General features: G+C 42.7%; 3 protein-coding genes across 3 annotated transcripts in view; 2 read left to right on the top strand and 1 right to left on the bottom strand.

The window, feature by feature from the left end:
- The window catches only part of KIZ (kizuna centrosomal protein), a 139,043-nt gene extending 127,821 nt beyond the window's left edge, over positions 1–11,222 (top strand). Inside the window, exon 14 of the mRNA XM_083175919.1 lies at positions 9,426–11,222. Coding sequence (XP_083032045.1) covers positions 9,426–9,523 — 98 coding nt within the window. The 3' untranslated portion in view covers positions 9,524–11,222. The remainder of the gene's footprint in view (positions 1–9,425) is intronic.
- A 36,380-nt stretch (positions 11,223–47,602) lies between these two features.
- XRN2 (5'-3' exoribonuclease 2) lies at positions 47,603–95,691 on the top strand. Its single transcript, XM_083175918.1, has 30 exons — positions 47,603–47,775; positions 61,959–62,086; positions 62,168–62,279; positions 63,066–63,177; positions 63,326–63,384; positions 63,476–63,565; positions 63,752–63,824; positions 63,914–63,964; positions 66,998–67,155; positions 67,288–67,362; positions 67,447–67,580; positions 67,671–67,728; positions 68,859–68,966; positions 69,091–69,135; positions 69,235–69,366; positions 70,168–70,247; positions 71,839–71,974; positions 74,256–74,363; positions 74,563–74,652; positions 74,792–74,864; positions 75,895–75,978; positions 76,547–76,644; positions 78,154–78,233; positions 80,560–80,616; positions 80,716–80,784; positions 80,868–81,002; positions 82,243–82,382; positions 92,926–92,986; positions 94,577–94,685; positions 95,073–95,691. The coding sequence occupies exons 1-30, from the start codon at positions 47,701–47,703 to the stop codon at positions 95,133–95,135; spliced, it is 2,793 nt and encodes a 930-aa protein (XP_083032044.1). The 5' UTR covers positions 47,603–47,700; the 3' UTR covers positions 95,136–95,691.
- Positions 95,692–105,323: 9,632 nt separating this feature from the next.
- On the bottom strand, positions 105,324–107,326 carry NKX2-4 (NK2 homeobox 4). The gene is made up of 2 exons (XM_083175917.1): positions 106,473–107,326; positions 105,324–106,227 (listed from the first exon to the last, which is right to left on the bottom strand). The coding sequence occupies exons 1-2, from the start codon at positions 106,840–106,842 to the stop codon at positions 105,566–105,568; spliced, it is 1,032 nt and encodes a 343-aa protein (XP_083032043.1). The 5' UTR covers positions 106,843–107,326; the 3' UTR covers positions 105,324–105,565.
- Between the last annotated feature and the right edge of the window lie 36,853 nt (positions 107,327–144,179).

The following is a 144,179-nucleotide window of genomic DNA, read 5'->3' as shown; positions in this document are numbered from 1 at the left end:
AAATAATAATTTTTTAAATTAAATATATATTCATGTGCTTATAAGCACATGAATAAAATTAACATGCCCCTTCACAGAAAAAAAAACCTTTTAGTTTAAAACTTCACATTCCGGTTCTCCATGAAAAGATGGAGAATTGCTACACGGAGAGACACGGCGAAAATCACTTAAAAAGACGGCGAAAATATCACATTGAATAGGGTGGTTCACTTTTGGAGAGCAAAATGCTCCTTCCAACGCGAAAACAGCACAAACTCGCCATAAAACAAGGCCAGCACCGGAATAATGATTCAAGCATAATGCTACTGAGAGTGTTTTCACAGTACGGTCTTATGGCTTTAAACATGATTATTTCTGACATATTTGAAGTGTTGCCATAATGTGCTGAAGTAAAGAAACCAAGGATTGTAATGCTGCTATCCACTGCTCAGAAATACTTCATGTAAAACGAAAGGCGCAGTGCTTCTACTTAAATAGGCGATATAGTGACACACTTTTCAAGCATGCACTGTTATATTGGACATATAGAGATAAAACATTTAATCAAGGGAATGAGTGGGCGGGTCCAGTGGCAGGGCCGGATTAAGCCTTCGTGGGGCCCTGGGCACTTTAGACAGGGGGGCCCCCTCCCACTTGTCATTACTGGCCGCAAAGTGCACGGGAGAATATTACACTGTCAAAACACAGAGTAAAGGCAGTATAGACTTACTTCACAGAAAGAGTAGTAGATAAGTGGAATAGCCTCCCATCAGAGGTGGTAGAGGCAAATACAGTAGTACAATTTAAACATGCTTGGGATAGGCACATTGATATCCTTACAAAAAAATAACAATCAACTATGGTGTGGGTTAACATGTTTAAAAAAGGGGCAGACTAGATGGGCCAAGTGGTTCTTATCTGCCGTCAAATTCTATGTTTCTATGACTCGGTCAATGGTTAACTGCAGGGGGGGGGGGGGGGAATTAATATAAACATAAATAAATATATGGTATCGGTGTACAAAAAAATATTTTTATTAAAAACTTCTTAAAACTTCATAGTCCATATCAGTTATTTCGGCTCATAGTAGTCGTATACAACACGATTTACGTCCAAACCCATATATGACAACACGTATATTGTGTTGTCTACGACTACTATGAACTGAAATAACTGGTATGGACTGTGAAGTTTTAAGAAGTTTTTAATAAAAAAAAAAAATTTGTACACCGATACCAACTGTTTTGAAATTTACGTTTATGGCAAAGTCCATCAGTGTAACTGAACTAGGTGGTGCATATACTAGCGCTCTCTATCCCATATTGTCTATACCTATTTCTGTCTCCCACTAACAGGGGGATTTTATTAGAGGAGTAGCTGCTTCATGACAGGAGGGGTCACTTCTGTGCATGAAAATATATATATATATATATATATATATATATATATATATATATATATCTATATAATAAGTTGAAGAGTCTGTGTGCGTGTGTGTGTGTGTGTGTGCGTGTCCGTCGCATTGTGTACACACCATGGCACTCAGAGACACCAAATTTGCCAACAAGATACCTCTGGACCCGGTGGTGTGCACCTCGAAGCCGTTTTTGGGAAATTTCACTTAGAATTTTAAAAAACACCAAGTTTTAATTTTCCTTCATTGATGATCTGTGGAAAAGATCGACGATCTGGGAAACCGTGGACGAAGGAACAACTCCACACCTGATTTCATTGCTGTCATTGAGTATGACAGACACATTCTAACATTATGGTGAAGGCTTTAAACAATTAGGAAATAATTGAGGATATACATAGACCACACATAACACACATTGTACACGCGCACACACACACACACACAGTACACCACATACGCAGACATAGCACACAACACACACATTTATACGTAGAGCACCTCACACACTTAAGCTGTGTACACACAGGGGAGATAGGGGCTGAAATCGCTGGAAACACACCGCATGCAGTACAATACAAATCCATACACACTACAACACACACCCAAAAACAGTACAACAAACACACAACTCCTGGCTTCAATCAATTCTATGGAGACCGACCACGATAAAATGGCCGCCCCATAAAAGCAGACCGTTCTCTGAAACTGTTTGCGGTATGGGGGCGGCCATTTTCTCGTGGTCCGTCTGCATAGAATTATTAATTGAAGCCAGGAGGGGAGCCGGGACGCGCAGACAGGTAAACCTGCGCCGATGGGGGGGGTGGCACCGGCGGCCGGGGTGGGGAGTGGGGGAAGCGCCCCCCCCCATTAACGGCGGGGGTGGGGATGCTGGCGGGGAGGCGCCCCCCCATTAACGGCGGGGGGGCGCCCCAAACCAAGCTACGCCACTGAGAACACACACACTTAAACATTGCCAGGATATGCACAGCACACTACACACACATATATACGTAGCACACCTCACAAACTTACACATTCGGCAGATATACACACAACACAACATACACACACATAACACACAACTCACAGTACAACACACACCAACATTCACTACAACACACACCCAAAAACAGTACAATACACAGAACACACACTTAAACATTGCACAGATACACACACATAACATACCTCTAACAGCACAACACACACCCACATTCACCACACACACCCAAAAAACAGTACAACACACACAAAACACACATTTAAACATTGCACAGATACACAAAGACACAACACACACATACTGTATATACATAACACACCTCACACACTTACGCATTGGACAGATACATACAATATAACACACAAAACCACATACATTACAACACACACACAAAAACAGTACAAAACACACAGAACACATAAAAAATAATTTGTCGTTTATTTAACAGTCTGTACCGGCAAATTAAAACTGTACCTAATGTACCATTTCTACTTTGTTCCCCATATCCGTCTCTCCAGTCCTCCAGTTGCACTGAGAAATCTTTGTCCTGGCCAATGCACCCATTGATCAATACAAAGTGGGTACACTGCACTCACCCTGTTAGTCAGTTGGATATCAGGCACTGCTCTGCCTTAAGGGTTTCCCAGACTCTTTTGGTTCATAGATAATGTTTGGTCGATGGGCATGAGCGCTGCATGCATTTGTTTGAATGTTATGAGTGTAAGAAGTTGAAGAATAAGACTGAGATGAAGATTTATCATGTTATAGTGTACAATTTACTCAATAAATCGTGAAAAAAATATGTGCACATAGAAGTGCAATCAAGAAATGAAAGTAGGATTAAATAAATTATGATTCAAACTGATCATTGTTTGGATGGCGGTGGGTTGCGAAACAAATCTATAGGTGGAGGGGGTATGGATATTGTGGGCATAATTGGTGTTTGGTACACCTACAGGGGGTACCCAGATGATGAGAAATTTTCACTACAGTGTCACCGTAGGGAGATTTCCAATTGGGGTTCAGGTGGTCTTTTAGGGACCCCTTTACAATTCCGTTGGTCTCTTCTCCTGGAGCCTATGGTCTCCCTCAGTGATTGACTATCATTAAGGGAGACTGTAAGCTCAAGGAGAAGAGACCTACAGGATTGTAAAGGGTCCCTAAAAGACCACCTGGACCCCAATTGGGAATCCCCCTATGGTGACAATGTGACCGTGACACTGTAGTGAAAATCCCATCAATTGAGGGCCCCATGTAGGTGTAACAAACACCAATTATGCCCACAATATCCATACCCCCACCTATAGATTTGTTTCACAACCCACCCCATCCAAACAATTATCAGTTTGAATCAGAACTTATTTTTTAATCCTACTTTCATTTCTTGATTGTACTTCTATGTACACTTACATTTTTTTCACAATTTATTGAGTAAATTGTACACTTTGTAACATGTCAATTCTTTTTCTCAGTCTTATTCTTCAACTTCTTACACTCAAACCTTATCAATGCACCCATTGATGATTGTGATGGCTGGATCAGTGGATTGGCCCGGCGGGTGTAGGGAAGAACTTGGCCCATTGCACCCATTCCCAGTGGGGCATTACAGTGGTGCGGGTAGCGTGCGTCGCGTCATGACATCATGTGGCCAGGCCCGTGGACCTGCTCCCACACTCAGGGGCTGCCCCACTGTTTGGTAGAGATGCCCAGTGCATGTGCTTTACAGATCCCCAGACCTCAGAGACTGCTGCAGGTTCGGTGAGGGGAGTGGCAGTGGCAGGGAGCAGTGAATTTTTTATTAATTATGGCGGGGTAAGTAACGCCCACCCCGGGTCCCTTTGCACTCAGCGCCGGTAAGTATAGAAATGGAGGTGTGGCCACGTCCCTTTCTGATTTTGTACCGATTTCTGACCCTCAGATGTTGGAGGATATGTCATGCAGTAGGTGCTAAATCTCAGGAGTGGATGTGGAATTCATCAACACATACAAGTTATCAACTCAGGAGCGTTGTGTTTCAAACAACAACACCACACCTGATTTCATTGCCGTCATTGAGTATCAATGCAAACACATTCTAACATTATGGTGGAATCTATAACAAATTACAATCTTAGGTCTTTGGCACAGAATACCGTAAGATGACATTTTTCAGCAATTTTGGAAATAAAGAAACCCCAAGGGTTTCCCGGGCAATGCCGGGTGGGTCAGCTAGTGTGTATGTATATATATATATATATATATATATATATATATATATATATATATATATATATATATATATATATATATATAAAGCTGTGGGGGTTGCTGCGGCACAACAGAGACTGGGCTGTTCAAATGTAGATATTTAATGTGGTAATGACACACATCACGTGCCCAACGTTTCGGGGTCTATCATGCCCCGTTTTCAAGGTGAGAGATGGGGCATGATAGACCCTGAAACGTCGGGCACGTGATGTGTGTCATTACCACATTAAATATCTACATTTGAACAGCCCAGTCTCTGTTGTGCCGCAGCAACCCCCACAGCTTCTACCCATACCTAGCTGATGGCACCGGAGCAGCATTGAACAGTCAGAGAGGAGTGCCGGACCACCCACCTCCCACTATCTCCATCAGCATTGGTGAAACTGAGATCACCTCCACCGACCAAACGCGCTGCCTCGGTGTCATCATTGACTCTTCCCTCTCTTTCACCCCCCACATTCGTGCTCTCTCACAGTCTTGCCGCTTTCACCTACGCAACATCTCACGCATCAGACCATTCCTCTCCACTGACGCGACCAAAATTCTCATTCACTCTCTTGTCATCTCCCGCCTTGACTACTGCAACATCCTTCTTTCTGGGCTACCTCTCACCCGCCTCGCACCTCTCCAATCCATTCTTAACGCTGCTGCTAGGCTCATCTTCCTCTCCCGCCGCTCTACCTCCGCCTCCCCCCTCTGTCTATCTCTTCACTGGCTCCCCATTCCTTTCCGAGTTCTCTTTAAACTCCTCACCACCACCTACAAGGCTCTCTCCTCCTCCACAGCTCCCTACCTCTCTTCACTGATCTCTATCCACACTCCCTCCCGTCCTCTTCGCTCCATCGCTGACCGCCGACTGACCTCTCACCTAATCACCTCCTCCCACTCCCGTGTCCAAGACTTCTCTCGTGCTGCCCCCCTGCACTGGAACAACCTCCCGCCACCCATCAGGCTATCTGATTCCCTTACCTCCTTCAAGCGCTCCCTCAAAACCCACTTTTTTCGACTAGCATATCCCTCCTCCTAACCTCTTTTGATCCTCCTATCCTGCCTCCGTTCCCCTCCGTTCCTACTTATCCTATTGTATTTCGTTCGTCCACCCACCTATTTTTAGTATGTTAACTCTTATGAGTAGGGTCCTCCTTCCTCACGTACTCACCCTACCTCATTACCTCACCTGTGCTCCTGTCCTGTTCTTCCCTTCCTCTACTTCATTTTCAGTCTCCTCGAAAATTTCCACACCTACTTCTGAACTGATGCTGATTTTAGTTCTACCAGCTATACCCCTATCTATACTGTATTTTTCAACACACCCTGTACGTTACCTTGTAATTTGTTTTTTTTGTTTGCTATGTACGGCGCTGCGGACACTTTGCGGCGCCTTATAAATAAACGTACTACTACTACTACTATATATATATATATATATATAAAGAAAAAGCTGTAGAGGGCGCTGTAGGAATTCCCACCACCTTATTGTGTGCTCAGGCTTCAAGCAGATAGGTAGAGTAATAATTCAATCACATTTATTAAAAATACAAATGTATGACATTTTACAAATTCATATTCTTGTGAACCGCAAGGAAACGACCCGACGCGTTTCGTCTCCGAAGAGACTTCCTCAGGGGTACACGGTGGAATGCGGTATGTTGTAAAAACAATCTTTTAAAATTCAAACGGAGTTTGGAAAGGACTTTGTAAAAAATTCCAATGTAGACTGGCCTTCAATAAGGGCCCTTTTGGCAGAGTAGGGCGCTGGAAGAAAGGGGGAGGAGTGTACCAGAATTTGGTGAGCACAACTGAACTCTCCTGCACCTTTTCCAGAAATCATTGATTACAACATACCGCATTCCACCGTGTACCCCTGAGGAAGTCTCTTCGGAGACGAAACGTGTCGGGTCGTTTCCTTGCGGTTCACAAGAATATGAATTTGTAAAATGTCATACATTTGTATTTTTAATAAATGTGATTGAATTATTACTCTACCTATCTGCTTGAAGCCTGAGCACACAATAAGGTGGTGGGAATTCCTACAGCGCCCTCTACATCTTTTTCTTGTGTCTTGTCCCTCATCTCCCACTAACAGGGGGGATTTTGTAGAGGTTGGCCGCTATCTAGTATTGGAAGCGCATTCAGGGTCAAACCCCCACGTGTATATATATATATATATATATATATATATATATATATATATATATATATATATATATATATATATATATATATATATATATATATATATTATAGAGAGCGCTGAAGCTATCCACCACGTGTTTCCGCCAAAGATATGTAGACAGAAAAATGCAACTGAATGTAATACAATTTATATTTTTATTAAAAATCTTCTTTAAAACTCATAGTTAACGTCTGATCATTCTTAGCCAGATGAAAGTTCTAACCCAACGCGTTTCGTCGTCTTAAAAAAACTTCATCAGGGGTTCAACCATTATGGCATTGAATCAAAAACATGAAGTACATTGAAGGATTTTTTCACAGAAATACCCGACGATCTACACAAAAGTAAAGTGACCTTTAGGTCAATTGAATGATGTTAAAAGGGTGGTACGTCTCATGAAGACTTATCCCTTCAATTTCATAAATCGGTAAGAAAATTCCAGCATAAAAATTGAACCTTGTAGGACTCAAAAGATCACTGAGTGACAATGAAATAGCTGTCTGAGAAGACTATGAAATCTCCTCAGCCAGACCTTGGAGATTTAATAATCTTCTCAGGCAGCTATTTCATAGTAATGTAATATTGTAAATCATTAAATACCCAATGACGTAGTCTTAATGCTTTGTATTGCTCCTCATATGTATACAATAAAGTGGGTGTAAAAGGTAGTCATGGGCAAAGCGATTCATTGAAATGAGTTGAGACACGAGGCTCAACTCGGTGAAGTGTGATGAATCAGTGACTCGGCTCTCGGGTCGCTACTCATATGGAATTACAGGCACAGGGAGACAGTGCAGGGCTCACAGCACATTTAGGCCCTTATTCTGATCGGTGCGGAAATTCCCGCATGCGGACGGACCGCCGATGTTGATCGTCTGCGCATGTGCAGAGGTCACTCTGCGCATGTGCAGGCGATTTCGCCGCACGGATTCTTTATACGCCGCACAGGGGGCGTAGAGGGGCGTGAGGGGCTACTTAGCCTCATTACCCTATGCATACGCCCCCCGTTTCATGGGCGTTCCCATGCAAACGCGGGGCGTATGCATGGTAATGAGGCCGTGACGCGTGTGTACGGGGCGGGCATCTGACATCGCCGGATGTCAGCTGCCCGCCTCTATACATGATTTCACACGGACAAGTGTCCGTGTGGTCTTGTGTTGCGGGACCTGGTGGAGCGTGCGGCCCTGCATTCGATGTTCGGCGACCATCGAATGCAGGGGCTGCTCCCACCATGGAGGAGGCGTATCCCCGTCCAATTTCATGCGGATCGCCACATATCCGCATACGGACGGCAGGTGGCGATCCGTATGGAAGGCGGGGATTCGCCTGCACGGTTGCGGCCGCATATTCTGATCGGGCCGCACCGATCAGAATAAGGGCCTTAGTGAGTTGCAGAGGCTCAGTCCCTTGCTGCAGGCTAGTAATGCTATGCTACTGCTGCTGTCTCGACTCATCCAACAGTGAGGGTCTCAAATCATGCAGTCAGCTTAATGAATCGAGACACTGAGTCGAGACAGCAATTCACTAGCCATCTCTAGTAAAAAGGCTTTATTTATTGTGTTATCTTAATATTATCTGTCCCTGAGTTCCATTGTGCCTGTGATCCTGACATTTTTCTCCATACCGACACATTCTAAGGATCTAAAATATTTAATAAAACACAATAAATATCAAATATCTGTCATCAGTAACCAGTGTAGCAACATTTCATATTATCCTGCTCTAATTGTAAGGGACAAGTTTGCTTTGTTAGCAGCTCAGCTGTATTCCATGTAATCTCAGTGAGATAATAGTGCAGCTACAGTATTTGAGTGACATACTCCTTTCTATTATATCCATCCGTTTCCTGCTTATTTTTCAATTCCTACAAGTGTGACCTTACAGCACTATCATTTTGCTTTCAAAAGATAATTCACTGCTTGTCTAGGTGATAACATGACACTGAAAACTTATACATTAGCATAGTTTTCCTCTGTTCTTTAGTAGGTCTGTTAGATATCTGAGCATAATCACCCTGTATATACTTACATAGTTGCATATAGGAAGCTTTATTGTAAATATAACAACCTTTTATGCAAGATTGCTTTTAAAGTACAGTTGTGTTCTGTTTTTTTTTTTGGGGAGGGGGGGTTACATTTTTATTGTTTTAACATTTGTAAATACTATTTTGGTACTTGTTTCCTAGCACGGCGCCCGTCGGGGTTAATTGCATACCTTAAGTTAAGGTACTTAAGGTATGCGATCAACGCGATGGACACGATTTTCTGTCAATTACCAGCCTTTATTGCCGGCAAAGAGAAAATCGCGTTGATCGCGTCCATCACATGCCATTATAAAAATTGGGGTTTCGGGGGCTTTTAACATTGGCCACAATGGTAAAATGGTCTCATGGACCATTTTACATTGATTACAATGTAAAAATCGCGTCGATCGCATGCGATTTGGTTGCATGCGATGCGATCGACGTGATTTTTTTTGTCCCGATGCTTTAGATGAAAATCGCTGGCGCCGTGCTAGGAAACAAGTACCACTGTTTTATTATAATTGAAGTGGCATACAGTATTTATGTTGTCTTACATTTTTACGCCTTTTCTTTCTTTCAGCTTTCTGGGGCGAATCTGAAGACAGCAGCTCGGATATTGAAGCCATGTTACGGCCACAAACTCAAAACGCTGATGATTTTGATGACTTCTTCGATTAGAATAAAGGGTACTTATGTAATATCTGGGCTCCCGTTTTTCTTATGAGCCTGCGTCCCCTCGCGGGGCTCGCTGCGCTTGCCACGCTTCGGGCACGGTGGCTCGCTGCGCTCACCACACTATATAAAATCAACTCCATGCGTAGTTGGATAGTAGGGGTATGAAAAAATGGGGTGCATTTAACATGGGAGCCCAGATAATACATAAGTACCGAATAAAGAAGCATTGAAATATAATGGAAAGGCCTGGCTTTATAATTATGATTTACAGGTCACTCGCCCAAAGCTCAATTTGTCATGTCTGGTCATATTTCTAACACTGACTTTGCATGGGAACTCAGAGTTCACAGAGCACGATGCTACCTGCCCTTTATTGTACGATAAATACCAAATCAAACATTATTCTGAGAATCTATACAAATGTTTTAAGATGGGCTATAGATTTATTTAGCAACAGCTAGCCAGATATAAGGTTTTATGCAAATTTTACATACACCGTGGTAAATTGTCCCAGTTATACAGTCTTCAAACTCCGCTTTTGCTGTTCCATTTCATAGACTGCCATTTTACTTTTTACAAGGTGCACTACATTCAGGGTTTGTGGAACATGTTACCTATGAATGGAGCATGGAGTCAATTGATTTTGTTTCCTGATATGTTTGGGGGGTGTATCTTTCCATTTTATTCTCTATTATACCACTCCCTAGATCTTGTCCTTGTCTATCCTCAATACAACTAATACACCCTAGACCAGTGGTTCCCAAACTGTTTGCCGTGGCACCTTGGGGTGCCTTGAGGGACTTGCAGAGGTGCCCTGGATTGGTGGTCCATGACCAATTCAAGTTATTTATGGCCAATTTAAAAGACAAATTGTGGACAAACAGGACTGAATCCTGTCCATTACCACATAACTGACCGTTAGATGAGATATAAACACAATTTACTTAACTTAATATTTTTTTTTCTAACTTCCTGGCCAAGGGGTGCCGTAAAAAAAATCTGATACTTCGGGGTGTCATGATTCAATAAAGTTTGGGAACCCCTGCCCTAGATGATATATCGTCCTAGCCAGCAGATCGGACCAACATATGGGGCACATAGTCTAGTGTGCACCCGCTATGTGGATCCCAGGGCATCATCTTCGACATCCTCTATTGGGTCTATATGCAGGAGAGATATCACTATCAAGGGCCATACTGCTGAATGCAGCATGATCGCCACCAGTGCTTCATTGCAACCAGCATTAGCAAGTGTGTATGCACTTGCTGATGTCGGTTCCCCCCACTGGGGACGTTGCTAGGTACACACATTGTGTAGTGGTATGTACCTAGCTTTGTATGGAAGCTGTTCCTATCAACACATCACAGCAAATTAATTTTCCAATGAATCTATTCGCTCAACAGCCATCACACTTTATAGCAGCAGGATCACGCAGAAAAGTGTTCACTGCCCTATTGGGTGGCAAGCAATTTTGTGGTAATTGGGCATTCAGCCAGCTGGGCGAATGGTGTGAGAATGGCTGCCGTTGTACAGTACTGCAGTTTGACCTTATATATGAAACGTTCTACACTGTCAGTTTATTTGGTGCAAACCCATCATTACTTTTGTCTTTCATATAATTGTATTCAATTTGTATTATGTTTTCCTTACTCTGTAGTTCTTTGTAATATGTTAATGCTTTATAAATAAAGGATGATATTAATCCTAGGGTACGTGTTATATGTACTGTAGAGAAAATTAGTTGTTACTCTTAGTTGGATATGTTTCCAAAGAGGATTTTTTTCCAGCATTTTGTGGAAGATGTATCAACCCTTCGAAACAGTGGATAGATATGAAGTAGCCCAAAGCAACCAATCGGCTTCTACGTATCATTTTATAGAATGTACTTGATCATTAATTAATCACATATTTGTCCTTAGGTAGAATGATGATCCTTTCTCCACATATGTGAATATGTGGCTAATACACAGTTACCTCTCTTTATCTGTGGAGGAATACGATTGATGTCTCCCTGTGCTGAGAGTTATCTGCGATGAAGAATTGCAGCTGTGTATAATGCACAGAAACGGCATCCCTTCCATGAATGTTGTTTAAGCAATCTGTTGTACAGCGGTGAACCGTGCTCACTCTGTTAGAGGATGCAAACAATTGCTCCACAAATAACAGGGTCTATAAAATATAGGCTGACGCGTTTCGCTCCTACCTTGTGAGCTTTATCAAAGAGTCCTTGGTGTATCACCACACACATACCAGTATATTGTGCAGCTTATTAATTATTACAACAATTCACCATTTTCAGTGTATAACAAGCATTAAATAATTGGTAGTCTCTAGCTGGAAACATGGCAACTTCTCCACTCTTTAAAAGATTTAATACATTTCCCCTACTACTTTTATATTAATGAGACACCATAACTGCATTTTGAAATGGCTTTGTTATAGTCATGCATTTTGTATAGATATTCTCCTTCCAGTTAAAGAAAGTGGGCCTGGTGCGTAATCAAAATGGCTGTGCGTCTTCTTTCAGGCAGAAACTTAATGGATCACACATTGGGGTGTATTCAATGCCGGCCGGTAAAGGAGTTAAACGGCGTTGATCACCGAAAACAAGCGGTCCTCACTGCTTAACCCCCGCGCTGGCCGCTCACCCTATTCAATGCGCCGTGGAAATCCTCGCTGTCCTCTGACAAACAACAAGGCTCACGGCTAATGCAGGGAGCCCGCTGCATTTAGCCGCGAGCCTTGCTGTTTCAGCGGCCCGCACATGCCGTTTCCCCCTCGCTCCAAAAACCTAGCAAGTGGGGAAATGGCGTGTGGCAGGGGGTCAGTTGAATACTGAACCTGCAAGCTGTGACAGCAAGCAGGCAGCCCTGCTCGCTGTCACAGCTCGCAGAAAGCATTGAATATACTCCTATGGGCGAAATGTACTAAGCCCTGAAAAGTGATAACATGGATAGTGATAAGCCACCAACCATTCAGCTCCTACCTGCCATTTTTCGAACTCAGCCTGTGACATGTCAGGTAAGAGCTGATTGGCTGGTGGTTTATCACTCTCCATTTTATCACTTTCCAAGCTTAGTTCATCTGGCCCTAAAGGGTTAAATATTTAAATTGTCTTTTTTTTTTTACTTAAAGTTTTTTTAAAGGTTTTGTTTAATTAGGGATACAGGGCCAGATGCACTAAGCTTCAAAAGTGATAAAATGGAGAGTGATAAACAGCCAGCCAATCAGCTTCTACCTGCCATGTCACAGACTGTGTTTGAAAAATGTCAGGCAGGAGCTGATTGGCTGGTTGTTTATCACTCTCCATGTTATCACTTTTGAAGCGTAGTGCATCTGGCCCACAGATAAAAGAATATGGGGGAAGGAAAAGAAACCAAGGGCAATTATAAAAAGAAAAAAAAAACACCCTAGCAAATGAGGTTTGACCTACAGTAGATGAGCTTTCAGAAGGTAGAACATAAGTAATGCCATCTTCTCTGGAGAAATAAACGTCCTGACATTGAGATAGGAAAAGTGTCTATTCATAATCTTTCAAGAATGGCACATTGTTTATGAGTGATCAGCTTTGAGGAGAAAGAAAAGTTGGCAACTTATTGTGTTCTTATTATAAGAGGAAACATAGAATGTGTGTCACTTAAACTGGGCTAGTTTAAAAAAAAGTATCACTTACAGTATGCACGGTGAGTTGACTTAAGATGGTACACAATGGGAGGTTGGATGTTATCTGAAGGGGCCTTCTACAACTTTTTGGGGACTTGTCTGCTGGGGAAGGGGGGATCTAGTGACTTGACTGGCATTTGCGTTTTTTCAAGGAGGCCACCACCCTCCATCCGAGCCTGGGGTTTTACACCCAAAATTGTAAGCAATAATCCTGAAAACAAACTAAAACATCAACTGAATTTTATCCATTTCAGCATGCTCCATAAACCATTCAGAGACTATTTCTTTAACACCTGGGGAAGAAGTCTAAAGATGGCCATACATTTAGAGATTTATTGTCAGATCTAGCTGGTTGGAAAAAAAATCTGGTAATATCTGAATGACAGTTTTCCAGCATTTTGAAGCAATATGTCAACTGTCATTTGCTCACATCCATTACCAGGTTTTTGTTACAACCAGCCAGATCTGACAATAAGGGGCAGATTAATTAAGCTTGGAGAAGAGATAAACTGGAGATAAAGCGGAGAAAAGGTAAAAGGAGATAAAGCGCCAGCCAATCAGCTGTGTTTAAAAAAGACAGTTGGGAGTTGATTGGCTGGTGCTTTATCTCCTTTTACCTTTTCTCCTCTTTATCTCCAGTTTATCTCTTCTCCAGGCTTAATAAATCTGCCCCTAAATCTCTAAATGTATGACCAGCTTTATGGTCCAAGTTTGCCGAGGTGCAGGATGCCATGGATGCATCAATTATCGCCTGGTGGGACATAGCCTGCGATAAAGCTCTGTCCCTGCAATGAGTCTCTGCAGTAATATCGGGTATTTTCCATAAAATTTACCCTGATCATGGGCTGCAAATGCATTGTTGCCATCATGCTTACCAATACCTGGGGATCACTGATCAGATCTGCTGCAGTGCTGCTGGTTATCGGACTTCCTGCTTCTGTGACCTCCCGGGATTGTAAAGTGAGCTGCCGCTTTGCAGTTTCACCTTACTGCAGCGGTAGGCAGGGAGTGCCGATGACCGGCAGCCCACAGCGGACCAACAATCAATGTATAATCAATGTGTCCCTGCTTATATACAAGGAGATTCAATGTTTAAATGGTACAACAGCACAAAGACATCCCCAAATGCTTCAGACACTATTATGTACATGTGTTTGCCTTTAATGTGAATAGCAGAGAGGCATCCAATGGCAAAAAGGAAACTGTATATGAATGCTTTCAGTTGTCCTCAAATGCCCATATGAGATTTGCAAATATATTCTAAATCTGGGCTTTTTCAAATTAATTATTCTAAATTAATTAACAACTAAATGTCAAGAAGAGCATTAGAGCCAAAATACAATGCAAATCTTGGTTGTCTTTCCAGGTAAATAAGTTAGGCTATATTTATTTATAAAGGAAAATAATCCATTTAAAATTGCTATCTCACTTTTTTCCTTGTATGTTGCATTATTTCTAGAAATGATGGTACCTAAAATATTTTATACTATCACAAGCAGGGTATCCTTCCCCTTGGGGACACAGTTAAGCTCAGTGTATATGTGCCTGTCTGAATTTGTATACGTCTGTGTTAGTGTGTGTACCATACCTCCCAACTGTCCCGATTGCAGTGAGACAGTCCCGCTAATTGCACACTGTCCCATCTTGGGGCCTCAGTGTCCAGCGGGCGCGTGGGACAAACTCTCACAAAGTTGGGAGGAGAACTTATGCTCATCACTGTTCTGTTCATCAAAGCAGCTCTGAAGATCTTATGCGTATGTGCACAGCGTGTGACATTGCAGGAAGTGGAGCCGGGGCTGTCTAGCTGCATGCCACCAAAATGACGCTTTGCTGCAATTTCTAGGATGGCCAAAGTTGGGATGTATGCTCTACATATGCTTGTTGTCAGTCTTACTGTTCACGAGAAAAATGGATTGTCTTGTGGATGCACGTTCATTGATAATAAACCGTTTATTTATTTGATTTAAAATTAAACTTTTTAAACTCCGTAACTTGTGTATTAGCACAGCGCCCGTTAGGCAGTTAGCATAGCGGCGCTGTCCGAATCAGCGTAGTGTTCGCGCAGGCAGCGTAGTCAGCGTAGTGTAGTGTTCCCGCCTGTTCATGGCTAGCCAGAGCTTATGTAGTTAGCGTAGTCAGTCAGGCATCCCTGTCAGTATCAGCGTTGTGTTCTCGCCCGTTTGCGACCAGCTGGAGCTTAAGTAGTTAGCATAGTCAGTCAGCGATTACTACATTGTGTGGGCACCATTGACCATTTAAACCTGGCTGACATGACAGGTGTGAATGTGTTCCTGAAACACCCCCACTATTCACGCCAGCCCGAAGCGTGGCGAGCGGACGCATTACATGTCCTCCCGACCTTTTCATACCCCCACTATCCACGTCGACGTGGAGTTGGTTTTATAAAGTGTGGCTAGCACAGCGAGGGGATGCGGATTACTTTACATGTATTCCATGTCCCCTCGCAGGGCTCGCTGCGCTCACCATGCTTCGGGCACACTTTATAAAATGAACTCCACGCCGATGTGGATAGTGGGGGTATGAACAGGTCAGGAGGACGTGTAACGGGCTGGCATGGATAGTGGGGGGTTCAAATGGAGACATTTTCCAGATTAATCCCAAACCGATGGACAATAAGTGAATTTCGCAGTTTAGGTAATATGTCTGTAAAGCGATATCCTTTCTCAGTACTAAATACTTAAATATATTAGTACACGAGACTTGGTATAAATTCGCATGCCGCCGGGGCACAGCGGCAGGCAGGGAGATGGAAGCCTCCCTGCCTGCGCCGGAGTCTGTGTGGGCGGTAGGAGGGCTCCCGGGGACACAGGCAGCACAAGCTGCCCCCCCCCCTGACAGGGGCGCTGTGTACGCGGACTATGCAGGGCTGCCGCAGAGTCACTATGCTAGACAACCGTTGGGCTACGCTGTCAACGTAGCTTAGCCTACGCTGAAAACGTAGTGTAGACGGGTGCCGTGATATTACACAAGTACCCAATTTCTTTAAATGTACGATAATTGTCAAAAGGGGGTGCAGGATGACACTGAAAGTTGGGATTCCTGCATCAATACATCTACAGTGGAATCCTGACTGTTAAATGTCCGACAGTCGGATCCCAACTTACAGGGACTGTTCTCCCTCGTGGGGGTCCACCACCCCCATAGAGGGAGAATAGAACCTGTGGTAAGCTTCGCAAGCCACCAAGCCCGCAGTGTGGCAGTGAGCCTGCAATCATCCCCCTGTTGGTATCCTGATTGTCGGAGCGTCCTACCACATCTGTCAAAGGCCAGTTCAACTTTTGATCATAGCAAAGCTCAGAAAGCATGCAATCCATCCATTGTTCTAGCCCAGTGGTGTCAAACTCCTGGCCCTACATCTGTTGTGGAACTACATATCCCAACATGCCCTGCCACAGTTTTAGAAATCCATTATATAAAATATGTTTTAGGGCATGCTGGGATGTGTAGTTCCACAGCAGATAGAGGGCCATGAGTTTGACACCACTGTGGCAGTGTAGTCTTATTATAGCTAACGCTCTATAATAATAGTATCAATTTAGTAATATTATGTAACAGTTTCCAGATGGATTGTTAGATCTTGGAGATGTAACAATAATAGAAATACATTGTATCTAATCCTGATAGTATAACTAGTGTGCCATGAATTACAAGGGGAAATGTATAGTTAGTTAGAATGCAGTGGAGTGTAATACCTAATTACCGGGTATAGGCCAGTTTCTTACCGGTTCAATACGGTAATTAGTGCGATGTGAAAGGGGTTACCAGTTACAGCTAACCGGTAGCAGCACGGCAATCTGAGCGGGTAAAAAGCTGAATTCTTACCTGTTAGTTGCCGTGTTGCTCTGCAGTGTGAACAGGTTAAACAGGTCGAGCGACCCGTTTCCCGTTCACACTATGCAGAAGGCAGTGCTTGGAGCAGCGCCAGCTCCTCCCCCGTCCCCATTTATTCGCCGCCGCACTCCCACATGACATCAGTGAACCGCCAATTTTGCCGGTTCAGAGGTGATCGGAACAGACCTCACATGCAGGGTTGCACCGGGACTGGACCGTTTCAAAGTCCCGGTGCGATCCTGCATTTGCGATCTGAAAGTGGCATTAATCTCCTGCGAGTAAATTCCAGCTTGTCACTAGTACACTCACTGTCTGTCATCCAGCACTCGTGTCTTTATTGGTCACTTGTGGTCATCACAGTTATTCAGAGACCTCCTAACATGTAGTGGTTGTATAGAGTTGTTTTATATGAAGAGCACACAATACACTATTTAGGTAGGTTATATAGCCTACCGATCAGTGCTCATGTGCACATGTGTGAATGTAATGTCTCGGCACCCGCTTCAGGGAGATGGGCAAATATCTGTATTTAAATAATATAGATTGGTACTGGAATGTGCTGTCCAATGGATACTGCTGCCCTTATAGGACATATCAGTGCACATACGCTTTATTTGTAATGAACATCACATTACTGCTAGTAATGCTCAGACTGCAGCTAAACTAAATCATTCCTTTCTGTCTTCTGTCGATTGGGATCGACTCAGGATCAAATCGAAGGACAAGCAAAACGCATTTGATTTGGACTATATAGTACAGATCTGTACTATAATGCGGGGTATGCAATGTGCCGCCGCTATTTCCGACGTGGGAAATATCGTCGGCTCCCTATTCAATGCTGTCATTAACGACATTCTGGCGATAGCGACTGTGAATTATCGTGATACAGGCCGCAGATGGACATTCCATGGCAGTTTTCGTGGCCACGCCCCCTTTGCGCCCATCGGCAGATGGGACATTGAATCCCATCTGTCGTTATGCGGTCTATTTAACCGCAAATTGGCCAAGATCACGGCTGTTGGTGGGAAACGACAGCCGTGATCCCAGATTGCATACCCCCCCCCCCCCCCCCCCCCATAGTCTTGCTGCACAGTCCATTTTTCTATTTGATTTAGAAGCCGCGGGACCGCGCATCCAAATGTGGATGAAAACCTTTCAATGTCCATTTGATTTGAATTGGATTTTGCTTAAAGAAACAGTCGCTTCTTATTCCAAAAGAGCATTGGGTTCATTAAAAGTGGAGAACCATTCCAGGCCGTTATTATTATTATTATTATTATTATAATTTTATTTATAAGGCGCCACAAGTGTTTCGCAGCGCCGTACAAAGGAACAATACAGGGAAACAAAACTTGGCATAACATTGAGTAAATAACAAAAATACAGTACAAATAAAGAGCGCCACAGATCAATACACATTACAGCTTGGATATAAGTAGTGAGGACTCAATCAACATACAACTAGAGGCTTGAGGCCAATGATGGAGAGGAGTATGCAGATGAAGATGGTCACTGAGTGTTGGAGTATAGGAGAGCTGTGAGTGAAATGTGAAGAGAAGTGGGCTTTGACAACAGGAGGGAAGAGGGCCCTACTCGGAGGAGCTTACAATCTAGTAGGAAGGGGAGACAGACAGATTACAAGAGGTGCAAGCAAGGGGGTGGTGGTTAGATAGCAGGATGTAAACAGGAAACAGGCAAGGGGTCGGAGAACCAGCTGGTTTATGCAGTGGAAGGGTACGCTTTGATGAATAGGTGAGTTTTCAGTGCCCGTTTGAAGCTTTGCAAGGTCGGGGAGAGTCTAATGGAGCGAGGGAGTGCGTTCCACTGAAGGGGTGCAGCACGGGCAAAGTCCTGTACTCTAGCATGGGAAGCAGTGATCAGGGTGGAGGAGAGACGACAGTCGTCAGCTGACCGTAGAGGGCGGGAGGGTGTATGAATGGAGATGAGGTTAGAGATATATGGAGCAATGGAATTAGAGATGGCCCTGTATGTGAGTGTGAGGTGTTTGAAGAGGATTCTGTAGGGGAATGGAAGCCAGTGCAGATTTTGTTGAAGGGGAGTAGCAGAATTAGAGCGGCGGGAGAGGAAGATAAGCCTGGCTGCAGCATTGAGGACAGATTGGAGAGGAGCTAGTTGGGATTGAGCAAGGCCGGTGAGAAGAGCATTACAGTAGTCAAGCCGTGAGATGACCAATGAGTGGATGATCAGCTTAGTTGCACTCTGTGAGAGAAAGGGCCTGATGCGAGCAATGTTGCGTAACTGGAACCGGCAAGAATGGGCCAGCGTTTGGATGTGGGGTGCAAAGGAGAGGGAGGAGTCAAGAGTGACACCCAGGCAGCGGAGTTGGGGAACAGGGGAGATGATGGTGTTGTTAACAGTGATAGAGATATTAGTAGGGGGCATAGCTCTGGGTGGGGGAAAGATAATAAGTTCGGTTTTGTCCATATTCAGCTTCAGAAATCGCTCAGACATCCAGGTAGAGATGGCAGCGAGGCAGTTGGAAACTTGAGAGAAAACAGTGGGGGACAGATCAGGAGAGGAGAGGTAGATTTGGGTGTCATCTGCATAGAGGTGATATTGGAAGCCAAAGGAGTTAATGAGTGCACCCAGAGAGGAGGTGTACAGAGAGAACAGAATGGGGCCAAGGACGGAACCCTGAGGGACCCCGACAGGAAGGATAGAAGGTGGTGAGGTAGAGCCAGAGGCAGAGACTGAGAAGGAACGGTTGAAGAGGTAAGAGGAAAACCAGTTGAAGACTGTGCCAGAGAGGCCAATGTTTTGGAGTGTGTGGAGGAGGAGAGGGTGATCCACAGTGTCAAAGGCAGCAGATAGGTCCAAAAGGATAAGCAGGGAGAAGTGACCCTTGGATTTGGCTGACAGCAGGTCATTGGTGACTTTCACTAGGGCAGTCTCAGTGGAATGAAGTGGGCGAAAGCCAGATTGAAGGGGATCTAGGATGGAGTGGTCAGACAGGTAGCTGGTGAGACGCCTGTAAACCAGCCGTTCTAGTATTTTAGAGGCAAATGGGAGAAGAGAGATAGGGCGGTAGCTTGTGGGAGAAAAAGGGTCCAGGTTAGGTTTTTTAAGAATAGGCGAGACCAGAGCGTGTTTGAAGGGTGAGGGAAAGATGCCAGTAGAAAGAGATAGGTTAAAGAGGTGAGCAAGGTGGGAGCAGCCAGTGGGGGAGAGGGAACTGAGGAGACGGGAGGGGAGAGGGTCCAAGGGACAGGTAGAGGGGGGAGAGGATGAGATGAGGGAGCGGACTTCCTCAGCTGTAGTAGGGCAGAAGGATGACAGAGTGGGGTAGTTGGTAGGGGAGGATGATTGGGGTGGGTGGGCAGCAGAGGGGGTATGGAAGGAGATATCATGTCGGATTACCTCAATTTTAGAGAGGAAGAAGGAGGCAAAGTCAGTGGCAGTGAGGGATGAAGGGAGGAGGGGTGGTGCAGGGCGAAGTAGAGTGTTGAAAGTTTCAAAGAGACGTCGGGGATTGGAGGAATGGGAAGAGATGAGAGATTTGAAGAAAGATTGTTTGGTATAGGAGAGAGCAGCGCTGTAGGAGGAGAGCATAAACTTGAAATGGAGGAAGTCTTCCAGAGAGTGAGATTTCCTCCAGAGGCGTTCAGCAGAGCGTGCACATTTTTGCAAGAAACGAGTTATTTTGTTGTGCCAGGGTTGTGGTTTAGAGCGTCGAAGGGGAACAGTGTGGAGGGGGGCTACAGAGTCGAGAGCAGAGGTGAGAGAAGAGTAATAGAAAGAGGCAGCCTGGTTGGGGCAAGTCATGGTTGAGAGAGGAGAGAGGAAAGTCTCCAGGGAAGACAGGACAGTGGGGTCAAGAGACCCGAGGTTACGTCTAGTGACTGTGGGTCTGGGCGATGAGGGGAGAGGGGAGGATGAGAGGGTGAAAGAGAGCAGATTGTGGTCAGAGAGTGGGAAGGAAGAATTAGAGAAATCAGAGAGATTACAATGGTGGGTGAAGACTAGGTCAAGGGAGTGTCCGAGATTATGAGTGGGGGTGGAGGTCCATTGAGAAAGTCCAAAGGAGGTGGTAAGGTCAAGAAGGTTAGAGGAGGCAGCATTATTGATATCAATAGGAATGTTAAAGTCACCGAGGATGATAGAGGGGAGGTCAGAGGCGAGAAAGTGTGGAAGCCACGCAGCAAAGTTATCAAGGAAAGGGGAGCAGGGGCCAGGGGGGCGGTAGATTACAGCCACAAGGAGGTGAATGGGGTAGAAGAGGCGGATAGTGTGTACCTCAAAGGTGGAGAATGTGAGGGAGGGCTCAGGTGGGATGGCGCGGAAGGTGCAGTTGGGGGAGAGGAGGATGCCCACTCCTCCACCCTGGCGGCCATCCGGTCTGACCGAGTGTGTGAAGGAGAGGCCTCCATAAGAGAGGGCAGCAGGGGAGGTAGTGTCAGATGCGGACAGCCAGGTTTCAGTGATGGCAAGAAGGTTAAAAAAGTGGGAGATAAAGAGGTCGTGGATAGTTGGGAGCTTGTTGCAGACTGATCTAGCATTCCAGAGAGCACAGGAGAAAGGAAGGGAGGGGACAGGTGAGATAGTAATTAGGTTGTGAGGGTTGTGGGTGCGTGTGAAAGGTGTGGAGGTTGAGAGGGGGTGAGACCTGATAGCAAGGACTGGTATGGGACTGGATCTAGGAGCCATATTACTGTGTAAAGTTGATCAGAGTAGTGATATAGAATGAGGTTGGAGTGGCCTAGAATGAGTAGTGAGAGGGTGATATACTGGAAGCGTGGAGAGCCTACAGGAAGTATAGTTAATGTATAAGGGAGACAGAAGCAGTGTGTGACAGCATTTAGTTCAGCATGGAGATCAGTGTCCAGGTTGTGCAGACTGTAGGTGATGATGAGGCAGGAAACTCACTGCAGTATGTTATCATAATATATCATGAAAAATGTACTATTGTGAAAAGGATGTACAGGTATTATCAATATACAGTATTGAACTATGAGTTACTTCATTTAAGGGAATTAAAATAGATGAATTTGATTGATTTGACCCAAAATGATGACCCTATTTTAAATAAGAAAATATTTTTTTGACAATTAAATTATTAGTGAATCAAACTATATTTTATATTGGTTAAAAGTGAAACGGACTATGCTGTGCTATATAAGAAACTGTTAATAAATAAAAGAAAAATATCGAAAGAGAGGGAAAGAGAGTCCCAGATAATACAATAAATTAACATATAGACTTCAAATCAACAAATGTTCCTGAGTGTGCGTTTCCATTCTGCTGCACAGTCTGAGTCATACCAGTGTTGCTGGTTAACCCATTCAGTTCCAGCTGATTCCAATATATTCTGTTACCTATGTGTCTCCACACCTTCTGGAATATCCTGCTGCCTCTGAACTTCCTCCATTCCCCTGGAGGTTACACTCAGTTCATTCTGAGTCCTATTGGTATTATTTATTTATTTATTAACAGTTATTTATATAGCGCACATATTCCGCAGCGCTTTGACATTCAGCATTTGTGTTAACTTTACTTCAAAATGATATTAAACATTTAAACATTCAAAACAGAACACAATGTAGTTAATGGGTGAAACACACATTAATTGAGTCCACAACTGCAAAAAGGGACCACTGCTGCTTTGTGCGCTCTGTTGTAATGTCTGTGCGCACACAAGCACAGCTTAGAGGGAACACTGCTTATAATCTATATTCCCTACCACATGTACACACACAGACATTCTGGGGTTAATTTTGTTGAAAGCCAATTAACCAACCAGTATATTTTTGGATTGTGGGCAGAAATCGGAGTACCCGGAGTAAACCCATTATAACACGGGGGGAATATACAATAACCCCTGATACTATTAATGCATAGTCGTCTGTCCACTCCCTGCCTTCAATCACCAACATCGTTTGTTATCATCAATCTCTACCATTGAACACTAGCTGTAGTTTCTTCGATCTCCAACATTGTTATTCAACCACTGATATCCAACCATCGATCTCCAATTACTGATCTCCAACTATCGATCGTCATCATTAATTGTCATCACTGACTGTCATCATTAATTATCATAATAAATTGTTATCATTGTTTATTGAAGCATCGATTGCAAATATTGGTTCCTATCGTCATCCGTTAGCTTCAAAGGCATCGCTCTCTAGCGCCAAATGCTAACAGCGTGCCCTAGCATTGATTCTACTGTTTGCATCTGCTGATTTTAAAGTTCATTGATGTACTTCTACACTGTTTCCCTCTCAAGTACCTTCCCTTTCCCAGTCACCATCAGAGAGTCCACACTATCAACCACCATTGGTGTCCAGCATTGGTACCCAACATCATCAAGTGTACTCCACTCTGTGCCTGCGGTATCGGTACTCCAAGTCTCCTGTAGATCTCAGCATATTACCTGCCAGTGTCTTCCAAGATACTTACCTATTCTTAATCCATCAATGGTCATCATCGGACATCAGTGAAGACATCCACTTTTCAGCACTTGTTGATTCCATTCCCTACTGGTTCCATTCCGGCCATAGACTCTACTCTGATACTATCTTAGTCACTTCTTCAGCTCTCGCTGATTCCATTCCCTACTATTTCCACTTCAGGCCGAAGGGAGAGATTAATCTGGATTATTTGTATTTGTATAAATCTCCAACCTTGAAGGATCATTCCACTTTCTCCATGCCAGAGGCATCACCATGATTAAATTTGAGAAAATGTTTTGCAATAGTTGTAAGGTTCCTCATTTGCTGCCTCTCTTTTCTTGAATTGTGGATAATGCCCACGTGTTCTAGAATAGTCCCCTTTAATGGTCTGGTGGTCTTATATAATTATTTTGACAAAGATATTCAAGACTATAGACCACATTTTGCGTATTGCATTCTATATAGCTCTTAATGGGTTGTGTTACTCCATCTCTGTCTACATATTTCTCTATAATGATCATATACTGACATGCTTCACATCTCCTGCTGTATTTAGAACCTAGTGTCTAATAAGAGGGTTTCTTGATGGTATTTAAATTACTCTGTACAAGGAGATCTTTTAAGATTTTGGGATTTTCGCCAGCTAATAGCAGACCTTGGATCCAGGATCTCTTGTAGGTGATCGTCAGTGTGTATTGAGTTTCTTGAATCCCCCATCCATTGTTTGCAGAAAGTGCCTATAAAACAAATAGGTTCTTTCTTGGTTGTTTTTGACTTAGGAATTAGTATTTTTTTCTTTCTCACATTGAGATGTCTCTTTATGTGCTCTTCTAACCGTTCTCTTACTGTATCCTCTTCTAACTAATCTTTGACAGTCAAGCCTGGTTCTGAGGAATTGTTCTTTAGGGACTCCTTTGGTGTTCACTGGGAGATGGGAATTGTCAGGGTGGAGAATGTTATTCATGGTGGTCTGTCATAACTTGCAATTCTGATCGACATTTATAGTTAGATTTAAGAAATGTATTGTCTTTTTACTGAATTCTGCAGGGAGTCTAAGATCTAGATCGTTGTTATTCAATTGGTTCAATACCTGGAACAAAGAAATCTATTCATCCCAAATCAAAAGTGCATCATCAATGTGCCGCAGTCGTATTACAATATGCTGTGTGTACATGTCTCATTAAAAACATGTTCTCTCTCCCACCAACCTAATTACAGGTTGGCATAACTTGGAGCACATATAGTACCCATGACCGTGCAATGAATTTGTTGTTAGAACCCCTCATTGCAAACTAAATAATTATTTGTTAAAATAAATCTAAGAAAAATACTTAGGGGTGTACACATCCCTAAACGCATTTCTGACCTCTATAGGCTCAATATGACCAAAATAGTACTAAAACCTATTTTGGCAGAACTGGAAAATTGGAAACCTCTTATGCTCTCATATCTGGGACGAGTTCATTTATTAAAAATTATCACATTCCCTAAACTATTATACCCGCTTCAAATGTTACCGGTTCTATTAACGGCCTCCAATGAAAAACTTATTAACACCAAATTTCGCAAATTCATTTGGCAAACTAAATGGCCACGGATAAGCTACCTTAAACTGCAACAACCTGTCTCTAATGGAGGAGTGAACCTCCCAAACCTATCACTATATAATCAAGCCAGAATAATACGATATATCCGAGACTGGATTCACGCCACTACCAACCACATGGACACTGTTATCGACCAATCATTTTTGCCAAACCAACACCTACTTTCCTTTTTACACTGCCACAAACAAGAACACAAAATCCCCTACTGATGACGGCATGGACTGTCTGGCACCGTACACGGCACAAACTAAATCTTAATAGCCACCACACATTGTTTCTCCCACTTCTGGGCAATCATGACTTTCAGGATGGCCTGGCAGGGCACCTATTTTTTTCCAGGAAATCCAAGGGAATTCTGCATGTTCGGGCCATTGTCGATAGCATGACCACATCTCCACTGACAACACAGGCTTTGGTAGACAAATTTGATCTCTCTGCTACACAAGCACTGGCTGTATACCAGGCCAGACACTATGCTAGCTCAGTACTCCGATATCTATCACCTACAGATCACACAAACAAATTTGACTTGCTGCTCTCCAAACCCACCTCTGGCAGAAAAGCAATTTCCATTTATTACCAGACCCTCCATACACCCATTGACCATTCCACAATTCACAGGTTTCACTGTAATTGTAAAACATGTTGTACAGTACATATGCACAATCCTTTATTTAAAAAAAAAAAAAAAGAAAAAAAATGTGTGATGAGAAAATTATTGAAATCACTTTTCAGTTGCATAATCTATAATTTGCTGGCATTTTCTGTCAGGCTTCCCATGATGGAGACAATTGTCTTACTGGCAGTGTAACGCAGTTTGAGGGAATAGGTACAGTTTTCCCCAGTTTTGGGGAATAGGCAGGGCCGGTGCAAGGCACCGGAGCGCCCCAGGCGAGTCGGGGTGGGGGAGACCCGGTGCCCGGGGGGGGTGGGTGGTACCTGTATTATAAAACTGGCGGCGTCAGCGTCCCTGCAGTGCTGGAATCTCAGCCAATCAGCGTGCGGCAAGTGTTTTCAAACCCAGAAGCGCTTCCCGCGCCGCTGCATAGCGCTAGTTATTCTCTATTCACTGCAGGGACCCCGCCGCCAGCAGCTTTATACACAGTGACAGCGCCGCAGGTACCCCCGCGGCACGGACACCCCTGCCCGCTCCAGCACTGCAGGGACGCCGACGCCGCCAGCTATATGCACATGCTGGGGGTGAGGGTCGAACTGCCGCCCTCCAGGTGCCGGCGCCCTAGGCAAATGCCTAGAGCTGCCTAGTGGTGGCGCCGGCCCTGGGAATAGGTACAGCATTTGGAGTTTTGGGCTAGCTACGTTAAGAAAATCAAAATCAGATTTGGATATCAGTCCACTTCCCCTTGCTACATTTGATAATCATATTGTTGCAGAAAATTTTGTGTGGAAGCAGCTGTTATCAGGGGGCAGGGCCGGACTGGCACTTCTGGCAAATGCCAGAAGGGCCGATGGCCTTGTGGGACGATTTGCTACACTGCGCCGGGCCGGCCATGTCATTTGCATATTGCCCTAATGACACGACCGCTGCACATCTGATACGCCCCCTCCTGTCTGAGCAGCCTATGGGGGGGGGGAGCTGAGAGGCCGGCCATGATGCAGCAACGTCATAACGTCTGAAGCACGCCGCCCACTGGGTGTATAGACATTGCCAGGCCTCATGCTGCTAACATGCAGGGGCAGAAGCTGTACCGTACTCCATTGTGCGGGTAGCAGCGCTGGCTCTTACTGCGACAACATCGGGCGGGAGAAGCTGTACGGCTGGCACAGAGCAAAGCAGTCATCACGCGGATCTGTCCTGGGCTGCCTGCCTGCGAGAGTTCTGGTGAGTGTTCTGCGCTCTTGTCCTGAGTCTGACTTCTGCCACTGTGAGTGTCATCCTCTCCTTTGTCATTGGGAAGAAGCACTTACTGGCAGTAAGTGCTGCCAGTAAGTGCTTCTTCCCAATGGCTAAGGAGAGGATGACACTCACAGCAGAATGACTTCTGCAGAGCATTCCTCCCTGAGACATCTGCTGAGGGAGGAAAATAATATATATCTGTGTGTTCCCACTGGTACTAAGCACTCACATTCTAATGGCTATTATTAGAAGGTGTTCCATAATGTGGAATGGGCATATTCAATTGTGTAATATTCTGTAAAGGGCATTACGTGTGTTCCATAATGTGTAATGGGCATTATGTGTGTGCAAATGCCATAATGTGTAATGGGCATATTAAATGGTGTAATATACAGTAATGGGCATTACGTGTATTCCATAATGTGTAATGGGTAACGCCTGCATTTTCTGATGCCACGCTACCTTTTTGCTGCGTAAGGGTCCCACCTCCTTCCGGTGGGCCTGTGTGCTCAAAATGCCAGGGCCGATTTCCCATTCCAATGAAAGGGGGGACTCCAAAATGCCCCTCCCCCACTGCGAGACACTGCAGGCCCATGGTGGGATGCAGGATAGTCCCAAAAAGACTGGACTTTCCCGCAAAAATTGGGACAGTTGGGAGGTATGCAGGTGTGTCATGGCAGTTCCAGGGCATTTATATGCCATCAGCTACAAGCTCTTATGTGGTAAAATATGGCGCCTGTGCGTTTACTCCTGTATCCAGTGTGACCACAGAAAAACCATAGTCAATATGCATTTGAAGATGAAAGAGAAATCTGCATTTCCCCTTGTGTGTTATGAGTGAGCAGCCCCTTGTGTTTGTTGTACCTGCCTACCCTCCTGGAATAGCCCAGAGGCTTCCAAAATGTATTCTCCCCCCTGGCTCCCAGAAATGGTGGGCAAGTTTCCCGCATGCTCCCTGGAATTTTCAAATTGTATCACCTGTCCCCACTTTCGAGGATTGCAGCTTTTTGTGGAATGGGGGCAGGGGATGTGGGTAGAGGCTGACCAGTTCTCCGTTTCTTGCTCGCTGCAATTCACTGGTGTATTACAATGGCATTTTCACTGGGATTCGCTGATAGTGTATTCAATGCTAGGATGGAGAGCTGCTTTCTCCCTGATTCACCGTTTTGCATTTGACATCTTTTTTAGGTGAACTCGAAAGTGATTTTTGAAAATAAATTTTTTTTGATTTTTTTTTTTGTGTAAAAAAATCAGAAATTGGGCATGCTAATTTTATTCATGTGCTTGAAGCACATTAATATATATTTCATTTAAAAAAAAAAATTTATTACACATTCGCCAGCAGCCGGGAGACGTTCATTAAATATTCATATATTCACTTCACACTGGTCCCGGCTCATCATGAGCGGAACCAGTGAAGCGGCTCCCTACCCCTGTCAGCTTTCCCTGGGGTGCAGTTTCTGCTGCCTGTGTCCCCGGGAGCCCTCCTTCCCCCCCACACAGTCTGGGACATGCAGGGAGGCTTACATCTCCCTGCCTGCCACTGTCCCCCAGCTCCTGCAGCGCTGAATTGGGTGACAGGGAGGTCTGGCAGCGAATGCTGCAGCCCTCCGGAACCCTGCGAATGTGCAGCGAATCCTAAACAGGATTCGCTGCACATGGAGAAAAAACACATTGAATACTCCCCGTTGAGTGCAGCAGGCAGTCATGAGTAAAAAGAGGGGCCTGTTCATAAGAGTTTACAATCTATTGGAATTTTGAAACCACTGTTGCATTGTTATAACCCATAGCAACACAGAGAAAAGTAACTTCTGTCTGTCTAGGGTGGATGATAAAAAGCGAACATCTGGTTGCTATAGGCTACAGCACATATGTTCGATTTACACTTTCAATAACTAAGCCCTACAACGTCCATGTTCTCTCTACATATTCTTTCCTATGGGCATAAAACTTCTTCATTGTTTGCAATTAAATATGTGATTAAATTTCCGTATTGTAGTGCTTGGTAACGCGTTCACAAAAGACAGTAAAGATAAATGTTCGAGCAGACGGTTTTATACCTCAGCTTATCCACTTTTTGTAGTCCTCACTGCTGATGTCTCTTTTTATACACATTAATTACTGTACTGATGCCATGTACATTAATTTACACATATTTATAGCTAATTGCCATGTTCGCTCAGATATATGCAAAGTTGATTGAGAACCTCCTAAATGCAGATTTTTACCACATCAAATTCCACCTGACCCCTTAAATCTTGGCAAAAATACAGATCTGTTTTTGAGATAATAATCAGAGATAGTGAGAGCTTCAGAGCTGAAATCAAAGAGAAACAAACTTTGATGCTTTTATATAAAAGATACTGTGTGTTAGCAATTTAAAACTCGTAAATCAGTCAGCCACAAAAAAATCTGTAATGAGATTAGAACACCTGTAAACAATTCAGAAGAAAGGCACTAATGCTGAGCCAATGAAAGAAAAGAGTTAATCCTTGATATGTCAAGACCAAAGTGAAGTGTCTCTAGAGAGTGGAACGGTTTCTGTATATGATGAGCAAATGTAAGCACAAAAACTAATGCAAGCCAAATACCTTGTGTTTGATATTACTTTATTTGGCAAAATGTAAAGCATTTTTTGTTCTCATTCACACACAAACTATGCTTCACAAGCTTACATAGGTCAGGCCCATAATACTGGTGTGTGTGGCCATTTTGTCACCTAGAAGCTCCTCACAACTGGGTGCTTTTGTGGTTTACCTCAGGGTTGCCGACCCTCCCGGAATTACCGGGAGGATCCCGAAAATCGGGTCCTCCTCCCGGCCCCCCGGAAAGGTGGGCAACCCTCCCGGATTTCGGGGGACCCCCACGCCACCCCCCGATTGCGGCATCTTCCCCATACCTTTTGGATTGAAATCGTCAATCCGCGGGTCTCCGAGGAGGGTGCGGAGCTAAAATCGTGTCATTTTAGCCCCGCCCCCTCCACGGAGATCCGTGAATTGGGGGTTTTAACATCCTGGGGGCGGGGCTTAATGATGTAAAGCTCAAGCCCCGCCCCCCGACCTGCAGCTGGAAGTCTCCTCTCCGGGCTTCTCCTGGAGAGGAGACAGAAAAAGTCGGCAACCCTGGTTTACCTGCTGTTCTCAAGAAAATATTACATTTTTCTGAGGCAGAATGTGAGACAGATACCTCTCTAACCAGTGTAAGGGCAACCACTGATCTACGTTGCTGACACAAATAACACAATTCCAATCATAGGTTGTTTCCTCATGTGCTATACAAAGCATGCACATCCCAATTATGTGCAGAATGGGCCTGCATTGATGCCCATAGTTCCACTCTGCAGCTGCCTGATTGACAGTACTCCTCAAAACTGAAGACTTCTTCTGCTAGGTGTCACCATGCAGACTTCTTTCCCCGCCATGTGCTACCATGCCGACCTACATATCACTCCCATAACATGCTCATAAGAGTGGTCATAACTCCCATAACACACCACCCTTGAGGGGGAAGCCATCTTGGAACATCAAAGAGGCGTGATATGGGCCGTGGTATTTATTAAAGAAAGTATTAGAGGCATATAATCATTGTGATATGGGGGGGGGGGTGGCAGGGCCACAGTGCCAACGTCCAGTGCACATCACCAGACCGCCCACTTTTGGTCAATGGCTGGGGAGTGGAGTTTGGGTGGGGTGCAGAGGCAGAACTCTGGGAGGCAACGGAGTCATTTGCCACCGGGCTCCTGCTCCTAAGGGGGCACTTCTGCAAGTTTAAATCCATTAATAGAAAGCCATCGATATCGCTTCTGTGGATGAGTTCTGAAATATGTGTTCTCTCACTCTATATCCATATATAGATATATATTTCACAACAGACATATATATTATATAAGGTTGTGTGTCTGTGTGTGGGTGGGGAGGGGGCACAAATATATATCTTGCCTCCGGGCAACTGGGACAAACTTACGCCACTGGTGGGGTGTTTGTGTGGGGGTCTGATATCTGGCCTGGGAGGCTTTTCGCTACCCAGCCAGGAGAGTAGGTAAGCATGCTTTATTCCCAGATCAGAGTTAGGCCCTCAGGGCAGGAGCTTTGGGCCTGATTCCAACCTGATTCCCCCCCCCCCCCCCCCCCCCCCGAGTGAAATCCCGCCCTGTGCTAGCCTATGAACTGTATAGCAGGGCTTGCAAAAATTTCACAGAAACCCAAGCGTGGCCGAACGCGGGAATCTGGTTTTGGATTCTCGCGAGACGCCAAGTCTATAAAAGCACAGTATCCCACGAATTTGTTGCCATTTCACACTCACGCTTCCAGCTGCGCACAGCTCTGCTCATGCCCGAAGGGTCTAGTTGTGCTGCGTGCATGAGCCTGGGGTGTTGAACTTGAATCATCACTCACATTGTCACATTAATCATTAGTGTGCAGAGGGGTGCAGTGCAGAGTGCAGACAAAGGGGTGTTGTGCAGTGCAGACTGCAGAGGACTTTGTGCTGTGCAGACTCAGAGGGGTTTTGTGCAGTGCAGACTAGAGGGGTTTGTGCAGTGTGTAGAGGGATGATGTGCAGTGCAGAGGGGTTTGTGCTGTGCAGAGGGGTTTGTGGCAGTGCAGTGCAGACTCACCAGATGGGTTTGTGCAGTGCAGAGGGGTTTGTGTGCTGGGTTATATATTAATATATATTATACTTAATTATATTGTAATGTAATGATTGTACTGGTCGTGTGTTAGGCAGGCTCTCAGTCAGTGTAGTGGGGTACACAGACAGTCTGTCAGTCATTGTAATTTTTTTTCCATTGTGGTGTGTGGTGTGCTGCACTGCAATCCAATACACCATACATATATACTACTGTCAGAAGCAGAACAAGGTCCGTGTGTGATTGTTCTGCCTCCACGGTCCACGCAGTGTTATCCAAGGCCCGTTCATAAAAAAAAATACAGCATATTTTTTTCTGTATACTGCACCCCAATAGAATACACCACAAGTGCACTAAAAATAATTAAAGTAAAAAAATCCCAATCTTGTTTTCTCGTGACACATTATACTTCAAATTAGTGGTAAATTTGGGTCGATACAGTCTGTGTTTTTTTGTGAAAAATACCAAAATGTCGTAAAAAAAATGGAAAATTTAGCAATTTGCAAAATGTTAAATTTTCTGCTTGTGAGACAAATAATCATACCACTCAAAATAGTTAATAACTAACATAGACCATATGTCTACTTTATGTTTCCATCATTATTTCAACTTCCTTTTAATTTTTTTGGACACTAGGAGGCTTACAATATGAATAGCAAATTCTCAAATTTTCAAGAAAATTTCAAACACTGATTTTTTTAGGGACCAGTTCAGTTCTGATGTGACTTTGAGGGACTTGTATGTGAGACACCCCCATAAATGATGCCATTTCAAAAACTGCACCCCTCACAGTATTCAAAACAGCATTTTGGAAGTTTGTTAACCCTTTAGGTGTTTCACAGGAATTAAAACAAAGTGTAGGTGAAATTTCAAAATTTCATTTTTTTTTTGCAGATTTGCAATTTTAATACATTTTTCTAAGGAACACAGTAGATTTTACTAGAGAAATGTGACTAAAAATTGATTCCCCCAATTCTTTTGTTTTCATAAATATCCTATATGTGGCCCTAGTGTGCACGTTGACCAAACCACAGGCTTTATAATAGAAGGAGCACCTACTTGATTTTGGAGCCTCCTTTTTATGAGATTATTTTTTAGGCACCATGTAGGTTTCTAGGCACCATAAGATGCTAAAAGTTAGGAACCCCCCCACAAGTGACCCCATTTTGCAAACTACACCCCTCAGGGAATTCATCTAGGGGTATAGTGTACATTTCAAACCCCCAGGGGTTTCACCAATTGTGGTACAACTGGGCAGTGAAAATGAAAAATTAAATTTTTTACACAAAAATGCAGTTCTGGCTCAAAATGTTTCATTTTCACAAGGAATGAAGGAGACAAAGCACCCCAAAATCTGTGCCCCAATTTCTCCCGAGTAAGGCAATGCCTCACATGTGACCAAAAAATACCATTTGGGTGCATGGCAGGACTCAGAAGGGAAGGAGTGATTTTTGGATTTTGCAGCTCAGATTCTGGTGGAATGTTGGTGGGTGCTATGTCGCATTAGCAAGACCCCCCAAGCACCAATACAGTGGAACCCCCCCCACAAGTGACCCCATTTTGCAAACTACACCCCTCAGGGAATTCATCTAGGGGTATAGTGTACATTTCAAACCCCCAGGGGTTTCACCAATTTTGATACAACTGGGCTGTGCAAATGAAAAATTACATTTTTTACACAAAAATGCAGTTCTGGCTCAAAATTTTTCATTTTCACAAGGTATGAAGAAGAAAAAGCACCCCAAAATCTGTGCCCCAATTTCTCCCGAGTACGGCAATGCCTCACATGTGACCAAAAAATACCATTTGGGTTCATGGCAGGACTCAGAAGGGAAGGAGTGATTTTTGGATTTTGCAGCTCAGATTCTGGTGGAATGTTGGTGGGTGCTATGTCGCATTAGCAAGACCCCCCAAGCACCAATACAGTGGAACCCCCCCACAAGTGACCCCATTTTGCAAACTACACCCCTCAGGGAATTCATCTAGGGGTATAGTGTACATTTCAAACCCCCAGGGGTTTCACCAATTTTGATACAACTGGGCTGTGCAAATGAAAAATTACATTTTTTACACAAAAATGCAGTTCTGGCTCAAAATTTTTCATTTTCACAAGGTATGAAGAAGAAAAAGCACCCCAAAATCTGTGCCCCAATTTCTCCCGAGTACGGCAATGTCTCACATGTGACCAAAAAATACCATTTGGGTGCATGGCAGGACTCAGAAGGGAAGGAGTGATTTTTGGATTTTGCAGCACAGATTCTGGTGGAATGTTGGTGGGTGCTATGTCGCATTAGCAAGACCCCCAAAGCACCAATACAGTGGAAGCCCCCCACAAGTGACCCCATTTTGCAAACTACACCCCTCAGGGAATTCATCTAGGGGTATAATGTACATTTCAAACCCCCAGGGGTTTCACCAATTTTGATACAACTGGGCTGTGCAAATGAAAAATTACATTTTTTACACAAAAATGCAGTTCTGGCTCAAAATTTTTCATTTTCACAAGGAATGAAGGAGAAAAAGCACCCCAAAATCTGTGCCCCAATTTCTCCCGAGTACAGCAATGTCTCACATGTGACCAAAAAATACCATTTGGGTGCATGGCAGGACTCAGAAGGGAAGGAGTGATTTTTGGATTTTGCAGCACAGATTCTGGTGGAATGTTGGTGGGTGCTATGTCGCATTAGCAAGACCCCCCAAGCACCAATACAGTGGAACCCCCCCACAAGTGACCCCATTTTGCAAACTACACCCCTCAGGGAATTCATCTAGGGGTATAGTGTACATCTCAAACCCCCAGGGGTTTCACCAATTTTGATACACCTGGGCTGTGCAAATGAAAAATTAAATTTTTTACACAAAAATGCAGTTCTGGCTCAAAATTTTTCATTTTCACAAGGAATGAAGGAGACAAAGCACCCCAAAATCTGTGCCCCAATTTCTCCCGAGTACGGCAATGTCTCACATGTGACCAAAAAATACCATTTGGGTGCATGGCAGGACTCAGAAGGGAAGGAGTGATTTTTGGATTTTGCAGCACAGATTCTGGTGGAATGTTGGTGGGTGCTATGTCGCATTAGCAAGACCCCCCAAGCACCAATACAGTGGAAGCCCCCCACAAGTGACCCCATTTTGCAAACTACACCCCTCAGGGAATTCATCTAGGGGTATAGTGTACATTTCAAACCCCCAGGGGTTTCACCAATTTTGATACACCTGGGCTGTGCAAATGAAAATTACATTTTTTACACAAAAATGCAGTTCTGGCTCAAAATTTTTCATTTTCACAAGGAACGAAGGAGAAAAAGCACCCCAAAATCTATGCCCCAATTTCTCCCGAGTACGGCAATGCCTCATGTGTGACCAAAAAGTGGCAGGACTCAGAAGGGAAGGAGTGATATTTGGATTTTGCAGCACAGATTCTGGTGGAATGTTGGTGGGTGCTATGTCGCATTAGCAAGACCCCCAAAGCACCAATACAGTGGAACCCTCCCCACAAGTGACCCCATTTTGCAAACTACACCCCTCAGGGAATTCATCTAGGGGTATAGTGTACATTTCAAACCCCCAGGGGTTTCACCAATTTTGATACAACTGGGCAGTGAAAATGAAAAATTACATTTTTTTACACAAAAATGCAGTTCTGGCTCAAAATTTTTCATTTTCAGAAGGTATGAAGGAGAAAAAGCACCCCAAAATCTGTGCCCCAATTTCTCCCGAGTATGGCAATGCCTCATATGTGACCAAAAAATACCAGTTGGGTGCATGGCAGGACTCAGAAGGGAAGGAGTGATTTTTGGATTTTGCAGCTCAGATTCTGGTGGAATGAATGGTGGCTGCTATGTGGCATTAGCAAGACCCCCGAAGCACGGTGAAATGATGAACCTAATAATCCATAGATGTGTGGTATATTTTAAAACACTCCTTTATACATAGGCCGGGTTTGTCGGGGCAAGTTTCACAGTGGAAAATAGTTTCCTTTCTTATTCCCTTTTTATAGCAAACTTTGCACCTTTTTTGTGTCCTGCCCTTTCTTGCAGTGGAGGGGATTTCGTTAGGAAAATGCTGCCCTGGTACAATACGGGGGCCAGTACTAGAAGTACTGGGGCCCTCTGCCTGCTGGTTCCCAAATATTAGGCCCTTTATGACTTCCTCTTGAAAGTGCATAAATGTCCCCCTCTGGCTGGTAGAACGGAATAGCACGTAAGCGTTATACAGTGCCATCTGGATGATATACACGGCCAGCTTCTTGTACCAGATTTTTGTTTTCCGCAGGGCACTGTACGGCTTCAGTACCTGATCTGAAAGATCCACTCCGCCCATGTACCTATTGTAATCTAGGATACAATTAGGTTTTGAGGTGTGGGTACTGGTACCTCGTACAGGGATGGAGGTGGTACTGTCTCCATGAATTGTTGTCAGTATAAGGACATCCCTCTTGTCCTTATATTTGACCAACAACATATTTTCGGTGCATATTCCCCTGCTTTCACCCCTTCTCATTACTTGGGCAATGTGCGTTTTTGGGAGGCCTCTTTGGTTCTTATGCACAGTACCGCAAGCTGCTGTACCTCTTGAACCAAGGGCCTTAAACAGGGGGATGCTAGTGTAAAAGTTATCCACATAGAGGTGATAACCTTTATCCAGGAAGGGGTGCACTAAATCCCAGACAATTTTTCCACTAACACCTACGAGGGAGGGGGGGCATTCTGGCGGTTCAATTCTTGAATCCTTCCCTTCATATACCCTAAACCTGTCGGTGTACCCTGAGGTGCTTTCACACAGCTTATACATTTTTATGCCATACCTTGCCCTCTTACTGGGAAGGTACTGGCGGAATTTAACCCTTCCTTTAAAATGTATAAGGGACTCGTCAATACAAATAAATTTTTCAGGGATGTACATCTCTGCAAATTTGGCACTGAAATGATCAATGACCGGCCTGACTTTGAATAGCCGGTCAAAGGTGGGATCATCTCTGGGTGGGCACAGTGTATTATCGGTGTAATATAAAAATTTAAGGTTTATCTCAAAACAAGCCGAGTCATGGCCATACGGTAAAATGGGGTGCTGTACAGAACATCTGTACTCCAATATTGCCTTATTTCTGGCTTTTTTACTATGCCCATATGTAACACCAGACCCCAAAACGTCATCATCTCTACTGCATCTACAGGGGTCCACCTAGCAAATGATGACGTGGGGTTTTGAGCAATAAACTGCTGGGCATATAAATTAGTTTGGTCCACCATTAAATTTATAAAATCATCAGAGAAAAATAATTTGAAAAAGTCAATTTCTCTGAGACCTGCTGAATCAAATTGGATTCCTGGGATGGCCAAAAACTCAGGAACCTGGGGCTCAAAATTGTCTGGTGGTGGGGTCCATACGGGATCAATCATTTGGGGGGGGTCTCAGCTGCTCTACGGGGGCGTCTTTGAGGGGGTCCCTCATCAGCAGAGGAGGAAGAGGAGCTTAAGGCGAATCCTTCAAATTCCCCGCTTGCATCACTGGCTGTGTCAGAGTCAGAGTCAGAGGCAAGCATGGCATATGCCTCCTCCGCTGAATACATTCTTCTGGATGACTGGGATGACATTTGGGATGACATTTGGGATGACATTTGGGATGCCATTTTTATTTTTGTGTTTCTGTAAGTGTAATGTTTCAACACGTGTATAGTGTAGGGGGGGTACAAACTTTATTTCAACACGGGGGGTATGTAGTGTGTAGTGTGTATGTAGTGCAGAAAAAAAAATACTTTATACAGGAATTTGATCCCAATAAAAAAAAAAAAAAAAGGTCCTGCGCCAAAAATTGAGCACAGATGTTGGTCAGTAACGTCCGTCACTGAACAGCGCTCAAAGGCAACAGGACACCCACAAAAACAACGTGGGTGTAAAAACAAAAAAAAAACAATTTAAAAAAAATTGCAGAAAAAAAATTATATCAACCTGTGCCAAAAATGCTGTTCAGTGATTGTACGTCACTGATCAGCGGCCACAGGACACCCACAAAAGCAACGTGGGTGTAAAAACAATTTAAAAAAAATTTCCACAGCACTCTCCAAAAAAAAAAACAATTTAAAAAAACTGCAGAAAAAAAAATGATATCAACCCTGTGCCAAAAATGCTGTTCAGTGATTGTACGTCACTGATCAGCGCTCAGCGGCCACAGGACACCCACACAAGCAACGTGGGTGTAAAAACAAAACCCCACTGCACTCTCCAAAAAAAAAAAAAACTGCAGATCAGTGATGCAGTGATGCACCACTGATTAGCAGTGAGGGGCAGCAGACACACAACCTGACAGGGTATATATATAAAAAAAAAAACCTGGACCCCCAAAAAGTTGCTGATTAATTAATTAAAACTGACCAGCACAAAAGGGGGGGCAGCAGGGGGGGCAGCAGTCAGTTGCACACGCAGTACAACCTTTGGTGCAACTGACAGGTATATATATATATAAAAAAAAAAACCCTGGACCCCCAAAAAGTTGCTGATCAGTTAATTAATCAGCACAATCAGCACAAAAGGGGGGGCAGCAGGGGGGGGCAGCAGTCAGTTGCACAGGCAGCACAACCTTTGCTGCAACTGACAGGTATATATATATAAAAAAAAAACCTCTGCACCCCCAAAAAGTTGCTGATCACCTCAGATATAGTGATCAGCACAAAAGGGGGTGCAGCAGACACAAAATATAGCACTCTCTATCACTCTCTATCACGCTCTATCACTCTCTATCACTCTCTATCACTCTCTGTCACTATCTGTCCCTATCTCTCACGATCTGTGACTCTATGACACTGCTGCAGCAGCACACACAGAAGTCACAAGATCCAGGAAGTATCCAGCTGCTGGCAGCACGCTACCAGCGGTGATCAGCGGTGATCAGGTAAGTTTCAGGCAAGGATCAGGTATGTATCACGACAGATTGGCACGGTGACCGCTCTGCACGCAATTCCAGACCGGAATGGCGTCTGCAGCGCAGTCACCATTAGTTTAAATCACGCGCCTTGGCTGTGATTGGTCCGTGGGTCCCACGGACCAATCACAGCCTTGGGGGCAGGTGGGGTGAGGTGTCGTCGTCACCGATGACCCCCTCATGCCCCCTGACGCCCGGCGGTGATTGACACCTGTGTTACCGAGCGTCTGATTCGCCGGTAACACAGGAAAACGCTGTGAATGGCTGTTCACACTGAACAGCCAATCACAGCGATCGCCGACGGGGGGGGCGGCATCGCAGCCCCCCCTGGGCATGCAGGGACATGTCTGCTGTCAGGGACAGCAGACATCGTCCCTCTGTCCCCGCGTCTATAGACGCGGGGACAGTTTAAAGTCATGACGTATATATACGTCATGTGTCGGGAAGTACATCCCGGCCATGACGTATATATGTCAAATGTCGGGAAGGGGTTAAAGAATGAATGCGTGTGTGATTGTTCGGCCTCCAGGCAGCATTACACAAGCTGCGCATTAAAAACAATTTAAATTAATTACATTTTAAAAAATCCAAATCAATTTCTATCTTTATTCATTCTTTGTGTGTACTGCATCCATAGTATACTGTCAGAAGGTGGGTGTGTGATTGTTCGGCCTCCACGCAGCGTTAAACAAGCTGCGCATTAAAAACAAATTAAATTAAAGTAAAAAAATCCAAATCAATTTTTCTCTTCTTTATTCATTCTTTGTGTGTACTGCACCCATAGTATACTGTCAGAAGGTGCGTGTGTGATTGTTCGGCCTTCACGCAACATTATACAAGCTGCGCATTAAAAAACAAATTCAATTAATTTAAGTGACAAAATCCAAATCAATTATTCTCTTCTTTATTCATTGTTTGTGTGTACTGCACCCATAGTATACTGTCAGAAGGTGCGTGTGTGATTGTTCGGTCTTCACGCAACATTATACAAGCTGCGCATTAAAAAAACAAATTCAACATTGTGAGTGGTAAAATTTGTCTGGAAAGGGCTGGCAATTAATGTTATTAGGGTCAATTTTACTCTGGGGACAAAAAAAATGCAAAAATTACGCAATTTTGACTTTTTTGACCATATTTGAAAAAAAAAAATCCAAATCCAAAGCCTTTCACCGCTGTTTGACAAAGCCAAATCCAAATTCCGGTGACAAATCCAAATCTAGTACTATGGGCCATACACATGTGCAGCCTACCAATAATCACGGCCTGTACATAGCAGCTGTGTGATCAGGTCTGATTCAGACACATTGTCTGGGTGAAGAGCTGCAATAAGATATGTAAATCTAGATTATATGGTCCTGATAGTATTGTGTGCATACAAAATTCCCAACTATAATCATTTCTGGCAGGACCCTTGTGTGTGCCCGAAATTAGGGGGTGGGGGGTGTGTGTGTGTGGTGTGATGACATGGGGAGGTGGCCTACAAATTGCATCACTCCTGCAAGGCCACCCACCCCCCATTTTTACGCTGTGGGGACATGGCCAGCAGCTCTGTGAGCTGCTGGCCATGCTCCCAGTCCCTCTGCCTGCCAGAATAAATGCTGTGCAGAGCAGTGGGTGATAGGGGGACCCATAACTGTCCCCTCTCACCGCAGGACACTGCCGGCCCCATCGGGATGCAGGAACATCCCCCCAAAAATGGGAAAGCCCTGTGAAAATCAGGACAGTTGGGGGAGGTATGTGATATAGTCCAGTCCACATTGGCTGTAGGTTACATTTATCTGATGTAGACACAGCCTCTAGGCTCCATGAAGTTTTCTTTCTCTTAGTTCTCTTATTGGACCTGGGAGGAGAAACACTTGACACTTCTAATTAGTGTTTTGCACGTTGCAATATTACAGGATAAATCTATGTCAGTTGCAGGTCAAGAACAGAGAAGGAAACAGAGGGATTATGCTTAATTCATAGTGTCCTAATAATATTTAATGAAAGCTTAGTTCATTCAGTCTGCTAAATCTCATGTACAAGAAGGACGTGTGTAATACATCAGACAATTTTATTTTTAAAACAACATCTTTCAGTACTTTCCCCAAATAGCAAAGGTACAATCATTTGGACAATCATCTGCACGATTCCTATAGCTATATATATATATATATATATATATATATATATATATATATAGTAGTGATGGGTGTGCTTGTGTTAGGATCAGTATTCAAAATCTATTTAATCGAATCTATTTTTATGTATGTATGTCTAATGTATGTCGCATTACTAAGGGGGTGGGCGGAACACGGATTTCACCTGCCAAGGGTTCACACCAAAATGGCAACTCTTCAGTGACAGAAGCTGGGTACTGCAGTTACATCCAGCACTCAGGTCCTGTCACAGTGTAGGAGCTGACACTGCAGACAGACACCGGGGGCAGACAGGCATTTTTAGGTCCCCTGAAGCGATGAATACAGGGATCCACCCGCTTTTTTTTTGTTGCCAGCATGCATGGAGGGGATTTTAATCGCATTGGATGTTCCAGAGCATGGAGACCACCGGTAGTAGTTTCTGCTGTGTCACACAATGGAATACAATTTTTCAAAACATATACGTAGCTAATGTTCCCGCTAGGCTGTTTTAGCGGGAAGCTGCGCCCTGCCCGATTTTTAAAGGGCAAAATGCGCCCTGCCCCTCTAGCAGCACCCCCCTAAAACCAGAGCCGGCCCTAGCCTAAATGACGCCCTAGGCAAGATTTTGGCTGGTGCCCCCTAGCACCGCCACTAGTTTCACCTCTGACCCTGCACCCCTTTCCCAGCATCATCAACCCTCATCAAAGCAGTCATAATTTTGGTGCTCCTACCCGCAATATTTTAAATAGAAACAGTGCACACATTCGGTGCGCAGCCCAAACAGGGGTGTGTTCTTGCTGGGAAGGGGCATGGCCACACAATAGTACCCCCAATTCAAATTATGCCAGACAGTAGTGTCACATTATATCATGCGATAGTGTCCCTTATTCACGTTACATCACACAGCAGTACCACTTTACCTTATGTACATTACTCCTCAGATTATTCACATTATACCCTTAGAAAGAAATCCTGAGAATATATTGTATTTTAAGCACCTCCATGGCCACACTGCAACCCAGCACAAAGCAGTGTGTGCTGGGCAGAGGAGAAGAGCTGCTGCTGTCACTTAAGGGGAGGGGGCCCGGGCCCCCACTGGGCCCTTCCATCAGACTTTGGCCTGGATAATTTGTACCCCCTACCCCTTTCTCTCGGCACCCCTGATAATACCAAACAGTAATGCCCCTTACACATAACACACATTATTAATGTCCTTATAACCATAATGCCCCTTACACATTATACCAACCTTTATTAATGCCCTTCATACACATAATGACACACATAATGCCCCTAACACATATGTTGCACATTATTAATGCCCTTATATGCATGACACACATAATGCCCTGTAAGGATTCTGGGAGTATCCCCGGCAACCTAACTCCGTTGCCTCTGGCTGGGTTTGACGGATGTGTGCTGTGCTAGGCTTCACCTGGGCCCGTCTCGGCTGAAGGGCGAATTAGGTCCGCCCCACTCCGCTACAGGCAGGTCTTAGGAAAATACAACACATCCGCCGAGGCCAGGAGAGAGCAAGGGGACAGCCTAACTAAACCCCAGAACCGGGGAACTCCCAGAAACCCCAGGGGAGCAATACTGCTCAATAGGTGACACAAAATGGCAACAATGCTAGTGAGATGTTATATAAAGAAATGGCAACAATGCTTGTGAGATGTTATATAAAGAAATGGCAACAATGCTTGTGAGATGTTATATAAAGAAATGGCAACAATGCTTGTGAGATGTTATATAAAGAAATGGTAATAATGCTGACTGAAAAGCCCAATACGAAATGATGCCAAACAGCAGGAGGAGAAACACAGGGTGACCCCTGACTTATCTGGAAAGATGACAGAGACCCAGACAAGCCTCTGCAGACTTCTGAGGATGATGAGTCACAGCCGGGCACACCGACAGAACTCCAGACACCGCAGGACAAAGCAGGCAAGGCAGAGCAGGCGGGGAACAGCAAGGGAACTTCCGACTGGGACCAGGACCAGGAACACGAACTTTAGCAACAGCTGACAGAACGCTATAACCGGCGTCAGTGAGAGAAAGACGCCAGCTTATATTTGAAATAGCCGCCCCCTGTGGTGACATCACTTCCTTGTACGCTCTGCATAATCTTCCCCGTGCAGGAGCGGCCGGAGCGGAAGTTCGGGGTGTTGCCTAGCAACATCCCTGAAGCTTCCTGATGACGCGCGTCGGAAGATGTCCGCCGTCCTAGCAGCGCAGATGCTGCTGAGGGACCTGGACGGCGGCGACGCCAGGTACGGCGCCTAACAATGCCCATTACACATATGTTGCACATTATTAATGCCCTTATACACGACACACATAATGCCTGTTACGCATATGATGCACATTATTAATGCATTTATACATGACACACATAATGCCCCTTACACATACAGTGTGACGAACACTATTGCACAACCAACCCACCCACAGACAGCACTCGCACAGCCGCTAACACTGTGACCTCTGCCTCTGCTTGGATACAGATGTTTCCTCATACATCTTTCCTCAATAAGCCATGCAGCTCCTGGCCAGTTCTGCTAACGTTGGGTGCCTTTTTTGCTGAAAATTTGTCTTATTTGCATTGTTATGACCCAAGGAGCTTCCCATGACTAAAATGATACAGTATGTGGCATGAATATATTCTGTGTGCGACTGTGGCTGTACCTGCATACAGAATGCTATGTTACAGTGATTTCCATGAATACACTATTCCATATGCAGATGCAGCCTCACTCACACACAGAATATAGGTATGCTGCATATCATTTTAATCAGCAGAAGCTGCTGATGCCCCTAGGCATTCCAAATGCCCTAGGCAATTGCCTAGTTTGCCTATGCCTAAGGCCGGCTCTGCTTAAAACAGCCTGGTGCCTGCCCCGACGGTGTTCACGGGGAAGCCCAGTGCCGCCTTAGACCGCGATGCCCGGTGCTTCCCCGGCAGCACAGCAACTTCGGCAGGGCCGGGCCTGTCCCCTTTAAGGACGGCGGTGGCCGGGCCCGCCCCTATTCATGAGTATCTAGGCAGCGTGTTACAGGCACAGCTATCACCCTGCACCTCCAGCCTGCTCCCAGCTACAGGCAATTGGCCGGGGGCAAGCAGCCTGGTGCCTGCCCCGAAGGTGTTCACGGGGAAGCCCAGCGCCGCCGTAGACCGCGATGCCCGGCGCTTCCCCGGCAGCACAGCAACTTCGGCAGGGCCGGGCCTGTCCCCTTTAAGGATGGCGGTGGCCGTGCCCGCCCCTATTCATGAGTATCTAGGCAGCGTGTTACAGGCACAGCTATCACCCTGCACATCCAGCCTGCCCCCAGCTACAGGCAATTGGCATAGACTTATCACCCCCACCGAGTACATGGGACATACGCTGCGCTGTAGCCGGGTTACTAGATCTTTCCCCCTGTCCTAGGCGTGGTGGCTTGCGGAGTTACTACCGGATACAGCCCGCAGCAGTGATAATATTAGTGCTACTACATAGAATAACATTGGGTTTAGCGGAGCCCGCAGCGCTGGCCTGTACCCGTGCTGGGAGCGTGCCTGCCCTGACAGTGTGCACGGGGAAGCCCAGCGCCATCGTAGACGGTGATGCCCGGTGCTTCCCGGGCAGCACAGCAACTTCGTCGGGGCCGGGCACGCCCCCTTTAGTGACGGTGGCGGCCGGGCCCACCCCCTTTATTGTCGGCGGTGGCCGGGCCCGCCCCTTTAATGACGGCGGTGGCCGGGCCCGGCCCTTTTCATGATGTCGGCGGCCTGGGACCGCCCACAACTGTGACGTTCCGCCCCCCAGCACCCTGCTCGCACAAAATCCTAGAGTGAACACTACGTAGCAGCAAGATTTTCTTAGCTGGATGAAGGCAGTGTTCAGACTTACAAATTAGCCCCAAGCCAGGGGTGTTGACAGCCTAATGTTGACACGTTCTGAATATGTTCAGGATGTCGGCATGCTGACAGAGGTTTGCAGTTCAGTCTAATCAGGCCCATACATTAACAATCAACTGGGCAAGTCTGCATTTTGAAAATTTTTGTGTTAAAAAATCATCAATGTATGGGGTTCACCAATCGGTAATTCCAACCAATAAGTAGACGGAATCTGTAAATCAGGTTGCAGACTGTTATTAATAGTTTACTAGTAAAATGGGCACTTTCATGAGTTGCAGATCTAGTTAAAAATAATCTGCAAATTGTTGAAAAATATAAGCGCTATATGTTCACATATTAGCAGATTGGAGAATCATTAAATCAGGGTAAAAACACAGAATTGATTAATCTTTTTTTGTGTTTTGTTTAGCTGGTGTATGGGCTTATTTACTCTTATAGTCTAACCCTAATATCTGCCTAAAAGGGTGTGTCGACATTCTGTCTACATTGTGAATTTCTATATGCTGAATATTGACATTCTCTGACTGCATAGACAAAACAGGGCACTAGTACCTTGTTTATTGCATGTAAAAAGGGCACTTCAAGTGCCAGATCGCATGTGAGCCTCCCGGGGAGCTGCAGGGGGGCTCTGGGCAAACTGGTCTGACTTGTCCTTAGGATTAATCGGGCCATTGTACTGTGTATGGGGCCTTTTATCCTCATTCAGATCACAATCAATCCATAAAAAAAAGCAGACGGATCTCCTTCTACAGCTAATATTCCCCATAGAATAGCATAGTCAAGCCTACTCTTGGTCATATGTGACTACTATTGGCTATTATAGCACACTATCTTTAAATATGTCTCAAAATAAAGATCTGTCTGAAATTGCATTCACATCTTAGCATGTACATGAAATGATCAAGTACCATAGTTCCCAATATTGGGGTATGGTGGTAATTCAGGATAGGAAGTAGTTACAGGACACCTGCATGGCCAGATTAACAATGGGTTGAATGGAGCTACAGTTTCAAGCCACAAAAAAAAGACCCATCATTTTTGCTGCATGAAAATAACCGATTACCTAGCTGGCCACTTGGTCAACCTTTTATCATATCTATTAAAACAGTTTTTCTATTTTCCTCCCAAGATGATGCAACATTTCTACTTTTATATATTCATGGGGACATTGGTATTGATAGTTCCAGCATGGCACTGGCCACACCAGCACACGACTAGCCACACCCATTCAGCTTCTCACAATAATCCCTTGATAATTTTCAGCTTCTGCTCCAGCCCTTAATTATGTCCTGCACACAAGAAGTACCCAGAAATAAATTGGAAAGATAGGTCAAGTAGTACCTTTAAGAGGAATGTTTTATTGGATGCCCTAAATGACCACTATTTGTATCAATTTATTGAAAGTCCAACCAGAAATAACAATATCCTGGATGTCTTTATGAGCAACAATGGGGCCATTCTTACTAACATAACCATAAGGAAGACTTTGGGGAAAAGTGATCACATTTGATTTAAATTTTAACAAAGATAATTACATTGGAGCAACTAGGTCCTTGAATTTCAGAAAAGCAAACTATGGTAAATTTGAGGAGTCGTTCAAGTATATAAACTGGAATTAATTATTTAGAGGTATGGATACTACTAAAAGGTGGCAAACTCCTGCAAGTGGGAGTCGAGCTGATGGCGCACAGTGCCCCTTTGGCATTTGTTGCGCCACTTGCAGGATCCCCAAAGGCGCTTGATGTTCTGGGTGTGAACCCCGGTCTCCGGATCCACAAAGTTGTACCGGTGGTTCACCCGAGCATGGTTGTACCCTGCCAGCTCCAGCTGCTCTGTGTTGTAGGCACACAAGCAATCGGAGTAGATGGTTGTCCCCGGTTCAATGTGCTTCTCAATGGCGGCCATTATGGTGCTGTTGTCACATCTTTCAACTGCTGTGACGAAGCACTCACCGGTCTCCCTAGAAATGCCTCCGAACAACCACTGCTGGGGCAGCATACATCCGACATGGCTTTTCCTTTGAACGAAGAGGCTCTCGTCAACCTCAACGATCTTGTCTGGGCCGCCAATCGTTGGGGCTGTGACATTAGGTCGACGGTGCAGGCCTCCCACATCAGATTGTTGTACTGCACTGTTGTTTTTTGGGAGATAGACAGATGCCGCTCACAAAAGGTGATACTGGTGAGCTCCTCTGCCCAACAAAAGAGGAATCGAATCAGTGTCACAAAGGTGAGATAGCACCCACGGAACCACTGTGCAGCCCTGACGCTGACCTTTTTTTGCCACAGCTTCTGATGTTGCAGCGCCACATTCGCTCCCTCAGATTTAGTCGCATAGGGTGGCCATTGGGACAGGTCTTGGCCTCAGGGAGAAACTTGTGACTCTGTAAAAAAGCCACAAACTCTTCCGTCTGCGGCAGGTTAAAAATTGTAAGCTTTTCAGCAGCCATAACTGACCTCAATGTAACTCTGAGACAATGGACCTGATGGCTGACTACGCTAACTGCGTACGGCTGACTGACTACGCTGTCCGCGGCCATGTGAACACTACGCTACGCTGACCGAGAGAACACTACGCCGATTCTGACAGGACGCTACGCTAACTACGCTAGTACCAAAAAAAACCTTTACGCAACAAACCAAATTCAGGGCCCGATTCAGACCTACTTGCTGTATTGCGAGTGTTCAGAGCCCAGTGAACAGGTAAACGATGCCCCACACATGAGAAATAACACCCATGTGCACAGTGAATGCATTCGCAGCCGTGCTCACAAAAGGAAAATCATTTGAATGGTTTTCTCATCTGACTAGACTTACTTGGCGCTTAGAAAGCCGTGGATAGAGGCCAATGATGACATCAGCGGCCATCCCTGCCAATGGCCAGGGAACACCTTCGCTTTCTGGGGTACTCCCAGAAAACGCTGCGTTATGCCCGCAAACGGCCCTTGCTGTGTATCATGCGCATGTGCAGTTGTCCGATAATTGCTCCTTCTGCGAATTCGCAGCATAGCGAGCAGGTATGAATTTGGCCCTCACTTAAACAGCACCATGTAAGGGCATTGTGCCCTGATCAAATATGGCCGCTAAGCGGTCAGGTCCGGCTCCACCCCTATTTGGTATCTTTATGAGGTGTTTCTCGTCATAGAGTGCCGTTTCCTGTTCCTTGCTGCGTATCGTGTGTATGAATCGCGGCCTGCTAGCTCACAGCTCTGTAATCAACCGGCCTGTGACATGGGAGTCCCGGCCTTTTTCCGCTGGCTGAGCCGCAAGTACCCGTCCATCGTGGTGCATTCAGTGGAGGAGAAGGTGGGTGCTAACGCGCATGCTAGGGAGGCGCTGCGTGTGTCCCCGTCATTCCTCCGCACACTGCAGCTCCGGGCTTCTCCCACTGTGTGTGTTATGGAGGCCCTGTGCGCAGCTTCCACCGTGTTATTGTGTGATGTTTCCCACCTGGATTCTTATTGTAGCTGGTTACTGTTGGTTGCCTGTGTAAAAGTGCAAAGGGCCATGTGTGTTGTATTCCCGATTGTGGCTATAAAAATGTTATTTTTATTATCTGCGTTTTGCAACACTATATATTACAAAAATGCATTTATAGGAAGACTGCCTGTGTATCATGCAAGCACAATATGTTTGGTAAGGACACACTGCTAAATCTGTGCCTGGCAATGCCCTGGGTCTGGCCTAATAGGTAGGCCTCACTGCTCAGAGTAGGTATGGTTCAAGAATTTTCTGCACCCTAGGCAAAGCTTCAGCTTACTGCTCCTAATGCCCACACACCAATACTGACCTTCAGAGCCTCAGGTAAACATGCAGAGATGGCTTCTTAATGTCCATACACACTGGGCATTTTTGCCCAGCGTGTATGCAGAGTAATTATGGGGAAAATTGCTGGGCGGAAAATCGTGGTGTGTGTGTATATTTTTTCCCCCCAACACCGTCCCTCATCTGTTTGTAATGGTTGTGTCTGGATCCACTTCTGTTTTGTGGGTAGGATCTGAGGTTAGGGGCAGGTGGAAGTAGTTAAATGCCCTCACGTCGGTTATTTTATTGCATACGGATTATACCTTTGCTTTGCTCGTCATGCTTTGGGCACATTTATACCCTCTCCAGTAATAAGTGGACCCAGTGCATGCTGGGAAACTTCACAATACAGAAGTGGTTCTAGCCGCAACCTCCTGATAATACCAGCAGATGAGCGGTGGCTGGTGATGATGGAGGAGCGTGCTTCAGCGCTCATTGCCGGGCCATACATTGAGCTGAAAGCAGCTCAAAGGGCAAAACTGGGCTGCATTCGGCTCAAAATCGCCCAGTGTGTATTGTCTGTGGTTTGCATTAAGGTTAACAAGGATGAATCTGAGTCCTGCTTAATTTTGTGATCTGCTCCAGGGAGGCCCCCAGAACAGGAACACCTAGGCAGATGCCTAATGGTAGAGCAGGCTCTATCGCTCTGATCTTCTGCAAAGATCAATTTTCATGGCCAACACTTAACAAATTTTGCATTGGATCAGTAGACTAGATGTTTTACTAGAATTGGTCCCAATACCGCTACACTACTTATGTGGTTTGCATGAACGTCCCAAAAAAACAGGATGTTCCTGCGATAAGCGGGAAAGTTGGGAGATATGCAGATGTCAGTGCGGCTCCAGCCACCCTCCTGAAGCCCTGCTGTGTTCTTGCCCAGCATCCACCTCATTGTGGCAGTTGGTGAGAGGGAGCCTGCTAAATGTAAGTGTTGCGGCCAGCTATTTTAAATCTGCTCCCTTGCCATATAGCTCTGTACACTGGCAGACCATGTTAACCCCATAGCAACAAGCCTTAACCCCTGGCATAGCATGTTGACCCCATTGGCAACGAGCGTGTTGGGATGTGGCATAATATTACCGCTTTCAGACCGCACTCTAGACCCGGGTTATTGCCGTGTTCTTGCGGCCCCAACACGGGTCAAGGTGTGGTCTGAAAAGGCCACCACGGGTCGAGCAACACGGGTGTTCAACCCTGGTATTGACCAGGGTTGAACACGGCTATGACCCATGTCAAGTGCAGTGTAAATGGGTGCCTGGGTCGAGCGACCCATGTCCTGTTCACAGTATGGAGGAGGCAGCACTGTCAGCTCCAAGTACTGCCTCCTCCCAAGCCCCCGATGACGCTCCGCCCCATGTGACGTCACCAACTCGGCAATATGCCGTGTCGGTGTCGGAACTTTCAGACCGCAATGCCGTGTTGCTCTGGGGATGGGACCAGTGTCCTAATTCCGTGTGCGACACGGCATTTGCGGTCTAAAAGTAGTATATGTAATTACGGAATGAGGTATTATATGTAAAAGGCATTACAGTGTGTGGCATATTGTGTAATGAACGTTACAGTGTTTGGTATGAATGTGTAATGGACATTACGGCGTGTGGTATATGTAATGGGCATTATGTAGTGTTCATTCTAGCACCCGCCATCTTTGAAAACCCATGCGGTTCCTCTTCCATGCCTGGGGTGTCGCTGTCTGCTGTGATGTTAGCCCTATACATTTTATATGGGATTCTGATTGTCCTAATGGTCGGCATCCACGGCCAGCTCGCCTGCAACTGAACAGGTGGAATTTAATGCATTGGGCTGCTCTGGCTAGACTGTCTCAGGGCATCACAACTTAAATAGTCACTTTTTTTTTTTTTTCATGTTTCGGGGTTCCCTGCGTCCCAGGTGGTGACCCCATAGTGTTAGGGACCTGCCCAACAAGAGTTGACCTGGACGATTGGTGGGCAGGCCAATATCACTAGCCAATGATATACCAACAACCTCTTATTATATATCATATTGCAATGTAGTGATCGCATAGTGCATTTGCACCCTCTCTCTGTGTGTAAGCCATTTTATTCTCAGCAGATGGCACCTTCCATTAGTGAGGGTGTGCAATTTAGAGCCACTTTTCCCTACTAGGAATTCAATGTTCTGCCTGTTGAGACGAAAAGGGGGCGTGTTGGTAAAAATGGCTGTGAATTGTCGAAACGGCCGTTTCCAGGCAAAACAGATCTAATCTGTTTTTTTTTTGTTTTTAAATCCTCTTTCAATGCAACCGCAGAACTGAATAGGCGGCAGGTTCTATTTCCCCTGTCAGAAATTGCACCTGTTATTGAATACCCCCTATGTGTGGGAACTGCAGTAGCCGTTTTTATTTTTTTGGATAATTTCTTGAACCGATTTAGAACAATCTGAAGACATATGTACAAATGTTTCACACCAAACTGGTCAGGGCAAGCTATCAATGTATTTTGGAAGCAATCAGATTGCTTGTGCTGCAGGTATGACTTGCAGGCTCCGGTGCAATGTGCATGGGGACCACGCATTGTGCCGGATTTGTTGTCATTCATCTGCAATTTGGGCACTAACATAGAAACCTAGAATTTGACGGCAGATAAGAACCACTTGGCCCAGCTAGTCTTTTTTTTAAACATGTTACCTCAAACCATATTTGATCCTTATTTTTTTGTAAGGATATCAATATGCTTATACCAAGCATGTTTAAATTGTACTACTGTATTTGCGTCTACCACCTCTGATGGTAGGCTATTCCCCTTATCTACTACTCTTTCTGTGAAGTAATTCTTCCTCACATTTCCCCTGAATCTTCCTCCCTCTAGTTTCAGTGCATGTCCTCGTGTTCTTTTGCTCCTCTTCCTGTGAAGAATGTCTCCCACCTGTACCTTGTTAAAACCCTTATCAAGCTCCCCCTCTCCCGGGGGAGCTTGATAAGATTGGCACTTGATGTGCCATTTTTTACACGTGATAAATTGTCTCGATTTATCACCTGTAAACCCGGGGAGCAGGGGGGGGGGCTGCAGAACAGGGCTGCTGGTGGGGGGCGCTGCTAAGGCAGCGTGCAGGGGACACTGTGGGTGACAGAGCCAAGCAGGGGGAGGCGGGAGCTGTCAGTGCTGGGGAAAAAAAGCCCATACAATGAATGGGCAGCCTGTGATTGGCTGAGCGCTCTCTCAGCCAATTGCTGACTGGCTGAGAGAGCGCTCAGCCAATCACAGGCTGCCCATTCATTGTAGGGGCTTTTTTTTCCTAGCGCTGACAGCTTTTCCTGCCCGGCTCTTGTACTGCCAACTCTGTGTCCCCCGCAGCGCGCCCCTTTCTTACTAGCAGCGCCCCCCGCATTGACGGCTCCCGGCTCCCTGCGGAGGTAGTGCAGGCGGGGACCGCAGGCGTCGCAGAGCAGAGACTGTCGGCGCGGCGGGAGAATAGAAAGAATTCTTATTCAAAAGACCGGGCGGCTGCTGAGCTCAGCCAATCAGCGCCCGCCCTGTCTTTTGAATAGGGAGCCGTCAATGCGGGGGGGCGCTATATATAGATATATCGGATCTGAACATCGTGGGTGCTAAAAAGCACGCATGATGGCTCAGATTCCAATATATCTTATGTTCTGCAGGAGCGACGCCGTGATCCGATGCGCGCAGGACCGCGCATCAGATCAGATGTCAAACACATGCGATTTTGGTCCGATTTAGGCTCACTAGTCGATAGTTGCTTACCTCTTCCTTGCTTCCACTTTTGTGCAGTGGGACTACATTCGCTGTTTTCCAGTCCTCTGGGATTACTCCAGTAGCTAGTGACTGGTTGAATAATTCTGTTATTGGTTTTACCAGCTCTCCTTTAAGCTCTTTTAGTATCCTTGGATGTATCCCATCTGGCCCCATTGATTTATCCACTTTCAGTTTTAAAAGTGAGGAAAAGGGCCCAAATTGCATAGTGTATGGGGGTTTTAAGGTTTTTAGATGTTTTGATGTAATATTTTATTGTTTCTGGAACACTTAACTTTTTGGACCCAGATAATTGTCGGGTTGGTGACGTATGGACCTGGCTTAAGGTGCGGTGCAAAAGCACCACCGTTTATAACCTGGGTTGAAAAGCCCAGCAATTCGACCAAGGTTATAAGATGGGTTAAACCCGGGTCGCCTTTGTTTAATGGGCAAACTGGTTTTAGTGTGAAAGCTCTTCGTCAGGTTCGGGATTGTGCTTCCAGGTCCGAACCAGCTTTGTGATGTGACAGGGGTATTGCATTGCTACCTATCTCGGGATCTTCTGTCTAACTGGCTTATCCTGTGCTTTTTGACATGGCCAGAAGTTCATACCAGGTGCCCTGCAGAGACAGATGGCAGTGCCAAGCCCCCACACACACAGACGGCACTGGTGACCCAGTGACACTACATATAGCATGACTCCATTCGCTTGGGGGGGTTACACCACTGTACAGACATAGTTCCGGTTATTAGGTCGAAAGTCAATAGGTCTACCACAGTTGGGCGAAAGGCAAAGGATTGACATGCAGTAGGTTGACGTCGGCAAAAGGTTGACAAATGCAATAGGTGGCCATGGCAATGGTCCCCTAATTAAAAGGTCGATATGAATTTTTTTTTATAATTTTTATTTTTCTCCATTTATGATCCATGTGGATTACTATTGAGAAGGTTATTGTGCGAAACGGAACATTACACTAATTGGAGGTCCATGTCGACATAGACACACAACAATGTGTAACGTTTCATTGTTGAACATTCATGCTCGACCTAATGACTTGGCCTAGACACTGTTCACTAGTAATCCACACATGTCTTCTGCATCTAGGCCCTCATTCTGATCTGTTTGGTAAGCTGCTAAGCTACAGATATCGGCAGTGCCGCCTATCGGCCATTGTGTAAGCACCTTAAGTTTGCTTCTCATGTATAGCTCATAGATCATAACTACAGCCTGCCTCTGTAAAGTGGAACCATGTTTATCATCTAAGGTTCTTTGTATAGTACGTGTGTATATACCCATAGTTATGAAACGTCCTTAAATTGGGTACACATCAGATCTGTCCCCAGCCTGACATTGCTGGCATCTTTATCTTTACACAGCCAAATAAAAAATCACTACAGCTCTACCAGTAATTTCTTAAGATTGGTAAAGATGCGATGGTAGTCTGTCCATTTGTGAGCAATAAATGAAAATATGCAAAGAACTGTGCTGTCTTAAAGAAAGGTTTTTCTTTTGACTCATACATTATAGTAAAGTACATATTTTCATTTATATGTAAACCTTTCCAAAGCACATTATGTAGATTATAAATGGGTCTAGATACATGGAGTCAACAGGCTTGGCTTCCTTATTATATAACACGCCATAACATCTCTGTAATATACAATGATCGGAGCAGGAAAGGAGAAGAGAGAATATAATCTCACCTGGTGAACCGTTCCTTTGCAGAGTAGCCTATATGTGTATTCCTTCTGTAACAATTCAGAGACCTGTTGGATGTATGGGCTATATTGGGATCTTAGTGCCTTGACCCTGTGTTGTGCAGATTCCAGGGATATGAAATGAATTAAGCGCCATTCTAACATGTGCTACCATCTCAATTGTCAAGCGATGTCTGTTCTGAGCAGCTTTCCTTGTTGTTCATGAGAAAGATAGCCCCCTAATGTTTAAACTGGTATTATGTAGCAATAACTATATTTGCAGACAGTGTTAGAATTTGACGGCAGATAAGAACCATTTGGCCCATCTAGTCTGCCCCTTTTTTACCATTCAGGTAATCTCAACCCTTTTTAATCCTTATTTCTTTGTAAGGATATTCATATGCCTATCCCAAGCATGTATAAATTGTTCTGCTGTCTTAGCCTCTACCACCTCTGATGGTGTTGTGCTCGGACACAGTGGTTCTCAGTCATGATATCAAGCTAAAAGGCCAGGGTCGCCCGCATAGGAGCATCCTCCGGACTCCCTGGGCGCCTGCACAGGTTGCAGTGTGTGCCTGGAGTACCCAAAGATACAGGAGCTACTTACACGACCCTTGTTATTGCATGGTTTTCGAAACCAAATCAGAAGCTATGCAATGGTATGTACCCCTTCTCCCCAACTGGTAGGCATCGCATTGAGCATACACAATATGGATAACTGGTAAAAAAAAAAAAACACATTATTTTTGATGTTTGTGTCTGGTTACCATGTAAACCACTATTACACAAAAATATAGTATATATTGGCACTATATACAAAGGACTCTAAAGAGGAAATGTAATTGTTCCTACAACAAGCAAAATGTGCATGTTACATTGATTCAATTGGTTATTAAACAGACCTACAGTAGTCTCCTATTTATCTCAATATTTTACTTTAGTTGTTTTTTTTATTCTCCCCACAGATTATCCAATCTGTGACCAGTTCATTTTATTTGTTAAGGCAGTAAAGGTGGTGTAATGGTTAGCATTACTGCCTCACAGCACTGAGGTCATGGGTTCGATTCCCACCATGGCTCTAACTGCAGAGTTTGTATATTCTCCTCGTGCTTGCGTGGGTTTACTCCCACATTTAAAAAATATACTGGTAGGCTAATTGGCTCCTAACTAAAAAATTAACCCTAGAATGAATTAATTAATGAATGTGTCTGTGTACATGTGGTAGGGAATTTAGATTGTAAGTTTCACTGGGGTAGGGACTGATGTTAATGTTCAAATTTTCTCTCTGTAAAGCACTGCGGAATATGTGTGCGCTATATAAGAAACTGTTGATAAAATAAATAAGGCCCACTGTGAACTCCTTGCTGCTCGGTCGGAACTGAATAGGATCCTCTTAGATAAGATCAAATTCTCCTACAGAAAATGCCGTAGCAAATACTATAAATGGGGCAACAAACCTGGCAAAATGCTGGCCCGTGCTCTTCGCGAAAAAAGAGCCATTTCCTTCATATCCTCTATCAGGGATGGGACGGACCAAACTTTCCACGAGACGCATAAGATAGCGGAAGCCTTCTGCTCCTACTACTCCTCGCTCTATAACCTCCCCCCTACAGAATCCTTCCCTGAGGCTGGGGAGAAGCAACGCGCGATAGGGGATTATCTCACCAGAGTAGGGTTCCCGAAACTTAGTCCAGCCACTATAGAGGAACTAGAAAAACCATTTTCACTCCTCGAGCTATAAAATCTTCCCCCTCTGGGAAGAGCCCAGACGGTTTCCCCATTGTCTATTATAAGGCCTTCAAGGACAAATTGCTCCCCATGCTCCTGGAAGCCTTCAACTCGATCTCAGACTCGTCCCCCTTTTCCAAACAGTCCCTTGAAGCCATCATTACAGTTATCCCTAAAGAGGGCAAAGACCCGTCCCTCTGCCCCAGTTACCGCCCCATATCACTTTTGAATTCTGACCTGAAACTCTTTGCCAAACTCTTAGCAAATAGACTGAAGTTGCTCCTCCCGAGCATCATACATAGTGACCAAGTGGGGTTTGTCCCGGGACGTGAGGCCCGAGACAACACCTCCAAAATCCTGGCTCTAGTCCACCACATCTCTAAAGGCCCCCATACACTAGGGCGACTTGTCCTTAGGACAAGTCGCCCCCGACTTCCCCCTGAGCTTCCCCTGCTGCTCCCCGGGGGAGCTTGATTAGATTGGCACTTGATGTGCCATTTTTTACATGTGATAAATCGTCTCGATTTATCACATGTAAAAAACCCGGGGAGCAGGGGGGCTGGGGACGCTGCGGGGGACACGTCTGTGTCACCCGCTGCTGGGGACGATGCGGGGGACAGCGTCTGTGCGAGGCGGTAGAGGGAGCAGGGGGGGCTGGGGACGCTGCGGGGGACAGCGTCTGTGCGGCGAGGCGGTACGCAGGGGACGCTGCGGGGGACACAGGCGGCATAGAGCCGGCCGGGAGCTGTCAGTAATGAATAAAAAAAAAAAAGCCCATACAATGAATGGGCAGCCTGTGATTGGCTGCTGAGCGCTCTCTCAGCCAATTGCTGACTGGCTGAGAGAGCGCTCAGCCAATCACAGGCCGCCCATTCATTGTATGGGCTTTTTTTTTTTTATTCATTACTGACAGCTCCCGGCCGGCTCCCCCTGCCCGGCTCTATGCCGCCTGTGTCCCCCGCAGCGTCCCCAGCCCCCCCCTGCTCCCTCCACCGCCGCGCCGCCCCACTAGGTCCCAAGTCGGGTGGTCGGACGTGCAGCAGGTCCGACCACCCGACGCAGATCCGATGCGCACGGGACCGCGCATCGGATCTGAGGGGACATCAAAGCTAGCCGATTTTGGTCCGATTTCGGCCAGATCCGACTGATCTGGCTGAAATCTGACCAAAATCGGCTAGTGTATGGGGGCCTTAAGACGGGTGCTCCAGCGATCCTGCTCTCTACCGATGCCGAAAAAGCGTTTGACGGGATCGACTGGAGCTTCATGTCACGTATCCTCCAGCACATGGGATTAGGCCCCACTTTCTCCCAACACATTCTCTCCCTTTATCGTACTCCATCAGCCAGGGTCAAGGTCAACGGCTCCTTATCCACTTCCTTTAATATTAAGAACGGCACTCGCCAGGGTTGCCCCCTTTCACCACTAATATTTATTCTCTGCATGGAGGCTCTAGCCCTATCTATAAGAGCGAACCCAGATGTCTCTGGCTTCACCCTCCTCGGCCAGGAATATAAACTAGCCCTATTTGCCGACGACCTTCTCGCAACACTCACATCCCCGACCATCTCCCTCCCTAACTTAATGGAGGAGTTTCGTCTCTTCGGGGCCCTTTCCAACTTTAAAATTAACTACACAAAGTCAATTGCACTAAATATTTCCACTCCCCCTAGTATCATCTCCGGCCTCAAATCAGCGTTTCCCTTCACCTGGCACGACTCCCAACTAAAATACCTAGGCGTAGTCATCACCAGATGCCCCTCCCGGCTCTTTGAAGCTAACTTCACCCCCCTCCTTACGAAACTGCGGCACGATTTGTGTTCGTGGAGAGCTCGACCTTTTTCATGGTTCGGTAGATTGGGGATCCTGAAGATGAACTTCCTCCCCAGGATCCTTTACCTTCTCCAGACCCTTCCCATTAAGATCCCCCAACATTGGTTTAAAGATATACAGGCCATAATACGTGATTTTGTCTGGGCAGGAAAACGACCGCGGCTGCGATTAGATCTCCTACACAGATCAACATCTAGGGGAGGCTTAAGACTCCCATATATCCAAGGATACTATCAGGCCTCGCTACTAACTAGGATCATTGAATGGTCGAGAAGAGATACGACAAAACAATGGGTTCGGATCGAGCAGCAGGAACTTCGCACCCCGGTATACATAGCCCCATGGCTCCCTTCCCTACCTGCCTCAAGCCATCCCACTATAGGACCCACCATGCAAACATGGAAATCCCTTAGGAAATTCCCCTCCATTTCCTCAAAGACCTCCCCGTACAGGTCCTTTCTTGCACTTAGCTGCTTTCCTCCTGGTACGCATTTGTCGGCCTTTAGCCGTTGGTTAGACAGGGGACTCTTCCGAGTAGGACAGCTGGTGAGTGCGGGACGTTTTCTGTCTTTTGATGAAGTTAAAGCTGAATGGAGCCTACCAGATTTGGAGTATTGGCGGTACCTACAGGTCCGTCACTATTTCCACTCTCTTGGTCCCTCCAACACGCTAACCAGCCCCCCCGTCACCCTTTGAACTCCTTTGCGCTAATAAGACCCCCCCACAACACACCGTTTCCACAATATACAATCTTATCCTGGCAGATATCAGCCTCAAACCTCCCCACTTTACGGTAGCCTGGGACCGAGAACTGGGAGAGGAGATAGGTGACGCCAACTGGGAAAAGATTTTATGCCTGGCTCACGCATGCTCCACCAATGTGGGTGTCCGCGAAACACAATACAAATTAATATCTCGCTGGTACAGATGCCCAGACACCCTCTCCAAAATGGGCACTGGAGCTCCCAATATTTGCTGGCGTTGCTCCGGGGCCCCAGGAAACCCACTGCACATATGGTGGCAGTGCCCTCTTATCCTACCTTATTGGTCGGAGATATTCAGAATGTCTGCGATTATCCTGGGAGACCAGATCCCCACTGACCAACTATTCTGGTTATTCCACCTCTCACCAGCCCCCATATCGAGATATAAAAACTCCCTGTTATGCCACCTGAACAATGCTGCTAAATCGGTTATCCCGGTGAGGTGGCGCTCCTCCTCTCCTCCAACAATAAAGGACTGGTTCAAAAAAATAGACTTTTACATGGACATGGAAGACATCCTATCCTCAGCTGAGGACAGACACGCCCAGTTCAGGAATACATGGTCCCGCTGGCTGCTCTTTAAGGACTCCAAGACCTACAAAGAAGCAATAACACCTTAACCCTTTTGGTGCCCCCTCCCCCCCCTTTTCTATCGACCGGGTCATCGGTCGTCTCCCCTCTCACGCTTACTCTCCTGCCGTCCCTCCCTGCCGGAAGTGGCCGTAGAACCGCATCCACGACTATACTTTTTATCTTAACTACTGATAACTAAATTTACGAACCAGAATTCCCCCCCCCCCCCCTCCCGACACCCATTCCTTTTTCCCTTTTTCCCTTTTTTTTTTTTTTTTCCTCTCCCCCCCCCCCCCCCCCCCCCCCATGCCAGCCTTTGCAAATTCTATTAAGCTAATGTACTGCTCTTCAATTGTCAAATTTACAATGGAATTATACTGTGTTTGCTACACCTAAAAACAATAAAAATCTATTTGCATTAAAATAAATAAGGCCCATACAACCCTAGTCCTCGAGGGCTACCAACAGTGCATGTTTTGCAGGTCTCCTCACAGAATCACAAGTGAGCTAATTAGCTCCATCTGTGTATCTTTTAAAATGTGTCAGTGATTAATGAGTGCAGCTGTGCAGAAGCTAGGTTGTCTGGAAAATGTGACCTGTTGGTAGCTCTCGAGGGCTAGGGTTGGCTACCACTGCACTAGAATATTGTCTTTCCAACCTGACTGGTTGCAGTGAAAATCTGGAACTTTTTGGAAGCAAATGACAATTGTTTGCTCCTAAACATGGAAAACAGACAAAAATTGGTCATTCAGACAAATGGTTAAATAAATTTATGAAGATGACTGGTTTTGTCCATTTTCCAAGTGTTTCATTACAGATTTTCATTCCAACCAGATTGTTAAGGTAATCTTCTAGTGTGTATGGGCTTTATTAATATATTAAGTTCACTTTGTGTGCATTTGGCTATTTTTTCAATCCATAAACTGTAGCTTCTGCATGTTGCGTGACTTTTTTTGTTACGTAGTCTCTTCTTCCATGTGAATTACAACCCAACCAGCATCCCCAGGCAGCAGTTTGTTTATTTGTGCTCTCACAACCAGTGTGTGATTGCAGGTGAGCATTAAAGGTGCCCATACACGTTACAATTGTTGTATACAATATCGCATCTCAGTTTTGCGATGAGATCTAGTACAAAAAGTATTTGCTGCACAAACTTTTTGTACTAGATCTCATCTCATCTTATCGCAAAACTAAAGGTGCCCACAGACGCATCAATTATCGAATGCATTTTGTACTTTTTAAGCACAAATTGCATCTTATGTACAATTATCGGGTGGTGTTTATGGGCTTGTGCGATGCGATGCGCGTTCCCGGGAGCCCGATATTGTATGTCTAAAGGTGCCCACAGACGCTACAATTGTACTGTGCTATGCGTTTTTGTCTGTACAATGGTTCTATACAATTTTTCTTCCAGCTTGCTATGCAATATGCACTTGGATGCATGCGATGCGATGTGATGAACCCATGTTTGTAATGTTACATTTCAGATGTAGTCTAAAAAGTACATGCAGCACGTACTTTTTTAGACCTACAATATCGGGCTCCTGGGAACGCGCATCGCATCGCACAAGCCCATAAACACCATCCAATAATTGTACATAAGATGCAATTTGTGCTTAAAAAGTACAAAACGCATTCGATAATTGATGCGTCTGTGGGCACCTTGAGATGCGATATTGTATACAATAATTGTAACGTGTATGGGCACCTTTACTACTGCCATATGCTGCTTGCAGGTTGGTCCTGAGTCTCTAATTGAATGGCTCCAATCAGATTACCCTGTCAGAGACCACAAGGTGTAAACGCGCCCCCCCCCCCCCCCCCCCCCCCCCCCCCATCTACATGCACTGCTCACAGGATTGTGAACAAAGTACTGTACAAAAATTATTTTAGAATAATATTTTAAGATGGAACTCCTGTTAAATTTTCAGACTCACATCCACTGCTACTAATGTTTATCAGTTTAAACTAACGGTTTTGATGTGTATGAACTAGAATCTTTTCAAAATGATTTTCTACAATTACTGGCTACTTTTTATAAGATATCTGTTTAATATAATTATCTAGCCAATTGTGTAGCAATAGATGTGTAAAAGCCAGGATATCCCAGCAGTGGGTATATTGCTGGACCAAAAATGGAACCCGGCAACCCAATATGGGAATCCTGACAGGGGCTCTGTACATACCCTAAAGGCCACCATACACGAGTCAGACTTGTCTCAAGGGCAAGTCAGACCCGATTTACTTTGTGCTCCCCCAGCAGCTTCCCATTAGACTTGGCACTTGAAGCGCCATTTTTTTTTACATGCGACAAATCTTATGTGATTTATTGCATGCGAAAGGACTCCTGGGGAACTGCTGGGAGTTCAAGGGAAGACTGATGTGATAGTGTGTGGTTTTTAGCACCTGCAATATGTGCAGCTGATGGATGCACTTATGGTTTTCTTATGCACAGCTCATCAAACTTCTGACTAGATGCGCATGGGACCGCGCATCGTGTCAGGTTGGATGTCAAACACATGCAATTTGGTCCATATGATTTCTCAGTCTGACCTGTTGCCATTGGGTGAAATCTGGCACTAGTGTATGGGACCTTAACCATCTCTTCTCTCCAATAAGGGCAGACGGAAAAGGTTATGGAATGAGTATGGTAGTACAGATTCTTGTGGTTTTGTTTGGTGCTATGGAGTGAATTCAATTCTGCTCGCACCCCCTGCTGTCCTGTTTAAACTAATGGGCTTCTGTCAAACTTTTTTTTTTTTCCCCGTTTATCACAGCCTATTGAGGTGTGAGAAAATGTGTGGAAAATCTATAGTTTAGGCACCCAAACCTGGACTTTTTAAGACTCTCAAACAGAAACTTTGAGTTGAATTTAGCCAAACAAAGATGTCAGTCTCATTAAATGGTAATGGCCAGAGCAACAACTGAATAGCTCAGAATCCCATTCCAGCATTTCACAATTGGATTGGCCTCTTGGTGTAGGTGAAAGTAGTTTTGAAGTACTTTTGGGTAAAGAAAATGTCCATGGTCAAACCTAGAGCAAAGATCCTGATAGCACGGAGACTTATTTCAGTGTTATTTCATAGCTCTCGTGATAGGAACAATAGTTACAAAGAAGCCCTTCCTCGCTGATCCACACAATGCAGTGCTAGGGATTCGGTGTAGCATAAACAAACTAAAATTCATTTTTCAATGATTAACAGTTTGGTGGGCAAGTTGTTTGTGGATATTTACTGGCGCGCCTTTATATGTTATATGCTTTATATTCAGCTTATGCCTAGATTATGTGACCTCCACATTTTTGGTTTTGTTTCATTGTTGAATTGAATTAATCTTTGCCTTTTTTTATTCCCCTCCCCCCCCCCCCCTCTCTATCTACAGCATAAAGAATGCAATGGAATCAAGATACCAGTTGATACCAGCAAACCAAACCCAAATGAAGTGGAGTTTGATAACTTGTATTTGGATATGAATGGCATCATTCATCCATGTACTCACCCAGAGGACAAGTAAGTTGCTTTTATCGTTTTTTCACTTTACATTCCCATTTAAAATCCAACTGTAACACTTTTCTCTTCTCCAAATTTTAGGCCGGCACCCAAAAATGAAGATGAAATGATGGTTGCGATTTTCGAGTATATGGATAGGTTGTTTAACATTGTGAGGCCCAGGAGGTTGCTGTATATGGCTATTGATGGCGTGGTAAGGATTAAGCTTTCCGGCAACACTGATCCTTATATGGCACTATGCTTATCTTTGAGTTATAAATCTTCAATAGGCTATTATAAGTGGACAGATAATATGCAAACCACAGGTGCTGACCCTTTTTTTTTTTTTTTTTTTTTTTTTTTTTTTTTATCCTATGATCCTGAGCGAAATGTTAGATGGTTATTGACTAAATGAATAGTTACTTTGTAGTCCTACCCAATTTCCATTAAAGCCTCAAAGTATATTCACCACTTTGTTGATAAACATTTATTATAGAACTCTGGGCCAAATGTGTTAAGCCTTAACAAATGATAAAGTGGAGAGTGGTGAAGGACCTGCCAGTCAGCTACGAACTGACAGTAGCTTATTTTTATATATTTTTGCACTAAAGCCCCGGGGGATTTCAGCAATAATCGCTGAGGATATGGTCGCTGATCGACCATATCCATGTGCACGCAGGGCAACGGTTGCAGGGAGCGTGCTCCTGCAACCAGCCCTGCAGTGGTCACTGGAACATGCTACTGCGACCAGTGGCTTCCCCCGGCAGGTTCTCTAGTCTTCATCAGCGACTGTCGCTGATGAAAATGGGACACTCAGCAATTTGGTTGCCTAGTGAACTATCGCTCAGCGACCAATCATTCAGTGTGTACGGAGCTTAATAGTGCTGTGGAATTTCTGCAGTACAGTGCTTTACAATTATCACTTGGTTCCATTGAATGCATGTAGCTAAATGGGATGTTTCTTTTGAAGTGGAATTTAGATATTATGTTTCTTTAATAGGCTCCCCGTGCTAAAATGAATCAGCAGCGCTCTAGACGTTTTAGAGCATCCAAAGAAGGTGTTGAGTTGACAGAGGAGAAAAGTCGTATACGCGAGGAAGTGCTGTCCAAGGGTATGTGCAGTTTGTCCAATTTAGCCTTTTTTTGCAGACTGAAATGCGGTTTTCTTTATGCACTGATGAATTTGTTTACTTGCAAACTTCCACCGCATTACCTACATTTTTTTTTTAAATTAAAGTGCCTATTTTCCCTTTCCACCAGGTGGTTATCTACCTCCTGAAGAAGTGAAAGAGAGATTTGATAGTAACTGCATTACACCTGTAAGTATTAGTCCCTGCACCCCCTAGATCCTGTTCTACATCTCTCAATGTCTGCTCGTAATATTGATAATGAGGATTTTTCCTTTTACAGGGCACAGAGTTTATGGACAACCTGGCAAAATGTCTTCGCTATTATGTTGCTGAACGTTTAAATAATGACCCTGGCTGGAAAAACCTTACAGTAAGAATGCATACCTAATTTATGTTGTTTATCAGACTTTGGTGGCAACAAATGTTAGTATTGTTTCTTTGTTTCCAGCCAATTGGTGGAGGGCTGTTCCTTTTCCAGGTAGTCAAAAATTTTCGGTTGAAAATGACTCCTATTATAGAGAATTTGACGTCTGCATTTTTACTTCCTCTTTTGTAGGTCATTTTATCAGATGCTAGTGCACCAGGTGAAGGTGAACATAAGATTATGGATTACATCAGGCGGCAGAGAGGTATAATGTGTTGATTGCTGGTGTGATTTGGCTCTGTTGCATCTCCCAGGATAACCTAACCTTTCTTCTCTTCTGTTTTTTCTGAACAGCTCAGCCTAATCACGACCCAAACACTCATCACTGCTTATGTGGTGCTGACGGTAAGCGCTAGATTGTGACTTTCTGTCTAATGTGGAGATTAAAGTATCTCCATTGTGCAGTTTGTGCTTGTTTTTTATTAATTACAGAGCTCCTTGCAGTTTATAGGTCGGCTTCTCAAATGAAATGATCAAGTTATTATTTTTTTCCTCTATGCAAAACAATACAGGTGTAGAATAAATGGCAACAATTTTATAGCAAAATATTTCCACACCCGCTAACATGACTATAAATTTTGTGTGGAACTTCTTGAGGTTTAATCAAAACTTTTTGCCCTTGTGTGCTACTTTTAAATGTGGGCAAGCTGCTCTTTATACAGACAGATGTGATCACGGCAAAAGTAAAGTCAAATTGCAGATGAGCGAACTATGGCGCTTCATCCATTGCACAATGACCACATGGCTATTACTTTTGCCGGTACTTGTTTCCTAGCACGGCCACACCGATCATGATCTTGGGCATCGCAGGTAAAAAATCGCGTCGGTCGCATCGCATGCGGGCTAAAATATCGCATGCGATGCGACCGACGCGATGCCCGCGATTTCCCATAGGGAACAATGTTAAATGCTTCAATTTACCCAAATCATCATAGGGAACAATGTTAAATGGGCCAGAAACCCCCCAAAACACCCCGGAACAGTGAAATGGCCCCCCCAAATTAGTTAACGCCACCCCACGATCAACGTGAACCCGAAGCGTGGCGAGCGGCGGCGGTACGCGTCCTCTGACCTTTTCATACCCCCACTATCCACGTCGGCGTGGAGTTGAGAATAGAATAGTGTGGCGAGCGGACGCAGATACCTGTGAAGCCCGCGAAGGGACACGTTTACCTGTGAAGGTATCCGCGTCCCCTCGCGGGGCTCGCTACGCTCGCCACGTTTCGGGCTCGGTGTTTCGCTGCGCTCGCCACACTATTCTGTTCTCAACTCCACGCCGACGTGGATAGTGGGGGTATGAAAAGGTCGGAGGATGCGTCTCGCTGCGCTCGCCATGCTTCGGGTTCACGTTGATCGTGGGGTGGCGGTAACTAATTTGGGGGGGCCATTTCACTGTTCAGGGGTGTTTTTGGGGGTTTCTGGCCCATTTAACATTGTTCCCTATGATGATTTGGGTAAATTGAGGCATTTAACATTGTTCCCTATGAGAAATCGCGGGCATCGCGTCTGGACCATTTTAAGGGGGATATTCAATCGCCATCGAGCATCTCCCGTGGGGGAGATGCTCGACGGGCCCTATTCAATGCTGTCTTCCCCGACAGCATTGAACAGGGTTTCCTGGCAGAACGAGCCCGACATCTCTAGCTGTCGGGCTCGTTCTGCCGGGAAGTGACGAGCTGCCGTCTGCATCTCGTCACTTCCCGGCCGCAACTCGCGGCCATGCCCCCTTCTCGTCCCGCTGCAGGCGGGACATTGAATCCCACCTGCATGTTCTCGGTTGAGCTGACCGAGAACGGGACTGGGTCACGGCAGGCGAGCAAGCTCGTCTGCCGTGACCCGAAGATTGAATACCCCCCTAAGCCTTTTTTAGCCGCCTGCGATGCGACCGACGCGATTTTGACTTTTTTAAATGCATTTCAATGGGAAATCGCGGGCGTCGGTCGCATCGCAGGCCACTAAAAATTACCCGCGATGCCCGCGATTGTGGCCGTGCTAGGAAACAAGTACCCTTTTGCCTTATGGCAAGGTGCTCCATCATGCTGGAAAAGGCAATGTTCATCAGCAAACTGTTCTTGGATGGTTGGGAGACTTGTTCTTGGAGGATGTGTTGGTACCATTCTTTATTTATGGCTGTGTTCTTCAGCAAAATTTCAAGTGAGCCCATGCCCCATGTCTGAGAAGCAACCCCTCACATGAATAATCTCAAATGCTTTACTGTTGGCATGACGCAGGAATGGATTGATAAGTGAAAACTGCTTTACACCAGTCCTCATCAGTCCAATCCATGTAACTTTTGGCAAAATATCATTCTGTCTGATGGGTTTTTTTCGTGGAGAGACGTAGCTTCTTTGCTGTCCTTCTTGACTCCATGCTATCCTCCAAAAGTCTTTGCACTTACACCTGCCTGCTTCCCTTCCTGGACAAACTGAGGACTGGTAGTGTCCTGATCCCACAGCTGAATCAAATTTAGGAAAATGTCCTGGTGCTTGCTGCACCTTCTTGGGTGCCCTAAATTGAACCACTCAAGGTAGTTCTTGATGATCAATAAATGGTTGAGGTGCAATCTTACTAGCCGCAATATCCTTACCTTTGAAACCCTTTTTGTTCAAAGCAATGATTTGTGTCATTCTGAAAGCTGCTGGCCATTGTACATTGACTCCAATAATAAGCTGTGGCAGGACCTTATCAGAGCTGTGCAGAAAGTATATGGTGCCTACATATTATGCATACAGTAAAGGAGCATTTGAATTGCTTAGATCTGCCCCTGTGCCTGTTTCACATATTCACTACTGCATGAATGCGCAATCCCTAGGGTGAATATTATTAGAAGTCAAATTACTGTATCTGACCCTAAGCTTTCTGACTACTGGTAATGCAAAAGAAGCCCATTCCAACATACTGCATCTAAACAGACTCTGACCATGGTCCCATTGGTGTGAGGCAGCTATGCCCAGACCTCTTCATTAGTGAATTAAAGCCGCACACTTGAGTGGTCCAAAATTCCTCAAAGCAAAGACACATTCGGAAAGCTTCAGGTTTTTTCACACACACACAGCGGCTTGTTCATTTATTTGTGTGTTGACGTGTTAGAATAGATTTAGTAACTCTTTGTAATTGTGGAGGACAACATCGCAGTCTATTTATGTCCTTGGTTATAGGTATGAAAGACCGTATAACACGGCTATTTGCTGAGTAGCAGGATGCCAAAATGATTTCAGGTTTTAAATTGCTTTGCTATAACTTCTCCCACATATTATTAGTTTCCTTGTGAACCTTCGTTAACTAGTTGTGCCTCTAAATTGGGCATGATGTCATAGCAGGCATTGAATAGAACTGTTCTAGGGTCTTCTCTTTAAAATCTTCTATTTTCTTTTTCAGCTGATCTCATTATGCTGGGGCTGGCTACGCATGAACCTTTCTTCACCATCATCCGAGAAGAATTTAAGCCTAACCAACCGAAACCCTGCGCCTTATGTGGGCAGATGGGGCATGAGCTAAAGGAATGTCAAGGAGTGGCCAGAGAAAAGAAAGGAGAGGTAAATCTTGGTTGCGTGTTACATGAGACCACAGAGAGCTTAAAAGTGACTTGATGGAAGTGTGGATTGTTTAAGAAATTCAAGAGCGCTCATGGGGCATTTAACCATGTTCACATTATTTTTGTTTCGTAGCATGATGAGTTTGCCAGTACTCCCCCAGGCTGCGAGCAGGAGTTTATCTTCATTCGTCTTAATGTGCTGCGTGAGGTATGCGCTGTTCAGTTTGCACTTGTGTAATGGTGTGTCAATGTAGTGTTGCAAACATTCTAATCTCCTTTTTTTTTTCTTCAGTACTTGGAGAAAGAGCTGGTTATGTCGAACTTGCCTTTCACCTATGACTTTGAAAGAACGGTCGATGACTGGGTGTTCATGTGTTTCTTTGTGGGGAATGATTTCTTACCTCACTTGCCATCTCTTGAAATCAGGTATGGCCTACTTTTATTGTTACCTGATATTTTGGATTGTAGAAACCTAGCAACTGGCGTTCTAATTTGTGTTTGGTTTTTTTACCACAGGGAGGGTGCTATTGACCGGCTTGTAAACATTTACAAGACTGTTGTGCAAAAGACTGGGGTGAGTACCTGTTTTATGGCTTGGTTTCCCTTCCTCGACGTGTTACACCTAAAACATTGATTTAACCTATATGATGTATACAGCCGGCCTTCCCAAGGCAAGAGATCAAATTGTTTCTATAAGTTAACAGCGGCACCACCGACTTGTGGCCACTGATTCTGTTGGAGTATTCCAGGCTATTACACGCCTAGGCTGTGTGAGTGCTGCTGCCATGTTGTGAGGCAGTGTATTTATGCAGTTCGGAAGTCACTGCTCCAGGACCATAGAAGTCTGACCACCATTGTGGCTTGGTCAAAAAACTAATTCTAATGAAATGCACCAGCAAAAGACCATTATAGAAGTAACCAACGAAGGGGGCGGTTCAGACCTGCTCGCACGGGTCCGATTTCGCACCTGGTCTCGATTGTGCCGGTTTGCGCATGCACAAACCCGGGAGAAAACTCCTTCGGCGAATTTCAGTAACTGAGCTGTTTGCTATCTGGTGGGTGGGAAGGAGCGGACGCAGGGGACCACCCAGAGTTTTGTGGGCATGCTCACAAAAAAAACCTCTGGGTGTACCCCTGCAAACGCATGCATGCCAATGCAGTCGGCTGATGTGACATGAGGTCAGCGCCTGCCCTTAATGCGCCAGATAGAGGGCATCTGGAAAAGAAAGTATAGACTTTTCAAGGCGAATGCTAGAGAAATCATTCGCTGGTGGGCGACCATCGAATGATTTCTTCTCCTTGCGTGCGAGTGGATGTATAAGCGTACACATCCACTCGCATGCTAGTACGGGAGTTCAGTTGATGGGGAGGCGTGGCTTTAGTGGGGCGGCATTTGGTCGTTCCTGGGAGGTGGCCTTTCCGCCGCATGGTGTTTCCCTGTCTGACCGGCGTGTTTTATAGTTTAAGAACCCAAATGCTTACATTGAAGTCCTTATTTAAATGGCAATTTAGGATGTTGTTCCATGGGAGCGCGCCTTGTTGACTATATTGAGCATACACACTAAGCATTATCTAAAACTATATAGCTCTCAAGGGGCAGAACGAGCTATATTGATATAAAATATTGCTTAGTGTGTGTGGTTTTTTTTTTGCTGTTGGCAGCTCTGAGGCTTGTTCCGATGGTTGCCTTTTCTTCTATTACAGGGCTATCTCACAGAGAGCGGGTTTGTGAACCTGGAAAGAGTGCAGATGATCATGCTTGCAGTCGGAGAAGTTGAAGATAGCATTTTCAAGAAAAGGAAGGAAGATGATGTAGGTTACAGTTTGTGAAAACGCTGGTGTTTCTTGGCTATTCCAATCTGTTTATCCCTTGCTGTATATTCTTAATAAGTAAAAACTTAATGCGTTTTTTGTTTTTCTTTTCCCCCCTTAAAAGGAGGGCTTTAAACGAAGGCTAAAAGAGAAGAAAAAGCGGATGAAGGTGAGCGCTTTGGTTTCTTATAAGGGCATTTGGGAAATACTGGGGTATGTTTTTTTTGAGACTTTCTGGACTATTTGTTTGCTGATTCTTTCTTGTTAGAGAGAACACAATCCAGCTTTTGTTCCCACTGGGCAGTTTGCACCTCGGGCATTAGGACGTGGAAACATGTCTGTCCCAGACTCAATCAGCAACCCGCGACAGGCCGCCTATGAAATGAGAATGCAGAATTCTGTAAGTAACAGATCTCATTCTTCAGGTCTCTGCTGTATATATAAAAAATCCCTTATGGATTATTATGTTGAAAGATTTTAAATGCTGCTCTGAAGATCAGAACAAGCTTTTAAACTGTTTTCAATAAATAAAACCTTTTGATGAGAGTTGAATGATTACTTTTGGACTATCCAAACAGGAAGTCCTGGGTATTGCTATGTGGCTGTTGTGAAAGATGGGAGGGGATTGTTACAATGACCTAGATTTTTTTTTTTTTTTTTATTTCTCGCTAGGTGTGTGTGTGTGTGTGTGTGTGTGTGTGTGTGTGTGTTTTCGGTGACGCCAAAATGTCCACTGCAAATACTCTATGTATAGAGTACCCATTTATTTTAGGTTAGTCAGTCCAATGTGTTATTTACCAAGAGTATTAATAGTGGTGGTTTTCCAGTTTCTAGTTGAAAGTTGTTTTATGTTGATCAGTTTCTATTGGTCTGGGCTCAGGCAAAATGGTGACCAAACTGAATGTGCAACACATGTCATTCGATGACAGTGGGTAGTGTATGGTTAAAGAGATGCCCATGCAGTGGGCCAAACAGAGCTGCAGATCGGTGTGGGAATTGTGCTGGAGATGATCAGCGGTCATTAGTAACTGTGGTGTCTATAGTGAACGGGATGTTGGATATGCTCGGGTAGGTTGGTTCTTTAATTCTCAGCTGAAATGTAAAAAGAATCTTATCCTGCAGTTTTCTATCCAAGATAGTCTTTGATCGCATGAGATTTTGTTTGTTTCGTTTATTATGGTATTAATCCGTCTTTCTTTAGAATTCTCAGGATGGCCAGTCAGGAACAAAAAGGAAAGCCAATGACAGTGACAGCGAGCCCGAGCCAGAAGATAATATCAGGTGAAGCCATTTGTGTCTGCAGCACTTTGTCAGCAAATTGCTGCATTTGGGTAGAGCCTAATGAATGCCATTTAGCTTATGGCGGCAGTGCCTTTGGATAATTTTCTATGATCTTTTTATGAAGGGTAACAATATTCAGCAAATTCCAGCGAGATGCACAAGCTAAAGCTGTTAAATCCAAGTATCTGCATTAGTATGCACGCTGGCTTGCTTTCTTTAAGCCACTCTTTCCTTTGAGACCATGCACTGCATTGGTTAGACATTAAATGATTTTGATTTGATTATGTGATCTGAATACCAGTGTCTTCCTGATGAATATTTAACCCTTAAACTTGGTTGCTTCAAGTGTGTCACATTAACTGATTTCAATGGGGCATCTGTTTTGCATTCCAATTGTGCTACTTTGATCTGTAGTGTGTAAAATCGTACTTCAAAAATATATAATTGTGCAGGTGTCTCATTAACGCCTAGTACACAATTTCTGTGGACATTTTAGTTATACTTGGACTTTTTTATTTTTTTACATTTGTTTTCCCTTTGATGTGACAAAGTAAATGTATGAATACATTAGCACCAAAATGCTTCATAACAGTCAATGTTGGAGATGTAACATTTTTCAAGCTATTTACAGCATTATGTATTTTGGAATAACCATGGCCGCTGTGTGACATAATTTTGGTTTGGGATTCAGTAAAGGCCAGCTTCTCTTTGGTGTGTCATTCAGCCTATGCATTGCTAATGGCTGTTGTGGCTTTGATGTACAGCCAGGGCCGTAGATGGCAGCGCTGAGCACCAGTACTGCATGTGGGCGTGGCCTAAGGTGGTGTGACCATGCCCCCTAGGTAAAGAGCTTGGCCGCTCCACTGGGGGGTGCCAATTAGAACAAAGAGGAAGGGGCGGGGTTGGTGAGAATGGGGTAGGCATTTTACCTAGTTTAATCTGGGAAGTAGGTCCCCCTCTTTAGCTGCTGCCATCTTCCCAGTGCTGTTCGTGAAGATGGTGCATGTGCAATAAAGAGCTTAGACAGTCCCAGTGCCAGAGTTTTTGCTTTCGCTATGCAGTATCTTCCCAAAGCCTTCTCTTTTAGCTAGGGTCTATAGCACTTTGTTGTGACTCGCTGAGATGTGTATGCGCGTTACGTTTCCGCTAGAATCTGTTAAGAACTCAGCTGTTATGTTGTAGTTTAGGCTTTTGCATGATTAGTGTGTAATGGTTGGTCACCCATTGTGTTTGAATCTTGGCATATTGTTGACTTCTTCTCATATGATGAGATTGGTGAAACGCCATAAAACAGTCTAACTGTCCAGATGCATTCCGCTGCAGTGATGCAATGCGTGCACAAGACATTGTACAAACTCTTGTAGTAAGTAGCTCTCGTACAATGATTAGTGTATGAAGAAGCTCTGCATGCCTTTTGTGTACAACAACAAATGCAGGAATCCAATCCTCCTAAATTAGCCCCACTGCTTACTGATTTACCGTCTAGAAGAATATATACCCTTTTTTTTATTTATTTTTTTTAACCATCTGAGTTATAAACTGGCAATATTAAATTGGGTATTAATTGTGGATGCTCTGGTTTCCTCTGCAGATTGTGGGAAGATGGATGGAAGCAGCGTTACTACAAAAACAAATTTGATGTCGATACCTCTGATGAGAAGTTTCGCCGCAAAGTGGTTAAGTCGTATGTTGAAGGTCTCTGCTGGGTCCTGCGATACTACTACCAGGTACATGCTGCATGCTGTGACGTGATTGGTCAGAAGCCGATTTAATATTTTCCTTTGTACGGTGCTGCAAAACACTTGTGGCGCCTTCTAAAAAATAGTCATTCATAATGAATAGAGGGGAAAAACGTTAAATATGTCATTCAATATTTACTGTCAAAGTAAATATCCATGCTACTGTGCCATACTGTGAAGTTACTTGGAAACTGATGAAAAGCTTTTCAGAATCTCCTGCCTGTCTGACAACTCTAATAGGTACTCTTTACCTAGAAGGGCGCCCATCGCGGTGATCGCGGGCAGTACATTATCGGGCGCGACGCGATGGCCGCGATCACCGCGATTTCCCATAGGGGTCAATGTTAAATTTAGTGGTGACCGCGATTTTACATTCAATGCTTCAATGGCCGCGATTTGGACATAGTAATCAATGTTAAATGGGCTACAGAGCCCAAATAGGCACAATTAACCCTTAAATGTCCCCCCAATTTTTTAACGCCACCCCACGATCCACGTCAACCCGAAGCGTGGCGAGCGGCGGCGGTACGCATCCTCCGACCTTTTCATGCCCTACTATCCACGTCGGCGTGGAGTTGAGAATAGAATAGTGTGGCGAGCCCCGCGGATACCTTCACAGTTATACGCGTCCCCTCGCGGGCTTCACAGGTGTCCGTGGCGACGCGGACACCTGTGAAGTCCGCGAAGGGACGCGTTTACCTGTGAAGGTATCCGCGTCCCCTCGCTGCGCTCGCCACGCTTCGGGCCTCGGTGGCTCGCTGCGCTCGCCACACTATTCTATTCTCAACTCCACGCCGACGTGGATAGTAGGGCATGAAAAGGTCGGAGGATGCGTACCGCCGCCCCTCGCGGGCTCGCTGCGCTCGCCACGCTTCGGGTTGACGTGGATCGTGGGGTGGCGTTAAAAAATTGGGGGGACATTTAAGGGTTAATTGTGCCTATTTGGGCTCTGTAGCCCATTTAACATTGATTCCTATGTCCAAATCGCGGGCATTGAGGCATTTTACATTAAAATCGCGGTCAATCAGCCTTTTTAACATTGTTCCCTATGGGAAAATCGCGGTCATCGTGGGCACCCGATTTTTATGTACCCGCGATGACCGCGATTTTTTACCCCCGACGCCCGTGATTCCAATCGCGGGCGCCGTTCTAGGTAAAGAGTACCCTCTAATATTTCCCAGTATAGAGCAAATGTACAAACCAAGGTCTGCTATTGAGTAGTTATATGTGGTGAGTAAATTGTAGGCTCAAGCAAGTTTGCTTACATGTAGGTAACGGTTGTCACATCCTAAAGGCTGCGTGGTGAGCTGCAGCCCCAGCTTCCCTTGACAATTGGTTGTAGGCATCCAGGTCCCTCCTGGCCTGGATAGTGTCCTCCATGGGCTCCTGCATGCAGCAAGCCTGCTGTCTGAGGTAGTCTACAGGATAGAACTCACAATGTGTGAGTATCACCCTTGCCTGGTTAGAGGGGCACATCACCACTGATATATGATGGGGGCAACAAGGCTGCAGCCACGAGTCAGTGTGGCTAGCAGGAAAGGTGTGCAGAGCCTTTTGTGAGGGAGAAATGAAATCAAATGGCAAGATATGCTGGTGGGCAGGGAGTGTAGGAGGCCTTATGCACTGATTGGCTGAGTAATGCAGCCCACACACGCACCGATTCCAGCGTGCGTTGTGGGCTTAACTAGCACACACAGCATCGCATCGTATGCCTTGTGCATACGATGTTCATGCGATGCTGTGCTAGAAAAAGCTGGTTCAAAAAAGTATGTGCAGCACATACTTTTTGTACTGTGCGATGAGGTGCCGCGGGAGCGCGCACCCCATTGTACAGCATCGCACCGGTGCGTGTGTGGCCTGCATAACACTGCTGGATTGTTTTTAGCCACGGTTCACACAGATCATAGAATTCCTGCAGGACCCGCTCATTTTTCAAAATGGACCCTCAGTGCCTGTAGTGCATAAAATGTGCTATAGCACCATGCGTTCAGTTACCTTCAAACACCTGTTGGTATGGAGTTTGTTCTCCACCTGTTTGGGTGGGTTTACTCAAAATTTTAAAACCTACTGGGAAGTTGGCTTCTGACCAAATTAACCTTGGTCACATGTGTCTGTTGCAGAAAATCTCTAGATTATAAGCTCCATAGGGGCAGGTGCCGATGTGAAAAGCCCTGCGCAATGTGTGTGCGTTATATAAATAAGTGTTGACTGAACAATGAATTGTAAGGTGCTGTCTCCATCTGAAAATTGTATTTCCTGTTTTGTACAGGGGTGTGCTTCTTGGAAATGGTTCTTCCCGTTTCACTATGCTCCCTTTGCTTCTGACTTCGAAAATATTACAGAGCTCTTTTCCGAATTTGAAACAAACACCAAACCAGTAAGTGACCAAAAAAGAGATTGTTTTAGGTTCATTCAGTTGCATTTTTTTTTTTTTTGTAATTTACAAAGCCCTAATTCTTCGGTGTTGTGTGTGTGTGTGTGTGTGTGTGTGTGTTTTTTTTTATTTTTTTTCCAAGTTGGTTTCAGTGGACTAGTACACAATATTGAATGCTAACACCAATATTTTGCCCTTGCAGTTTAAACCACTAGAACAGCTGATGAGTGTGTTCCCTGCTGCTAGTGGCAACTTTCTACCTTGCACATGGAGGAAACTCATGAGTGACACGGTGAGTTGCTGTTTCTTCTTCTTCTCTTTTTTTTTTTCCCCCCCAATAGTTTATTTACTTTTCTTACTTTGTGTTGTAGAGGGTTTAACATGCAGCAATTTGTCCATACTTCAAATATATGTTTTTTATTTTTTTTCAGGACTCTAGCATAATTGACTTCTACCCTGATGATTTTGCTATTGATTTAAATGGAAAAAAATATGCTTGGCAAGGTAAAGGCAACAAACCGAATAACACATTTGTGTTCCGCTATAAATAATTTACTCCTAGACTTATTACACAATGAATTGAAGATTAGATGTAAAATATGTATCCGCTTATTTCTGGGTCCTAGGGGGGAAATTTACTATGATCGCTTCGGTACGCCAACTGTAATCAAAGCAGAAATGAAAGCTAATCAGGCTTACTCAGCAGTCCTTTCAAAGCCTTCGGTGGCTTGGACATGCCACTCCTTAGTAATTCTTCCCAATAATGTGGTTTGTCAAATGAATCCCTTGGAATGTTTCAGTGATAAAACGGTCAATGAAGGTGATAAAATACCACCTGCGCGTGAAGATCACTTGGTAAAATCAATGTATGGTTTCAAATTGAAACCTGTGAATTACATGAAAAGACTGCATGAAGGCACAACTGCTTTTATACATGCATGTCTCCAACCCCCCTCTGAATTATGATCTCATTATTTGCAGACAATGGGGGGGTATTCAATTCTGGACAAAATTTTGGTCAGTTTTCGCCTTTTTTTGGGCGAATTCGATTGGCCTATTCAATCTCAGTGCTGATTTTTTCGCCTTGGCAAAAACCGCAGGTATCGACGATATTGCTGCAAATTCATGTGGTTTCAGGGAATTCTATGCCATTTCGGGCGTAAACCCCCCCCCCTCGAAAAAGTGAAAAGGCATTGGCAAAAACTGGCAAAATGCCCATTATTGAATACTGAAAAACTGCTGTTTTACTGCCTTGCGAAAATTTCGGCCTGGATTGAATACCACTCAATGACTTTATTCCTGGTATTTTTTTTACTTATTTTTATATCTACTTTTGTCTACACTCCATCTATAAAGGCACTCATTAACATTAGTTCAGGTCTTTGTGAATGCCCGGTAAGAACGTAATTGTAGAAAGTTACCACTTCCCTCTTTAGACTTTGTGAAGTTGGCCTGCATTGTTTCCACCTTATCAGTCTCCTTGCGTTCTCTCCTCGCCTTCTCTAGCTAATTGATTGCTTCCTCTCCCCTACAGGTGTTGCTCTGTTGCCGTTTGTTGATGAGCGCCGACTAAGAGCGGCTTTGGAAGAGGTTTACCCTGACCTCACTCCTGATGAAAGTAAAGTGATGATATTCGGCTGTGTTGTCTGTCTAATCACTTAGGTTTTTAGCATTAGCGTACTTGTCTTTCATGCTCTGCTTGGCTGCAAATGAACAAAATATATAATGGATGACTGCTATTGATTTGTCTCTAAAAAAAAATCTGTAACCTTTCGCTTCATAGATGATTTAATTGCAGTAAATTGAATGATCCTTGATACACAGAATGGAGCCTTGACAGATGCAAAGCAGAATAGAACCACCTTGCATTAAAACTTGTTAATTAAACTCTCATTTGCAGGTTTCTTGTGTGACTCAAATGATCTGTTTTCACAGGAAAGCCTTTTTCTGAGTATCTATATAAACGGCAAACGCCAAACAATTAGAGTGGGCATTTTGGCAGCATAATTAAGTTTTTTTTTATTTTAAATTGCTTTATGAAAGCAGAAATCACATGCAGGAATGAATCGGCTTGTGTTTGGATGATACGTTAATGAACTTAATGGCAGCTTTTGCAAAATAAATAACACTGGTTGTTCAACACTCGGTCATTTGTGGTAAGTGCTGTTTCTTCTTCTTTGTGTCAGTGAGAAGAAATAGTCTTGGAGGTGATCATCTGTTTGTTGGGAAGAACCATCCCCTAAATGAATTCATACATGAGCTTTACAAGTCCAGTACTAAAGAGGTATGTCCGCTTCATTACCGTTTATGGAAAACTGACCTGCATCTTATACCACTTTTACACGCCACAAAAACCCGGGTTTTTTCCTTGTGTACCGGGGTCAGCGGCATTGGAAAAGGGGTCAACAACCAGTGCCCCTTTACACGGGACTTCTACCCAGGTCCTGACCAGGTTAGAACACGGGCAAGACCTGGGTAGAGGGCAGTGTAGATGGGTACGCCAGGTCAGTCCAGTTTGACGATCACCGGTCCTGGCACTGCCTCAGTTTACACTGCGGGTAGCCACTGTGCAACTGTGCAAATCCCGGATCCAACCTGGCTTGGATCCCTGTTCCAAATGTCAGGTCGGATCCAGGATTTGGGTGTAAGTGTCCGCTTTACACTTTGGAGTTGAACGTTTCCATATGAATGGTTTTATGTTTTATTGATTTATTATTTTTATCATGAGAATTTGCCTTTTTAAGAGGTGCAATGATTTAAGACACTCCAAAAAGTTAGATATGACACTAGCTAGTGGTGAAGATGTTTTATTTAATAAAATATAATTGTCTGATTTTGAAGCAATGTATTGTTTTGACCTTTGGCTAGTTGACAATATTCGTCTAGACTGCATGTTTCCTGCCATTTTTTGGAAGATCCCTTAATGTTGCCAATGCCCCCTACACATGTAGCAATGTTTGCCTATTTTCTAAGTGGGCTGACTACATTTGACTAAATTGCTTAGAAATTAATCACTGATCACGTAGTGTGTACAGCCCATAACTATGGCGATGTGCCATCGCTGGCTTAGATATTTAGTGGACGAAATATCTGAGATTGCCTAGCAATTGCTCATAGGCAAACATCAGGTGGGCACATATCGCTGGTGTATAGCGTTGTGTTCGGAGAAATCTGTACTAACCTAGATTACAGAAAAGTCTCCCCATGTGTAGGGGGCATAGCATTAGTCTTGATGCACACCCAATCTTTTGCTGCTGAACAGCAATAGGTCCTGGAAAGCTGCATCTGATTTTGTGCACTGTATAAGCTTTTGTATATAGCTGCCGCATTTGTTATAGGGTTCAGTGCGGCCCCCGACCCTACTGCCTTATGGTGGGTTTACTTAAGCTTGTGCTGGTCCTTAGACACCCAGGGCGAGATGCCCTAAGCTTCAAAAGTGATCAAATGGAGTGATAAACAGCCAATCAGCTCCTACCTGCAATGTCAGGCAGGAGCTGATTGGTTGTTCACTCTATTTGATCACTTTTGAAGCTTTGTGCATCTGGACACCAGTCTGCTGCCATTCTTTCCCAATAGACTGTGTGTACTGGCTGCTACAGTGATCTTGTACAGGTCTGTTGGGTAACGGTTGCTGGTCTCTTCCACGGCAGCCCTACAGAACTACTGTCTGAGAGCGCATGAAGCTTTAGGTAAAGACCTTTCTCAATGGAAGAAACAATTACAGATCCCTTATAAGGGTAACTTTAGGCCCCGGTGTTTCAATTACATTATTGCTATTTACCGCTTTCCATAGCCTACTGATATACCACCAGAGCTGTGCCACGGGATTCAAGGACTACTTGAAACTGATGAAGGAGCAGTTCTACCAAACCAGTAAGAATAATTAGTGTCTGTTTCTTCGTAAAATGCCACTTATTCCACAATGGTCACGTTGTAGGCATCTGTGCATGGTCTTAGTCATAATTACATTTTTCTTGCCAGAGTTTTAAACTAGTTATCTAAATGAGATTTTCTAGTGCAACCAATATTGGCCAAATTCCGTCATGCCAGCTACAGGTTGAACGCAGATGATCTGGTATCGATTTTTGCCAGGTTATCTGTGGTATCTGCATGTAGGGAGCTCCTCTGCAGCGCATTTGTTAAGCTGTAGTACTTTCCCTATCTGTAAATGTTTATATCAACACTTAACACCTTCATTCACTTGCCCTCAATTTGACGCTGTAAAAAATGAACGATCGGCTGAATATATAAAAAAAGGCATGTCCAAACTATGGCCCTCCAGCTGTTTTGAAACTACACATCCCAGCATGCCTTGCCATAGTTTTAGCATTCCTTAATAGCAAAACTGTGGCAAGGCCTGATGGGACTTGTAGTTTCACAAAAGCTGGAGGACCATAGTTTGGACAGAGGGCGTACCTGAGATGTTGGCTCTGACAGATTAGCACGTTGTTGTACATGCGCGTTACACTGACCGTCCATGTACAGCAGTAATTGTCAGGAAGGGTTCTGGGGGAAAGACTCTTCTGGACATTTTTGAATGACCACATCAATTCCTCACATCTAAAGGCCCATGAGCTGAAAGTCGCTCAAAGCTGCCCTGTGATGAGCGGTGAGCGCTGCTGCGCGCTCCCACAACATCGCCGGGAAAGCAGTTCATCTGCTGGTTATACCAGCAGATGAGCGGCTTTCAGGGAGGGCTTTGCATAGCGCTCCACTATGCAACGCCGTCGGCGCCAGGCAGGGGGAAAGCTGCTCAGTGTATATGCACTGAGCGGCTTTCCCCGCAGTGATGAACACTATCGTCGCTGTCCATACACGCTGGGCACTCTGTACGTTACATTTGCCACACCTGCAGTGCACGTGGTTTTGTCAATTAGCAAACCAAATGTGCTTTGCAAACCAACATGAATCGGGCCCTAAGTGTGCCTTCAGACCCAAGGTTGGGAAACGCTGCCATCTTCAGATAGCATTAGCTGCTGAGGTGGTCGAACTCAGATATACTATGCTTTGGAAACCGACTTATTCCGAACTGCTTTGCAGCACCAATAGAAACATGGACGCAGGGGCTTCTGTCGGAACTGCAGATCAGCTAAAAATCTCCAATGTCTTCAGTTTTCATTCCATAATGCCTTTCATGCCCCTTTCCCACTGCAGCCTTAAAACGGTATATTGCCGATTTTTGAGGGCAAAATACCGTTTAAGGCTGCAGTGGGAAAGCGCCAGAGTTGAAATACCGTTTAAAGTTAAACGGTATTTCAACCTGTTTTCCAAGCAGGGTTTTAGCCGGTGATCTACCGTTTAAGAGGCAATGGGAATGAATCTTAAACGGTTTTACCAGCAGATGCAGCGAGGATGGCTCATATTTGAGCCATCCTCGCTGAATGTGTATACAGCAGCCGGGCTGAAATATGCACGGCTTTCAGTCCAGCTGTCTGCTCCCTCCCTTGTCACCCCCCTCCCCGCCCGCAGCGTCATATACTCACCGCTGCTCACCGGCGCCGTCCCGCTGTCACTCACCGCCCGGCAGTCCTGCTCCCCCTCCCGGCCTGCTTGCCCCGCCTTCCCGCCTGCTGAACACGGAGACCTGCTGAACACGGAGATTATTTATCAGCCAGTAATATATACATTGCTGGCACAGGCCAGCAATGTATATATAATTGGTACCACTGCACACCAATGATTAATTATCAGCCAGTAATATATACATTGCTGACACAGGCCAGCAATGTATATATTACTAGCACCACTGCACACCAATGATTATTTATCAGCCAGTAATATATACATTGCTGGCACAGGCCAGCAATGTATATATTACTAGCACCACTGCACACCAATTCTGTAAAAACGTTTTGAAGAGCTAAAACGTTTTACCTGCAATGGGAATGGTACTTAAATGGCATTTAAAACTGTAATCTGCTGCAGTGGGAATGCTAAATACAGTTTAAGATTACCTGTAACTTAAAACGGGTCTGCAGTGGGAAAGCAGCATCAGTTATACTTAATTACGGGCATTCTGTAAACAGGGTCTTTTTCAGGGGATATGACAAGTAGTGGGGTCAGATAGCGCGGTTACAATATCATATATCCAAACTTTACCACTGCAAATCCTGTAATGCATGATTAACCTGATGAGGTTGGATGTCATATTTGTTCCGTATGTATCGTTTTTTATTTATTTTTTGTTTTGCCATTTTAGGGTTGTGGAGTCTCCAGTCCCTATGTTGCGAGATTTGTCTCAGAATTTTGCTATTAGGTACGTAGATTACAGAACATATTGCTCATGCTTTCTGTGTACAAAAGTCCAATCTTGTCACCTTTATCTGAGGTGTAATATAAAATTTTTTTTTTTTAGCATCAAATTTAAAGACCCGCAATTTGCAGAAGGTTATGTTTTCAAAGCTGTGGTTTTACAAGGCGCCAAGTAAGTAACTGTTTTTCTCATGGAACAATAGAAGTAGAAGAATTGCTATTTTGTATTTAATTTTTTTTCCCCCCGCACATTAGAAAACCAGCTATAACATTAAAACCTGGAGATTGGGAGAGAACAAATAACAATGGCAGGCCATGGAGGCCACATACTGGCTTTAACCAAAACAGGAAAGCTGTTCACTTGGATCAGTCTGCTTTTAGAACTTTAGGGTAAGTAGTTTTGCTTCCGTCTCCCAGGTTCTAGACTAAGGTGACCTAGCTGTGATTTTTATAGACCTGGCAGCAGTCCATTTTTTTATTTTAACAAACCGTATATACATGCGTGTCAGGCCAAACTGCATACTAATAGTGGATACACATGGTGCGATTTTTGCTTGTGATTTGATCTGAATCAATTGATCTGAATCGAATTATACGCAAAATGCATTTGATTTGACTATATAGTACAGATCTGTACTATATAGTCTTGCCTGACAAGACTACTTTTCTATTTGATCTACACTAAACGTTAAGAGCACATTGGGATCGTATCTGCGTCGAATGTCGAAAAACCATTCGACTTTCGATTCAATTTTCTGTTTGATTTTGCTTCTAGAAGAAAAATCGAATAGAAAAATAGTACCTACCTCACCGTGTGTACTCTATAACTCATGCGTGGCCTAATCTGTGCTGTCATTGGCAGTGCACTCTTGCACAGGTTCCAGTTGGAACAATGATCATAATCCGATCCCAATCTGACCATGACTGACTGACTGGTTTATTTTGATGTTCTATAACCTGTATGACATTATGAGTACACCGATAATGCAAGAGACACTACACTCCTTAAGGGAGATATTCAATCCCTACCGATATTTCCTAAAGTCAGAAATATCTGCAGATTTCACTTATAATAGATGAAATTCACATTCGACCTATAAAAAAAAAAATTTCTACTTAAAAAAATAAATAAATAAAGAAATGAAATATTTTCCAAAAGTTAGAATAGACGCAGATTGTCAAATCCACGTTTTAAAACAGAAAAGGCCACAAATTCATAAATTAAGCGGCCGTTTCCACCAATGCAGATTTTGCTGGTTCGGGAGCAGAATCTGGAGGGGCCACAAACTGCCGGTATTAATTAGGTCCTGGCCGGTTTTTCTGACTATTGGAGAGATGAGCCAGGATTGAATTCAGGTTCTATAACTTGTACTATTGGAGTCGTTTTCTCCAAGTCGATTTCATGAGTTTTCCGTTGCATTCTCTTAAATCGTCGGCTAAATTGCAGTTCTTAATCTCCTCTGCTTTTATCACTCTTCGAGGCTTGGTACATCTGCCCCTGTGTCTCTTCCCCTGTATTGCCTTTAGCCATACCTTGTTATGACAGTGTTGTGGAATACAGTTTATCTGCAGACTTCTGTATGCCTGATTTTATTTTATTTTTTTCTTAACCCTTCTATTCCATTTCTAGCCATGCCATGTCACACAGCAGAGGAGGAGGTTCAGGAGGGGGATATTACAGCAACGTCCCACCACAAAGATCTTATAATCCTGTCAATGCGTACAGATCTTCTAACCACAGCCAGCCACCCTTTGCTAGTCTGCTGCAAAGTAAGTTTGGAAGTTCTTTTCCATGCAGTAAACTGAATCTTACATGTGTTTAGCAACGTTTATATGTAAAGTACACACAAGCAGTTTTGTGCAGTAGCGGAACAGAGCCGCTTTCCATACTCTTAGAGCATAGCTAAATGTAATGACTCCCTACAAACTATTGTAGTCAACAGACAATACTGATCTCATAATGATATGGTGGGTAGAAGCCATTTTGTGTCTTGAACAAGTATGCATGAGATTGTTTTTTTTTTTTTTTTTTTTTTTTTTTTTGTGATTTCCTAGAGTTAAAAATTGGTACACAATATTGGTACTTCCTCCTTACAGCATTACTACAAGAAAACTGAAGGAATATAGTGGTGCACAAACCACCTATTTGTAGTCTTTTAGCTGTGCTCGGTCACGTGGGTGGCTGTTTCTTGTATAATGGGTATCTGGTCCCTGTGTCGACAATGTCTAGGTCTGGGGTAGCCAACTCCAGTCCTCAAGAGCTACCAACAGTTGATTTTTTCCAGATTCACATTTTCCAGACAACCTAGCTGCTGCACAGCTGCACTCATTAATCACTGACACATTTTAAAAGACACAGATGGAGCTAATTAGCTCATTTGTGATTCTGTGAGGAGACCTGCAAAACATGCACTGTTGGTAGCTCTCGAGGACTAGGGTTGGCTACCCCAGACCTAGTGTATGTTTACCATACTTAGCGGTCAACCTAGTCACTGTCGACCCAATAGTGGTTGACCAAGACCTTGTCAACCCGTTATCACAGAACAGTCTAATGACACAGTAATAGGTTTTGGTAGTTTTCTCTGCTGTTGAGCAGAATTAGTGTTTCTTTTACTGCATGTACTTTTTTGTTTGAGATACTCAGCACATGCTTTTTTGTTTTTTTGTTTGAAGTTTTCATGGGAGTAAAGAATTAGATGGAAATGGTGGAAATTTGTATAATTGAATTCTCTTCATTGTAAATGGTATATATGTGTTACTGTGCAGGTGTAAATGTGTACAGAAAAAAGTAGCGCTAATATACCAATAAGTAATTAAATGATAAACATTTCATTGTGCACTTGAAACAAAATCATACTTGTGAGGTGACTGGCATATGTAAATGCTGGTAAAGAAGTCATTCTTTCCTGTTATAATATGGGGGATTCTTGTAAATTATGCAGTTTCTGTTGACCTCTCTGTATAAAGATGGTATAGTTACTAATGACGTCCACCTGGGGAATTGATCCAATTTAAGGATGGCATTGCAACTGTAGCTTCCTAGGTGGTGGCAGGTTGAACATTGTCCCACTTGTTAGTAATGAGATGACTGTGAATAGTCCCCACAGCGGCGACTGGTCCAGGTGCAATGATGCAGTGCAAGATGATGGGCCCCCAACTCCTTACGTGTTTCGCTGTCATACGGGACAGCTTTTTGAAAAATAGGAAGGGATTACTTTTTTTTTTTTTTTATCAGCATTTACAAATGCCAGTAGCCTCGCATTGTTTTTAACAAGTGTAATTTTGGTATTTTTGTGCTACTTTTTTCTTTTCTCTATATTTTAACCCTTTTTAGGGATTCACTCCCTCCCTATAGTAGCTGCTTGCCGATCCACCCCTTGCCAATGGTTTTTTTATTTTTTTTGCTACTAGGGTAGCATTTTTGTTTTGTTCCTGTGTACACATGGTATGGTGCATGGAAAGTGTAGTTGAGTGAACACTATAAGTGCTCTGCTATTGAGGCGAAGTACAGTCGCTAACTGGTTTTCCTAAAAGGTGCCCTCATTCAGATTGCTATTCCCAGTAATGCTACACTATAAATCTTTAGCCAAGTTTACAATTAACTGATGGAAAATTAGCCTTTGAAATTATTTGACTAAATAGTTTATACTAAAAATGCATTTCTGTGGCCATGACATTAAATCTGGCCTTAAGTACTCGTCTAAATCACTGAACTGTTTTTAGGAATAGGTATTACTGTGATTCTGAGTAAAACAAGCCAGTGCTTTGAATGCATATTTTTTTTTTTTTTTTCATGAAACCCAAATAGGCTAGGAACAATTTTTATTTTTGAATAAGTGTTTCAGATTTTTTTTTTCTGCCCTTTCAGCCATCATAAATTTGTATTGTCAATAATGCTAATAAAATGAATACTAGTGTATTCTGCCATCTGCTCTAAAAGTGCTCTTATCCCAGGTTCATTCTGTGCATCAACAACTGTGCATTAAGGACATTTTACGGCTGTATATGTAGTGCAGTAAACCTGTTTTGCCAGTTTTTCTTCCCGGCCTGTGGTGTTTGGGGAAAAAATATGAACCAGTTATATAGTTAATGCATGTTCTATAGGATTAAATAATTCTTTCCACAAATGTTGAAATATAACCTAAGAAGTTCTTCAATTGATAAAATACAAGTATACATTCCACTTTAAGGGAGACTTCTGAAACGGCGGCGTGGAAGTACTAAATCCGCGTAACGTTCCTGTCACAGGGTGCATTTGAATACTTTACCTCTCTCCAAATTTAAGCAGTCCCTTTTCACCTTTCCTCTTATCTTTCGCCAATTTCTTTATGGTGTGAGCTAGTGTTCATTCTAGCACCTGCTATCATTAAAAACCCATGCAGTCCCTCTTCCCTGCCTGGGGTGTTGCTGTCTGCTGCAGTGCTTCTAGCACTGTGTGGTCTGTATATCAGCACTTGTATGCAAACCAGACCTGTGCCAGGAACACATCAGCAGACAGTGACACCCCAGGCAGGGAAGAGGAACTGCATGCGTTTTCAAAGATAGCGGGTTCTAGAGTGAACAGGATGCAACTGGAAGAGCAGATACACTGCTCTCAGGGGGGGGGGGGGGGGGGGGGGGGGGTTCAAGATTGTCTCCTCTACTGTAAATTTGTGGCATTTGCTAGTTCTAATGTATCACCGGTTAGTCCCTTAAGAAGTCTTAGTTTCCAGCTAACATGTTGGCTCTGGTTTCGGTATAGGAAAGGAGATGTTAATTGCAATTGTGTTGCTCCAGTGAATGACAAATAGACTGGAGAATAACTGCCTTGAAGGAAAAGGTGCATAAAATAGATACTGTATACTTTATAGCCGCGTTTCTAGAACACGCACTAAGTGACAATACTGTAGAGAAGGGCAGTGTGGTCAATTAAACAGCCACCTCTTTCAAGTGTCTACTGTGGGTGTTACTATTCTGATTTTCCTTGATTTGACATTGATGTACCAATTTTCAGCTGATGAATAATAGCTTTATGCTGATAACTTGCTAAAGTCAAGTATAGTCTGCCAGCGCACTCAGTGAATGGAAGATTTAGTTTATGCAAGCCGGAGTACCTGATTTATGACTTTCATTGCAGTCTGTAAACTTGTCAGTTAGCTGAGTTGGAGAGTGGTTTTGATTAGTGCAATCAGTAAACATGAGGTCTCGTCTTTGATTGCTGAGCTGATTGGGTAAATACGCTCTTAAGTAGCTTTTTGGAGCCTTTAGTTTATAGTTTGTCATCTATGCTTTAGACTCTGTTTTACATTCGCCCTCCCTCTGCTAACCCTGATAGCTGTGTTTTTCTATTTTGAAGTGCTATTTAGTTCCATTGAATACTTTCATGATGCGAGATCTGTAAAACCATAAAATACATCTCCTAGGATTCAAGCGATTGGGAGTATAACTACTTATTCACACGGTTTCTAGACTTGCTATGTATATATGTTATATTTATTTCCAACCAACAGAAGCTGCTGTTCTGTACGACATTATTAATGGGTTATAATGTTTGGGTTATTGTGTTTATTTTGTTTTACATTTTCTATAGGGTTTTACCCTTGCATTTTAGTAACCGCTTAACTAAACTTTTTTAGTCTTGTTCCATTTTATTTATTAACAGGTTTTTATATTGCGCACCCAAATTCTGCAGCGCTTTACAGAGCATAGTTATGAGCAAAAACACATACCGAATTACAGTACAAGACAGTTTATGACCAGTACATGGTAAATATGGATAGTTACATCAGATGACAGGACACTGAAGCAATCATCAGGGTGCCAGAGGTTTATATATTCTAAGAAAGGCACATAAGGAGAGCGGGCCCTGCTCGTGAGAGCTTACATTCTAAAGGGGAGTGTTAGACAGACACGGGTGTCACAGAAGGCATAGAAGGGAGCATAAACAGGTTAGGATGAGAGGTCAGGTTTTATGCAGGAGGCTGGGAAGAGGTCTGCTTAGTCTTTGATATTTTAAGTCTAAAAAAGCACTGGATCATCCAAGAGTAGATAGCAGAGAGACATTTGGAGATATGAGTGAGGATAGAGGGAGAGAGATCAGGAAAGGAGCGGTAGATTTCAGTATTATCCACATAGAGGTGAGAGTGGAAGTCGAGTGGGGGACACCTACTAGAAATGGAAGAGCAGGTGAGGAAGTCATTAGAGTTACAGCTGTGCATTTTCAAAAAAGACAGTGCAAATACAAGCATAAAGAGATATTCAATGTTGTAGAGATGGTGATATCACGGATGAATAGTCAGATAAAGCAGCCAGGAGAAGTATGAAGTGAGCTCACTCAAAGTAGTCTCTTGGTTTTGGAGTTGCTGTTTTCTTTCTGTGTTGCTTTGATACCAAGTTGATTTGCAGTTTCTGTCCAGTTTAAGTCCAGGCTTGAGCTATGTAACTTTTCTCCATACTTAAAAATTGGTACTTATATGTATGTTGATCGCTATTTGCTTAGTTTTCCGCTTCCCCTTGCAGGGCTCGCCACACTATATAAAATCAACTCCATTCCGACATGGATAGTGGGGGTATGAGCGTACTAACTATAGTGGGCGCCCAACTAACATATAAGTACCTAAAATCTTCCTACTTTCAAATCTGACAAATATCAATAGTCTGCTTTCAATGGTCAGCCTGGTATCCACAAATACTGCTTTATGTGTTTGGACTTCAGAGCACAAATACAGTAGCTGCTAAATCAGGGTGGCCTTTAGTCACAGTGCCCCTTGATGACTAATAATGCTAATATACAGGGATAATTTATCCTTTAATGTATATATTCGGTACTTGTTTCCTAGCACGGCCACAATCTTGGGCATCGTGTACCTTTTAAGTTAAGGTACAAGATGGACCCGATTTTCCTTTGAAATCAGGTCCATTTTGCCGGCAAAAGAAAAATCGCGGGCATCGCGTCGGTCGGGACCATTAACATTGGCCCCGACGCGACCGACGCGATGCCCCCAATTTTGCCATAGGCTTCAATGTTAAAATAATTTTTAACATTGAAATCGGGAGCATTGCGTCGGTCTTGTGCCATTATAATGGCACAAGATGAGATGGACTTGATTAAGTCCATCTCACATAGTAGAAAATGTGAAATGGGGCCAATATGACCCATTTCACATTATGGGGGGTATTCAATGTCAGGGGCACGGCTGTCGAGCAAGCTCGACAGCCGTGCCCCTGTCCCGTTCTCGCTTGGCTCGACTGGAGCTCGGCAGTCGGGATTCAATGTCCCGAGCGGCGAGAAGGGGGCGTGGCCGCGAGTTGATGACGGAAATAGATGAGCTCCGGCCAGGAGCTCGCCTATTTCCGGCTTTTCTCGGCAGAACGAGCCCGACAGCTTGTGATGTCGGGCTCGTTCTGCGGTGAAACCCTGTTCAATGCTGTCGGGGAAGACAGCATTGAATAGGGCCCCGCAGCCATCTCCCCCGTCGGGAGATGGCTGCGGGAGCACGACTGTGTTTGAATACCCCCCTAAATATGGCCCCGTCATCACCCCACAATTGACGTGAACCCGAAGCGTGGCGAGTGGTGCACGTCCTCCGTGGCGGCGGTGCGCGTCCTCCGACCTTTTCATTCCCCTACTATCCACGTCGGCGTGGAGTTGAGAATATAAAGTGTGGCGAGCGGACGCGTATACCTGTGAAGTTATACGCGTCCCCTCACGGGGCTCGCCACGCTTCGGGCTCACTGCGCTTGCCACACTTTATATTCTCAACTCCACGCCGACGTGGATAGTAAGGGAATAAAAAGGTCGGAGGACGCGCACCGCCGCCCCTCACTGGCTCGCTACGCTCGCCACTCTTCGGGTTGGCGTCAATCGTGGGGTGGGGTTTACGGTGTTAAATTTGGGGGTCTAGGGAATATTTTACATTGAATCCAATGTAAAATCGGGTCCCAGGGACCCTATTCACATTTGATTCAATTAAAAAATCGGGTCGATCGCATGCAATGCGACCGACGCGATTTTTCCGACACGACCACCCCGATGGAAATCGGAGTGGCCGTGCTAGGAAACAAGTACCATATATTCTTATACTTAAGATCTGTATACATGGTTCTAATTATTGTCTGTTCAGCTTTTTAGCCTAGACTTGTAGTGGAAATATCCACTAACCAGCAATATTTATTACTTTATAACTAGTAACCAGAGCCAATGGTACTACACATGCTGATATTCCTAACACCCTGATTATTCCTAGCACCCCTGGGCTGTGTTTTGTAGGTTACATTTACAAGTGTTCTCTCAATCCCAGCAAGCCTGGTCATGTCCAATTTAATTGTTTGCCAGGGCATACTGTACCTACATTGCTCACCCCTCCCTCCAGTGTTTTTTGTTTTTTTTTCTCTACACATAGAGGTTGCCATAGGTTCCAAACAGGCTGCTTAGTAAATATGGTGGTTCGTAAACTTTTAACACAGTGGTTTACAACTCTATTCCTCAAGCACCCCTAACAGGTCCATGTTTCCTGGTGAGTTCTTTTAGCTGGTTTAATAATTGTACCTCCCTGTTTCAACAGACAGAAATCCTAAAAACATATGTTGGGGGAACTTGAGAACTGGAGTTGGGTACCACTGTGCTAACAGGGTCATTCGGATGGTGGTGGGTTTGGGCCAAAGACCTTTTAGTACTCGTTCTAGAACGCTCATTTTCTTTTTTTAAATGGAAGATGACTTTTCAAGTGATGGCACTTACAGCACCAATATAAGCTTGCCAGTGCCACAGAGTAGTGGACTACTGAAGAGCAGGCAAAGGTTTTATGGTATCTGAAATCTTTGTTAGGCAGAAGCTGATAAGTGGCCCACAATTTAAAAGTGTAGTTTTAATTGCAAAATACCCCATGTTTTTCTATAAAAGGCATTGTCCTTTTTACATTCATATATTTCAGCCCAAAACCTAACTTAAGTTTAAACTTTTTATCTGCCACTTAATAAATAAATCCGTGTGACAAGGGCCCCCCAGACATCAAGATTCTTCCTCTGTTGGATGTGTTTTTCTGTATCCAGACTTGCCCATAGTAATTAGCGCCATACCCTCTTATCTATGCCTTGTTGGTCAAATGTTTTATCTACAGCAGGGGAATGACCCAAAATATACCTCCAGCCTATGGTAGAACTACCACTTGAAAATAAAGAACCAGACCTGTAGGCTTTAAGTCATTCATACTTAACATTGTGCTTGTTTGGGATGAGCTGGTCAGTATGATGAAAGCAAACCAAAACTACAAGTGCAACGCGTTTTGTGGGAACATCTGCTATTGTATTGTGAAGAGTTTCCGAACCATGTTGACATATATTAACTTTCACGCAGAAAGAATGGTTGACGTATGTGACGGAGATAACTTTAAGTCAAAGTTTAATTTTTTTTTGTTGAAGAAAACTTTTCTTCTAGTTAATTTCTAATTCTGTGTTTAATGTATCAATTTATTTTAAAATGAAATTGTCGAACTGTGCAAATTTCAATAAAAAAAAATGGTGGAATTGAAAACCACATGGAAACTCATTGCTTAGACCAATATCTTAATTGCAACGGTGACTCACCGCTGCGAATAGGTTTCTGTGCTATCATAAAAGCCCTAATGCCAGCGTCCCTTCTCCCGATACATTGTTATTGGGGTTTCATTTATTTATTTTTTAATCCTTTTGATTTTTAATTATTTTGGAATAATTCCTACCGTACAACTAGAGGTTACGCCTAGGTTTACTATCCGGCAGCTGCTACAGATCGCTAGGTTTTACCATTCAGTTTTAAGATGCAGTTACATTTTAAAAATAGTAAGATGACAATAATAATAATAAATACAGTACTAGTAAATCTATATAATATAGTCTAGCTAACAAATTATTTTAACACACTGCAGCTTGCAAGGGAGCAAAAGCCCTTTTAATGATATGCAGTTTTCATTTATTGTAAATATGATCTACTGCATTGTTTGTACACCTTAAGGTAAACTAAAATGACTATGAATTGTGTAAAGAAGATGCTTAGTGGTGCCATTGTAATTAGGTTGCTCTTTAAACAATGATCTTACAGAAATCCAAACAGCAGAATTAGAAGTGTTGTGTAGTGAATGAGTATCTATTGATTAGAGTTCTTTCATGCATGCACTGACCAATCCTGTGTAGGAGAGTAGTATCCATCTAATTGCCTGGTTTTGTTATGGCTGTGTTGTCAATGTTGCATTGTCAGACACAAAGGAACGAGTGGGTGGTCCTTCAGCACACGCACTCCTTCCGCTAGAAGAGGACGGCATCGGAAACAGATTCCTGTTTGCTGCATATCACAGATACAGCTAGTGCAGCTAATTTGACATGCAGGATGTTACCTGTGTGGGCTATATCATGGATTGCCTTCATTTTATTTAATTTTTTTGCAAAGCTCTGCTCCTGTAGATTCTATGACTTGCTTGCTTGGGGTATAATAGAGTTTTGTGTATGTGTCTTGCAGAGGGCGTTGTACGATTTCCGGTTACTCATACTTCAGTTGTTCATGCGGTACATTTTTCTGTAATAATGGATCGACTGCTTGTAACTGCTAATATTGTGATACCCGTTAATTATGAGACACGGATTCAGTATGAAATCCCGGCGTTCAAAATCCCGACGCCGGAATCCAGACCGCCAAAATCCTGATAAGGGGGGGACATGGATCGCCCCCACCCCTTGTGGGCTCGCTACGCTCGGCACGCTAATTTATTCTCCCTCCAGGGGTGTCGTGGACACCCACGGAGGGAGAAAGTGTCGGGATTTCGGCGGTCGGGATTCTGAACGCCGGGATTTAAACTGCATCCCAATGAGACACCTCAGCAGATGCAGTTAATTGTAGGTCCTGTCTTTGTGCAGTATGAGGCTGTGCACATTTCCAGGAATTATACTGTAAAAGCTTATTTTAACTCAGGGCAATAAGCCAAAATAAGCTTTGTCTGTGCACAGCCGCTAAAGCACCTTGGGGTGGATTTTCAATACGGTGCGCTGGAAGGAGCTCCCAGAGCCTTTCTAAACTGTGCACTGCTAAGTTGTAGAATGCCAGTACTCGCGGGTGTTAATTTGGAAGATGCCGGTACTCATGACTAAAGTGCTGATTATAGCTGCTCTATGGCGTAAAACGGCATTGCTGCCATAGTTTTGTCAGTTTTTGGCTTATACCCCAGGATGGGTGGGGAACAGAAATCCACTAGTCTGAGTTGGCGGCATGCTGTTTACAATAGCTGTGGGATCTCCCTCACAGCACACCAAAATTGAGTCAACCCCCTTGTTTGAATCTTTACTTCATATTATGGTATGCAAAATGACATAAAGTCCATGTGACCAGGGCTGGATTTGTCATTGTGCACGTGCCTAGGGGCGGCAGCTGTAAAGCCACTGCCAGTTACAATCCTCTGCAGTCTGCACCATTTGAAATTTTTATTTTAAATATACTGCTGCGGGCTAACAGTCCCTCCCACCATCTCATGTTCCCATCGCCGGAGGCTGGTGAGAGAAAGACCCTCAGCTCAGCCACTATATGGAGTCCAGCCCCTCTCCAGTGCTGCCGCAGTCCCACGCTCACCCTGCTGCAGTTCTATCCCCCTCAGTGGCGCCTCCTCAGTCCCGCGATCCTCCCCTCCAGCAGAGCTGTTGCGGTCAAACTCCTGCTGCCACCGCTACATGCTCCCCTCTCCAGCGCTGGTGAGGGGGAGCTACCAGAGCCAGTCAGCGGAGGTTGAGTTGCGTTACCTCCGTCCCACGCTCCTTACCACACTGGTGAGACTGAGGCTGAGCTTGCCAATGAGGACCCAGTGGACCCTGTTAGTCAAGAGATACCTGCTGCCATGGCTTTCAGGTACTCTGTGCCACAGTGGGGAAGTGGGGGGAGGCACAGTGCAGCCTGTACTGGCAGTGGGTGGGGAGTGGTGGACATTAAGAGGAATAAGGTGTTGTCTGAAGCCTTTCATACCCCTGCACACTCTCTCTCTCCCTCCTCTCTGTCTCCCCTAGCCCCCTCTCTATTCTCTGTTTTTCTCTCTCCTCATACCGGTCTCTCTCCTCTTCTATGCTCTCTCCACCTGCCCCAGCTTTCTCTAACTCTTTCTCCTCCCCTCCTGTCTCCTCTATTTCCCTCTATGCCCCCCCATCTTTCTCTCCCCCAGCCCCCCTCATGTCTAATAGGGGGCGGCAAAAATGTTTGTTCCTATGGGCGGCCAGACCCCTAAATCCGCCCCTGCATGTGACCTGTATGTAGTCTCATTTGGTGTAATTTTTTTTGTTTTAGTTTTTTTTTTTTTAACAAGACCTTTTTAATCCCTTTTAGACCCCAGAGGACAAAACTCCTGGTCTAATCGCCCACCTCTTTATAGCCAGCCACCACAAAGGTAAGACTTCTGCAATGCATTTTTAGCAAAGATAAGTTCTCCATGTTGACAGATATGGTCGTAAAACAGTATGGAGGAAACGTCACATTAAAATATGCTTTTAGCAGTAGCCTATTGATGACTTGTGTATCTTTGTCCTATTATCTGATACTTTTTTTTTAAATACAAATCTTCAAGGAAATTTTTTTTTAGCTGACTTTTTAAAATTTGACGGTCTGCCATGCAAATGAATGAGGCCTAACCAATAGGCATATAAGCTCTTTGCTGTTACTGTCTTGTTGGCACAAACTTGCCATTGATTCCTGCTGGAAACCTCTTGAGGTACTAATCAACTGCTTTGGCAATACTTTTTGAAGCCCAACGAGCCCATTGTAGGCCAGTGTCACTAAAGGTCAGTAGTTATTAGTTGCCACTGAAAACAGTTTTTCTTAAACTAAGACTCAACTGAATTAAAAGGAGAAGGGTCTTGACGGATTACAGAATTCACTGACTAATAAGTACCATGCAATGGAAGGAATGTGACATGGTTTAATAATAAGGGATGTTACACATATGTTCACTAAGAAAACACAGAAGTTTGTAAATTTTGCTACTTGTAGCCACTGAAAGTTCTAATGAGCGGTTTATTCTGCAATCCAGGAAAGTATAACTCCTGTGGTTGTAACTTATGCTCTATTCTTTGTTCCCTCCCGAAGGCTATTCCGTAATGCAGGCTAGCTAACATTCTGTCATGTGTGCGCAGAATTGCTGTGACTGCCAGAGGGCCTGTGTTCACTCTCTAGGTAGATTGGCATCTTGACTCTCGCTTACGGAGATTGGCTAGATCATGCTTTGTTGTGGCACTGATAGTAGCTATTGTCTCACGCTGTGCATGGACCTATACCTGTACGCTTCGTTTTTCTGCGTAGTGCACGCTTCCAAGTTCATCTTTGACAAGGGTCTTTGAATTGGTTTACTACATCGAGGCAATTAAAACATTTGTGGCTGCTAGTAATATGGGGCGCCTATCTAATCATAATAGATGTTTGAATTTGTGTTCCCATATAAACTGTATACCAAATGTCAGTCTCTGCCAATTAGTGCTGATGTTGCTAGGTCACGGCGGTCAATTGAAAACCACATCAATAGAACTTGGAAAGGTTTCTTTACTCGATCAGACCTTCTGACATATTACACAGAATAATGGATGGGAAAAAAAACTGACAAGGCCCCTACCCTAGGTTCAGAATTCTTTGCTGTAAGAATTCATTTGCAATCTGCAATTAACTCAAAAGAATAGCGAGCTTTAGAGGGCCTGGACTTGCGGAAAATAAAGCCGTCCTGTTTTGCTTATGTTTACCTTTTGGATAATGTACTTTGACTTGGAAACCTTGTGTATGGAGTGTTTCCTTCTAAAGTTAATGTTGTGGGGGTTTTTTGTTACATTTTTATTCCATTCTAGTTCTCAGATTTTTTTTATTTCTTTCTTTATTTTTTTAATACTGCAAAAATGACATTTTTTTTCTTCCTTTCTGCAAAAGTAAAAGTTGCTGTTTAAAAAGAAATGTGAATTTAAATAATTTATTTACTTTTTTTTTTTTTTTCGTACAGAAATTATGGACTGATGCAAACCCCAACCCAGCCATATATGAATCAGCAAATTGGACATGGAGGACCAAGTAACTACTATCAGCACCATAGTGGAGACAGGAATAGACCGGTAATTATAGATCTACATATAGAAAAAGTAATTCAGAGACTAGAAATAAAAAATACAATTTTGCGGTAAACAGAGTTTTAATATTGTTAGAGTTCTGAACTAATAGGTTGGCTCAATTTTATTCTTGAGGAGGAAGCTAGAAAACAAACTTTATTTTTGTTTTGACCATACGCAGCTGTAGTTATTGTTTAACAAATATATTGGGCATGTCTGACAAATCTCCCTTCCTTTCATACCTTGTTTTTCGCTGGCCTGAGCATCCTTTAGCTTCTATTTCGTTTTGCCCTTTTGCCTGAAGTATTGTTAAGATTTAGTTAGACTGAATGAAGCGATTTTGCCATTGTACATTCTAATCCAGTAAACAAACTTATTAATTTTGTTTTACAGCCCTACAACCAAGGAAGAAATTATCAAAAGCCACCTCACTCGGGAAGATACAACTATAATTAAGTTTTAGGGGGTTGGCGATGCAATTCCTGTTTTTTTTTTTTTTTAAGCCAACTCTTATGTCGGTAGACCTGTTTTAATACAGAGCATTACTTTTTAACAATAAAACAAAAACAAAGTAAAATATTGTCCCTGCTATCTGCAGTCTTAGTGTGTAAATGGTGTATTTTTTATTTGGTGCAAGTAGACTGTATTTGAGATCTGTATCATATATTATAGTAACATTATATTTAGTTACTTAATTTGATGCCTTTTTTAAAAGAATAAAATGGCATTTGTTAGTGACTACTTGTGTCACGTACTATTATGAAGTGTCTGCACAGCAGGAAATAATTAACATTTGCTCCCCATCCTCTCCTATGCTCAGTCAGGCAAAAGCAGAAACGAAGACCAGACTTATTTGTTTAGGCCGGAAGAGAACTTTTTTTTTTCTTTCTTTCTTGTGTTTTTATGATCATTTATTTTATTTTTTAAATGATGAAACTTTATTTTGATAAGTGTTGTCTCTTGTACTTTGTTTCCTCTGGGAATTATTTTATAAAGAGATGAAAATGTTAAATGTTGGTGGTTTCTTTTTTTTTTCTTTTTTTTTTAATATATGTATGGAGGGATTTTAAGAAAATTTCAAAGCAGCTGGTAAACTTTTGTATTGCTAATGTACCATTTAGAAGCAACATACTTTTTACTGATCTGGAAGGATATAAATAAAAAATAAAAAAAAAGTTGAGGCAATTAATTTGTAACCATAATAAAGAAAGATATATTTAATGATTTACATACACAGTTGATTGTGTTGATGGGGGTTTTTAATTTATTTTTTTATTACATTTTTGCAGATTAACAGAAAAAATACAATACACAAGTAATATTGATAGCATATAAATGGGGAGGAAAGGGAAATGGGTTTATCACCAGAAATCTTTTTTTTTGGAAAGACTTGCCAAGTTTTTTTTTTTTTTTTTTATTATACTAAATTCATTACAAATCAACATGTTTTACAGATTAAATTATTTTAGGCAATTTAATTTGACGCATTAATGACCAACTAGTCTCAAACACTTTCATGATCTTATCTCGAGTAGAATAGTCAAGTGAATCTATAAGTACTTCCCAATTTTTATAAAATGAAGTTGACCCCGTCTCCAAAGCCAGAAAGACAGTTTGTCTATTATGATACCTAGTAAGAGTGGTTTTGGGGAAGTCCATTGCAAAAAAGTGAGCTTATATGTTTGGTGACAGTTAATAAAACTATTAGGTCTTAGTGACCATTGGGAAAACGTTGCACATAAGGCTAATTATTTCGCCTGGAGATGCAAATGAAAGTAGAATTCATATAATTAGTCACTTTACCCCAAAATTTACGTATTTTCTGGTATGTCCACATTCTGTGAATAAAATTAGCATTTGGACGTTTGCATTTAAGACCATCTCCAGATTCCCCATAGACCATGTATCTTCTCCTAGGGTTAGTTAGAATGGTTAAGACAATACCACTGGTTTTGCTGTAACTTGAATGGTACAACCATAACTTTGTCCATAAATGTGCTGGTCAGCACTGTTGGGGAAAGTTCCATATTGCATTTAGGTGTACGAATTGGTCTTAGAAGCGACTTGACCTAATATATATATTTCTGGTAATAGTTAAATGTAAATGTGTCCGCTTCTGGTGGCACTCGTCCTACCCAGTACAGTCACATTATGTAACATTTATGGACTTTTTTCATTATAGTATTGAGTCTTCTGGAAGGGATAAACGTGTTACTATATCTAAAACAGCCCTTTGAGGATGGGGAAAATTTTTTATTTTGCTTAGAGGGTTCTGTATTACATACTGCTATACTGCTTAATTCAGTGGTTCCCAAACTGTGTGCCTAGGCACCCTGGGGTGCCTCAGGACACTTGCAGGAGTGCCTTGGGTTGGTGGAACAGGATCAATTCATATTATGAATGGTCAATGTAAAAGGCAAAACCGGTGCTGGTGGCTGCCAATCATAATATATGTGGACAAACAGAAGCAAATCCTGTCCCTCACCAGATATCTGTGACATATAAACTCAATGCACTTAATTTAATATTTTTTTCCTGAATTTATCGATAAAGCATTTGGCCTAGGGGTGCCTTGAAAATGTTTTGATGCTCTAGGGCAGGCATTCCCAAGCACGGTCCTCAAGGCACACCAACAGTGCAGGTTTTAGTGCTTATCCAGGCTTGAGCACAGGTGACTTAATTATTACCTGAGTGATTCTGATTAAACCATCTGTGCTGAAGCCTGGATATCCCTAAAACCTGCACTGTTGGTGTGCCTTGAGGACCGTGGTTGGGAATGCCTGCTCTAGGGACACGTGATTCAAAAAGGTTTGGGAACTACTGGCTTAATTCTTTGTATGCCAGGGCTAGACAAACATCAATCGCCACGGCGACCAGATTCTGCTTCCTGGTAACAAGAATTTTTGGGAGAGGAAGCAGAATCCAGTCATTGCCGGGTGCACTTGCGGTAACAGCAGGTCCACCGCGGCTATTTGGAACTTCGAGCCGGCCTTCGGAGTCAATCAGGAGCCGCAGCACTAGCTCCCGATTGTCTTTTAGACCGTGAGCTCCGAATGTCTTGCTATCTGGCATGAGTTTTCAAATAACCACAGCGGACCTGCTCTCAGTCGAGTGGAATGACTCTCTCTCTCTCTCTGCCCCGCTCTTACTGAAACCGTGGAAGATAACAGCAGGGAATTCAAGGAGCATGGCACAGCATGTTAACCCCTGGCAATGAACATTTACCCCTGGTACAGCTTGTCACCCCCTAGCAATGAGCATGTTAACCCATAGCAACGAGCATGTAGGTAAGCGGAACATATGTAATAGGCATCACAGCATGTGGTGTAATTGGCATTATGGCATGTGGTATAATGTGAAATAGGTATTGGTGTGTGGCATAATGTGTAATGGGCATTATGGCATGTCGTATAATATGTAATGGGTGTGTCGTATAATAGGCATTACGGTATCAATTTTTTTAACTCTGCTTTGGCGCGCACTGTCCCTACTTTTAGTTGATCTGGCTCCTACACTTTCATCCTGGCTCCCAGATTTTAAAGTAATTTGTTAAACCCGTGATATGCCCACATTCCCTTCAAAGTAGGTCTGAAAGCAAAAATTAAACTATCTACAATAAGGTTTGCTTCTACAGTTTAGATGTATTTACTATACAATAAGTTTGAAATAATTCGGTACTTATAAGTTATCTGGGCGCCCGATTTTTTGATTGTATGCCTTAAGTTAAGGCATACAATCAGATGCGATGCGGCATCGCATCGCATGCGACCATCGGATGCGATGACCCGATTTTTCCATAGGAATCAATGTTAAAATGGACTGAGTCCATTTTAACATGGAATTCAATGGGAAAAAGGGGTCCTTTTCATACCCCTACTATCCAAGTGGGCATGGAGTTGGATATAAACCTGTGGCGAGCGTAGCGAGCCACCGAGCCCGAAGCGTGCCCCGCGAGGGGACGGTATTCTGTGTCCCCTCGCGGGGCTCGCTACGCTCGCCACGCTTCGGGCTTGGTGGCTCGCTACGCTCGCCACAGGTTTATATCCAACTCCATGCCCACTTGGATAGTAGGGGTATGAAAAGGACCCCTTTTTCCCACTGAATTCCATGTTAAAATGGACTCAGTCCATTTTAACATTGATTCCTATGGAAAAATCGGGTCATCGCATCGCATCCGATGGTCGCATGCGATGTGCCCGATCCGACCCGATTTAGAAATCGGGCGCCCAGATAACTCATAAGTACCAATAATTCTGCTTTTTTTTTTTTTTTTAACACCATTTTGAACTTCCACAATGGTGGTTTCCTTTAAAAAAAAAAAAAAAATTATAAGAATATATAAACATGCAAGCTTTAATGATGTCTCCTGGGATGTTACTTCCTGTCCAGTTTAATTCTGTGGTGGTGCTTGAGTTCGAAGTCAGGCGGCAGTTCTGGGAGCACAGGAATGGGAGGAGCTCCAGAAAGCGACTTGCATCTCTTACATAGTTTAGGGTTTATTACTTCTGTTGAAGGGCCAGTAACTATTTTCCATTTTTATTGGTTTGTGGGTATTTGTAGCAAAGGTATTGATTAAAATTCCCAGCTTAAACCTAATTAAATCCATGTCTTATGAACATTTGGGATGATATGCAACAAAGTTCATAATGCTAATTCTGTAGCGTAATTTTTTTTTTTTTTTTTTTTAAATGGCCTAACTTATATATTTCCATAGTTCATAGGTGGATGGATTCTGTGCAGGTCTTTCAGAATAATGTTGCTTGACATATAGAGGCTTCTAGTCTTGTTTCCTCTTTTTTTCTTAACTTGCACTAATTGGGTGCCGGAAGGCTCCCCGACAGTCGGGATTCCGACTGCTCCCTTATGGGGGTCCACGACCCCCATATAGGGAGTATAAAATAGGTGGCAGCGTAGCGAGCCCGCAAGGGGCTTCATTGCGCTCACCCCACTGTGCAGTCTGAATCCCGACTGTCGGTGAATTATACCACACCCCACTAATTTACAGGTTATCAAAGATAAATAACAGAATTGACCTGCTGTAGGAAGTCTAAATCTCCATGGGTGCTATGCCTTTTTATTTTTTGGAGGGTGGCACAAAGACTAAAGCCTGTTCAGACTGTATCCACTCTAGTAAATTGTGTGTTTAACACTTTTGTTTTTAAACTGGCAGCTTCACTAGTATATTAATTTTAGTTCAATAACCCAGTGTTCTCAAACTGTGGGTCCCGACCGTCTCCGTATGGGGTCACGACTCCATGTTGCTGACCATCAGGCTGATGACTTCTCTAATCTGTCAGTTATTCAAGGACTCTGAAATCTGTTGAATTGTCTGTTACTTTAGACTCTCCCCGTCATGTTGTGCCTCCACACTGCTGCCATGTATGTGCTGTCTGTTGACTACACATGTGACGTGATGACCTTCTGCAGTAACTTACTGGGGTCCTGTCATTATTTTTATTGTCAAATGGGGTCCCAGACCAAGATAGTTTGAGGACCCCTGCAATTACCCATTGAATGCTTTTATATATGCTTCAGTCATAGGCACAGTTTCAACAGTGAATATATAAATCTACATTTGCTATGATCTAATTTATTTACTGTACTAATTTTTATACGTTCTTTAAGGACTTTTTTAATTATACACAATGGGCGGTATTCAATGAGGCTGATTCGCCAGGTTTTTATGGTGATTTTGTGCTGTAAGGCGAATTTCTGACAAACGGTGAATCACCCTATTCAATGACCCAATGGCGAATACAATTCAAGGTTTTTTTTGCCATGATTCACCGAGTAGCAATCGCTATCTTTTTATGGTGAAGTGGAAGGTGAACTTTTAAAATAAAGTGTTTTTGTTTTTTACAATTGGTGTCAAAAAATCTGGAATCTTATTCTGAGGGGCATGCTATTAATTTTAAAAAAATATTTTTTTTTACACAGACCAGCTAGCATGATCGGGTGTAGTGAATATACCCAGTCCCCTGATGGCAGCCTGTGCTACCTGGCACCCGGGGAGCCCACCTCCCCCCCACAAATGTTCTGGGGCAGGCAGGGAGACTTCCATCTCCCTGCCTGCCACCGTCCTCAGGCTCCCTGCGGCGCCCGCCGCAGGAGCTCAAATTCGCCGCTCAGGGGCAGCGAGCCCCTGACTCGTTGAATACCGGAGCCAGCGGGGCTCTGGAACGCAGCGAGCAGTGGCGAATGTGCAGCGAATCTTAAACAGGATTCGCTGCACGTCGCCAGTATTCACATTGAATACTACCCAATGAGTGTATGGAATACATTTTTTTTTTTTTTGCACTAGTCAAATTGGGGGGGGGGGGGGGTGGGGGTATGGTACACTGAGAACAGACGCACTTGAATTTATAAGTATCCGTCTCTAGGTAAATGGTTAATTTATTCATGCCTTGTCACTGCAATGACAGTCTCAAAGCCCTACATGACCAAGGCCAAGATACATGAAGCAGCTTCTGATTCTATACTGTCCCAGCAGAGTACTGCGATCTGTAGGTAGAGGACATTTTCCAGTACCTATAAACTGGAATTAATCTGATGGTTGAGATTTTAGCCTTGCAGCTTCTACTATATGGAAGTCCCTATCCTGAACAGTTTGGGGACACACACTCACACACACTCCAGAACTCTTCAAAAACTCTCAAAACTTTACTGTTTACTCAGGCATTTATGGAATTCCTTTAAGTATAGTTTATGAAAAGCTTTTCTGTACATAATTGTTCCTGTACTGTATTACATTCATTCTATCTATTAGGCACCTTGAGTCTTTTTGGAGGTTATTTGTTGGACAATTAGAGGGATGTGGGGCCCATTGGCATTCAACGTGTTCCATGCATTGCAATATTGCATATAAGACCTAACATTTTAGCGTTTACTTAGTGTTCCATTAAATCAGTCCGTATTCCCCTACCAGGTGGTGGGTGGTGCAGATGACCTAAGCCTTAGAATGTAGGTACACAGACAATGCCAGCCAATCATCTCTTGTCTTTTTAAAGGCTGTGTTTGAATAATGGTAGATAGTAGCTGATTGGTAGTTTCTGCATGTTACTACTCTCCAAGGCTTAGTACATCTGCCCCAATGTGAGAATCTTTTATGTAATCCAATGGTAGTGTTGCATGTGTGTGTGGTCATCCCAATGGACACCGTAATTGGTTAAATATACTTAGGTTGTGTAGCAAAAATGTGAGTTCTGCTTTCAATCAGTTTTAAACTTTTCTATTGTAAATACAATCCAAGTAGTCAACTGAGCACTTACCTAGGCGTTATCATAGACCTCGTTTTGTTTTTAGCCCCCCCCCCCCCCCCCCCTTCACACCTTCTTTTGGAAGTCAGAGTGCTTTTCCATTAATCTAGGTTGTATCTTCCTTTTCACCTAGTTTATACCTGATCCTCATTTTAATTAACCGTTTTTAGTAATACCATCTGATCCAATCTACTCCCCATACTGAAGGTATCCACAACACTAGAGGTCAATGGATTTTATTTTGTGATTTTTAGATATATCACATGGTTTAAATTTAGTTTCTTGATCTAGTCTGAGACATTGCATTACTGTAGCCTTCAATCTTGTGCACAAAATGGCCAATAAAAATGGGCAGGAAGTTCCATAACCTAAATACATTCACAAATCCTATTCGTGGTATGCAAGGTCAGGTGCCACACTGGATAAACATGATACAATATCTAATGCGTTGTCCTTTACTAGAATCATACACAGAAGAACATGATTTTGTATTAGTGATGGTTATATATTTGTTATCTATGTTCTACCATTAAGTTTATCATGTATTGTTTAACAAGCAAGAGTAATGCCTAGGAGTAACCCATGCGTTTTAACGAAGTGAGGTTCTCTTACCATTTCATTACTCAATCTTTTAAAGTGCAATAATTAAAGGAATTTTATTTTTTACTTAAACTGCTCCCCCCCACCCCCTCTCCTCTTCTTGGGTGCTACCATCATAGTTGGCGGAATTAAGTTGGGATCTAATCATGGGATAATGAAAACCGCAAAAAACTATTTACTAAGCTAAAAAGTATGTTTTACGATTTCCCTTTCCTATTAGCCACCCGGCGTTTCCTGAACACAGGGATCCACTTCCTGCAGCAGAAGCGACCACTCAAATCCAATGAGTCAGGTCTATCTAGAATGGAAAGCCGAAGCCTCTGGATCATATACAAAAGATACAATTATGTACTGGGGGTTTAGAAGCTTTGTAACGTTAGGAGAGTGGTTTAATTTAAATTTTTCTACTTTCTGTCGAATATATGATGTTGGCCATCATTACAGGCACACCATTAAAACTGCATTATGTTTCAGTCGTCCTCTTGCCATAATGAATGCCATGCTGCTCATATATTTTCCACCTGTAATTGTCTTTCCTTCCTCTTATTAATTGGAATTTAATATTCGCTATTGTATATGTATCATTTTATTTAAGAATATAAATGTGAAAATTTCAAAAAATAAAGAACGTTGACCGTGTTATCTCAAATATTTGTCCAGAAACTCAAGTTCCTCCCTTACTCGAAATCAGTCAAGATAAGTGTAGTTCTTACCCTCTGTAAAGGTAATAGTATGTTATTTTATGTTCCCAAATTATTACAACTGTCTACACAAATCCGGTCCATGAAATGCCCCCTTCTGCATAGCTTATTCATTTAAATCTACCTGTTGCGTCAATATAAGAAACTCACAATGGACATTTAAATTTTGCATTTAAAGAATCCGTATTTATTTAGTGTTATGTAATCCAGAACATCTATAAATACCGACGTTTTAAATGGCTTTATTTTTATTTAATGAAAATGTTGGAAGAAAAAAGGATACCTGCCCACTTCCCCATCCCATTGTGTGACGGCCACGTTATTGGTTGAATTTAGACACAAACCAGTAACAATGGTGTTCCCCAGTAGTCTGGAAGTTCTAATATCTCCGGACTGGTTTTATTATTGGAGGCTGTGAGATGCAGCTGAACTTTAGGTCTGCTTTTGTCCTGCTTGGGCCAAGTGCCCCTTTTGGACTGTTCTATGTAGGGACTCTTATCCCCCTCTTCAGTTAATGAGGTTCACCTAGTCTGCACATTCGTATTCTTATTACAGATCTGCAGAGCAAAGCTTGTGGACATATCTCTGATGAAAAGCAACAAAGAGCCGTTAGTTCAATGCCCCCCACACAACTTTTACATTCTCACAGAAATGTCCTTAGCAGAGATTAACCCCCTTTCCTCTCTAGGTGCACCTGCTGCATGTACTGCTTCCAAATGGGTTAATGATAAACCAATCCTGTGATTATCCTTCATCCAACCATAGACACTGATACATAAGATAATACAACCGTGTGATGGAAAAGTCATCAAACACTGAATTTTATTTTGTATGCTGATACATTACTGGAAAAGGGTCAAGACACCTGAACACCATAAATCTAATCTCAGTGTTGAAATTATAAATGAAGATATTTTTATAATATTTTTAGGTTGGTGTAATGGATTTGCGAAGCCGATCTTAAAACTGGTGTTAAAAAAAATACAAAAAAAATAATGAAATTCCAATTTGAAACCACAATAATGCCCTTTAGTTTCTTTGTCACTTGTTGGATGTTTCTAATAATTCATTAAAACACGGTTACAATACGGGTGTCAATGGTTTTACAAGACGAAAAAGTTATAACTTAACTCAGAGTAACGTTATTTATCGTCATTAGTCCATTACGCCATCGAAATGAATAAAAATCGGTAGACCAGCGCAATGCAACTTCTTTAAAAAGTTAGTCTGTTTTTTTATTATTATTAATTAAATTAAACTGTAGTTGGAATAATTACAACTGATTGTTGCGCTAGGTAACAGCATTGCAAACATTTACAAAAATAATACAAGCAATTAATGTAATTAAACAAAATACATGTGGCAAATAAATACGCAACGGAGTAATAGGGAGAAAAGACAAAGTACAGCTAAAATTGTTGATAACTAATGGAAGTTCACTATTTTCTCAAATCAGTATATACCAGTATTCTGACACCCGAATTAGCTAGCAAGATTTAAAAAAAAAAAAAAAAACTACAGTCGTGAAATATTTTTTTATCGTGTTATGTATGGTATATTTTACAATTCATTTTAAAAATAATACTTGATTCTGTCAAAAGTTCTGTGATTTCATTTTTCATTTGTTTTTCTTTTGAATGTGTCGCTGGACATTAATAAGGTAAAATGCCCCAATATAAAAGAAACTAAAAATGTAAAATACTTACCATATCATCTATTTAAGGATGTTCTAAACGATTACTCCAGGTGTAATATTTCATTGAGGACAAACCAACCATAAATAATAACAAGAAAAAAAAAAAACTTCTATAAAATACTGCAAAGAGTAGATACCTATAAAATACTATCATTGAAAACGTTCATTATTAAACACACGACTAACAACCTGAGAAGTCTTTACTTTGCTTTTTAGTTGTCAGTCTTTGTATGTACTGAGTACAGTCAGTAAAATATTATCACGCTGTTATTGTGTTCGGTTCTGTGAGATCTGTTTACCTCTCAGTAAGAAAAATATAGAACGCTGGCTTTTATTGTCTGTTATGTTCGTTCGTTCTTTTTTAATCATACAAAAATGATTTTATTGATCGTCTTGCTATTGTTAGGCTTCATTGCAACATCGAATAAATCTGCAGGTGACCGCGGGCACATGCCAAACTGAAATGTCCTTCTGCCTCATTTACTACAGTACTGTTGTCATTATTGTTTTTTTTTGCAGTCAGAAGAACAAAAACTTCATAAGAGGTCAGTTATTGAGCCCCCAATGGGGGTGTCCAGTCCAACTGTAGCTCTTGAAGTTGACCTGTACTTGCTGTAAATCCTGATTTTCGCCTTACCACGTTCTTCCATAGAGCATGCTAGGGTTGACCATGCCATTGCTGTAGTCTACGGTTGCGTTGTCCATCTGTGACATGTTGGCCACCTGGTTATGGAGAGACTGGGCACTAGGGGACATTTCTTCCAAGTCTGAAGCTTGACTTAAAGAATTAACTTGTTGGTTCTGGTGCTGATGGACAGCGTTGTTAGAAGACGACAATACACCATTGGAACTATTCTGCTGTTGGGATACTTGACTAGTTGATGAGGTATTGGTACTGTTCTGGCAGGGCTTCCCATCCTTTACTAGTACCGGCACAGCCACACGGCGGGGGGACTGTTGTTGGCACAGGTTACTTTCTTGCTGGAGCTGCTGGGTGACTTTGTCCTTTGCTTGTCTCTTCATCTTGTACCTGTGATTCTGGAACCAAATCTTCACTTGAGTAGGGGTGAGGTGGATCATGCTTGCCAGGTGCTCCCTCTCAGGGGCTGAGAGATACTTCTGTTGCTTGAACCTCCTCTCCAGTTCATACACTTGCGCCTGAGAGAAGAGGACTCTTCTCTTCCTCCTAGGTGCTGCGTGAAGAGGGGCCATTGACTTGGCAGCTTCTGCTATACCTTGCAGAGTCCCCATTCCGGCCATATTCATACCCGCAGACGGTCCCATAAATCTAGAAACTGACAGATATGGGGTTAGCGTGGTGACACTTCAAGTATTCATCCAACACTTCAGTTGACCTAACTCAAGGGTTAGATCCTAAGAACTATGTTCTAACTATCGACAGATTCACACACATAAAGTAATCTACGTGTAACAAATCTAAAGCCAAGTGGCTCTCTAACTATACAATACAATATTCTTTAGAACCGTCAAGCACAAACAACAGGTCATAAAGTACATTTGGAAAGAAGGTCATACTTACTTGTTGAATACCTGGGGTCAGGGTTGGCTCCATACCAGCCTGTAGCAGCAGCGCTATTCCTCATGGTATCTTGGTAAGTGGAGATATCTCCCATATTGCTAATGCTTCCATTGCAGTAACCTCCCATTGCGCCATGTGAAAACTGCGAGACACTGTGTGGCATGTGATAGGTGGTGGTCACTGTGGCATTGTGGCCCATGCTGTGCTGTTGCATCCCTGTCTGAGAAACGTGAGTCTGCCTGTAAGCTCCTAGAGAGGTGCCCAGGTTGCCACCGTTGTCCATTCCACCAAACTTCTTGTAGGACTCTTCAATGGGACTGAGGATGTCGGTGACTGAAAAAGGTGTAGTATGCTTTGGGCTCAACGACATGGTTCAGCCACCAAGCAGGTAAAAAAGTGGTGATCTGATCAATGTTGTGTAGTGTCAATTCTCTCTCCTTATGGATGTCTACGTAAGAGAGTGTTTGGAGGACGCCTGAGATCCTATTGATCGCCTTACAAAGTAGGCGAGCCCTAAGCTCTCTTATCTCGGGTTTATTTTAGCCTGTAACCAGGTTTACAACACACACTGGAGTGGGAGGGAATGGGAGGCCTGGGAGGGGCGACATGGAACCATGACACAATTCCCAGTCACACGTTGCAAACATAATTAGTAAGGTTGCAGTTACTTTCCTAATGACGACCATAGTGTCAGCCAGCCAGCCAGCCATTCTGGAGGCAGATCTCTGGATCAGGAATGCAAGTTACACTCTCAGGCTTGTCCATGGATAATCAGTGCACCTCTGAGGCTCCTGGTAACGGTAAGAAAGATATACCAGTACAATGTGACATGTATACCTGCAGACAGATGATGAACCTGTCCATCATGTATATCAGAACTTTGGTGCATACAGACAATAATGAGTAATGGGTCACAGATCAATATTATCTAACAGAGGGAAGAGAAAGCAACCTTACCTTGTAAGTATAGTTACATGCTATCTATCTATCTATCTATCTATCTATCTATCTATCTATCTATCTATCTATCTATCTTTGGCGAATACTGTTGTTGATTGATTTTGTGTTTTGTATTTAATTCATATACTTTTATAAACATAAAAATAAAAACATAAACACAAATAATCCCACCCTGACATATCAATCGCTATCCATTGACACCTGCACTTCCAGCAACAAGTACTAATGAGTTTCACTCTTCATTGCTGTCACCTACTGTACCTCCATCATTCTACACCATAACGGAGAGAATACGCTTAACGAATGTAACTTGTGAATTGCAGAGTTATCCCCAGCCAATAAGTGCCTGGGGCACATTCCACAAACATCTCAATGAGGATTAAAAACCTAAAAAAAAAAATCCCCACATTTATTGTATCCAGAATTCTCGGTTAGATTTTCACGTCTATTGTGCCACAGGGACAAAACGAATACCAGATATTGCGGTATTAATTAAAATTCCAACACCTTTGCCAACCATGCAAGGAAACCCTAGTGTCCTTGTCACATCTGCAGAACTCGTCACCTCTGTCACCTGGGAAAATGCTAATGAGAAACCTCCAACCAGCACGTATTGTCCTGGGGATACCTATAACTTGGGTATAGTAGTCAGATACAGACAAAGCAGGAATTCTTCATTGCGGATTTATGAAAATGATGATAATAATAATATCATTATTATAAAAAAAAAACAACAACACAGCAATGCTATACTACTAATAATAATAATAATATTGAACACTACTCTATTCAGTAATTTGAAATAGATTATGTATGTGCGTTTGTGTGTGTAATATATATATATATATATATATATATATATATATATATATATATACACACTGTATAGTCCAAAAAGACTGAAGACAGGCACCCTATTATATATATATATATTTATATCCAACATATATATATATAGTATATCTATCTATCTATATATATATATATATATCAGTTAATGTAGTGAGTGCAGAGCCCCTACAATTTCTGTTTAAACAATGTGGTCACAAGCCATAGGGTACCCCAAAACTAGGAAAGGTGCTTGCCAATGTTTAGTGTAATATATATATATATATATATATATATATATATATATATATGTGTGTGTATATATATATATATATATCGAATAATATTACAAGTATAATGGGTATTAATTACAAAAAGATTATGTATGTATGTATGTATGTATGCATGCATGCATGTATGTGTGTGTATATATATATATATATATATATATATATATATATATAAATGAAATCTATTTAATAAATGTACAAGTATTAATTACTTTTTTACACGTTTTAATGATCTGATCATGATAAATCACAATAAACATTTCCCCTTTACAAGTTATAAAGCACATAGAACAACACAAATACAAGCTCATCTATCTATCTATCTATCTATCTATCTATCTATCTATCTATCTATCTATCTATCTCTGCCTGCCTATCTGTGTACTCTATCAGATCATCTGCATCATTGATGATAGTGGATCTATAATTCGGTATATGTCTGCCTTACAGTACCTGTGTGATCTTGCAGTAGGACAGCACCAGTGGAAGGTGAGGATGGGTACCCCACCCATGGGAGAGAGGTCTCTCAGCTCTCACTGTAATATCAGGTGGAGGAGATCTGTTTGGCACTATCATGATCATTCATATATTCGGCTCTATAGCCAGTGATGTGCGTAGATCCGGTTATTTCAGGTATGTGTTCTGGGAGTTTGTGGGTTCATGCTGAGGGACCGAAGTGGCTGCTCATAAAGCACATGGCCAAGTATAGCTAATGGCTGCTCATCAGCTAAGAAAGGAGGATTTTTCCCCTTAGCCACTTAAACCTGGAAATAAAAGGTGTGTGTTTATTTTCATTATTTGTATTTCTGTACATAAGGGGTTCTGTAGATTGGAGTAAGAGGGTCAAAGGATGCTTAGGAGGCCCTGAGTAATACTGAGAGCTACTTTACAAAGTGCCGGTAAGAGAACTCATTGGTTCGACCCATTAAGGATTTAACCCTTTCCTAGAGAACTCTGCCACATGCTTCCTGCTGCAGACACCGGGATGGATCCAGTGCACAAACCACCTGTGGTTTCTCTGGTGTATTTCCATTCTGCTTTGTTTATTGAATCCATTCTCATGGTATGGTGGAACACCTTGCTCTGTGTGTTACACCAACAATATGCGGCTGTTTAGCCGCATCCTGCCATCGCAGGGGTTAGGTTATCACCCTGACTGTCTTATTGCCATTAACCTTTAATCATTGCCTTGGATCTATACCGGATAATGCCGCCTGGTATAGTGCTAATCTGTCATGGCGCACTACTTATATTGGCGAACATCAATGTATGTATAATCTACCCAGTATCTGCTGTACAGACATTGGACCGTGGTGGGACACAGTACATACATACTGTACATACAATGACAATAATCTTTTGCCATGATCAATTTACTACTCTGTTTCCTTGTTAAAAAAAAACAGTTGCCCAGTGTTTTGTTATGAATGACTAATGCGATGCATTTATGTGTCATTGTGCTAAGCAATTATATTGTCTATAATATAGTATTGCAATGTCGTCTCTAATGTTAGCTACACACACACACACACACACACACACACACACACACACACACACACACACACACACACACTATATATTTATATATATAATCTATATTATCTATCTATCTATCTATCTATCTATCTATCTATCTATCTATCTATCTATCTATCTATCTATCTGTCCATCACCCTCCTAGGTGCTCCTGGCGGGGAGCCCAACCGACCAATATATAGAGGGCGGCACTCGGTCTCAAAGAAACGGCGCTACTGCGGTCTATTTGTTTGAGACCCCGTGCAGCCTACTATGGATTGGTATATATATTTATATATGGATAGATATATACATAAATAAACACACACACACACACACACACACACACACACACACACACAAACAAACACACATAACGATGATTATACTAGCGATCCGTAATATGTTATGCTATGTTATAGACACTGCGACCTGGTTACTTTGCCTATCAGTGACCTTCTTTGTGAATAGTTTGCGTCCCATACTTGTAGCAGCTGGGGGACTGGTCCTGGCTGTCGTTACACAAGTAAGTAGATGAGTATCGCCGCTCTGTTTTATAGGGGCCGATGTATGCAGGTGTTGTACAAGGAATGATGCAGTTTGCAATCGACAAACATCAAGTAATAAATTCAATGAAAAACGTGGAATGGAATACTTTATTAGATACTATCTATCTATCTATCTATCTATCTATCTATCTATCTATCTATCTATCTATCTATCTACCTACCTACCTATCTTACATATTTGCCTCCTCTGTTACAGGTTTTGAGGTGCAGTTAATATATAATAGCGTCAACTGCAGTATACTGTATGTGTTTCACATTGTACAATACATTACATTGATATATATATATATGATGTTCCTTTTTGCAGCATATCGTTTGGCTACAGATTGCTTACATAACCCTGGTTAAAGGTATAGTACAAATAATTTTCTACTTTTACTTTAAATAAGGGTACCAAATACACATTTATTTTAATCATTGTGCAATATTACGTATAATAATTTCATAGTACGTTCAATTTTCTAAAATGTAAGTCTCTTTGGCTAAACTATTTCATTGATCTTGATGTGATCATTTCACTAAATATAATTGTATAGCTATTACAGAAAGGATACCCCAAATTCCAAACGGTGTTGTTTAGCTAATTTTGGTATCATACTCAGAATAATGAAAACAAAGGAAATGTTGCAATTAAAAATGTTCCTGAGCAGTAAAGAATGGAGGCCAGTCTTGCTTAATCACTAGGTAAATTAGCAGTCTATGGTAAAGGGTCTATTGTGTAACCATGGAAACACTACCTCTTCAAAAATAGAAACTATTTGTATTTAACCCATTCATTATGTCCAGGTGCTTCTTATCTGTATCTTAATGAATTATTTATTTAATTAAAAATAGTTTATAAAGCATATTGTTCTGCGGTCAAACTGTGAAGTTTACTAGTTACTAGTTGCTGCTGTATTTAAGAGTAAACAGTAAAAGTAGGTTCACGGTGATAGGCAAAACCCAGTAAGGAGCCAGAGTTAGTAGTAAGAGTAAAACAAGGAGCAAATAGCACCTGGAACAAACCATTTTGCAATCCAAGGGGGGGGGGGGGGGGGTGCTAATGCATTCATGTTTTTGCATGCAGTGAAAGTATTGTCTGCTTTTGTACAGTATGCAGCCAAAAAAATATCTGGCAGCTTTTGATTTTACACTGAAATGTAGAAATAAGCAAAGACATGCAATTCACAGTTATAATACTCAAGTTCAGAAGATTTCATATATATATATATATATATATATATATATATATATATATATATATAATATATATATATAAAAAATGGAATATGGTATATCGTTGATAAGAGCTACCAAATTGTTGTTAAATCTAAAGCTGACGCCAAATCTATATGTTATCACTTGGATTTATGTTAGATCCAGGGGTTCCTGATTAGAAAGCTTTGTTGAACAGTCTCTCTGGCCACTCAATGACGTAGTAAAGAGACTGTACAACAAAACTTCCCAAACAGGATCCCTCAGGATTAGACAACATTAGGACTGGTGTGTTGTTTATATGCTAATGTGAATTCCATTTCTAAATAAAGGAATAATTATCATATGAAATATTCACTATGTCCCAAAAAAGTGGAAGCACATACACTTCAACTGTATCCACTGTTTATAAATGGAATACATCAAGCAGTTCATGTTTTCCAGACAATCTGTGAATATTTAAAAATGTGACATAATACCCCATACACACTAAGAGATATTATAAATTCTATTGGTCATTTTTGCCCTTCTCAGCGAAATTTTTATATCAGAGGTTCTCAAACTAGGTTGCTCTGGGACCCCATAAGGCCATATAAAAATGATTACAGGACCCCAGGAAGTCACCGCAGAATGGACACTGCAAGTGTGATCAGTGAAGTGAAGTGACCACTTTTGTGAAAGGGAAACAGTGGGTAATGGGGAGATAGAAAAGGGTGACATAGGGATGGAAGAGGGAGGGAGTGAGTGAGTATTTACGTACCGTCTCCTCAGTTCACAGACACATTAGCCTGACAGTCAGCAACATGGAGTCGTGACCCCATGCTGAGGTGGTCAGGACCCACTTTGGGGTCAGGACCCCCAGTTTGAGAACTGCTGGTTTATATTATTGTTCATTATTTTAACAAGGTGTGCTCCCGGTCATGAATGAACCTCCCGTAGTCTGTGCTACATGAGCAATGTGGACTATATCGTCACCAAGGCATGCAAGCAGCAGGGACACGGTGACATCACTGAACGATTAAAGACATTAATGTTGAAGAGTTTCAGCGAATGCGTATGGGGCATGAATTCACATATGTAAACAGCTCTGTACAGTTATGGGAATCTCAGAAAATGCCTGAAAACGCATGTAAATCGATGTGTCTGTAGACCACACAGTGATTTAAATGCGTGGCCCCGCCAGTCTGAATCTGGAGGGGATTAATAACCAGCATGCAGGTTGTTAATCGGTCGGGGCCAGTGTTCTCAGAAGGAGAACACTGACCCTGACACCTCGCTCAGCACACAGCACTCCGCAGCACTGTGTGCTGAGAGAGACCGAGCGTTCTCAGTGAAGTAGCTTCGCTCAGAACGCTCGTCGGCCTGTGTGTAGGGCCCTTTAGCCTTGGTGTACTGGGATGGTTGGCTGTAAATCTGTTTGCAAGGAATGGTAGCCATTACATTATATATGCAAAATTGTCCTCTATGGACTGCTATGGAAGCTAATTGAATTGCCTCTTTCTCTTTGTATTATTGGGCCTTTGATCTGTCACTATAACACAGAACAGAAGTTTATATACATATCTGCAGTTCCTGACCTACATTTGGAACAAGTGTGATTATCCCTACACTTATTATATCGGTGTCTCCCCTGAACAATATGCTCTATAGTCCTATTTCTTCTTTTGAATTCCTTGGATCTATCACTGGCACAGAGAAAGGGCCATCATACACAGAAAGTATACCACCTAGATTTGGTGAAGTGCATTCTAAGAAAGCGTTTTGTGTGCTAATGCACTATGGGCAATATAGGGTCATGCACACATATGCAATTTGTATCTCCACTTGGGGATGTGTTGGAGTAAGTGAGCTGCAATAGGGGATTCCCTGGTAGGCTCAGTTCATAGAGGTTGTATTGGTGGGATTGTGGGTTATGCAGAGTTCAGCCTATCTTTCGCACCAAGCACAGGGCTAGTTGAAGTGCACGCAGATAATGATGATGGCTATGTAACCAAGCATAGAGGTGCGGGCGGACTGACCTCAGCTCTGCACATGGGTAATTACACGCATTTAGTTCTGTGGATGTATTTGTTATTGGAGGAATTAAACTCAACTTGAAACCGGCTCTTTGTCCGTCCCACAGCAGTGATTATGAACTTTGCAGTGGATTATGATAAATCTTTGTGAACTATGATAGATAAACAGTCATCTTGGTAGTGAAGAACTAAAATGTTCCATTTCTTATGCTCTACCTAAATTCTACAAGAGGTGTTTTGTTTTGCACTGAGCAATCTTATATTATACCTATATGATATACCTAATCAAGTATTTTCATGCCATGGGTCAGGATGACTTTCCGGGAGTCCAAGACTGTATTACAACCTACCAACAATATACTGTCTGCTGCCGGCATTTTTAGTACCTTCTAAAAATGAATTGCGAGCTATTTGAAAGACATATATCATAACATTACTATATTCACCAGCATGGGCCCTTATTCTGGTTGGTGTGGTAATATCCGCGTGCGTTCGTGCCGCCAATGTTTTGTGTCTGCGCATGTGCAGAGGCGTCTCTGTGCATGTGCGAGCGGGACGCACGGCCACATTCCGCATCAAATGTGTACACTACGAACAGGGGGTGGAGAGGGGCGTGAAGGGCTGTTTGGGCTCATTAACATATGCATACGCCCCGCGTTTCATGGGCGTTCCCATGCAAACGCTGGGCGTACGTATGGTAATGCGGCCGTGACGCACGTGTAGGGGGCGGACATATGACATTGTCGGATGTCAGCTGCCCGCCCAGATCCCTGCTTTTGCACGGAGAAATACCCGTGTGGTCTGAGGTTGCGGGAGCTGCGACCATCGAATGATGGGGGAGGTTCCCTGAGATGGAGGAGGTGTATTCATGAGAAATACGCGTGCGGTCCGTTCGGACAGCTTCTTACCGCGTACGGACGGAGTTGGCGATCCATATGGAAGGTGGGGTTTAGGACGTACGGTGCTGGCCGCATATTCGGATCCGGCCGCACCGATCAGAATAAGGGCTATGGTGAGGATATGGGTCATTAGGTCGAGCAACTGAAGTAAAAAAAAAATGGGGTCAACCACTGAAAGTCCACATGGGTTAGGTTGACACTTAAAATAGGTTAACATACTTAAGGTTGACATGGTTGGAAGGTCGACACAAGCATTAGGTCGACTAGGTCTAGATCGACTGTGAAAAGGTTGACATGAGTTTTCACTTGTCTTTGTCCTGAATGTCAACATGGAAGCCGTATTGGTGCACTGCATCCCCTCATATGGCTCGTGCATCGGGAACGGTGCTTCGCTATGCTCGGAACACTATTCTTTTCACTCTCCACACCATAGTGGATGGTAGCGCATGAAATACCACCTGTCGGCGCATGTTGGCTTAAAAGAAGTGAAAAACCCATGTTGACTTTTTGAATGTCGACCTAATGCTTGTGTTGATCTTTTGACTGTTGACCTAGACGCTGTCGACCTAATGCTTGTATTGATCTTTTGACTGTTGACCTAGATGCTGTCGACCTAATGCTTCTGTCGATTTTCCAACCATATCAACCTTCCGTGGTTGACCCAATTTAGACTTTTTATCCAGAAAATTGACATTGTTTTTAAATGAAATGTTTTATTAAAACACCAAACTGTACAATAAGAATGAAGCATGATATACTTTGCATTGACAGAAAAATATGTACATGAGTGCAGTATTGACACTATTTCAGAATAACATCCTTCTCATTTTACAATTTCCTTAATAAAAGTAAACCTGTGTTAAACAACATAAGTCTTTATTGTTTGCTTTAACAAAATTTGTCTCATTAAATATCCAAATCTATGTGTTATGACAGCTATGTTCAAATTCTTAGCTTCTAACGGTTAATACGGTGTTCCTTATCTAAAAGACACTCTATCCAGTCCATATTGAAGACATGAAAAAGCTTAGTCTTAAAAAGTTGTAACGTAGGATGTGTAGCGCCGATCCGTGTCTGCAGCACAACCTGTGCACCACCGCACTAATCATCAACAACAGTCTCCTACATCCACTGGCCATTCTCTGTTCTTCAGGTAGAATACCAAAAATAGCCCAGTGATCAGTAAAAGGAACAAAATTCACTAAATGTTCGAGTGTAAATTTTCTAACCTGAAGCCAAAATATTTTGAGCATTGGACAGCTCCAAAAATAGTGATAGAGATCCGCTTCTCCCGTCTGACATCGGGGGCAAGATGCCGATGTTGCCATTCCAGCCAGGAATTTCCTACGAGGGGGAAAGGTATTAAAATTTACATTTTTATTTGTTTGCCAACTTTTTTTGTCCCCCTAGCTATAAACAAAATGCAAAAATAATTTAATTTTGCCAGGAGGCCTACCCGATTTCTCACAGCAGTGTATGCTCAGCAGATCACCTGCGAGCCACCGGGACCTTCCCGGGCAGCAGGGTCGCATGTGATCAATCAAGGCCCACATACACTAACTTGATTCGGGCCGATTTCGCCTATTCCTGACGGCACGGGCCGAGAAATCAGCCCAAATCAGGTCAGTGTGATATCCCCCACAGGTCCGATGCGTGGTCCCAATATATGAGGTCGGAAGTTGGAAAAGCATGGGATTTCTCGGCCCGTTTCAGCAGGAACAGGGGAAATTGGCCCAAATCGAGTTAGTGTATGGGGGCCTTAAGATCTTGAAAAGATATGTCATAAATGATCTCTGACTAATTACTGGGTGTGAGATGGAGAGCTTCCAATGTGTTATTCATATACAGGTAATGCTGTTTACCTGGGCCTGAAATGAAGAAGAGAGTTTGTATTTTTTTTAAAAATATATTTCGTTAAATGATCCTTTTTTAAGCATAGCAGTACAACTTTCAAGTTAACTCTGCTGTTTGTTATACAGTATGAATCAATGAGCATCCCTTATAGTGTAAATTAGGGGGACAACGAGCGCAACCCAGGCAGGTTAGACTAACTAACTGACAAAGAGTTCCAGTAATATTTGTAATATTCTTTGTGCTGAATAACTTCATAATTTCTACTCTGCTTACTTTTCTGTCCAGGGCTTCCTGAATGCATCAACAGCATTGTGCCTAAGTGAATAAAATGTCTTCTTTTTTAAATAGTACAATGATTGAGTAATAATAAACCTATCCATGATGAGAAGGAAGTTCAGTGACAGACCAGAACTCAACACACCAACAATGTGGACCTCATCTGCAAAAGATAAATAGAACCATTCTCGTAATCTTTTATGCAGCTATTGAAAACAGATAATATCATTGTTTATGACAACATTGTTGTTTTGTTTTTATATTTTGGCGGACGTAACCTTGTAGCCAACTACAGAGTACACGGGGGTTATTTTAATAAATATACCTAAATGGAATTTGCAAAAATGTATGTATTTATAACAGCCATATGAATTACTGAAATGTTCTGAACGCTCGTGGGAGAATTATTGACCTTACTTTTTTTTTTTTAAACAAAAATAATGAAATAAATAAATGGGAAAACTCTGGGTTTAATAGTACATAGTACTGGCATTGTTATTATGTAAATTAAGCTCCAGCAATCCGATATAAAAAATAATAATTGACCAAATAAGGCCCTACAGTACATACATTTAATGTTCATTTAACATGTGCTGTGCTACAGTGGGTTATGTCATTTCAGTATGTTTACATGTCTTCACACAGTTGGGCGTATATATATATATATATTTATATATATATATGTATCATCTGCATCACGTACATCATCATCTATTGCTGGTTCTTTATGGTGCGCTGAGGTTTTTTTAATCCCTGGGATATGTTTCAAACCTTCCAAAATATCTTCACACATATCTCTCGTAAAATTGAATATGCCCCATAACATTTAAATTAATGCTAGTCCTGTTTATACTTAAAAACTTGCTCCAAGTGCCTGAGTGGCCATTGCTCTTAACCGTAGGTGTGCGCACATTGAGTGTTAGGGGTGCACAGGCACCCCCTAATGCTGTGCCCCACCCTTATGAACACATCAATACCAGCAATACCCTTAACCATAGGGGCCAATTTATGTTTTTGCTGGTGGGTGCTCAAGCCAAAAATATTGGGGAGTGGCTTCATGGGGAATGGGCGTGGCCACAAATAATTCTGATTTATATTACACAGCACAGTTGTATCCAATATTGAAATTATGGCAGCAGTGCCAAATACATAAATGCCCCCACAGTGCAGGTACATAAATGCCCCCACAGTACCTGTGCCAGCTACAAGGGAGGGGGAGTGCAGTGGGAAACACACACGAATGGGCCGCTACTGAGCAGGTGGGTGCTCATCAATTTCCGTGGGTGCTCGGGCCCTCAAGCACCCACAGAATTGGCACCTATGCCCTTAACCAAAGACTTTTGCTTTTATTATTATTATTATTATTATTTTCAGTTTCTTATATAGCGCAGCAGATTCATTTGCGCTTTACAATAGTAAACAGTGATAAAACAAACTGGGTAACAACAGACAGACTTAAGAGGTAGAAGGGCCCTGCTGCAAGCTGTATTCCATTTAAAGAAGCGCCCATCAATCAATTATACAGTATGTGTGTTTGCATTGTTTATTGTACTAGACCATTGTCATATCACTACATACCTGTGTCATCCATATATGTTTATGACTGTATTTGCATGTACTGTTACACAGAGTAATTAGAAGATTAACACTGAAATAGGCAGGAGATTTTGGTGTGGCTGAGAGACTTTTTATATTGTAGCAAGTGCCAATAGATGATGGAAGACACGCCTGATTGGCGGTGTTAGACACGCCCAATAGGTGGAGCTATGCACACTCCTTTGACGGTGCACCCCCTAATAAAATGTGCCGCGCACGCCTATGCTCTTAACCAATCACACGTTGGAAGACACTCCATCCTTACAAATTGAAGCAGATTGTCTCAGAAAATATGTTTTATAATTAATGCAAACATGTATATGCTTAACTGTATATGTCCAATATTTAGGGGGAAATTTAATAGGATGAGAGATTTAGTAAGAAGTCTTCAAGTTTTTTTAAAGCAGCAATCATTTATACGGCAAATTTTGCAGTGTAAGTGATTGCCGCTTTAAAAAAAACCCTGGAGATTTCTTACCAAACCTCTCATTTTCTGAATCTCTCATCCTATTAAATTTCACTCTATGGATCAGATGTACTAAGCTTCAAAAGTGATAAAATAGAGAGTGAAAAACAACCAGCCAATCAGCTCCTGCCTGACATTTTTCAAACACAGTATGTGACATGGCAGGTAGGAGCTGATTGGCTGGCTGTTTATCACTCTCCATTTTATCACTTTTAAAGCTTAGTACATCTGGACCTATGTATTTTCTATAATTTACAGCAAGTTGCATTGTGATCATTATTTATTTAGCAGCAGGTAACATCCGATGAGCTGACCTCATCGGATGTTAGCTGCTGCCCGCCCACTTCCTCCCAAGCGTTCACGCATATGTAAGTGACTTGAGAGTCACTTATATACTTTTATATGCACGCACCTTCGCCATTACTCGATGCTCGCCGACCATCAAATAATGTGGGTGTTCCTTCGCAGTTTGCAAATGGATGTTTATGTTAAACACCCATTCGCAGCCAGTGCGTGTGAACACATGCTGCAAGGTGGGGTGGGCGGCTCAGCATACACTGGGTGGGGGTTTGGTGGACTCGCAAGGTTGTGAATTCGCAGCCTTGCAAATCAACCATAATAACCCTCAATTTGTAATTAAATATCTTTTAATTAAAATAATATTTACATACAACCGTAATCTCCTTTTCATTTGGACACATCTTGTAATATCATCTTGTAATATAAGATAAATCCATGACAGTAAATACCTTTGGATGGAGACAACCTCATTCATTGGTAACATTTTACATTTGTTTCCAGTGACACATTTTGGCTCAGCACGCTCCTCTTAGAACATCATGCAAAACAAAAATCTTTTATTTTTATTATTATTATTATTATTTTAAAATATAAAATTTTTTATTAAACATTAACTTGTAAGTCATCCAGTACACAGAAAAAGAGGGACTGTAAACTGAAATTAGATGGTAATAAAAAGCAATTGAATCCGAATTCCTGGGAGTGTTCGACATCACACCTGTATGTGTTTAAATGAAATCTGATCCCAAATTTGTTATGTTGTTGACATGTTCCCCAATCCGCTCTCTCCCATACCTCTTAACACAGGTAATTTATATCTTACCTGCTAAGGGAATATACACATCAAACCTCAATTTACACAAATGTTCCAAGGTCTCTTCCAAGCTCATAGGTTTATGGAGTAAACAGAAATCACGACATGTCAAGGAGGCATCATTTTACGCCATGTTGAATGTTTATCGGACAACCGCGTATGCACTTGGTATGCTGTGCGCATGTGTGAGCTGTCCGTGCGAAGGCAGCCAGTGATGGCTGCTCGCAGGGTGATTGACACCGGCCATTTGGGGGCGGTAACCCTGCATTTTCTGGGAGTGCCCCAGAATATGCAGGCGTTCCCTGGCTGTTTGGTGGGAGGGCTGCTGACATCATCAGTGGTCTCCTTCTCCTCAAGTCCTGGCTCACTCGCAAACAAAGGGGAAAACCATTTGTTGGTGAGCGACTGTGAATGGTTTTCCCCTCGTGTGCACAGATGCACATGAGGGGAAAACCTTCATGCTCAAGGACTTAATGAACAGATTAAGGGACTCTTAAATATAGAAACAAATCTTGCTAATGGGTGCAAATTTTCCCCTTTATACGCCATACCGAGTTGCTAGTGGTGAAAGACAATTTTGTGTCTACATGCAGAGACAATACAGTCCTGCATCCCACAGGTAAAACCCACCACTGACCTGTGTCCTAGTCTGAGTCTTACATATAGAGCAGATATATATGTCCGATGGATGTCTGTAATCACGTTAGTATGTTGTTTTTAAATATCTGCATTGGGACACAACGTAACATATCGATGCCCCTGGATATCTGTTTCCTCTACCTTCTCTAACTGCACCCCCCCCCCCCCTCACATCAACTGTCAGTGAGTCCAGGACAGTGGTGTTTGGAGTGGCATTAGGTGTGGCTTCACTTTTTGAATTTTGGACTGTGCTGCAGGCTCACATCTGCAACTGCCACTGGCAAGGAAGTCAAGGAAGCGAGCATTTTGTAACTAATGGAATGGGTCATGTTGGAGGGTATGCAACACCGGATATCAAACTCTGCATTCCTGAGCTTGTAGTGTCCGGTCCGGCATTCCGTGGTCTGTCCGGGTCCAGTTTTTACCCATACCCTACTGCTGGTGGCTTGTGCTTAGGATCTGAGAGCAAAGCATTGCCTGGGTTGAAAGCCCACAGAATATTTCTACATAAATTTGTATTTTACTTTTAATATATTCCTATACTTTAACACGGAGAACTCCATAGAGAATGTTTTGCACAAGACGTGTGCTGTCTAGATCTCATATATATGTCTATTTTTCCATGCACTACAGTATCTACTAAATCGACTGACTCCATTACATTCCTCATAATAATGCAGAAGCTGTATAGAGTTAAATATTTCTGAGAATACAAAGAGTCTAAAGTGTGTGATACAAAGAGATTGCTGCTGAAGTAAAGAATAAGAGAAGCCAGATGGTTCTGTGTATTTGTTATTTTCACTCTAATGTATATTGATCTAAAGAGGACTGCTAAAATATTTCTTCCACCAAAGCACTCTTGTGAGTGAGGCCGGTCCCCTAGCAACAGCTCACCGGCGAGCAGGCTACACCTCACAATACCTTTCACAGAAATCTGTTCTCTTCCTTTTTAAAGGTTCCCTTAGAATCCCTTGGAAATATATATGACAGCCTGGAAATGGATTTTGCAGCAGGGAATAAAAGAGTAATCTGCCCTTTACAGGTGAAGTATCAAAATAAGAAAACCCGGGCGCAGTGCCGTGAACTGTATTCTCGATGAGCTTATTTCTAGATGACTGTATGAAAACCTGCCTATTGTGGGCTCATTTTGTAATTATCCTGAATTATGATATGTTTTATTATGAGAATTAATGTTAATCCATTGCACTCAGTGGCCCCTCATTACTGTCATAGTATCATTATTCCTTATTGTACAGCCTATTTCTATTTAACTGCTATACTGACCATAATTAGTCAATTACTATTAGATAACAGTGACATAATTAAGATAATTTGCAAAGAAGCTGATCCTTCAGGGTATGTGCTGATTTTATTGACGTCATACGACTATTTTTTACTTAACTGCATGTCTATAGGAGATGCAGTTATAATCCCGGCCGCCGGGATGCCGGCTGCTGGAACCCTTATGCTAAAATGTCAACTGTTGCCAGAACACGCCAGCCTGCATTCTGAATGTAAGTATTCCATGGTGGGTTAGGGTCAGGCCTGGGAAAGGGGGGGGGGGGGGTTTGAATGACTTAGTGGTCCTCAAACTATTTAGCTCTGAGACCCCATCAGATAATAAAAATAATTACAGGACACCAGCAAGGTCTTGCAGAAGGTCATCACATCACATGTGTGTTGAGCAGACAGCACATGCATGGTAGCATTGTGGAGGCACAAAGTGATTGGAGGATTCTAACATAACAGACAATTCAACAAATTTTTCAGACTCTTTGAATAACTGACCGAGATTTGAAAAGTAATCAGCCTGATGGTCAGCAACATGGATTCGTGACCCCATGCTGAGAAGGTCAGGACCCACTTTGGGGTCAGGACCCACAATTTGAGAACCACTGACTTAGAGTAAAGCTGCAAGGAGGAAGGAAAGGGTAAGACTGCTGGGAGGAGTGGTAAAGTTTAGTTGTTGGGGTATGGGGGTACTATGGTTGGTCACTAGTGTGGAGGGATAGGGTCAGGCTGCAGTTGGGTGGTATACTGTTATGTTTTAAACGGTGATTGTTAGGATTAGGGGTCGGGGGAAAGGGTAAATTCACCTATGGAGCCCCTGTCGGGATTCTCCATACTGTATCAGGATGCTGGGGTCAGTCTTTTGATTGCCAGCATCCCTGATGCAAAATCGTATTTTAGTCCTTCTTTACATATAGGTACATGAGTTAGGGTGCAAAAATGACAGCGAGTGTGTAGGAGAAGAGCTTTTCTCCTTTTCATGATATGGTCAGTTGGGCACTTGCTGGTATGGGGCAATGGCATATATGTGGCATTACAGCACATCTCAATATACTTTACCATCTGTGTCGATTATGCTTGGGAAGAGTAACCTGTGCCAGAGGAGCGAGGCACCCTGCCCGATGCATGCCATGCAAGGAGATGTGGTGCACAATTTTGGTTAGATGTGGCTTAAAATGTTAAATGACACCCAAAAAATAACATTGTGCAGACCATTTCCATGTCAACTTTATGACTTTGTCAACATTTTGTACTGGTTAACCTTTTTGCCAGTCTACCTTCTTCCTGTTGACCTGATAACCCCGTCAACCTCTTGACCCAGTTGACATATGCAACGTTAGCCATATGGGGTTGACCTATTGACTATAAATTACTTAGGGTTGACCCAATGGTCAGTATCTTATGACAGCATAGAGATGCCCTATGACAATGTTAGTAGTTTCCCTATTTGCACACAATATAATTGATTAATAAAACATCCTATGCTGTAGGCATGAGAGAATAGTGTAGTGACAATGTTAATATCTAATATGAATGTTGCACTTAGCATATAATATATATAACAATATTAACTTCCGTTAGTTTCCCTTTTATAATTAAATGAGCATTAATCTTCTTGCCAAAGTCCAATGTGACAACGACACTAATGTATAAAGTACCAAAGTCCAATGTGTAACTTCATGCAGTATAACAACCACACTAATGTATAAAGTACCAACGTCCAATGTGTGACTTCATGCAGTATAACAACCACATTAATGTATAAAGTACCAAAGTCCAATGTGTAACTTCATGCAGTATAACAACCACACTAATGTATAAAGTACCAACGTCCAATGTGTGACTTCATGCATTATACCAACCACACTAATGTATAAAGTACCAACGTCCAATGTGTGACTTCATGCAGTATAACAACCACATTAATGCAGAAAGTACCAACGTCCAATGTGTGACTTCATGCAGTATAACAACCACACTAATGTATAAAGTACCAATGTCCAATGTGTGACTTCATGCAGTATAACAACCACACTAATGTATAAAGTACCAACGTCCAATGTGTGACTTCATGCAGTATAACAACCACATTAATGTATAAAGTACCAAAGTCCAATGTGTGACCTCATGCAGTATAACAACCACACTAATGTATAATGTACCAACGTCCAATGTGTGACTTCATGCAGTATAACAACCACATTAATGTATAAAGTACCAAAGTCCAATGTGTGACTTCATGCAGTATAACAACCACACTAATGTATAAAGTACCAACGTCCAATGTGTGACTTCATGCATTATAACAACCACACTAATGTATAAAGTACCAAAGTCCAATGTGTGACGTCATGCAGTATAACAACCACACTAATGTATAAAGTACCAATGTCCAATGTGTGACTTCATGCAGTATAACAACCACACTAATGTATAAAGTACCAAAGTCCAATGTGTGACTTCATGCAGTATAACAACCACACTAATGAATAAAGTACCAACGTCCAATGTGTGACTTCATGCAGTATAACAACCACACTAATGTATAAAGTACCGCCATCCAATGTGTGACTTCATGCAGTATAACAACCACACTAATGTATAAAGTACCAAAGTCCAATGTGTGACTTCATGCAGTATAACAACCACACTAATGTATAAAGTACCGCCATCCAATGTGTGACTTCATGCAGTAAAACAACCACATTAATGAATAAAGTACCAAAGTCCAATGTGTGATTGCATGCAGAATAACAACCATACTAATGAATAAAGTACCAAACGTCCAATGTGTGACTTCATGCAGTATAACAACCACACTAATGAATAAAGTACCAACGTCCAATGTGTGACTTCATGCAGTATAACAACCACACTAATGTATAAAGTACTAATGTCCAATGTGTGACTTCATGCAGTATAACAACCACACTAATGTATAAAGTACCAACGTCCAATGTGTGACTTCATGCAGTATAACAACCACACTAATGTATAAAGTACCGCCATCCAATGTGTGACTTCATGCAGTATAGCAACCACACTAATGTATAAAGTACCAACGTCCAATGTGTTACTTCATGCAGTATAACAACCACACTAATGTATAAAGTACCAACGTCCAATGTGTGACTTCATGCAGTATAACAACCACACTAATGTATAAAGTACCGCCATCCAATGTGTGACTTCATGCAGTATAGCAACCACACTAATGTATAAAGTACCTCCATCCAATGTGTGACTTCATGCAGTATAGCAACCACATTAATGAATAAAGTACCAAAGTCCAATGTGTGATTGCATGCAGTATAACAACCACACTTATGTACAAAGTACCAACGTCCAATTTGTGGCTTCATTCAGTATAACAACCACACTAATGTATAAAGTACCAACGTCCAATGTGTGACTTCATGCAGTATAACAACCACACTAATGTATAAAGTACCTACGTCCAATGTGTGACGTCATGCAGTATACCAACCACACTAATGTATAAAGTACCAAAGTCCAATGTGTGACTTCATGCAGTATAACAACCACACTAATGTATAAAGTACCAACGTCCAATGTGTGACTTCATGCAGTATAACAACCACACTAATGTATAAAGTACCGCCATCCAATGTGTGACTTCATGCAGTAAAACAACCACATTAATGAATAAAGTACCAAAGTCCAATGTGTGATTGCATGCAGAATAACAACCATACTAATGAATAAAGTACCAAACGTCCAATGTGTGACTTCATGCAATATAACAACCACACTAATGTATAAAGTACCGCCATCCAATGTGTGACTTCATGCAGTATAACAACCACACTAATGTATAAAGTACCAACGTCCAATGTGTGACTTCATGCAGAATAACAACCATACTAATGAATAAAGTACCAAACGTCCAATGTGTGACTTCATGCAGTATAACAACCACACTAATGTATAAAGTACTAACGTCAAATGTGTGACTTCATGCAGTATAACAACCACACTAATGAATAAAGTACCAATGTCCAATGTGTGACTTCATGCAGTATAACAACCACACTAATGTATAAAGTACCAACGTCCAATGTGTGACTTCATGCAGTATAACAACCACACTAATGTATAAAGTACCGCCATCCAATGTGTGACTTCATGCAGTATAGCAACCACACTAATGTATAAAGTACCAACGTCCAATGTGTGACTTCATGCAGTATAACAACCACACTAATGTATAAAGTACCGCCATCCAATGTGTGACTTCATGCAGTATAACAACCACACTAATGTATAAAGTACCAACGTCCAATGTGTGACTTCATGCAGTATAACAACCACATTAATGTATAAAGTACCAAAGTCCAATGTGTGACTTCATGCAGTATAACAACCACACTAATGTATAAAGTACCAAAGTCCAATGTGTGACGTCATGCAGTATAACAACCACACTAATGTATAAAGTACCAACGTCCAATGTGTGACTTCATGCAGTATAACAACCACACTAATGTATAAAGTACCAAAGTCCAATGTGTGACTTCATGCAGTATAACAACCACATTAATGTATAAAGTACCAACGTCCAATGTGTGACTTCATGCAGTATAACAACCACACTAATGTATAAAGTACCGCCATCCAATGTGTGACTTCATGCAGTATTACAACCACACTAATGTATAAAGTACCAAAGTCCAATGTGTGACTTCATGCAGTATAACAACCACACTAATGTATAAAGTACCAAAGTCCAATGTGTGACTTCATGCAGTATAACAACCATACTAATGTATAAAGTACCGCCATCCAATGTGTGACTTCATGCAGTAAAACAACCACATTAATGTATAAAGTACCAACGTCCAATGTGTGACTTCATGCAGTATAACAACCACACTAATGTATAAAGTACCAACGTCCAATGTGTGATTGCATGCAGAATAACAACCATACTAATGAATAAAGTACCAAACGTCCAATGTGTGACTTCATGCAATATAACAACCACACTAATGTATAAAGTACCAAAGTCCAATGTGTGACTTCATGCAGTATAACAACCACACTAATAAATAAAGTACCAAAGTCCAATGTGTGACTTCATGCAGTATAACAACCACACTAATGTATAAAGTACCTCTATCCAATGTGTGACTTCATGCAGTATAACAACCACACTAATGTATAAAGTACTAACGTCAAATGTGTGACTTCATGCAGTATAACAACCACACTAATGTATAAAGTACCTCTATCCAATGTGTGACTTCATGCAGTATAACAACAATACTAATGTATAAAGTACTAATGTCCAATGTGTGACTTCATGCAGTATAACAACCACACTAATGTATAAAGTACCAACGTCCAATGTGTGACTTCATGCAGTATAACAACCACACTAATGTATAAAGTACCGCCATCCAATGTGTGACTTCATGCAGTATAGCAACCACACTAATGTATAAAGTACCAACGTCCAATGTGTGACTTCATGCAGTATAACAACCACACTAATGTATAAAGTACCGCCATCCAATGTGTGACTTCATGCAGTAAAACAACCACATTAATGAATAAAGTACCAAAGCCCAATGTGTGATTGCATGCAGAATAACAACCATACTAATGAATAAAGTACCAAACGTCCAATGTGTGACTTCATGCAATATAACAACCACACTAATGTATAAAGTACCGCCATCCAATGTGTGACTTCATGCAGTATAACAACCACACTAATGTATAAAGTACTAACGTCAAATGTGTGACTTCATGCAGTATAACAACCACACTAATGAATAAAGTACCAACGTCCAATGTGTGACTTCATGCAGTATAACAACCACACTAATGTATAAAGTACCTCTATCCAATGTGTGACTTCATGCAGTATAACAACAATACTAATGTATAAAGTACTAATGTCCAATGTGTGACTTCATGCAGTATAACAACCACACTAATGTATAAAGTACCAACGTCCAATGTGTGACTTCATGCAGTATAACAACCACACTAATGTATAAAGTACCGCCATCCAATGTGTGACTTCATGCAGTATAACAACCACACTAATGTATAAAGTACCATTGTCCAATGTGTGACTTCATGCAGTAAAACAACCACATTAATGAATAAAGTACCAAAGTCCAATGTGTGATTGCATGCAGTATAACAACCACACTAATGTACAAAGTACCAACGTCCAATTTGTGGCTTCATTCAGTATAACAACCACACTAATGTATAAAGTACCAACGTCCAATGTGTGACTTCATGCAGTATAACAACCACACTAATGTATAAAGTACCAACGTTCAATGTGTGACGTCATGCAGTATACCAACCACACTAATGTATAAAGTACCAAAGTCCAATGTGTGACTTCATGCAGTATAACAACCACACTAATGTATAAAGTACCAACGTCCAATGTGTGACTTCATGCAGTATAAAAACCACACTAATGTATAAAGTACCAAAGTCCAATGTGTGACTTCATGCAGTATAACAACCACACTAATGTACAAAGTACCAACGTCCAATGTGTGACTTCATGCAGTATAACAACCACACTAATGTATAAAGTACCTCTATCCAATGTGTGACTTCATGCAGTATAACAACAATACTAATGTATAAAGTACTAATGTCCAATGTGTGACTTCATGCAGTATAACAACCACACTAATGTATAAAGTACCAACGTCCAATGTGTGACTTCATGTAGTATAACAACCATACTAATGAATAAAGTAACAAAGTCCTATGTGTAACTTCATGCAGTATAACAACCACACTAATGTATAAAGTACCAATGTCCAATGTGTGACTTCATGCATTATAACAACCACACAAATGTATAATGTACCAACGTCCAATGTGTGACTTCATGCAGTATAACAACCACACTAATGTATAAAGTACCAATGTCCAATGTGTGACTTCATGCAGTATAACAACCACACTAATGTATAAAGTACCAATGTCCAATGTGTGACTTCATGCAGTATAACAACCACACTAATGTATAAAGTACCGCCATCCAATGTGTGACTTCATGCAGTATAGCAACCACACTAATGTATAAAGTACCAACGTCCAATGTGTGACTTCATGCAGTATAACAACCACACTAATGTATAAAGTACCGCCATCCAATGTGTGACTTCATGCAGTATAACAACCACACTAATGTATAAAGTACTGCCATCCAATGTGTGACTTCATGCAGTAAAACAACCACATTAATGAATAAAGTACCAAAGTCCAATGTGTGATTGCATGCAGTATAACAACCACACTAATGTACAAAGTACCAACGTCCAATTTGTGGCTTCATTCAGTATAACAACCACACTAATGTATAAAGTACCAACGTCCAATGTGTGACTTCATGCAGTATAACAACCACACTAATGTATAAAGTACCAACGTCCAATGTGTGACGTCATGCAGTATACCAACCACACTAATGTATAAAGTACCAAAGTCCAATGTGTGACTTCATGCAGTATAACAACCACACTAATGTATAAAGTACCAACGTCCAATGTGTGACTTCATGCAGTATAACAACCACACTAATGTATAAAGTACCAACGTCCAATGTGTGACTTCATGCAGTATAACAACCACACTAATGTATAAAGTACCTCTATCCAATGTGTGACTTCATGCAGTATAACAACAATACTAATGTATAAAGTACTAATGTCCAATGTGTGACTTCATGCAGTATAACAACCACACTAATGTATAAAGTACCAACGTCCAATGTGTGACTTCATGTAGTATAACAACCATACTAATGAATAAAGTAACAAAGTCCAATGTGTAACTTCATGCAGTATAACAACCACACTAATGTATAAAGTACCAATGTCCAATGTGTGACTTCATGCATTATAACAACCACACAAATGTATAATGTACCAACGTCCAATGTGTGACTTCATGCAGTATAACAACCACACTAATGTATAAAGTACCAATGTCCAATGTGTGACTTCATGCAGTATAACAACCACACTAATGTATAAAGTACCAATGTCCAATGTGTGACTTCATGCAGTATAACAACCACACTAATGTATAAAGTACTAACGTCAAATGTGTGACTTCATGCAGTATAACAACCACACTAATGTATAATGTACCAACGTCCAATGTGTGACTTCATGCAGTATAACAACCACACTAATGTATAAAGTACTAACGTCAAATGTGTGACTTCATGCAGTATAACAACCACACTAATGTATAAAGTACCAACTTCCAATGTGTGACTTCATGCAGAATAACAACCATACTAATGAATAAAGTACCAAACGTCCAATGTGTGACTTCATGCAGTATAACAACCACACTAATGTATAAAGTACTAACGTCCAATGTGTGACTTCATGCAGTATAACAACCACACTAATGTATAATGTACCAACGTCCAATGTGTTACTTCATGCAGTATAACAACCACACTAATGTATAAAGTACTAACGTCAAATGTGTGACTTCATGCAGTATAACAACCACACTAATGTATAAAGTACCAACGTCCAATGTGTGACTTCATGCAGAATAACAACCATACTAATGAATAAAGTACCAAACGTCCAATGTGTGACTTCATGCAATATAACAACCACACTAATGTATAAAGTACTAACGTCAAATGTGTGACTTCATGCAGTATAACAACCACACTAATGAATAAAGTACCAACGTCCAATGTGTGACTTCATGCAGTATAACAACCACACTAATGTATAAAGTACCTCTATCCAATGTGTGACTTCATGCAGTATAACAACAATACTAATGTATAAAGTACCAACGTCCAATGTGTGACTTCATGTAGTATAACAACCATACTAATGAATAAAGTAACAAAGTCCAATGTGTAACTTCATGCATTATAACAACCACACAAATGTATAATGTACCAACGTCCAATGTGTGACTTCATGCAGTATAACAACCACACTAATGTATAAAGTACCAACGTCCAATGTGTGACTTCATGCAGAATAACAACCATACTAATGAATAAAGTACCAAACGTCCAATGTGTGACTTCATGCAGTATAACAACCACACTAATGTATAAAGTACTAACGTCCAATGTGTGACTTCATGCAGTATAACAACCACACTAATGTATAAAGTACTAACGTCAAATGTGTGACTTCATGCAGTATAACAACCACACTAATGTATAAAGTACCAACGTCCAATGTGTGACTTCATGCAGAATAACAACCATACTAATGAATAAAGTACCAAACGTCCAATGTGTGACTTCATGCAGTATAACAACCACACTAATGTATAATGTACCAACGTCCAATGTGTGACTTCATGCAGTATAACAACCACACTAATGTATAAAGTACTAACGTCAAATGTGTGACTTCATGCAGTATAACAACCACACTAATGAATAAAGTACCAACGTCCAATGTGTGACTTCATGCAGTATAACAACCACACTAATGTATAAAGTACCTCTATCCAATGTGTGACTTCATGCAGTATAACAACAATACTAATGTATAAAGTACTAATGTCCAATGTGTGACTTCATGCAGTATAACAACCACACTAATGTATAAAGTACCAACGTCCAATGTGTGACTTCATGTAGTATAACAACCATACTAATGAATAAAGTAACAAAGTCCAATGTGTAACTTCATGCATTATAACAACCACACAAATGTATAATGTACCAACGTCCAATGTGTGACTTTATGCAGTATAACAACCACACTAATGTATAAAGTACCAATGTCCAATGTGTGACTTCATGCAGTATAACAACCACACTAATGTATAAAGTACCAATGTCCAATGTGTGACTTCATGCAGTATAACAACCACATTAATGTATAAAGTACCTCCATCCAATGTGTGACTTCATGCAGTATAACAACCACACTAATGTATAAAGTACCAACGTCCAATGTGTGACTTCATGCAGTATAACAACCATACTAATGAATAAAGTACCTCCATCCAATGTGTGACTTCATGCAGTATAACAACCACACTAATGTATAAAGTACCAACGTCCAATGTGTAACTTCATGCAGTATAACAACCACACTAATGTATAAAGTAGCATCAGTCAAAGGGGTCCAAACACAATCAGCTAGACCAGGGCTAGGCAACACCGGCCCTCCAGATGTTGATGAACTACACATCCCAGCATGCCTTGCATCAGTTTCAGCATGGCCACATAGCAAGACTAATGCAAAGCATCCTGGGATGTGTAGTTCATCAACATCTGGAGGGCCGGTGTTGCCCAGCCCTGAGCTAGACAGTGCTTGTTGTGATTATACAAAAAATAAAAGTTTTTTTGTTTGATTAAATCTGTTAATTGAAAATTTCCAATGATACTGAAGGAAAGTGTCCACAGGATGCAATAAAATATATAGCATATCACAAAAATAACAACACTAGAATAATAAACTTGGATAATAGCAAGTTAGCCAAAAGTAATTGGGTAACATACAGTACCATACACAGTGACATATAGGTGTCCACCGATGAAATCAAGTCATTGTACATGTGTATGAAGAACAGTTATCATAACTTTTTAATTCTAATTATCTAAATAAAAAACTTTGAAACGGAACCCATTGTACTTACATCATTTAAGGATATCTAAATGTGTAAACTAAAGACAAATGGACAAACATTGAGGATACACAGAGAGAAGAAGGTGTGGGGGGGGGGGGCTTGTACAATGACAATATTGGGTAAAATAAAGAGCATGATATGCAAAAATTAAACATTAGGGGTGATATTTAATAGGATGAGATGTTCAGAAAGTCAGAAATTTGGTAAGAAATCACCAGTTTTTGTAAAGCGGCAATTATTTACACTGCAAAATCAAACCGGTTTAGCAGTTTAAATGATTGCCACTTTAAACAAAACTGGAGATTTCTTACCAAATATCTCACTTTCTGAATCTCTCATCCTATTAATTCTCACCCTAGATCTTGGTTTATAGTCGACATCTATGAAGGAACCATTCAGTATTTCAAATATTTGGAAAATTTGTTCCTGGGTGGACCGGTCTAAGGTGTCAATGTACAATTCCCATTTCTTAGAAAAGCTATTACGCCTTTTTCTAAATTGGTTGTAGCTGATTTTCTGTCAAAGTACATGTAGAATTTTCCTATGAACCTCAGAAATGGATGTGGAGGAAGAAGAAACCCAGTTTTACCATATGCCCCAAAACGATAATATGTAGCTTTAGCCATATGACATTTGGGGCTTTCCCCAGTAGCAGTGGGCATAAAGTGAGACAGGCATGCAGGTGAAATATATGCATGTTGTAGAGCTTTAAATTGGACTTCCTGCAAATAGGAGCTAAGAGTTTTCATTGTGGATTCGTAGTGGACACTAAGTTGGTCATGGGGTCTGGGCCATCTAATTTAAGATGCGGGTTCTGTGAAAAGAAAGTATAGTGGTTTAGTGTGATAAGTGTATAGTTCACAACGATTCACAATTCTCTGCAGTGGGTCAGAGATTAAGAGGGTAGCAGTGGTGGGCCTATGGGGTTGAAGTGTAAGTATATATTGCCGGGCCTGAAGGTACATAAAGAAATGCGATTGCAGTACAGTAACTGGCATTCCTCACAAAATTGTGTGAAAGATTTAACCTGTCCTCTGGGATCAAATTCCTTGGCCTAGTCTGATGAACCTTTATCTCTCCAGTCTTCATACATGGAAAAGATGATTGGTAAGGGAGGGTGGGAAAGTGATATTGCCCCGCAAAGGGATACGTTGGGTTATGTGGTGATTTCTGCTTGATTTACAGTTCACCATAAGCCAGGTGTGATTGATGTCATGAAAGATAATGTTTTGCATAAAGCCAACTGGGAGAGTAGGGAAAGAAAAGTGCAGTGTATATCTGAACATCAGTATTAGTTAGCCAATCCGCAATGCATCTAAACAAGACAGTGGCATTATATGAGGCGAAGTCAGGAACTCCGATACCCCTAAAACGTCTAGGAGCCATTGATTTATTCTGGGTGATTCTGTTTTTTTCTCCCCATACCGGAGAAATCTAGTCATAGCCTTACTGTACTTAGGTAATTTAAGGGGTAGCAATTAAATAAGATAAAATAAATTAGGGAGTATTATGCTTTGTAATACAGTTGCTCAGCCGAGTAAAGAGAGGGTAAGAGTAGCCAGCCCTCGAGCTTAGTGACTATTTTGGAGATAATTGGTAAGAAGTTTATGGGGCATAATTTGGTTAAAATTTCTGGAATTTGAACACCCAGATATTTAATTCTGTATTTCGCAATAGTAAAATGGAGAGTGGAATAGTATTCACCTGTGGTTTTCTCTAAGTTATGAAAGTGTAAAAGTTCAGCTCTGGTGAGATTTATGCGATAACCAGACCTTGAGCCAAATGAGTCTATCTTATCCCACATCATCTCTGGAATGGAGGATGTGGGGCCTACATAAATACCGGACTAAATAGTCGAAGAGCTAATTGCTATGGCTAGGGGTCTTAAGACAATAGCAAATAATAGGGGATAGAGGGCACCCTTGTCCAGTTTACTTCTTGATAATAAGTGGATTGGAAAGAAGACCATTCCAAGCAATTTGTATCGGTGGATTATGGTATATGCAACAAAGAATGTAAAGAAAACCTTCAGAGAACCACAATTTAGTGAGCATGGTGTATAAGTGATCCAATGCCAAGGCCTTCTCTGAGTCTAGGGAGAGGAGCATATAGTTATTCATGAAGGATGAGTCTAGGGAGGTGGATGCTAAAATGACACCAAGTACTTATTTCTGAATGTCATCCCCAAATGAAGCCCAATTGGTCGAAGTGGATAATAGTTGGGAGGAGAGGTTACAGCCTATCCGCTAAAATTTTTAACAATTTAAACAATTTATAGTCAAGATTGAAAAGAGAGATGTCTGTCAGGGCTTGGTGCTTCGGTTTTCAATTGTTTAATAACAAACCCCACCTCTTCTTGGCAAATAGGAGCCAAAAGAGTTTGTGCCGGGTCAGGTGATATCTGAGGGCAAATCAGAGAGCTCCAAATATCCATAGAGAGAGGGGGAAGAGAGGAGAGTGAAGATGATGAGGGAGGGGGCCCAGAGAACAATCCTGTGTAGAATAAGCATAATATTTCTGCTATTTCACTGTTGGAAATGGTATGAATACCCTGGGACATTCTAAGTGGATAAACCACCATAGGATGCCATGGACCATTGAATAGGTTGGAGGGAAAAAACAATATCAGACTTGTCAGTCTCCCTGAATCAGTCAAGGGCCCAGCGCTATCCCATTTTGTTAGAGACACTCTACTGGCAATCCTAGGTATTGAACAGGAATGCAGAGACATGGATATAGAATGATCATACAGAGTGGGACCTACTCCTTCCCCGTATAAGTCCAGACCATGTGTTACGCTACTTAAATGTATAAATTATCTCCACAAACAGGCTATCTGGTCTGCCTCTCGACATTCAATGGGAAGAACATAAGCTCCTTGTTTTTCAAGATTATTCATGGGGTTGACCAAGGCCTGTAAAGGTTTCTCTCCCATTTGCTCCCGTCTAGTGTATGAGGGTTGCAAGTTTGGCTTACTGTACTCTGCACCTTTGCGCATCTACGATGGTTCTTCCCACAAAGGCTTCTTCTTCCTTAATGATGCTAAGGCATTTCTTAATGACTTTAGCTTAGATCACAATCAAAACATCAGTGACTCTGTTACCTCAAAAGCTTCTAATTCTCCCCCACTTGAATGTTCATCCCAACTGAATTAAGTTTCGTCTACTACGCTATTTAAGTGATATACCTCTGATTGGGTATTTTCAACTTGTTATCTGATAATGCCTAAAACTAACTGACATTTAACAATTACACAACCTTATTTGTTGCAACAGCCATGTTATTTATCTTTTGTTTCATATGTCTTAACATTTATTCTTATTGAATGTATTGAACGTTGTCGCAATACCATTTTTTCACAGTGATATGGTGTCCCACTCCTCCTTCAGCTTTGATGATATGTAGGGATAACCCTCTCTTACTCTATTAGTATTTGCAGCTGTTCTAGCAATGGGGGTTATTCTGGTTTGATTGCTCGCATGGGGGAGTGATAGAATAATAATTTATTGTCACTACAACATTAAAAATGTAAAGTGAAATTCACAAGGAATAAAAGAAGAGAAGAAGGGAATACTCATATTCAACATTCATATATCACAATTCAAACACAAAATAACATGGGAAAAAACTGTTCCGCAACCTACTAGTGCGGCAACTCAAGCACCTGTAACGCTTCCCAGAGGGCAACAGGGAGGAAAGAGAATAGCAGGGATGACTAGGGTCTAAAATGATTTTTATAGCCTTCGCTTTCCCCCCTTCTTAAAAAAATGTCTTAACTATCCTATCTAGGGATCTACGATCAGAGCACTTTGAATTCCAATACCATACCGCAATGGCATAAGTCAACAGACTCTCGATTACGCAGCAGTAAAAGTTCTTAAGCATAGGCCTAGATAGGCTGGCTGCCCGTAATCTTCGCAGAAAAAAAAGGCGTTGCTGAGCCTTACCAACTGCCATTGCGGTATGTGTTGACCAGGACAGATCTTCCGAGAACGTAATGCCCAAGAATTTTGTATTTGTAACCCTCTCCACCTCTTCACCATTTAAAATCAACGGATTAATAATCGACCTTCTTGATCTTCTAAAGTCAATAACCACCTCCTTGGTCTTTTTACCATTTAAGAGAAGGTTATTAACCTCACCCCATTCAATTAATTTCTGCACCTCTAACCTATAGCTGTCTTCCTTTCCTCCACCGATCAAATCCAGCACTGTAGTGTCGTCGGCAAATTTGACAAGGAGGTTGGACTCTGAATTTAAGAAACAATCTGAGGTATACAAAGAGTACAAAAAAGGACTTAGAACACACCCTTGAGGGACACCTATGTTTAGGACAAGTTCTGATGAAGAAGTGGAACCCACCCTAACTGACTGAGGACGATTCGTCAGAAAGTCCAACAGCCAGTCACATATGGGAGGATTGTAACCTATCTCCCGAAGCTTCGTGATCAATACCGCAGGAACGACGGTATTAAAAGCGGAGCTATAGTCCACAAATAATAATCTAACATAGGAGTCCTTAGTTTCCAAATGACAGAGAATCTTATGAAGGACAGTTAGAGCAGCATCCTCGGTGGATCGATTTGACCTATACGCAAATTGATAACGGTCAAATTCCACTGGGATTACATCCTTTAGGTGATGCAAGACCATTCTTTCAAAACACTTCATCACTAATGAAGTGAGGGCAATTGGGCGGAAGTCATTCAAACAGGATACTCCTGCCGATTTAGGGACAGGAATAATTGTAGTGACCTTAAAACATTGTGGAATAACACAATACACTAATGATAAATTAAAGATCTTTGTAAAAATTCCTGCTAATTGATCAGCACAGGCACGTAAGACCCTACCTGGGATACCGTCTGGGCCAGGGGCTTTCCTAACATTAGTTTGCCTTAGGCACAACCTGACTTCCGATTCTGTTAACTCCAATGGGAAATCTGACAGCTCAAAATTTTTAACTGCAGGGATCAGATTCTCCTCCTCAAACCTGGCATAAAATGGTACTTATGTATTATCTGGGCTCCCATGTTAAATGCATCCCATTTTTTCATACCTCTACTATCCAACTATGCATGGAGTTGATTTTATATAGTGTGGCGAGCGTAGCGAGCCACCGTGCCCGAAGCGTGGCGAGCGCAGCGAGCCCCGCGAGGGGATGCGGTCTCATAAGAAAAACGGGAGCCCAGATATTACATAAGTACCGTAATATGTTTAATCCCCTGCCACATTGCTCTAGCATCCCCAGATTCTTTAAAATGGCCTTCTATTTTTGCCAAATAGGCCTTTTTTGCTGCCCGGATGACCCTCCTTAAATTAGAACGGGCAACTATGTATGCTGCTGTATCTTTAGATTTAAATGCCCTATCTCTTGATCTTAACGGGGAACGGACCTCACTGTTCATCCATGGCTTCTCATTAGGAAATTAACGTATTCTCTTTTCCCTAGTAACACCCTCTATACAAAATTTGATGTACATCAACACCATGGAAGCCATTGAGTCTACATCAATGCTGGAACCACGGATTGCCTCCTCAACAAATAGGTCCCAATTTGTGCATTCCAAACACCCCTGCAGACTCAACAAAGCCCCCTCAGGCCACACCGTAACATTCTTAATAACTGGCCTAGACTTCTTAAGCACTGATAGATATTTTGGGACTAGGAATAATGAAGAGGGATCCGACTGCCCAATATGAGGACACAAAACAGTCTTGTAAGCATCTCTGATGTTAGTATACACATTGTTCAAGATGTTGTTGCCACGCATTGGGACCTTCACATTTTGAACAAATTTAGGGAGCACCAACTTTAAATTAGCCTGATTAAAGTCACCGGCAACAATGAAGGCGCACTCCGGATGAGAAGACAGTAGTTTGGAAATAACATCGAACAAGGAATCCAGTGCTATGGAAACATTGGCCTGGGGCGGGATATATACTGCGGCTACAAAGACCACAGAAAACTCCCGGGGCAGGTAGAATGGTCTACACCTTAATACGATGAATTCCAAATCAACTGAACAATAAGATTTAATCAAACATACATCCGAACACCAGTTTTTATGAGTGTATATACATAGGCCATCTCCTTTCTTTTTGCTTGATTCAGATGTTCTATCGGCTCTAAACAAAGTCCTCCCAGGTAACTCAAATGGGCCGACAGGGTCATTCATACCCAGCCAAGTCTCAGTGAAAATCAGTAGGGAGCAGTTACTTAGCGGCTGATAGCAGTCTATCCTCATTTCATCTAATTTGTTAGCAAGCGATCTAACATTAGCTAAGAACACACTAGGCAGGGAGGGTTTAAATCTAGCCACAGTGCCAGACCTCTTACCCCTCTTCTGCCTTCTTAGCCTCCGTGGGTGCCGTGGGCAGTGCAAATGGTGGAATAGTTACCTCCTCTGATCACCAGCTCCACTTCAGAATGGAGCTTTCCACCCCCTGCCATCACCATGTTGGCTTCCTTTGCTGCCGCCTCTGTCTCCAGGGAGGACAGACCCTGCTGTCTCCCAATCTCCAGGCCCCCTGCTCGGCACCGGAGACAGCAAGCCAACCACAGCCTCCGTTTCTCTATACCTGGAAGCAGCACGGGACCCGGCATGCAGCCCGATTACCTCATCTCCCCCTGCGTCACCAGGGAAGCCGCCGAGGAAGCCTGATGGACCCGCCGAGCCGCCAGCACTCCACCGCAGCCGCAGGAGCTCATGCCGGGAGTAGAAGATCCGGCCAAGGCACCCCTGGACTCCAAGAAGGACCAGGATCGTCCACTGCAACACCCGCCAGCTCATCCGCATGGAGCCTCTCACACACAGCCTCTCGCGCACAGGTGAGTAGGTTTTCTCCCCCTCCTCAATCCACAGCCACTGCAACATAGTGCGCCGCCAGATGTGATGTTTAGCATCTGCGCATGTGCACATTTATGAAAATGTTTGGCGTTCCCGTCTGCTTCCAGCACAGGGCTCTTGTAGATGTGAGACACCAGAGAGGTGTCTAGTGGATAGTCGGCGACCATCGAATGATTTCCTCCCTGCATGCAAGCTGCGAATGGATGTTTATGCAAAACTCAGCATGGGGGGGGGGCACGTGTGGGGGCGGGGTTTGGTGGACTGGTAAAGCTGTGAAATTCACAGCTTTGCGAGTCATCCAGAATAAGGTCCACTGTCCTAATTACACATTCTTCTCCCCTGAAATTTATAAAACGCAGGACCTTAATGTTCTTCATTCCATCATTACTCTTTGCTACTTTCATTTTCACTCTTGATGTTTCTTATAGTATTATTTTTCTGTGTGTTTCTCTTAGTCAGGATGTTCAATTCAAATTGATTTGATCCAAACAAAGTCAGTTTCACCGGTAATTTTTCTTACCTATAGTTGGTGGACATAGCGGGGTTGGAGCCTATAGCGCCTTTTCTCATGTACCGTTTTCTCATTTTCTGACTCGATGCCTGGTGCATCCTAGCTGTTCCAACCTCCAGAGGCTGAACACCTCTCAACTCTTCTATAATCCATGTTTCAGTATTTTTTCTAATATTGGTGTTTACAACAATATTGTGTCTCCTCCTGTTTGTCACCCCCCTTTCCCTCCCTACCTCCAATGACCCTTATTATCGTTTCAGAACATCTATGTGTTATCAATCAACCATAAACCTTCATGTCTGAACTGAAGATTGGTTCCTGGAATATTGGTGGTTTTTAATTCCCCAGCGAATTGACAGAAAATTCTCAAACAAAATATTTATTAATACCCTTTTCTTTTCCAAATAGTGTTATTTATTTTCCTAAAGGTATGTTAACAATATATAACCAGCCAAATAAAGTTTATCATTTAACAGTAAAGCCATTTTTATACATCATTTGTTCACCAGGCCAAGAGCTATCCAACATTCCACCACTCCCTGGTGTGGGGAAATATAAAGCGTTGCTGCCTTCTTGCCATTCCTCCAGCCTTTTGAAGTTGAGGTACAGTTGCTTTTTTGGCGAATCTGGATGAGAGGGGAGAGAAGACTGCGCCACAGACCAATAATACTGGTAGTCAACGGCTGGGTGTGTCGGTACACTACAAATACCCAAAGTTGTGAGCAATAGGGAAACAAGGGGGATGTACACCCTGCGCTATACTTCCAATATGAAAAATATTACGTACACAGTGGTTTGGTGGTTTGGTGAAAATAAAAATGGATATTTATTATAGTCTGCAATTTGACCAATAATAATAATAATAATAAAAGCAATGCAAATAGTATTTATAATAATAAGATATCTTATTATTATAAATACTATTTGCATTGCTTTTATTATTATTATTATTATTGTTCAAATTGCAGACTATAATAAATATTCATTTTTATTTTCACCAAACCACCGTGTACGTAATATTTTTCATATTGGAAGTATAGCGCAGAGTGTACATCCCCCTTGTTTCCCTATTGCTTCTTTGGCGAGTTACTTTGGGGAAATTTATCCAACATGCAGATAAAGTGTAGAGTGATAAATAACCAACCAATCAGCTTCTGTCATTTTAGACTGTGGATGAAATGTGACAGTTGGATACTGACTACTTTATCTCCTTCCATACCATAGTTGCCTACCCTCATGCATTCTGAAGGAGACTCTCTGATAGCAGCAATCTCCCTCTCTCCCTCATTAGTCTACCAATCTACCTCATTTCACCTAGCCCACATTACACTGTTACTTTTTGGCATAAAAGGAATGAGAGATAGATACATTTACATTATATCATCAGCATCATTTCCCAGCACGTTACCAAGTATAGTAGCTCTTACTAACTGCTTTGGGGCTCATCTACATTTGGATATAAATGATTTAAAAATATTCCTCTCAGATGTAGCAGTGCACACCCACGCTTCTAGGTGCCACGTTCACAATCTCTTTCACAATCTCTCCATATATGGAACTAGACACGCCCTTTGGATGGAGCATTACATGACCCCTAATTGGGGCACTGTCCAAAATTCTGCTGCCAACTATAATCTCCCTGAAACTGTTTTTCAAAAGTAGGCAAGTATGTTCCATATTGTCTCTCCTGAAGCATTGATAAATCTCCCCCTTTGTGTAAAAAGTGTCACATCATTTTTCGTAAATGGTTACCTTTTGCAAGTTTTCCCTGTATTCTTCTGAGAATTCTTGCACTCACTTTGTCGCCCTCAATTTCACATAGCTTCACATGCTGCCAAATCACTGACATGTATTATACTGTTCCTAGTAAAAAAACTTAAACATGTGACTCCATCATTCACAGAAAGATAGAAATTACAGCTGCTTATGTATATATTTCTGGTACTCTTTACCTAGAAGGGCGCCCGTCGCGGGCATCGCGGGTACATTTATGTATGGCCGCAACGCGACCGACGCGATGCCCGCGATTTCCCATTGAAACCCATGTTAAACATGGAAATCGTGTCGGTCGCGTCGCGGCCGGCCATAAATGTACCCGCGATGCCCGCGACGCGATGCTCCCGATTTCCCATAGGAATCAATGTTAAAAGGCGCGATGGACCCGATTTTACTGTTAAATGGCTCAATGGACCCGATTTGGCCATAGAAATCAATGTTAAATGGGCCACAGAGCCCATTAACCCTTAAATGTCCCCCCCAATTTTTAACGCCACCCCACGATCCACGCGAACCCGAAGCGTGGCGAGCGCAGCGAGCCCGCGAGGGGCGGCGGTACGCGTCCTCCGACCTTTTCATGCCCTACTATCCACTAGGGCGTGGAGTGAGAATATAATAGTGTGGCGAGCGCAGCGAGCCACCGCGCCCGAAGCGTGGCGAGCGCAGCGAGCCCCGCGAGGGGACGCGGATACCTTCACAGTTATACGCGTCCCCTCGCGGGCTTCACAGGTGTCCGTGGCGACGCCGACACCTGTGAAGCCCGCGAGGGGACGCGTCTACCTGTGAAGGTATCCGCGTCCCCTCGCGGGGCTCGCTGCGCTCGCCACGCTTCGGGCTCGGTGGCTCGCTGCGCTCGCCACACTATTATATTCTCACTCCACGCCCTAGTGGATGGTAGGGCATGAAAAGGTCGGAGGACGCGTACCGCCGCCCCTCGCGGGCTCGCTGCGCTCGCCACGCTTCGGGTTCGCGTGGATCGTGGGGTGGCGTTAAAAATTGGGGGGGACATTTAAGGGTTAATTGTGCTTATTTGGGCTCTGTGGCCCATTTAACATTGATTCCTAGGGCCAAATCGGGTCCATTGAGGCATTTAACAGTCAAATCGCGGTCAATCAGCCTTTTTAACATTGTTCCCTATGGGAAAATCGCGGTCATCGCGGTCATCGCGGGCATCGCGGCCATCCCGATTTACCCGCGATGCCCGCGATGACCGCGATTTTTACCCCCGACGACCGCGATTTCAATCGCTGGCGCCCTTCTAGGTAAAGAGTACCATGTTTCTTGTCACATGACAAGAAACATATACAACTGCCCATAAACAGGGGATGGGCCAATTTACCCACTGGCTCATCTTAGGTGCATACACACTGTACAATTTTTTTAACCAATTTTGTTGAAAGACATTTCCCTTGAACCCAGTGTCCTGGACGAAAGATGTTGACGAAAGATATTGACGACAGACAAAAGATCTAGCTACAGCACAGGTCTTCAACCTGTGGCCCTCCAGATGTTGTGGAACTACATGTCCCAGCATGCCCTGAGGTTTTGTTGCATGCTCTTATAGGAAAAAATGTGGCAATGCATGTTGGTACATGTAGTTTCACAACATCTGGAGGGCCACAGGTTGAAGACCCATGAGCTACAGTTTATAGGCTCTTTTTGAAAGATATCCAAATTGAGCTGCATGCACAGTTGATGAACAAACTTGATGAACAACTGGCGGGTATGGGCATCACCATTCCTCGTTCAACGCAAATGCACTGAAAGATATTTTGACCAATTTAGTTCAGAATGGCAGAAATGAACAAAATTGGTCAAAAAAGTTGGTGAAAAGAATTGTACAGTGTGTATGCACCTTAACTCCACTCAACTACCAACTACTTGAGATTTGAACTACACCTGAATTTTGACCACACTACAATAGTCAATTACAGGGTACATGTGACCTAGTTCAAAAATACTTGCCTGCGCATACTTTTTCCCTTGTGATATGGACTGCGCACGCCCCACAAGACAAAATAACACAATGCGATTTCAAATTGCACGCTCAAAATCTCACTGTGTGTGGGCACCTTTATTTGTTTAAATAGAGCCAGATTATACAGAGACTGAGCTATTGTTTTAATGGTAACAACTATAGTATATTAAAAGGTTCCTTATTGAAGTTATCCATTAATTGTATTCAATAGACTTGTAAAAATGTTGTTCATGTTTTAATTAGCTTGTTTTCCTGTCAGTAATAGTAAGTTATTGTAGATGAACTTATATACATTTAGGCTGGACGACGGAGTATTTAGAATAGAGGTGATCTGTTGATATTTCCTGTATAATAAACTACGGTGGTTGATTGTGTACATTGAATTGAGATTGTAATATGATTATGTTAAATTTTGTTTTAATAATAAATTGTTTGGACA

Source organism: Crinia signifera, chromosome 3 (assembly GCF_055691185.1).
Source record: "Crinia signifera chromosome 3, ASM5569118v1, whole genome shotgun sequence".
NCBI classification, from domain to species: Eukaryota; Metazoa; Chordata; class Amphibia; order Anura; family Myobatrachidae; genus Crinia; species Crinia signifera.
The sequence above is the reverse complement of the archived record's forward strand: the minus strand, read 5'-3'. Positions and strand labels throughout refer to the sequence as shown.

Excerpts from the sequence above, each read along its gene's own strand:
- NKX2-4 (XM_083175917.1), bottom strand. The coding sequence starts at position 106,842 with ATGTCGTTGAGCCCAAAGCATACTACACCTTTTTCAGTCACCGACATC. Across the intron at positions 106,228-106,472 it reads TGACCCCAGGTATTCAACAA|TTTCTAGATTTATGGGACCG; the intron begins GTAAGTATGACC and ends CATATCTGTCAG.
- XRN2 (XM_083175918.1), top strand. The coding sequence starts at position 47,701 with ATGGGAGTCCCGGCCTTTTTCCGCTGGCTGAGCCGCAAGTACCCGTCC. Across the intron at positions 69,136-69,234 it reads AGAAGAAAAAGCGGATGAAG|AGAGAACACAATCCAGCTTT; the intron begins GTGAGCGCTTTG and ends CTTTCTTGTTAG. Across the intron at positions 78,234-80,559 it reads GGAGCAGTTCTACCAAACCA|GGTTGTGGAGTCTCCAGTCC; the intron begins GTAAGAATAATT and ends TTGCCATTTTAG.